Raw genomic sequence first — 126,138 nt, 5'->3', positions numbered from 1 at the left:
GTCATTCCATTGCAATATGGATTGGCACCGTCTGAACAACTGATGGGCAGAAAGCTTTGAACACAGCTTCCCATCTTACACAAAAAGTCAGTCCCAGGGTTAGCAGTCAGGGACAAATCGGAAGATTCAGAACTGAGAGCAGTCCTACAGAAAATAACAAGCTTCCAATTACAATAGGAAGAACCGTACCAGAAACCTGCCCAAGCTGAATATAGGCGACAAGGTATAGATAAGAGACCAAGGCAGAAAAGGCGTCATTGTCCAAAGGGATGACTATCAACAACAATCTTCTAATCCATACCCCAGAAGGCACAATAAGGAGGAGCAGGAGAAATCTTATACTCATTCCTCAAAGAGAACATTCCATTATACATTTTGAGATTCAAAATGACAATGCACCAGAAAATGCAACTCTTACCAAAGACCAGCCAAGTCAAATCAAAGGAGTCCAAAGGGAGACTACCGAGTCTGACAAGAACATGATCAAGATCAGGGAGAGTCACGAAACCTCCAGACTGATTAAACCTATGAAGTCAGAGACTTGGAGGGGAGAAGGGATAGTATATAAATATAAACGTAAAATATATTTGGACAAAGACTTGGGGGGAGATGTAGTACTAGGGTGTTCAGGGCTGAAAGGGTTAATGTGTGGGACTGGAGAAATAGTACGGCCCATATGATGATGTATGAGAGAGACACGTGGCCAAGAGTGGAGAAGGAGAAAGCTCACGGCTTAGACTGAGTAACACCTGTAGTCTTTTATATCTGTATATAGTTATGTTCATACAATAAACTAGTTATTGTTCAGACATATTTATATCTCTGCAATTATTCCTTAGCCAATCACAACCAGCATACAACAAGCATCACACCAGACTAGCTTACCAGGCACCAGTACAGATTAAATGCACCTCAGTGAGTCCATGCACGTTATTAGAGATGGTGGCATTGGGTGAGGAGCACATCACTAGTGTGCAGGAGGTGTCAAAGGCAGAGGCATCTATGAGCAGTCTCCCTCACAATGAAGATGACAGTTGCAGTGATGCTCTGCAGAATCGTGAGGAAGGGGCTATGGAGACACAGTTTGTGGCTCAGTACTTGAATCTGCAGCTGCAAATGTGTGACCACCTATTAAGAGTTCCTGAGGTGTTGTGAACTCGTGCACTGCGAATGAAGTCCATGGAGATGAGCTTGACCATAACTCGGGGCTTCGAACACATGAGCTCACCCTTGAGAGTGGCCAACCTCAGAGAGTCACATGCAGCAGCACCTGGAATGCATGCAGGAGCAGTGTGATATCCTGCACAGGGTTTATGGCTCTCTCCATAGCCTGGACCAGTCAGTTCAGAGCCTCAGAGATGATGTCTGTGGAGTATGTGAGGAGCGAAGGACCCTGAACAGGACACTTGCAGGCGGCCCAACGGTGGCTGAAAGGGATGCCAGCTGTGCCTAGCTGGAGAGCACACCAAGTGCTGAGGATGTTCCAGAGAAGGATGAAGGTTCCATGCAGATTGGGGGAACCTCACCATCCTTGGCTCCTCTGCCAGAGGGAGCACCTGTGATCCAGGATCCATTGACAATAGATACTGGCAGCGCAGTTGCAGGATGGGCCCCAATGGGTCTCTGTATGATGAAGCTGACCACCAGAGTCCTCATAGCTGCATAGTCAAAAATGTAAGCAAACTGCCTCCACCTCCTGTGAGGCAAAAAGGGTAGCACTGCATAGGAGTGTCCATGTTTACAGGACACGGTGTTGCCTTGATCACTAAGTGTGTCAAATGGTGTGTTATGTATGTATGTGGTTCTGTGGGGTTGTGTGGTTAAAAAAATTGTCTCAATCAATGCTAGATTAAAATCGTTGGTTTCTGCAATGCTTTCCATGCTATTTACATAGCTACATCAATGATTATTTGCAATATGTACCAAAATCATCAGGTTCTCACCTGTGCAAGTGGAGACTGCAGCTAGTAGACCACCTGTGTGATGGTTGCATTGGGAAGGAGCTTGACTTGGTTGCTGTCCATGTGAAGGCTCAGGCATCATCCAGTCCTGGCATGTGTTTCGTCATCAGCTACTCAGGATGCCCTCAGCTGAATCAACAAGTTCCTTGCAGCAATGGCAACCTGCATGGATCCCTTTCCAAGTCTCTGGGCCTGTTCTGTGCCATGTCTCTGTGGTCCACCCTGCGTATCTGACTCTTATGCCTCTGAGTCCCAGGCCCTTCTTCTCCATTCTCTTCCTTCTCTGATGACATAGGGACTTTCTCACGCTCTGCCTCCTCAAGTGCCAAACATCTCTGCTGTGTGCTGCATGCTGCATAACATGACACAACAACCATTTGGGAGACACTGGCAGGCAAGTATTATAGGGCTCCATCTGAGCAGTCAAGGGATCAAAATCTTATTTTGAGAAGGCCTATAAAAAGTGTCCTGGTTTGCAGGTGACTTCCATTGTACCAGCGTTGGCGCTCAGTTTGAGAATGTCTCATTGCGAAGCCACCGCCTCAGAGAGCAGGCCCTTGTCACCCAGAATCCATTCGCGTGCCTGGGAAGTGGAGTTGAAAAGCTGAGACAGGCTTGACTCGAAGGTGCTGTAGCAGCTTCCTGGAAAACATGCACAGATGTTCAGGAAGTTCTTTCAATGGCGTAGACCACCAGAACATTGATGGAATGGAATCCCTTCCTGTTAATAAACCTGTCTTGTTTTTCCGTGGGTGCCTTCATGACCATATGGCTGCAGTCTAATATGCCCTGGGCCTGTGGGAAGCCAGCTATCGACATGAAACTCATTGTCCTCTACACTTGTGAGGCCACATATGTTGGGCTGTTGGGAAGCTGAAGAAGTCAGCACCCCTTGTGAAGAGGACATCAGTGACAGAATGGACAGCTTGAGATATTCTACAGAGGTCAGCAATAGGGCCCTGAAATGAACTTAAGGCAAAGAAGTTGAGGGCCATAGTCACCTTCAGTGCTACTGGCATTGGCTGTCGATGAGTTGTTCTAGGGACCAATTCATCATTAAAGAGGGCACATAGGTTTGTCTCTATCTCTCTGGACAGCCGATGTCTCCTCCTGCGCAGACATCTCCAAGAGGGTGAGCCTGTTGCAGTATACATGGTGCTTGGGGTATTACCAGCTTTCTCTCCTCCTCATGGTTGCTGAGGTTATTCCTCTTGCTGCCTGGGGACCCTTTCTCGGGGCACCCGAGGCTGCTGCTCTGCTTGAATGGCCTGCAGGTGTGAGGGATCTGCATCCATGTCCAATGGCAAATGTCCTTGCTTGGGGTAGAGATTTTTCAAACCTGCCTGAATGGTAGCAGTCTTTTGCACAGGCCCTGATTTTTCAAGGAGCAATCCCCTGCTTTCTCCCTATTCCCTTTTGGAAATCCAGCACCTTCCCCAAGTTTTTTCTACTCGCAGCGCAGCAAAAGTATCCCTACTTGCACATTTTTCAGAACTTTCCTGCACTTAAATGGCCTCCTGCATTGAGCAGGTGTGGTTTACCCAGCCTTCTGAAATCCGCAAAAATCCCTGAAAATTGCAAAGTGACTGCTTTAGTAGTCCTCTTAACAGCATGCCCGATGTCCCTTGTGTTGTGTGTTGGCTCCAGACTCGCTCCCTTTTCCGCACCAATGAAAATGGGCTCCAGCAGAAATGGGGGCAGGAATTCTGGATCAGGGGCCTGGCTGCCATTTTTCAGTCTGCCTGTCACACTTTGGCCCCGCGTCGAAATCCGGTCTATAGTTTGTGAAAGTATTGCAGCATGCTAACTATCTGGCTTGGAGAACTATTTAAACAATTCTGGAAAATATATTTTCATTTGAATTTTATTTACAGTAAATTAGAAAAGAAATTGACAGTTGAATGGTGACTACATGCAATTACCGTGCAGATAATGTCAAAATAGTCCCAGTGGCTACAGAGAAAATGAACCTGGACATTATTATTTTTCAAGCCAAGCACATTTCAGTCACCAATAATACAATTGCTGGTGCTTTCTCTCTTGCTGTTAGTGAGAGTGCAATGAAAAACTGGCACCAAACCCAATTATAAAGGCAAGGTGATGCATTACTTCACAACTATCATCATCTTTAAAAAATCATGTGGTATAACTTTGGCTATAGTGTATAGTGGGCGATATGAGATCGGTCACCCATTATAACATTACGATTTTCCTTTTGCACAATGGAAAGAAAAATCAGGAGAGGTGTATAACGAGTGGTCGATCTAAAAGCACCCATTTTGTAGTATAGCCAAAAATTAAAACTACTCCCCACTGAGTTTGTCACTTGACCAGTTTACATCACACTTTTTCCATGCATACAGTAGAAATCTGAATCACAATCCTGAACCTAACAGAAGCAAGCATAAAAAAGATGGAGCTGGTAGCACGTCAAATTATACATTCAAATCTACATAAAATGGAAGGGGAATATATATGAGATGCAGCTAACTTGGAGGAAAACTGTTAGATCTTGGTTCAGAGTAATTGTGTGCGTTAACAATAGTGAAGGAGAGTTCAGTGTTGCTCTTTCTTGAAATTGCTACTATGTTTAAGTGGGCTCTGCAGATTAATAATGCACACACCTCAATGATGGTGGAGCCCAGCACATTGAGTGCAAAAGAGAAGGCTGAAGCGTTTGCAATCACCTGAAGCCAGATTTGCCAAGTTGATAATTCATCTCGACCTCATCCTGAGGTCCCACCCATCGCAGAAGCCAGTGTTCAGCCAAAAGGGTTAATTCCACATGATGTCAAAACACATTAAGTGCACGGAATACAGCAAAGTCTAAGGGCTCCAACAACACACCAGTTGTACTGCTGAAGACTTGTGCTCCAGAATTAGCTGTGACTCTAGCCAAGCCATTCCAGTACAGTTGTAACACTGGCATCTACCAGATACGAGGAAAATTGTACAAGTGTGTCCTGTCCTCAAAAAGCAGGACTTTTCCAATCCAAACAATAACCACTCATAGATGTATGCAGCACAGTAGGAGGCCATTCAGCCCATCGTGTCTGCGCCGGTCAACAAAGATCTGACTACACTAATCCCATTTTCCAGTGTTTGGACCGTAGCCCTGGAGGCTATGGCAACACAAGTGAATATCTAAATACTTCTTAAATGTTACGAGAGTTTCTGACTCAACCACCCTTTCAGGCAGTGAGTTCCAGACTCCCGCCACCCTCTGGATGAAAAAGTTTCTCCTCAACTCCCCTCTTAGCCTTCTACCTCTTACCTTAAATCTATGCCCCCTGGTTATTGAGCCCTTTACTAATGGAAAAAGGGCCTTCCTATCCACCCTATTTATGTCTCTCATAATCTTATACACCTCTATCAGGTCCCCTCTCAACTTTCGCTGTTCCAAGGAAAACAACCTCAACCTGTCCAATCTTTCCTCATAGCTCAGACCCTCCAGCCCAGGCAGTATCCTGGTAAATCTCCTCTGCACCCTCTCCAGTGCAATCACATCCTTCCTATAATGTGGTGACTAGAACTGCACACAGTACTCCAGTTGTGGCCTAACCAGCGTTTTATACAGTTCCATCCAGCATAACCTCTCTGCCCTTGTATTCTATGCCTTGGCTAATAAAGGCAAGTATTCCATATGCCTTCTTAACCACCTTATCTACCTGCCCTGCTACCTTCAGGGATCTGTGGATATGCACACCAAGGTCCCTCTGATCTTCAGTACTTTCCAGGGTCCTACCATTCATAGTGTAATCCCTTGCCTTGTTAGCCCTCCTCTAGTGCATTACCTCACATTTTTCTGGGTTGAATTCCATTTGCCACTGTTCTGCCCACCTGACCAGTCCATTGATATCCTCCTGCAGTTTATGGCTATCCTCCTCACTATTTACCACCCTACCAATCTTTGTGTCATCCACAAACTCTTGATCATACCCCTACATTAAGTTCAAATCATTTATGTACACAACAAACGGCAAGGGTCCTAGCATCGAGCCCTGTGGAACCCCACTGGAAACAGACTTCCAGTCACTGAAACATCCCTCTACCATCACCCTCTGCTTTCTGCCTCAGCCAATTTTGGATCCAACGTGCCACTTTGCCTTGGATCCCATGGGCTCTTACGTTTTTGGCCAGTCTGCCATGAGGGACCTTATCAAAAGCCTTGCTAAAGTCCATGTAGACCACATCAAATGCATTACCCTCATCAACACACCTGGTTATCTACTCAAAAAATTCGATCAAATTTGTCAAACACGACCTTCCCTTAACAAATCCATGCTGACTATCCCTGATTAATCTGTGTCTCTCCAAGTGCAGATATATTCTGTCCCTCAGAATTCTTTCTAGTAACTTCCCCACCACTGAGGTTAGACTGACTGGCCTGTAATTTCCTGGTCTATCCCTTCCTCCGTTTTTTAATAATGGGACAACGTTAGCAATCCTCCAGTCCTCTGGCACCTCACCTGTGGCCAGAGAGGATTTGAAAATTACTGCCAGGGGCCCGATATCTCTTCCCTTGCCTCCCTCAACAGCCTGGGATACATCTCATCCGGGCCTGTGGATTTATCCACTTTTAAGGCTGCTAAACCCACTAGTACCTCCTCCCTCTCAATGTTAATTTCCTCTAATATTTCACAGATTACTTCTATGGTCCCTAACTGGCCCTACTCTTTCCCTGGTTATTCTCTTGCTCTTTATATATTTAAAAAACCCCATTTCCTTTATTCTACCCACCAATGCTTTCTCATGCACTCTCTTAGCTTTCCTAATTTCCTTTTTAAGTTCCCCCCCTGCACTTTTTATACTCCTCTAAGGACTCTGTCATATTGAGCTCTTGGTATATGCCATAAGCTTCTCTTTTTTTCTTAATCCTAGCCTTTACATCCCTTGACATGCAGGGTTCTCCAGACTTGGTCCCCCCCCCCACCCTGTCTTTATGGGAACATATTTGCTCTGTACTCTTGCTATTTCCCCCTTGAATGCCCCCCACTGCTGTGACACAGTTGTATCTGCAAGTAGCTGCTCCAAGTCCACTTGGGCCAAATTGTGTTTCATCTTCGTAAAATTATTCTTTCCCCAGTTTAGAGCTTTTATTCCCGGCCCAACCTTATCCTTTTCTATAACTATCCTAAATCTAACTGAGTTATGGCCACCATCTCCAAAATGCTCCCCTATTGATATGCCTTCCACCTGCCCGGGCTCATTTCTGAATATTAGGTCCAGAACTGCCCCCTCCCTTGTTGGGCTTGCTACATACTAGCTAAAGAAGTTTGCCTGGATGCAACTTAAGAATTTTGCTCCCTCCCTACCTTGCACACTAAAACTATCCCAGTTAATATTTGGGTAGTTAAAATCCCCGACTATTACTGCCTTATTATTCTAACATTTCTCTGAAATTTGATTATATATTTGATCCTCCATCTCTCCCTGGCTGTTTGGAGGCTGATAGTACCACACCAACAGTTTGTTTGCCCCTTTTGTGTTTTTTTTACTTCTACCCATATGACTTCATTTGATGATCCTTCCAGGATATCATTCCTCCTCACTGCTATATTTGATTCCTTGACCAATATTGCGATCCCCGTCTTGTCTTCTATCTCCCTCTCTATCTTGTCTGAATACCCTGTAACCAGGAATATTGAGCTGCCAATCCTGCCCTTTTAGCCAAGTCTCAGTTATAGCTATGATATCATACTCCCACATGCCTATATGTGCCCTCAGCTCGTCTGTTTTATTCCTCAAGCTTGCATTAAAATATATTCCATTTAGCCTTGCTAAACTCACTTCTTTCTTATCTAGACTATGTTTCCTCTGCTTTCCAGACTCACTCACTAGTGTTTTAACTCCTAATTCCACCTCAGCTTCTCTCCCCTCTTCAGGGTCTCATCCCCCTGCCAATTTAGTTTAAATCTGCCCCAACAGCATTAGCAAACCTCCCCATGAGGATGTTGGTCCCGTTCCTGTTCAGATGTAACCTGTCCAACTTGTACAGGTCCCAACTCCCCCAGAAATGGTCCCAATGCCCCAGGAATCTAAAGCCCTCCCTCCTGTACCGTGATCTCCAGCCACGCATTCATCTGCTCTATCCTTCTGTTCCTATACTCACTACTGCGTGGCACCGGGCGTAATCCAGAGATTACTACCTTTGAAGTCCTGCTTTTCAATTTCCTACCTAACTCCCTAAAGTCTGCTTGCAGGACCTCATTTCTCTTTCTTCCTATGTCATTGGTCCCAACATGGACCATGACCTCTGGCAGTTCACCCTCCTCCTTCAGAATGCCCTGCAGCCGTTCTGTGACATCCTTGACCCTGGCACCCGGGAGGCAACATACCATCCTGGAGTCACATATTATGGCTGCAGAATCGTCTGTCTACTCCTCTCACTAACAAATCCCCTACCACTATTGCTCTTCCACACCTCTTCCTCTACCCACAGAGCAGCTGGACCACCCACAGTGCCATGGCCTTGGCTCTGGTTGGCCTCCACAGAGGAACCGTCACTCTCACCGTTTTCCAAGGCTGAAAAACGATTTGCGAGCGAGATGCACTCGGGGGATTCCCTCACTACCTGCCTGGTCCCCATCTTCTGTCTGACGGTCACCCATTCCCTCTCTGCTTGCACTTCTTAAGCTGCGGGGTGACCACGTGCTATCCACGAACCTCTCATCTCGTGAATGCACCATAGCGCCCCCAGCTGCTGTTCAAGCTGTAAAACCCAGAGCTCAAGTTGTTCCAGTCGGAGCCCTCCTGAATACATGGTCATTCAGACTGCCAGGAGTGTCTAGGATTTCCCACATAGCACAGGATGTGCAAATCACGGGACTGAGCTCCCCAGACATATCTCAACTAAATAGAATATGGACCGTTGCTTTTATTTTACCCTTACTCCTACTTGAATATAGACTAGATGCTAGATCCTCTAGGTGCTGCTGACTGCCTGTCCCAAGGTCCTCCTCTCGCACTCTCCTCTAGGTGCTGCTGACTGCCTGTCCCAGGGTCCTCCCTCTTGCACTCTCCTCATCCCATTAATCTACTCTCAATCATCAGCAAACTGATCAAACAGGTAGTCAACAGTGCTACTAAGTGATATTCACCAATAACCTGCTCACTGGATGCTCAGTTTGGTTACTGCCAGGACCATTAAGCTCACAAAACTCATTGTAGCCTTGGTCTAAACATGTACGACAGAGCTAAATTCCAGAGCTGAGGCGAAAATGATTGCCTTTGACATTAAGGCAGCATCTGACCTAGTGTAGCATAAAGGAGCCCTAGTAAAATTGAACTTCATGGAAATCAGGGAAAACTCTCCACTAGCTGGAGTCATACCTTGCACAAAGGAAGATGATTGTGGTTTTTGGAGGCCAGTCATCTTAACTCCTGCAGTGATGTTCAGGGGCTAAGTCAGGGCAGTGTCCTAGGCCCAACCATCTCCAGCTGCTTCATCAGTGGCCATCACTGCATCATAAATTGAAATGTGGGGATATTCACTAATGATTGCACAGCGTTTCAGTTCTATTTGCAACTCCGGAGGTTCCCAGCATCACAGATGCCAGTCTTCAGCCAACTTGATTCACTTCGTGTGATATCAAGAAACGGCTGAAGGCACTGGATATGGGGCCTGACAACATTCTGGCAATATTACTGAAGACTTGTGCTGCAGAACTTGCCACGCCCAGCCAAGCTGTTCCAGTACAGCTACAGCACTGCATCTACCTGGTAAAATTGTCCAGGTATGTCCTGTACACAAAAAGCAGGACAAATCCAACCTGGACAATTACTAAGATAAAAGCAAAATACTATGCATGCTGGAAATCTGAAATTAAAACAAAAAATGCGAGAAAAACTCAGCAGGTCTGGCAGCATCTGTGGAGAGACAAACAGAGGTAATGTTTACCGTCTGTATGACTCTTCTTCAGAACCCTGAAGAAGAGTCATGCAGAATTGAAACGTTAACTCTGCTTCTCTGTCCACAGGTGCTGCCAGATCTGCTGAGTTTTTCCAGCATTTTCTGTTTTTATTCCGGACAATCACCGTCTCATCAGTCTACTCTCAATCATCAGTAAAGTGATGGAAGGGGTCATCAACAGTGCTATCAACCAGCATTTGTTTAGCAATAACCTGCTCACTGACACTCAGTAAGGGTTCAGCCAGGACCACACAGCTCCTGACCTCATTACAGCCTTGGTTCAAACATGGACAAAAGAGCTGAACTCCAGATGTGAGGTGAGAGTGACTGCCCTTGACATCAAGGCAACATTTGACTAAGTGTGGCATCAAGAAGCCCTAGAAACTGAAGTCAATGGGAATCGAGGGGGAATCAAGTCACCCCTCACTCCTCTAAACTCCAGTGGAAACCAGCCCAGCCTGGCCAACCTATCCTCATAAAACAACCTGCTCATTCCAGGTATCAATGTAATAAACCTCCTCTGAACCGCCTCCAATTTATTTACATCTTTCCTTAAATAAGGAGACCAAAACTGCACACAATATTCAAGATGCGGTCTCACCAATGCCCTGTATAACTGAAGCATAACATCCTTGCTCTTATGTTCAATTCCTCTCGTAAAAATGGATAGCATTCTATTAGCCTTCTTGATTCCATGCTGTACCTGCATACTAACTTCTTGTGACTCATGCATGAGAACACCTAGATCCCTCTGCACCTTAGAATTCATCCACTTGGCACTTCTGGCTGAAAGACTGTTGCAAATGCTTCAGCCTCGTCCTTTGCACTGATACGCTAGGCTCCCTCATCAATGAGGATGTGGGTATTTGTGGAGTCTCCTCCTCCAGTGAGTTGTTTAATTGTCCACCACCATTCATGACTAGATGTAGCAGGACTGCAGAGCTTAGATCTGATCTATTGGTCGTGGAATTGCTTAACTCTTTCTATTGTTTGCTGCTGTTTGGCACGCAAGTAATCCTGTATTGCAGCTTCAGCAGGTTGGCACCTCATTTTTAGGTATGCCTGGTTCGGCATGCTCTCCTGCACTCTTCATTGAACCAGGGTTGATCCCGTAGCTTAGTGGTAAAGGTAGAGTGGGGGATATGCTGGGCCATGAGGTTACAGATTGTGGTTGAATACAATTCTGCTGCTGATGGCCCACTGTGCCTCATGGTTGCCTAGTTTTGAGTGGTTAAATCTGTTTGAAAACTATCCCATTTAGCACAGTGGTAGTGCCATACAACATGATGGAGGGTATCTTCAATGTGAAGGTGGGACCTTGTCTCCACAAGGGCTGTGCGGTGGTCACTCCTACTGAAACTGTAATGGATAGACTCTTCTGCAGCAGGCAGGTTGGTGAAAATGAGGTCAAGTATGTTTTTCCCTCTTGTTGGTTCCCTCACCACCTACTGCAGACCCCTTTAGGACTCGGCCAGCTTAGTCCGTAGTGGCGCTACCAAGCGACTCTTGATGGGCATTGAAGTCCCCCACCCAGAGTACATTCTGCACCCTTGCCACCCTCAGTGCTTCCTCCAAATGGTGTTCAACATGGAGGAGTACTGATTCATCAGCTGAGGCGTGGGGTGGGGGGCTTGTTGGGGGGTGCTGCAGTAGGTACATATTAATTAACAGGAGGTTTCCTTGCCCATGTTTGGGCTAATCCCATGAGACTTAATGGGGTCTAGAGTCAATATTGAAGGTTCTCAGGACAACTCCCTCCCAATTGTATACCACTGTGCCACCATCTCTGATGGATCTGTCCTGCTGATGAGACAGGGCATACCCAAGGATGCTGATGGTGGTGTCTAGGGCATTATCTGTAAGGTATGTTTCTGTGAGTATGACTATGGCAGACTGTTGCTTGACTAGGCTGAGACAGCTCTCCCAGTTTTGGCACAAGCCTCCAGATGTTAGTCAGGAGGACTTTGCAGGTTGACAGGGTTGAGTTTGCCATTGACATTTCCAGTGCCTAGGGCGATGCTGGGTGGTCTGTCTAGTTTCATCCATTTTTGACTTTCTAGCAGTATGATACAACTGACTGGCTTGCTAGGTCATTTCCGAGCACACTTAGGAGGGCATTTAACAGTCAACCACATGGATCTGGTAAGCCAGACCAGGTAAAGACAGCAGATTTCCTTCCCTGAAGTGCATTAGTGAACTAGATGGTCATGGTCATCATTAAACTTTTAATTCCAGATTTTTATTGATTGAATTCATCTGCCATGGTGGGATTTGAACCTGAGTCCCCAGAGCATTATCCTGGGTCTCTGGAATATAAATCCAGTAACAATTGCCATGAAACTATTATATTTTTCATAATACTATTGTCAAGTATTGTAAAGTAGGCTTATGTCTCTGTGTGGGTGGATGGTTCCGTCTGTGTGACTAATTTAATTAAACTAGATACGGATAGACGGCAAGGTTGAAATTAACAAAAGAGTAGTTGTAAAAGGGCATATGAAATGCTCATGAGTAAACTAGGGTCAAGTCTCAGCAGATAGGGTGAAAATGAAATTTTCATTTTAAAATAAGAGGAAAGGTGTTTGGTTTTCAAAGAGACATAGTGGGATGTTTACAACTAACATGCTAAATAAGGCAGGTGATTTCCCAAAACTGCTGGCAATAATGATAACATAAAAGATTTTTATTTTATGGGAAAAGTACATTTCAAAGACATGTGGGAACAATGGTATTTACAGATTAAAGAGGAAGAAATATATTTAAAGAAGGATGGAAGGCTGTGTGCGGTGTGGCTGTTGTAATATCTGAAAGATACACCACGTGAAACAGACTTGGGGAAAAGCCTCTAGCCACTTTGCAGAAGTCTGCTGTCCCAGTAACCAAAGTTGTGTTAAAAGCCTTTGGAATTCCACTGTTGAATGGGTGCTTATGGTAACCTTGCTGGATTGTCGATATAAGTTTAAAATCTATTTTGGGCTGTTGCCTTAAAGGGGGCGTGTAGTTGGGAATCTGGTTAACTAGGAATTTTGGGAGTTGTTATTAAGTAACAGTGTAATTGTAATCTTTTTTATGTTTCATTTATTTTGTTAAATGTTTTAATTTAATTTTTAAAATCTCTAAAGGTGTTTGTGATCTTATTACTTCTGAATTCAGTGCACAATTCTTCTCATAATAAATAAAAATTGCAAAACTGTTATGATGGTGTAGCTGAGGTTCCCTTGTGGATTTGGTAAGCCTGGCAAATACCACTTGCTGTATCATAACACAGTACCACGATGTCACATTCTCCCTATTGTTGAGTCAAAATCCTGGAACTCCCTACCTAATTGCACTGAGGGAGTACCTACGCCACACAAACTGCAAACTTTGAGAAGGCAGCTCGCCATCACACTGTCAAGGGCAATTAGGGATGAACTGGCCTTGTTAGCTATGTCCATATCTCATGAATGAATAAAGAAAAATAACCTAGGGATAGAGTTCCTGCTTTGGGTGCAATTGCGCAATTGTTCCCAAAATGTGCTTGAAATTGCACCAGTTAGGTTGCAGTTCAAGTCTTTGCTAAAATAATATTGCATAATCACAAGATTTACCAGGAACCAGTGCAATCGGGCAGCATAATAGAATGTAATCATTTTTCTCCTGTCCATTAAAAAAATGTTTCTTGATGTATTTATGACTGGTAGCCTGGTGCATTCTCATTAATTATTAAAATTAGTTAATGACCAGAAATAAGCATTTTTAATAAGGGTGTCTCCGTCCGCCATCTGTGTGTAACCTGAGTTAAAATCACTGACAATGAAGTTAAAAAAACACTGTACTGAAGCACTTAATAGGTTCATTAGTCAGTTTCTGAGTGAATTAAATTTTTCGATATGATAAAATTCAAACTGTGCCTACTAATGCTCGTCTAAGAATGAATGCAATTTGAAGTGCCTTCTCTGTCTGGCGCAATCAGCGGAAATCTGCAATTTCTACTTGGAGTCGTGAACAATTTTGTCCGTCAGATGCAATTCAGGTAAATCAAATCTTGAGCAAATGTAAAAGATCGCGGAAAACATGAAATGGGTTTTGGCTGTAATTCATATTTAAAATTTCCCAATTTTTGCATTGATTCCGCTGATAATACTGACGCAAACAAGTAGAAACTCTATCCCACTTGTGTTTTGCTCATTAGTGTTGATTCTGCAGCACTTAATAAGGTTCGGGTTCCACTTCAGGGGCACAATGTGTTGTTGATGCGTCGTGAAAGCTGGCATTCAAGCAGCGCCGGGGTGCCAAGCGATGTCCAGCTGGTGCAGAGCAGGAGATACCACGTGGCGCTGTTGAACAGCTGCGGCAGCAAATCTCACTTTGGTAAAAATAGTGGAGGAGGAGCTGGGGAGGATAGGCAGGGGGATCAAAGGCCATACAAGGAGGACTACCAGGAGTTGCTACTATGCTAAGCAGCGTGTCTACCACAGGTTTCCTAAAACTCAGCAAGAAACATTGTGTCAGGAGGCTTCACCTCACGAGAAAAGGCCATTTAAGCACTGTCATCTCCTGGTACCTGACCTGCAGCAACATAAATTGTGCCTCCAATAGTGGTAATAGGGATAAGAACAATTATTTTTTTATGCTAGAATACTCTCAAGGACCAGACTTCACAGGGGCGTCAATTAATTTCCGATTTTCTTCAGTATTATAGAAGTCACATGCCCTGTTTTGGTGTACTCCTGAATACATTAAGCATAACTCCTGCAGAAACCACACAGCTCTAGCAATGTGGGTATTCCTAGGATATAAGTATGATCAGTTGTGACCATTCAAGGGCATGTGTGAAAATTGTTTTCATTCATATAATATATACTACCTTATGAACATCCAAATGTTAAGTGATCACAAACAAAATGCATGTCATTGCAGTTTCCAGGGAGTGTTTATGATGATACATATCCTAAGGGAATCATGGATCCCTCATTGCCTCCAGGTGAGAACAGGTTGGCATCTCTTGGGCCAAAGTTTGACTTATGCCACTATACAACTGTAAAAAAGCCTCAGCAAACAGCATAAAACAAGGCATAGTCAAGAGACATAAACCTCATGGGTAGACTCTTCCAGTACTTACTATCTAATCTATATATCCATGAGTTGATTTCTTTCATGTATCACACTTTATTGCACAAAAGGTGGATTGGAAGCTTGGTGCAGGATTTCTTGAAGACTTCTTTGTTATTTTTCTACATGACTACTTCAACACTAATTGGTCTGGTTTGTATTCCATCACCAGCCAATCTTGTTCTGTCTGTAAAGCGATGTATACTTCTGGTTAATTCTTCTGCCACTTGTCTAGAGGTACACAACATCAAGGTGCTGGCTGTAACTTGGGATCCCCTTAACCATTGTTGTGATTCTACACTTATTTGAGAGTTAGAGCTTAGTCCAGTAGTCATGTACTCAGTTTACAGTCTCTCAAACTATCCCCCATAATTCCCAAAATGAGCCTCCTAGCATGTTGCAGACAGTGTTTATAATATTTTACATTGTAGATTCCAACACATTAGCAACATCAGTTGAAGCATTCCTGAAAGATGGTGCCTGAGCCCTCTCCAGCAGATGCTACTGATGATTTATGCTGCTCAAATGTAGTCTACAGCACCAACAATTACTTGATGATAGCACGTAAATGACAGGTGAATTATGATTAGCTACATAGTTGTGCATTAATATCATGCAGAAATCTGGGGCAAAAATATTAATTTAACACTTTGAGGTGTGTTAAGAACAACTTCCATAACTGTCCCTTAGATGTGATAGAAGTTAAGAGGTGGCAGCTGAGGCAAAGTCAGAGACTTTTTTTTTAAGAAAAGGAAGGTTTAGAAAGTACAGTGAAAGGTGAATTTCACAGTCCAGGAATGGGATGGCTGAATGTTTCACCATTGATAGTGAAGGAGGGATACATAAGCTAGAATGGAAGATGCATGCTGGGGCTGAAGATGATGACAGGGAGGAGTCAGCAAGTGGAGTTTAAAAACAAACAATGTACTGGGGATAGTGGAACCAATGTCTATATTTCTTTTTCCGTTCCTATTCAGACACTATTGCATTTCTAAAATGTTCTTTAATTTTCTTCCTGGCTTTGATAACATTTTTCAAACTGAATATACTGATGGTGCAGAAGATGTCATTACAATATTAAAATATAAATACAATTGTTAATATAGGTAAGCTGTGATCTGATAGTTTTAATCAAAGACAACGTGGACAGCAGTATCTACTGATGTCATCTATATAGATATCCAAAACATCTGATAAGGTTTTCAATAAGATAGAAAATACTACCAACAAAAATAAAAGTGCACCAAATCAGAGTTAGCCTTGTGAAATGAATTGGTAATGAACTGGTTGGGTGGTAGAAGACAGTGCAGTCATTAAGAAAATGTATTCTGTTTGCTGGACGTGAAAAGCTGTGTTTCTGAGGCATCTATAGAGGGGCCTCATCTTTTCACTATATTCTTAAAAATTCATTTATGGGATGTGGGCACTGCTGGCTAAGCCAGCATTTATTGCCCATCCCTAATTGCCCTGGAGATGGTGGTGGTGAGCTGCCTTCTTGAACCGCTGCAGTGCATGTGGTGTAGGTACACCCAGTGCTGTTAGGGAGAGAGTTCCAGGATTTTGACCCAGCGACAGTGAAGGAACGGCAATATATTTTCAAATCAGGATGGTGAGTCGCTTGGAGGGGAACCGCCAGATGGTGGTGTTCCCATGCATCTACTGCCCTTGTCCTTCCAGATAGTAGTGGTTGTGGGTTTGGAAGGTGCGGCCGAAGGAACCTTGGCGAGTTTCCGCAGTGGATCTTGTAGCTGGTACACACAGCTGCCACTGTTCGTCGTTGGTGGAGGGAATAAGTGTTTGTGGAAGAAGTGCCAATGAAGAGGACTGCTTTGTCCTGAATGGCGTCAAGTTTCTTGAGGTGTTGTTGGAGCTGTATTTATCCAGGCAAGTGGAGAGTATTCCATCACACTCCTGCCTTGTAGATGGTGGACAGGCTTTGGGGAGTCAGGTGGTGAGTTACTGCAGAATTCCCAACCTCTGTCCTGCTCTTGTAGCCACAGTATTTATATGGCTAGTCCAGTTCAGTTTCCGGTCAATGATAACCCCAGGATGTTGATAGTGGGGGATTCGGCGATGGTAATGCCATTGAGTGTCAAGAGGTGATTGTTAGATTCTTTCTTGTTGGAGATGGTCATTGCCTGGCCTTGTGTGGCGTGAATTTACTTGCCACTTGTCAGCCCAAGCCTCGATATTGTCCGGGTCTTGCTGCCATTGGACATGGACTGCTTCAGTCTGAGGAGTCGCGAATGGTTCTGAACGCTGTACAATCATCAGCGAACATCCCCACTTCTGATCTTATGATGGAAGGAAGGTGATTAATGAAGCAGCTGAAGATGGTTGGGCCTAGGACACTACTCCTGCAGTGATGTCACCTCAACCAGCGGATGGTTTTCCCTGATTCCCATTGACTTCAGTTTTGCTAGGGCGTCTTGATGCCACACTTGGTCAAACGCTGTTTTGAGGTCAAGGGCAGTCACTCTCATCTCACCTCTGGAGTTCAGCTCTTTTGTCCACGTTTGAACCAAGGCTGTAATGAGACCTGAAACTGAGTGACCCTGGTGGAACTCAAACTGAGCATCAGTGGGCAGGTTATTGCTAGTGCCACTTTATAGCACTGTTTATGACCCCTTCCATCATTTTACTGATGATCAAGAGTAGCTGACGGGGCAGTAATTGGCCAGGTTGGATTTGTCCTGCTTTTTGTGTACAGGACCTACCTGGGCAATTTTCCACATTGCCAGGTAGATGCCAGTCTTGTAGCTGTACTGGAACAGCCTAGCTAGGGGCACAGTCACTTCTGGAGCACAAGTTTTCAGTACTACTGCTGGAACATTGTCAGAGCCCATAGCCTTTTCAGCATCCAATGCCTTCAGCTGTTTCTTAATATCATGTGGAGTGAAGTGAATCGGCTGAAGAATGACATCTGCGATGCTGGGCATCTCAACAGGAGGCTAAGATAGATCATCCATTTGGCACTTTTGGCTGAAGATGGTTGCAATGCTTCAGCCTTGTCTTCTGCAGTAATGTGCTGGGCTCCCACATCATGGAGGGATATTTAAGGAGTCTCTTCCTCCTGTTAGTTGTTTAATCATTCACCACCATTCACGTCTGGAGGTGGCTGGGCTGCAGAGCTTGTAGGATCACTTAACTATTGCCTGCTGCTTCCACTGTTTTGTATGCAAGCAGTCCTGTCTTGAAGCTTCAACAGGTTAACAGTTCAATTTTAGGTATAATAACAGCAAAATACTGTGTTTTTATTTCAGACCTCCAGCATCCAAAGTGCTGGAAAAACTCGGGTCTGGCAGCATTGGCGGGGAGAGAAACAGAGTAAACGTCGAGTCCAATATGACTTCTTCGGAACCTGAAGAGTCCAAAGAGGAGTCATACTGGACTCGAAACGTCAACTCTTTCCCTGTCCACAGATACTTCCAGACCTGCTGAGATTTTCCAGCACTGTTTCAGTTTTAGTTATGCCTGGTGATGCTTCTGGCATGTTTTCCTACACTCGTCACTGAGCCAGGGTCAATTTCCTGGCTTGATGGTAGAATGAGGGATGTGCTGGGTCACAAGGTTACAGATTGTGGTTGAATACAATTCTGCTGCTGATGGCCCACAGCACCTCATGGGTGTTCAGTTTTGAGTTGTGTAGATGGGAACAGGAGATTACAAGATTAAGTGCATGGGGAAAATCTACAGCAGGTGGAACTCGATGTAGGCAACTATGAAGTCACCCACTTCAGATCCAAGAATAGGAAGTCAGAATATTTTCTTCGTGACAAGAGATTAGGAATTAGGAAATGTGGAAGCGCAAAGGGATATGCTTATCTAGGTTCATAAATCACAATCACGTGTGCTGGAAGGATTTGCTAGTTGATAATCAACCTGTTTGGCTGCATTACAAACGTGCCTGCCTTGGCTATCAAGACCCGGTGGGACTCAAATTGAGCTTCTGACTCAGGCAGGGATACTACCCACTGCAGCACCATACCTCCTTAGTGGACTGGCACAGAAAGTCAAACGGAACATCGGCCTTCATGTTAAGGTGGCTGAAATACAAAAAGGGAAGAAGTTGGTGCTTTAATTGGCCAAATCCTGGCCAGATCATTTCTGGAGAATTTTCAGTTTTGGGCACATTTCAGGATAAATACAGTAAAATCTTTATGATCTGACATGCATAGGGAATGGATGGTGCCAATTAATCAAAAATGCTGGTAAATAGAGAGTTCCATTTACCAATGGAATACAGTGCAATACCTGCAGCATAAACTAATGTGCAAGTACCGAGGAAGTAAAGAACAGTATTCTTTTACTTCTAATCTTCAACAGTATATTAAAACATAAATTTAAGTATAAAGTAATGCAATATACAGGTGCAGGTTCCAGATAACTTTGTAATTGCTTCTGGTTGGTAAAGTGACTGTTTGTATTAGGGACATCAGAAGTTCCAGTTAATAGAATGCCAGATAAGACTTTACTCTATATTGGTCTTGGAGTACAGTACAGATTCACCACAATATTAAGGCTTAAAGATGAGGACAATTTTTCATAAAGTTTGTTTGTATTCTCTTGAGTTTAGAAGGTTGAGGGGTAATCCTATGTAGGTGTATAAAATAAAATGGATTCAATAGAGTGGATGCAGAAAAAGCATTTCCTTGGTGGGAAGTTCAGAAGATGATTAAAATCTTAAAAATAGAACTAGGCTGTATAGAGTTCAAATCAGGAAGCACTTTTACCACAAAGTGGTAGGAGAAATCTGGAATGGTTTCTTGAAAAGGCTGTGGATGCAGTGTCAATTTAAATTTTTGACTGAGATCAAGGGCTGGATTTTACATTCCCACCCCCAAACCCAGAAATATTTTTGGTGGCGGGGGGTGGTGGCAACATAAAATATGATGGGTGGCTAGCCCGTCATCCCGTGCACCCCGACTAAGTCCCCATAATGCAGTAGGTGGGCAGCCTGCCCATTTTTAAATAAATAATTATCAGGCTTATTACCACGTCAAATGACCCAAATATTACACTGCCCATGCCATAATTTGGTTGGCATGGAGAGGATAGCGGGAGTGAGGTGGCAGTTTTTACAACTTTTTGGAAAAGGCAGGGGTGGGTGCACATCATTTAAGAGATCCCCTCTATGCATCAGGGGCACTCCATCCTTGTTCCTCCCTGCCTGGCCTCCCAAAACCCACCCCCTCCACAGACTCCTCAGTCCCTCCCTGTCCAAAACCTTGGGTCCAGACTGGGTTGTGCCTTTCTTCATCCTGGGGTCTACTTGCAGTTCTGGCAGCGCCTACTAGTCTGCTCTGGCACTGCCAAGACTGTTAGCCAATCACATTCATTATCAGCTCGTGAGGGCAGGATTTCCTCCCACTGAGGGCCAGAAGTCCAACTACCTGCTCGCTAGCCGTCCCCCAGCATGATAAAGTAGGTCGGCTGGTGACCGACTTCTGCAACTGAAGAGGGCGGGGTTGGGTAGAAATTCAGCCCCAAGAATTTATTAGGTATGGATATCAAGGGATATAGATTAAAGGTGAGTAAATGAGACTTCATTCATGATTTAATACAATGGCAGATCAGGCTCAAGGGGCTGAATTGCTTACTCTTGTACCTATACCAAAATAAATGAGTTAATTATCCAATAATTTGAACAAAGTAACTGAATGCATCATTACCTTTAAGTTCAAATAAAGCATGGATCACTTTCCAAGTTTGAAGGGCAAGGAGATAATAAGTTATGTCTGAGAGAGGTTTTTATTGACAATTTATAAATTGTGCATGCAAGAAAAGGAGAGAAGGGTCTAGAAGTCAAGATACATGGGGAGTTTATGCCTTGTTCTGGGGAAGAGACAATCTAAACATTTATGACCAGATAAATTAATATAGTCCAGTGTGTTAGGTGGCAATTGTAATACAGAGGATTCCATCAATTATTATTCTTCTTGGAGTTGGAGAATAATCATCCAGCTACATATTCTTCACAATCAAATTAAAAGATCTGGAAAGTAGATTGAGAATTGTAACAATGTAGCATCTAATTATGTCCCCAGAGGAACTCAAGTAGGGTTGTAAAGAGGTATTCACAACTTTCTATTGCTAACACAATTTCAATGCAACTAAGCTCCGTGAACCTTGTTTTCCTTCGCAAACCTGTTACCAAACGCGTTTCGAAAACCTAAGTGAATTTCTTCAGAAAGTTCAATGTTAGATATGAAGTTTATAATTATGGTTTTTGAAAGTCAAAAGAGTAATGGAAAATAAACTCAAGCAGAGTATCAACAAATGACATTAGAATTAAAGGAAGATTTTATTTGCTCTTTATTTTCTAAATTAAACATACATGCATATCTCATTAACATCTACTGGTTTATTGTACACTTTCTATTGTAGTTCTTTCTTTGTCCATTGTCTCTCATTCCCCTATTTTCTTACAATTTTATCTGCTCTTTACCTTAATATGGATGGGATTGAGAATGTGCATTTCTGGAACTGAAGTGGTTACAATTTACCATAAATCTAAAGAAATGAATTTAATCTGAAGTCAAATATCCACTGTCCCACTTACTGCTGGTCGAGGGAAGACGACAAGCTTCAGTGTTTAGATTTTTAATCTAAGCTTTGGAGCACTTAGGGAAACAACAAAAAGAACTTGATTTTTAAAAATTCATTCACAGGACGTGAGCTTCACTGGCTGGGCCAGCATTTATTGCCCATCCCTAATTGCCCTTGAGAAGATGGTGGTGAGCTGCCTTCTTGAACCGCTGCAGTCCATGTGGTGTAGGTACACTCACAGTGCTGTTAGGAAGGAAATTCCAAAATTTTGACCCAGCGACAGTGAAGGAACTGCAATATATTTCCAAGTCAGGATGGTGAAACTATGATATACTTCCAAGTCAGGATGGTGAGTGACTTGGAGGGGAACTTCCAGGTGGTGGTGTTCCCATCTATCTGCTGCCCTTGTCCTTCTAGATGTTAGTGATTGTGGGTTTGAAAGTTGCTATCTAAGGAGCCTTGGTGAATTCCTGCAGCACATCTCCATTCACATTTTGTCCTGAATGATTGTTCTAAGAAGTTTCCCCACCATTGAAGTTAAACTGACAGGCCCATAGTTGCTGGGCTTGTCTATACACCTTTTTTTGAACAAAGGCATAACATTTGCAATTCTCTGGCCTTCTGGAACCACCCCAGAGTCGAAGGAAGACTGGAAAATTATGGTCAGTGCCTTGCAATTTCCACTTGCACTTCCCCTGTATCCTTGGATGCATCTCATCTGGTTCTGGTGCTTTATCAACATTAAGTACAGACAGCCTACCCAATACCACCTCCTTATCAATTTTAAACCCTTCTAGTGTATTAAGTACTGCCTCTTTCACATGGCCTAGGTAGCACTTCTTCCTTGGTAAAGACAGATGCAAAATATTCATTTAATACTACAGCTGCTCCCCCTGCCTCCATGTGTAAATCCCCGTTTTTTGTCCCTAATCAGCCCTACTCCTCCTTTTACCACTCTTACTATTTGTGTGCCTATAGAAGACTTTGGGATTCCCTTTTATGTTAACTGACAGTCTCTTATTACTCCCTCTTTGCTTTTCTTATTTGCTTCTTCACCTCTCCTCTGAACCTTCTATAGTTAGCCTGGTTCCCCATTGTATTATCCACCTGACATCTGTCATAAACACACTTTTTCTCCTTCAAAGATGTACTTATAAAAAACATTATTTAAGGCAGAATTTTGAGTACTAACGTATTTTTGGGTATTCCATCACATCAAAATATTAAAGCCACAGATCAACGTAGATTCACTCGTGAGGCTAGGAAAGGGAAACGTGAGATACTGGAAATATTTCAACTGCAATATCAAAGGCCAAGGTGAAATTTAATAGAGGTTTTTAAAATAAAAGTTGAGAGGGTGAATATGGTTGGGCAGTCAGTAGCAAGGGATAATGAATTTAAGATTGTTGGGGGGGGCGCGGTTTGGAAAAATCTCTTCACACATGAGGTTGTTGAAGCATGAAATGCTTTATCGAAAGTGGTGAATTAGCCAGAAAAATGTTTCCTTTTAAATAGGACAAAATTAAAAGTAGCAAAAAAGAAAATTCAGACATTCATCTTCTAAATGTTGGGAGTAAAATATAAAAATCAGAATTATTTTCACCTACCTACCCTGATGCTGCTGCCTTTTGCTTTTCAAATCCCTTTTACCAAAAATAATCAATCAGATGGGAATTTAATACAGTGGAGTCCTTTCAACATACCCCATTTTCCAGAAGGATGGCCAACTTGCTATAACAGCTAGTGGAACTGAACATTTATGTAGATCGAAATAAATTGTACCGCTATCTGCTAACTCCAGCAGTGCCTTTAGAAACACTGCTATAAGCAGAGCTCAATGTAACTGCTTGTAAACTCCAAGATCCAGATCAATGACTGGCTTTTTCCTCTTTCATTTAAAAGATTGCTAGCAACAAAATGAGGGGTCTTGTGTATATGATGGACCACGTTGTAGATGCAAGACTGAAAAAATGTTAAGTTGTATACAATAAGCATATTCAGAAAATGATTATTCTGAAGGTTGCTACATAATTAAAATATAACTATGAAAAATACACAGGTTACAAAAAAATTACCTCAAAAAGTTGAGATTGAATATTCAAGTGTACAAAGTGACAACAATTGATGAATGTGAGCTGCAGTCGTTAATAAATTATAAACACATCCATATTGAAAAATTCTATATTTCAATTTAAAACAAGATAAAAATATGGTTAGCATAAGCAATAATACATATTAGTTTAAAATGATCCAATATAAGAGAATGTTGCTTTTCAACTTGGGACAGGACAAATGTTTTGGCAATTATTCCAGTTGCCCTCTAAATGTATATGACAGAAGCACAAATCTGAGTCAAGTTTTCATTATGCTTGTGAAAATACAAAGATAGAATATCAGTGTATTGACATGAGCATTTTAAAAGATTACAGATTATTTAGATTTATAAATAATATATCAAATCACTTAATTCATTTACAGAAAAGTACTAAAAATTTATCAGCCTAGTTGCAGATTACAAAGCAATGTTGAGATGTGTCACAGTCAGCAAAATAACCATTACCTTACTCATCACACATGAATACTGAGGGCTCCTGTGTGACTTCTGGCAGCAGCAGAAGCAGTCAGCCTTGCTCCAGCAGCACAATTAATATTGGGGACATTCACAAGAGCTCAACTCCAATATTTACGTGCTGCTAAGGCACTGCTGACATCAGAATGTTGTTTGCTTTCAATGTTTAGCACCATTACTAAGCACCAGATGGCAAGTTAGTATTAAGAGGAGAAGACATTGTAATGAAATCAGATTATGCTCCTGTGTTCATGTGGCAGCACAATGTGGCCTGCATCTCCGTACAACTCACAAACCATTATGTGCTGCTAGTTCACAACAGGATCTCCACATAGGGTTTTTTCTTGTCGAAAGCTTATGTAACTCTTCTTTATTAAAAAGCCAAGTGTAATTTAACCAAGTATCTATTGAAATAAATTGTGCAATATGACCTATTAAAAATACTAACTGTCTTAACACAACAGAATGGATAGACCAGATCACAAATATATTGCTGTAGCTAAACTATTATAAACTTATGGGAATAGAGAATTAGCTAAGAATTATATTGACGCTAGACAATATGGGCACAGTAAGCATTACAAACTAGTTTTAATTTTCTATGTAATAGTACATTAGCTGGTGAAGTCATCGGAAAATAAGTTATTCACTTTGACAGGAAGGATAAAAAAAGCAGAGTATTATTTAAACGGAGAACAACTGTAAAATTCCGAGGCGTAAAGGGATATAGGTGTTCTTGTGCATGAGTCACAAAAAGTTAGTATGCAGGTACAGCATGTAATCAAGAAGGCTAATAGAATGTTGTCCATTTTTATGAGAGGAATTGAACACAAAAGTAAGGAGTGTTATGCTTCAGTTACACAGGGCATCGGTGAGACTGCATCTCAAATACTGTATGCAGTTTTGGTCTCCTTATTTCAGGAAGGATGTAAATGGATTGGAGGCAGTTCAGAAGAGGTTTACTAGATTAATGTCTGGAATAAGCAGGTTGTCTTATGAAGATAGGGTGGACAGGCTGGGCTTGTTTCCACTGGAGTTTAGAAGAGTAAGGGGTGATTTGATTGAAGTATACAAGATCCTGAATGGTCTTGACAAGGTGGACGTGGAAAGGATGTTTCCTCTTGATGGTGAGTCCAGAACTAGGGGGCATGGTTTTAAAATTAGGGGTTGCTCTTGTAGGACAGAGATGTTTTCTCTCTCTCACAGGTTTGTGCAACTGTGGAACTCTATAAGAAGGCGGTGGAGGTGGAGTCACTGAACATTTTTAAGGCAGAGGTAGTTTGATTCCCTTGCTAACAAGAATCCAAGTCAGGGGTAGATGGAAATGTGGAACTTGAAACACAAACAGATCAGTGGTGATTTTATTGAAAGGTGGACCAGGCTTGAGGGGGCCAAATGGCCTACTTCTGCTCCTATTTCATATGTTTGTAAAATGCTGAAAATACAGGTTAGTTAGCATCTGAAATGGAAAGACAGGTTAACTGTTCTAGGAGACAAATAAATCAGTTTCTTTTTCTAATCTTCAGTAATTCACTTTGTATTTCAAGGATTTTGTTTTTATTTCAGGTTTCTTTTCATCTTACATGAACAAAATAGTATTTACAAAGGAAAAAGGTTTCCGTACCAAATTAATCCAAATTACACAGTTAATTTTATTTTAAAAAGGCAAATTTGTGGAAGAAAAGGTGGTACAATATTGTTCTTTCACCTGAAGAGATCATAAATTCAAATTCAATCCAGACTGATGAACAAAATTTTCTCCTTTGCTGGCTCTCAGAGCATTACTTGATACGAGACCAACCCAGATTTTAGTGGACACAGGAAAACAAAGAATAGAACAGCCCATAAATCAGTACTAAATTGGTAGTTCCACTGAAACAGACCAAAAAGGAATGTTAATTTGAGAAATGGTTAATGCACAAAGTGCAGTATGGGATGGTTTTGGAGACTTGGTTTAAGCTCTGTTGTTGCGGAAGCAAGCACACAGAACCTGCAATATATTCAAACAAAAAGTGTTCGACGAAGGTGATGGAAGGTGTTCAGGTTTGACATCCCTCAATTCTCCGAAAGTGGTCCAACTTACAAAATCAATATTAAACTGAAATGACTACACTAGGCATAAATTAACAACCTATGTTGCAACATATTCCAGATCTTTATTTTTACTGATGGATGCATTTGGGATGAGCAAGGGTTCAGGCGCAAAATAGAGTTAATGCTAGAATAACACAAAGTTGATCCAAACATAGCATTTCAAACTAAACGTCGTTTGCTCCTATTATATATTGTATACAATAGGAACAGCAACTGGTTGCTATTCCAAAATAATGATTTAGCGAATGAAATTTTCTCAATTTTTAAATGCCTCAAACTAAACATAGCTATATGGACTCTAAATTAATTTTCTCTTAATGTTATACATCAAAACAGCTGAATTTATCCCCAGTCCGTAGAAATCCATTTCAGGACAATCATTAAAATATATATTCATGATCCACTGTACCATGTTGTTCTATGGCAAATGTTTACGGCTAGAAACATTGTGCAGCAGGACAGTTTGCAGTATTAATACATTGTGTCTATCAACTGAAACAGTTGTAAAAAAAAAATATAAAAGGAGATCCTCTCATCCTACTTACCAACTCAAATTTATGACTCTCGACAGTCACAGTAAACCCGTAGTCCAGTGCAATCTATCCGTCTAGTTAGAGAAAGATATACTCATGATTGACCTAAATAAACAAACATTCAGTTGGGGCAGGGAAAAAAGAAACAAACAGAAAAGGTACTGTTCAATACAAAATATTTTGTTTAATTTGAATTAAACTTTGTAAAAAAACTGAAATCACACTAAAATGTCAAATACTGGACTGGCAAATAATGGTCTAAATGGACATTAGCAAACACATTCCTGAAGAAGTTACAGCCGCATCTTATTTGTTCAATCATTTTTTGAGAAGGTTTTATTTTACAAACAGTATCTTTTCATAACTGTAGGAGCTGGTCAGGGCATTGAAAATTATACTGCTACATTACTCAGGTTTCTGTTACTAGAGGTTCTAAGTGACTACATAAAATACTTTGTATGACCTGCTAAGTATTTCTACCATTTTCCATTTAAATTTCAGATTTCCAGTTTCTGCAATATTTTGCTTTTGTATGTAAGGTGTTAGCTACTTTTAGTAGTCTAAAATATGCAGTAACAAAAGAGCTCACATTTTCAGTCAAGACCCACAGAAATCAGCACACTACCTCTCAACTACCAAATGCTCACCAATTGAAGAAAAACATTTTAAGAAACTACTTCAGTAAAATTTGATTTTTTTTAATGCTCATTGAATCCTTGATGAACAGTTGCAAATGTCACAATTAGAACGGTTTTCTTTTTCCCTCCAGTGAAATCGATTTCTTTGAATTGAAAGAAACAAAGTCAAACTTTGAGAAACTGAAGTATAGATCTTAGTCTCATTTGTTGAGGGGAAGCTAAAGAAATCTATAAGGACAGATTGACTGAGTAGGTCATGTTTATCAAAACTGATTAAATTTTTGATGTGGTACTAAAGTAGTACATAGGGGAATATCTATGTACGTAGTTTATACTGTCCTCCTGAAAGTATTTGCTAAAGTTTCCACATAACAGACTGTTAACTAAATTAAAGGACATGGAGCTCAACTGAAGATGTATTATTGATCTGAATCGAAGATTGAAGATTAAGTGGTAGAAAACAGTAGGTATTAGAAGGTATTGACTATTGATATCCCACAGGATCGAAGCTGCTGTCTCAGCGATTCACTATGTTGATTAATGACTCAGGTCGCATGTAATCAGAGGGCACAACTTTAAGATTAGCAAAAGAACCAGAGGTGACATGAGGAAAAGCTTTTAGGGTTGTTAGGATTTAGAACTTGCTGCTTAATAGGGTGGTAGATACGGATTGACTAGCTGTCAGAGTAGAATTGGATAAATACTTGGAGAAAAAAATGCTATGATAGGATAAAAAAGTGGGGCAATGGGACTAGCTGGATTGCTCTTTGAAGAACTTGACAGATTCAATGGTTCAAATGGCCTCCTTCTGTGCTGTACTCTTCATTGTCTCATTTCTAACATGAAAGTAGTTGTTTGATTGTACAGAACTTGAATATTGCTTAAAAAAGCGATGTTGCTAAAGCCCTAATCTTGCTCATCAGGACAAATGCAAGAATGCCAAATTTCAAACGATCACAATTTATACTTCAGGAGAAAAGTTTGCCAGTTGGTTAGCGAATCAACTCAGGTTGGCTAAGGCGTTACGAATGGAGAAAGCAACAGCAAACCATAGGCTCCCCAAGCTCCTGGGCAATTCAAAAAAGGCACGTGACTTGAACATATTCTACTTGTTTGTTAGCAGAGAACAGTTCCCTGTGTACGGATGTACAAGTGCAAATCAGCCATGTTATGAGCTCGGCTGATTATCTTAAATTGGTTATTTATGATTCGTGCACTAAGGATTTGTCAGCAATCATGGAATCACATCTAACAGCAGACATTTTGTTTTGGGTTTTGCAAGCACAGGCTGGTTGAGTACATTCTGTATGCTGGACTAGATGGAGTAAATGCTGAAAGGCTGTTTCCCTGGTTGGAGTTCAGAGCTAGGGGCATAGTCCCAGGAAAAGGGATCAGCCACTTTAGGACTGAGATGAGGAGAAATTTCTTGGTGGTTATGAATCTTTGGAATTCTCTATCCCAGAGAGCTGTGGATACTCAGGCGTTGAATATATTCAAGGCTGAAATCAATCGATTTTTTGGGCACCAAGAGAATTAAGGAGTATGGGGATCAGGCAGGAAAATGGAGTTTAAGATCAGCCATGGTCTTATTTAATGGGAGAGTAGGCTTGAGGAGCTGTATGGTCTACTCCTGCTCCTATTTCTTCTGTTCTTAGCTGTCTTCAAAATAATAGCAGGCTAATGTTTCTAGTTTCATTTCACTAAGTGTTTCAGTCTGCCTTCAGAAATACCAGAGGAGCACACTTGAGATAATGCCATTCAGGTCACATCAAAATTAATATACCTTCAAGTTACACTATTGTATAATTAGATACTTTCCTTTGGAGGGACACTCCTGATGCAAGGCATTCAGAAAATTAAACGGGAATACGCAAGAGAATATCATAGTCAAACTTGAAACTTGCAACAATAAATAGCTGTATTACCAATGATATGGCTATACTGAAACCTAGACCAATAATCATGGATTAAGGCAGAACTCAAGGTAACTTCTAGAAAATACAGTTAGAAAGGCAAATAGGCTAAAACTAAAAAGGACACGAATGATCTCCTTTCTTTGGCAAAGGAGAACATGAACACATTTTCATGGAGAATTGAAGAAGAAAGGGGCAAATCTGGAGGCAACTTGTATATGCCAAGAATGACATCAGGGAAAAAAAAATGCCAACACCACAATGCAGGATTAAAACTGAATTTTATGAATGCTGAACATAGCAAAGAACCTCCATGCTTTGCTTCATTAATATTAAGATTAGAAGAGAAAAAGGCGAGGATAAAGGACAGTTTCAGTTATGAGAGTTAATAACCATCATCAGTAAATGAGAGTGGAAAGAAGGATTCAGAGTTTATGAGATATAGCTTTAACAAAGGACCAAGAGAAGAGACGGCAAGCCATCAGTTTACACTTCAATAAAATTTAATTTACCAGCTCTTAGTAGTGGATTTATTGACATTTCGAAGAGTTGATTTTGATGCTTCTTATTGATCAAGGTCATTGTGAACAATGTTTTAAAAAAAAAACAGAACTTAGGCAAGATTAAACCAAGATGTAGTGCTACAGACAGTAGGGTATGAAATCTTTCACGCTGGATAATACAATTACTTGAGACACAAAAAGAAAAGTACAAGCAGTAAATAGTCCAAATGGACCAACCACTGCAGTTGGTCAACTTAAAATACCAAAAACAGGATTAGCTTAAGAGTGAGAGTTGAAAATGTCTTGGGCACGATTTTTTGGATGGTGGGGTATCCGGCCCTGCCACCCAAAGAGTCGGTGGGAAACACATCTCTGCCAATCACAGCAGCCCTACAGCCATTTAATGCTCCAAGGAGTGTCTATTCTCTGGCGATGGGGCTCCCACCCCTCACTTGGGTAGAAGCCTTGCCTCAAAGCTGCCAGCCAATCAGATTGGATTGCAGCTCTGTAGTCCCAGCAGCACCAGCAGCCAGGGCTGAGACGACAAGCAGTCCCCAGATTCTAAGTCCCAGATCACTTAAATGCAGGGATGAGGGCGAGTGGTGTCTCAGTGGGGAGAGGCGGCAAGGCTCAGGGAAGTTGTGTGTGTTAGAGGCTAGGAGGGGAGGGAGCACCCATGAAGGACACACCTTAGGGTGAGGGGTGGTGGTGGAAGGCACACCCGATGTGGAAAGGGAGGCACTTCCCCGCCATCACTTCCCATCTGAGGCTAGAGCAAGGTGATTTGCCAGGCTATACCTCCCTGACCCCAAAACAACCATACCTGAACTCTCCTTGCCAGCCTCAAAATGAAGCCACACAGGAAGTGGCCCTTAAGTGAAGGGCCTCAATTGGAGCAAGGGTGGGCAGTCTGTCCTAAGCCTTGCCTGCCCCAAGCAAAATTGTACACAGGTTGTGGGCAGGTGGGAGGGTGGCAGTAAAGCCACCTGGAGAATTTTACAAGCCTCCCCGCTTCAAACCTGCTGCAGGGGACCGTAAAATTCGGCCCTTTCATTTATATAGTGCTTTTCATGACCACCAGATGTCTTAAAGCACTTTATAGCCACTTAAGTGTTTTAAGGCTAGTCACTATTGTAATGTAGAAAATGCGGCCGCCAATTTGCGCACTGCAAGTTCCCAGAGGATAACTGCCTTGCTCTTCTTTGAAATAATGTCATGGATTCCTTTACGTTCACACCTGAGGGGGAAGATGAGGCCTCGTTTTAATGTCTCATCTGAAAGATAGCAGCTCAGAGTGCAGTACTTTCTGGAGCGTCAGCTTGATTTTTGTGCTCAGATTTGTTTCAGAGTACTCTGCAGGATGGAAATGTTAAGCAGTGGTTAGACAGCTCAATGGAGGAACCTAATACAGCACAAGAGTTAAGATTGGAGTGATGAAAAAGTTAAGAAAAGGACTATAAGAGGAAGTAAAAGTTAAAAAGAGAGAAATGATAGGTCCAACTTCTGCTCAGTCAGAATCCGTGTCCGACTCTGATTGGAACAAAAGCTACCCATTTACCTGCATATGTTGAAAAAGTGCCGACTTTTGATGGAGGATCTTGCAGAACACCCTGCATGTAGGAATCCTTCCAGAGAGCAACCAAGAGATCTGCACAAGAGACACACCCTCTTTTCACAGCACTGGCTTCCGTACTCTGCTAAGTGTTTAAAGGTCCCCAAGATTCTCAGTGAGTGGTCTCAGATGAATAAACATCAGTCAGAACTTGTAAAATATCGTTACAAGAAGTCTACATCTTTTCAATAATCGCCCTTGCACAGTTGTATAACCCCAAAGATCAACAATGGAACAATCTGCTTACTGGATTAAACGTGGTCATGATCTACAATGGCATATGTTGAAAATAATTTATACCACACATAGACCAAGCTAAATTAATAAATATAAAAATATTAGTTGCTTGAGTCTGAAATATGAAGCAAAGAATTGAACAAATACAAATATTAAGCAACATGATTGATAAAGTTCATATCAGTATATTAATCTCAATTACTTGATGAATTAAAATTCTTTGAGAAACAAAGTCCTTGCTACTGATGAGGTAAATTTAATAAGGTTCATAATCTTTAGTATTGCTGATATTAACACAAATGTCATGCAAGCTTCATGTTTGACAAAATCCCTGAATTCTGAAAAGTCATATTTTCCTTTAGCAGTTGTCAATAAGATATAATAAAGTCTATAATGTTATTGGAAATTATTTTAAAATAGAGTCTAATGGTGTGTGTGCGTAAATTGGATTAAAGCCAGCTGGTCTTGAAGCTTTGATGTATAGAAGAGAAGTATGTTTGAAATGGTAATTAGATAAACATCGGGAAATAGAGGTGTGGTATAAAGGGGACAATTTGCATTTTTAAATAGACCATTCGAAAGAGCACGTGAAATATTACACCTAACCGGGTGAAGCTCAGAAAGTGTTTTTTTTTGAAAAGCTTGCCAGTAAAGTGGGTATTATAAAAGTGTTTTACTGTTAGAAGATTTAAAGTTAAAAAAATCTTGTGACAATGAGAATTTGCATTCAGAGGAAAATATGTATAAAGGAAGAGAAGCCTATTGGTAAAAGGAGGACGGATTCTAAGATCTAAAGTCTCCAGCCTGTAAACCTCAAGTCTGTCTGCAAGAACCCAGAGCTGAAAGAAACTCATTTGGAATGCGACTGTCCAGGGTGTGCTTTGCCAGAGTCTGTTTAAATGTGTGTTTTATTGTTGCCTTACTGGGAGTCTAACTGAGTGTCAAATTAATTAAGCGATTTTTGTAGTTATTATAGTAGTAATTTTGTAGACATATGAATGTGCTTACAAATCTTTGTATTAATAAATGTTTAATTTACTTTTATAAAAAACCTCTTGAGACTTGGTGGTCTTATTACTACTGAATTCAAAGCCTGCATCTCCAAACATACAAATTGCAAAAATGGGTTATGACAGTTGTTTCGAGTTTCCCTCTGGGATTCGAACAACTCCGCCTTTACCATCGACTGTGTCATAAACAGTGCAGTAAGTAATAACTTATGCAATCCTTCTAGCACACACTTATAAAATGGTTTTCTTGAATACAAACAATATCAGCATTACATTCCAAAAAAACGCATTTATTCAGTTTATTAATGCAAAGATTAGCAACTCACCAATGTTCTAGATAATCACAATGGATAAACCATTCACTCCGGATACTCAATTTGGGTTTGGTACAGAATGTAACAGTCAGGTTCTGGACCAGTAATCCAAAGCTCTACTAGACCAGTGCTTCCCAAACTATTTTCCAATGTGACCCCATTTTAACACTTGAAAATTAGTATGATCCAGACACCAACAAAAGTATAGTAACATTAGGTATATGATTATTAAATGTTACACATTAAAGATCAATATACAATATCATAAATATGAAAGTGTTTTAATACATTGTGTGTTATGTACTTGCATAAATTTCATCCAAACTCTCCATTTTCCCTGGTGGAGACTCAGTAAAGCCTCACTCTCTCTCTCCTCCCGCCACACACATCAGCCCATCTCCCCCACTCAGTAAACAGTCCTCCCCTCTCCCCCCCACCCCCCACCTCCCAGAGACAAAAAAAAGTAAAAATTGAAGCCACCATTCAACTTCCTGGCTCAGTGGTTTGACCTCCTGGTTTTTCCCCCACACTTCAGACACATCAGTCACTGAGTTATGCTTGCCTCTGCCAGTGCCAATATGGCACAAACATCCTGGTCAACCTTGGTACATGCTCCCAAGGTTAAAGGGTGCTTTGTGCTCACCGTTCTCCCCTTGATGTTTGGCAGCAATGATCCAGTGAGTCCAGGACAATTCCGCTAGAGTCTCCTCCCCAAAGTTGCCATTGATGCTCAGGAGGTGGAGCTCATGATCCCAAATGCTATTTCTGTAACCAACAATCCAGAGAACACCAGTTCAAATTTCAGTTCAGAGTTGATGAATGGTGGGCGTATACCCTAACACTTGGATTTACTGAACATGATGCACAGAGTTGCAGATTGGGATTTTGCATACAGTGTCATCACTGCTTAGGAGTTTCAGCCTTCTTCATACTACAAGTCCCAGCAATTCTTTATGAATAGCTTTCTCATCCACCAAAAGAAAAAAAAGGAGCAGCAGTGTCAAGAAAGAGCCAAGTATTTTTCAAGAGATTATTCACCAAATTTAATTTACAATTTTTTCAAAATAACGTAATAGCTTCATGGGGTAGAGCAAAGATGTTCAAACCAAGAGTGGGTAAATTGAAATAATTAAATAAACAATCTTTTTACAAGTCAATTATCTGTTGGGTTAAATATATAGGTATGATAGCATCAAAGTCTGAAGTGATGTTCGTGGCATACGTGATGTAAACCTGTCTGGACTCTCGTGCCACGTAGGCTGAATACATATGTAGGAAGTGTACAAGGTTTGTACTTCCCAAGCAGAAAGTTGTGCAGCTTGAGTAAACTGGACATATTCCACAATATTCATGGAGGGAAATAGTTTTCTGGAGCAGGCATTCCAGAAGGTGATTATCCCATAGGTTGCTAGATGTAACAAAACTGGTAAAGGATACTGGGGGTGTGAGAGTAGAAAGGGGATCATTTGTGGAGCTGGATTTGTTCAGTTTGTTTAGGTACCAGTGAGTTCATAAAAAGGCAATACCAAAGAAGATAACCATGAGTGACTTACAAAGCATTGGAAAATGGGAGTGGCTACCCATGGAGGAATCAGTGCTGGTAGCAAGAATGGTGAGTGATTTTGGGGCAATCTGATAGTTGAGAGGAGAGTTGGGGTAGATAGTTCTATTTGTAGACACGATCTAGAGTCCCAAATGGCATGTTGCTTCCCATGTGCCCTGGTTTAGCAGAACTAAGATCTGAAAGCTGCTCAGCCACTAAAAGCACAGCAGATTCTTCAAAAAAAGACAGAGGCTTCATAAGGTGCATCCATCAATGGGAAAGATGAATCATTCTCTAGGACCTCAACACCAAGAGGTCACTCAGTACTGCAAGGGATTCTTCCTCATCACTCTCTAGGAAGAGCCAATTCAGGTCCAGCAGGTCTTCCTGGGGATGGTCACCATCTATAGCAGTGTCTTCTGTATCCACCACCTCTAGTCTTACTTTATGAAGAACAGAGATTCATAACTTCCACGTCTGCCCCGGGTCTAGTGGATGGTGTCTCTGAAAGAAAGGAACTTACTACCGAGCGTATAAACTTCCTCAGCTTCTGAATGCTGAATTTCTACTGATTATAAATAAAAAGTTGAAGATTGTTGCATGCAAGACTAAGTCGTTCAAATGATGAGCATCATCTGTTTTTTCTAGGATTCCTAGAGGTATGCCAACATCGTAACTCAATAGAGATGTATGTTGTTTGTGAAGAACAGAGAATCAATAATCTGTCACCCCTTGTAGCTAAGAGGAGCATTAATCCTGCCTTTGATTGGAAGGTCTATGCCATTTGGACCTTGTAACTTGATGCCTGATGAATGAAGGGTCATTGGCTGAAGCAGTTGAGATCATCTGCTAATGTGTTAACAGCAGCTCCAGTATCAATTTTAGAAGTAGTATCAAAGCCTTGAATTTAGAATGTAAATCACCAGTAGTCTGGATTAAGACCATCTACTTCCCCATGGAACTCTAATTTCATCTTTTTCTGGATTTTCCATTTCTTTGAAGGAATGATTCATAAATGTTTTTCGGTCTTTGACTTTGATTAAAATGATTGGATCTGCAGATACACTTGAAATGTTCAGTTTTGCCACACTGGAAGCATTCCACACCCCCCGCAGTTTCAGAGTCTATGCTGGGTTTTCGTGCCACAAAGCAAGCATCCTAAAATGGCTGCTGGCATGGAGTTTCCTGCCATTTCCCTTGGTTTGGTGGGCTTTAAGGGTGGGGCCACTGCCTGTGGACCTACTCAATCTACGGAGTCACGTGAAGCCTCAGTCACCCCGAATTATAGCCTGATTAAACGCTCTGCTCTGCTTTGCATACTGGACAGCTCGATACAAAAAGATCATCTTTGGTCTGCAGAAAGTTGGAGAGTTCTTCATCTCGGACACCCATGACTATGAGATCACGAATTTGCTTGTCCTTCAGTACCCCGTACCTGCAAGAACTAGCTGGGCAATATAGGTCATTTCGGAATAATTCAATCGATTCCCCAGATCGTTGCGCACGCTGATTAAATGTACTCATTCAATACATTTTTCTTCGGGGTAAATAGGTGTCAAAGGCTTTAAGAATGGACTCAAAAGTCTGTGGTGGACCCCAGTACACCCTGCTTTAGGAGGACAGTCTGCTACTGGACCTACTGTATAAAGAAAGGAACTAACTTGAAGCTTTGGCTCCTTTTCATGAAGGCCTGAGGCTGCTCAGTACTGGAGAAAATGGCATTTCCATAACTCCCACTGCTTTCCCATAATCAAGCAGAGTCAGATGGCTTCATGAAGGGGAAATCATGCCTGAAAAATTTATTAGAATTCTTTGAGGAGGTAACAAGCAGGATAGATAAAGGGGAACATAGTAGATGTAATATATTTGGATTTCCAAAATGCATTCGATAAGGTACCGCACATAAGACTACTTAAAAAAAAAAGAGCCCATCGTGTTAGGGGTAGTATATTAGCATGGATAGAGGATTGGCTAACTAACAGAAGACAGAGTTGGGATAAGGCAGGCATTTTCACAATGGCAACTGCAACAAGTGGAGTGCCACAGAGATCAGTGCTAGGGCCACAATTATTTACAATATATATTAATGACTCAGATGAGGGAAATGAATGCACTATTGCCAAGTTTTCAGATGACAAAAATAGGTGGGAAGGCAAGTGGTGAGGATAACACAAGGAGTTCACCGAGGGATACAGACAGGTTAAGTGAGTGGGCAAAAACTTGGCGAATGGAATATAATGTGGGAAAACGTGAGGTTATGCACTTTGGCAGGAAGAATAGAGGAGCTGAATATTATTTAAATGGAGAAAGATTGCAGAAAGCTGCGGCACAGGGGAATCTGGGGTCCTCATTCAAGGATCACAAAAAACTAGCATACAAGTTCAGCAGATAATAGGTAAGGCAAATAGAATGTTGGCCTTTATTTCAAAGGGAATGGAGTATAAAAATAGGGAAGTCTTGCTAAAACTATACAAGGCACTAGTTAGACCACACCTAGAATACTGTGAACAGTTTTGGTCCTCTTATCTAAGAGAAGATATACTGGCATTGGAGGCCGTTCAAAGAAGGTTCACTAGGTTGATCCCGGGTATGGAGGGATTTTCTTATGAGGAGAGGTTGAGTAGGTTGGGCCTGTACTCGTTGGATTTTAGGAGAATGAGAGGCGACCTTACTGAAACATATAAAAGATTTTTAGGGGGCTTGACAGGGTGGATGCTGAGAGGCTGTTTCCCCTTCTGGGAGAGTCTAGGACCAGAGGGCATAATCTTAGAGTAAGGGGATGCCCATTTAAGATAGAGATGAGGAGGTGTTTTCTCTCAGAGGGTGGTGAATCTGTGGAATTCTTTACCGCAGAGGGCTGTAGAGGCTGTGTCATTAAGTATACTCAAGGTTGAAGTCGATAGATCTTTAATCAGTAAGGGAATCAAGGACTATGGGGAAAAGGCAGGAAAGTGGAGTTGAGGATTATCAGATCAGCCATGATCTCACTGAATGGCAGAACAGACTCGATGGGCCGAATGGCCTACTTTTGCTCCTATGTCTTATGGTCAAGGCAGTCAAATGGGCAAGGCAAGGGCAGGGACTGCTCACCAGGTATGGTCATCATTACCTCTCTCCTGTGTGCCTCCTTAATCTGTTGAATTTTTAACCAGCTGCTTTCGAAGGTTTCTTCGCTCTATGCTTACTTTGATAACACCAATGTGTCTTTAACATTGATGTCTCCATGGCTGCCAACATGTTCCGAGATGGGTCCTTCTACCTTGAACTTGAGGTGTGGAACTTGGTTCTTAGATACACTGTAGACATACAATGTTATCTGCTTAACACTTATTTATTAGCACTACACCCAAGCAAGCTACAGAGTAGGCACGTTGCTCCTAAGCATGATTCCAACCTCTCTCGTATCTAATACATGACTGATTGAAGTCAGTAGTACATCAGCACCTGTGTCATATATTAGCATATCCCATCTGTTAACCCTTTGTACTGCAACATTCACAGAACCATACCCTTCAGCCAACATTCCAGACTATAACCATCCCCAGGTACACCCTGTCCACTGTCATGACAGAACCACAGGTGTGGTGGCACAGTGGTATATAATTGGGAGGACTGGCCCTGTAAGTTCTCAGCATTGACTGAGAGCCCACGAAGTTTCATGACATCAGGTTAAACATGGCCAAGGAAACATCTTGTTGATTACCATCTATTGATCTCCATTAGCTGATGAATCAGAACTCCTCCATATTGCACACTTTGAAGAAGCACTGGAACACAAGAGTACAGAATATACTCTGGATGGGGGACATCAATGTCCATCACCTAAGGTGGCTTAGTAGCACTTCAACTGACTGAGCCCCAAAGACACAGGACTAGACTGGGCCTCCAGCAGGTGGTATGGGAAACCTACGTGATGTTGCACTCACCAACCTACCTGTTACCTATTCATCTGTCCATGGTGGTATTGGTAGGAATGATCACTGCACAATCCTTGTGGAGACAGTCCTGTCTTCACACTGAGGCTGCCCTCCATCGTGTTGTGTGGTATTACCAGTGTTAAATGGGATAGATTCAGAACAGATCCAAATCTGGGCATCAATGAGGTGCTCTGGTCATCAGCAGCAGAATTGCATTCCACCATGATCTTGAAGTTCATGGCCGACAGTATCCTTCCCTCTACCTCAACCATCAAACCACGCAACCCAACACTGGTTGACGGGTCTTGTAAAGCAATACAGGACTACATGTATGCTGTTTCTGCTGTTTAGCATGCTAGAGGCCATGCTAAGAAATCCCACAACCAATGGATCAGATCAAAGCTCTGCAGTCTTGCCATATCCAGTCATCTATGATGGCGAGCAAGTAAAAAAACTAAGGGAGGCGGCTACCCCACGAACATCCCCATCGTCTGATGGGGACCCCAGTACAAATGTTAAAGAAAAGGCTGAAATATTTGCAACTGATCCATTTTGATCTCCCATGGAGATCCCCACTAATGTTGCCCCCAATTTCTCTTTGCTGTTTAGCCCCTTTCTAAGATGGCTCTGCAGCCTGTTTGTTTCCTGGACGGTACAATCCAAGTTGTGTGTGGATGCATGGGCTTTAGAGAAAATATTGGTCCCCTTTATTTTCAACCAATTTGACTCAGTTGACATGATATCAAGAAAAAGCTGAGTGCACTGGATAGGTGCACAGATGGGCTTTTGGCTCTGACAAAATCCTGACTGCAGCGCTGAAGACTTGTGCTCTAGACTAGCTGTGCCCCTAGCCAAGTTGTTCCAGTACAGCTTCTGGCTTCCACCAGACAATGTAGAAAATTGCCCAGGATATGCCGGTCCACAAAAAGCAGGACAAATTCCATAGATAAAAGCAAAAATACTGCTGAAGCTGGAAATCTGAAATAAAAACAGAAAAAGCTGGAAAAACTCAGCAGATCTGGCAGCATCTATGGAGAGAGAAACAGAGTTAACATTGAGTCCATATGACTCTCTGTGACACTCTCGTCCACTCCTCCATTACTCCAACACCTCATCCCCTCCCCATGCAATTGCAGAAGGTGCAGCACCTGCCTCTTTACCTCCTAACCGTCCAAGGCCCCAAACACTCCTTTCAGGTGAAACAGTGCTTCACTTGCACCTCCTGCAATTTGGTCTACTGCAGTCACTGCTCCCAAAGCAGTCTCCTCTGCATTGGGGAGACTAAACGCACGCTGGGTGACCACTTTGTGGAACACCTTTGCTGTGTCCTCAAGCATGACCCAGACCTGTTGCTTGCCATTTCAACACACCATCTTGCTCTCATGCCCACATGTCCATCTTTGGCTCGCCACAATGTTCCAGTGAAGCCCAACACAAACTGGAGAAACAGCACCTCATCTTTGGATTAGGCACTTTACAGCCTTCCAGACCTAACTTCAAGTTCAACAACTTCAGACCATGAACTCTCTTCTCCATCTTTACCCCCTTTTCAATCCAATTTATTTTTATTTATTTATTCAATTTTAAAACATTTTCATTATTCTTTTTCAGCAACCACCCCCACCCCCGACCAAGGGCATCTGTCACTTGTTTTTATGTTTTGCTTTCAGAACGTGACCTTTGTTCTTCTATCTTACCTTTATGCCACTATCAGCACATTCTTTAGTCTTTAACACTCCCTTTGTCTTGTGTCCATGACATCTTTGTTAAATTTCTCCTTAGCTCCCACCTATCCTTGACCTTCTATTTTGCTCCATCTGCTCCACCCCCTCTTAAACAATACAAATTCCATCACATTTCTACTTCTCTTCAGCTCTGATGAAGAATCATATGGACTCAAAATGTTAAACTGTTTCTCGTTCAACAGATGCTGCCAGACCTGCTGAGTTTTTCCATCTTTTTCTGTTTTTAGGACAAATTCCTTACCACTCCCATCACCTTGCTGATTGAGCATAGACTGATGAAGGTTTAGTTGACAGTACTAATCAAGTGGCACTTACTCATCAATAACCTGCTCACTGATGCTCAGTTTGGGCCCATCATTTATAGCCATGGTCCAAACATAGCCAAATGGTAAGGTGAGATCGACTACACTCAACATCAAAGGCTGACCGAGTGGGGTATCAAAGAGCCCTAGCAAATTTAAGCCAATGGAAATCAGGAGGAAAGCTCTCCTCTGACTGTAATCATACCCAACACAAAAGAAAATGTTTTGGTTGTTGGCGGCCAAGATTCTCAGCCCCAGAGGTTCCTCAGTGCAGTGTCCTAACCACCAGCACCCCCACCCCCCCCCGCCCCCCACACCATCTTGAGCTGATTCATCAGCATATAAACACACCGGTTCATATCATTACCACCACCCCCCCCCCCCCCCTACTTCATTGATCTTGCCATCTCACATGGCCCCACTACTCCCATCGTATCAATCGTGGATAAGGCCATCTTTGATCATTTCCCTGTATCACTCTCCACCCATATTTCCCTTCGCCCTCCCAATCCTGTTTCCTTCAGTGTGCACCCCTGGAAAATACTTCCAATTTACTTACTACTGCACTCTCAAATTCTGAACTGTCTACTCATTGACCCTCCTTTCACCATGACATTCTGCAGCCAATGATCTGTTCAACCAATCCATCACATCAATCTTTGATGCCCTAGTTCCCATTGAAATAATTACTCTCACACATTCTGGCCATACCCCTGATACAGCCCACATCTCTGTTGCCTTAAGTCCAAGGGATGCAGTTTTGAATGGATTTGGTGGGCAACTGGTTTAGTTGTTCACCAGCAGATTTGACTGTGCTACATGAAGCACTATTGGTTTCTGCTCGTCTGTCAAAACTGCTCATTATTCCAGGATCAGACTGGAATGCAAAAGATATCACTGGCTTATTTTCTCTACTGCGAACCAGCTTAAATGCCTGTCCCCTGCACTCTCACCTCTGTCAAGTGTGAAGAGCTCACAGACTTCCTCGTCACAAAGATGGAGACTATCCGATAAGTTGCTTTTGCCACTTCTGGAAGTATTCAGGAGGTCAGGCAACACCTGTGGAGAGAGAGAAAAACTCAATGCAACAGGTTTTAACCAAGTACAGAAGAAAATGTTTTGGTGGTGCAAGGGTGCTAAAAAAACAAAACAAAAGGAGAGATCTGTGATTAAGTGGAAGGCAGGAGAACAAAAAGAAAGCACAAAGCATGAAGATGAAGAACAAGCCAGCACAATCCTTTGGAATTCCTGCAGTAAATATCCCATCCGTCAACAACCATAACCGTCTTCCTTTGTGCTAACCATGATTGCAGCCAGTGGAAAGTTTCCCTCCACCATCCGATTCCCAATTACTTTTAATTTTACTAGTACTCCTTGCTGCTACACTCAGGTAATTACTGCCCTGATGTCAAAGGCAGTCACTTGTGCTTGACCTCTGAAATTCAACGCATTTGGACTCAGGTGGTAATGAGGTCTGGAGCCTAGTGTTCCTAGCGGAACCCAAACCGAGGACTGGTAAGCAGGTTAGTGGTGTGTAAGTATTGCTTGATAGTGCTGTTGATGACACCTTCCATCACTTTGCCGATTATTGGATCTGATTAGGGTGATAACTGGCTGGATTGGATTTGTCCTGCTTTTGTTCTTGTGCTATTTTCACTTTGTCATCATGTTGGTGCCAGTCCTGCAGCTGTACTAGAATATACTGGCTAGAGACATGGCCAGTTCTGGAGCATAAACCTCCAGCACAGCCAGGATGTTGTCAGGGCCTCTGGCCTGCCTTTATTCCATGTACTCAGCAGTTCTAGATTCAAGTGAGTCTAATTAGATGAAGACTGGCTTTGAGGATGGTGGGAGTTTCAGAAGGAGGTAGGGATGAATCACTCACTCAGTGCTTCAGCTTGAAGATATTTAAGCCTCGTGTTTGTACTGACGTGATGGACACCAATGAGAATGGGAATGTTCATGGAGCTACCTCCCTCATCAGTTGTTAATTGTCCATCACCATTCACAACTGGATGTGGCAGGGTTTTCAAGCTTTGATGTGATCTGTTGGTTGTAGAATTGCTTTGCATAGTTTATACCATGCTACATGCAGTCCTAGGTCTTAGCTTCACTAGGTTGATACCTCATTTTTACGTATGCTTGATGCTGTTCCTGGCATACTCTCCTGCACTCTTCTTTGAGCCCAGGTTGGTCATCTGGTGAGGGATATGCCAGGCTATGAGGTTAGATCATGGTGGAAAACGATTCTGCTGTTATAACAGTGACTACACTGAAAAACAAAAGTACTTAACTGACTCTTAAGGCACTTTGGGATGTCCAGTGGGGACATTTAGAATATTGTGAGCAATTTTGGGCCCTGTATCTCAGGAAGGATGTACTGGCCCTGGAGAGGGTCCAGGGGAGGTTCACGAGAATGATCCCAGGAATGAAAGGCTTAACGTATGAGGAACGTTTGAGGGCTCTGGGTCTATACTCGATGGAGTTTAGAAGGATGAGGGGGGGATCTGATTGAAACTTACAGAATACTGAAAGGCCTGAATAGAGTGGACATGGGGAAGATGTTTCCATTAGTAGGAGAGACTAGGACCTGAGGGCACAGCCTCAGAGTAAAGGGAAGACCTTTTAGAACAGAGATGAGGAGAAACTTGTTTAGCCAGAGAGTGGTGAATCTATGGAATTCATTGCCACAGAAGGCTGTGGAGGCCAGGTCATTGAGTGTATTTAAGACCGAGATAGATAGGTTTTTGATTGGTAAGGGGATCAAAGGTTACGGGGAGAAGGTGAGAGAATGGGGTTGAGAAACTTATCAGTTATGATTGAATGGCGGAGCAGACTTGATGGACCGAATGGCCTAATTTCTGCTCCTACGTCTTATGGTCTTGCGTCTTATGAAAGGCGCTAGATAAATGCAAGCCTTTCTGCTTTCTTGCTGATGGCTCACAGCACCTTATGGATGCCCATTTTGAGCTGCTAGATCTGTTCTGAATCTATCCCATTTAACAAGGTGGTAGTGCCACACAACTTGGGAGGGTATCCTGTGTGGTGGTCACTCCTAACAATACTGTCATCACATCGATCCAGATAAAGAAACCTGGTTCAAATGAGGAGGGTAGAAGAGTACACTGGGAGAAGAACCAGGCACGCCTGAAAGCAAAGTCTTAACTTGGAGAACTAGAACACGCATGTAAACAGCAAAAACAGCATATTACAGACAAATGGTGATCCTGCAACTACAAATCAAGTTAAACCTCTGCAGCCCTGCCACATCGAGTCATACTGATGAACAATTAACAGGAAGTAGTAGTTTTGTGAACATCCCCTATCAAATAAATGATGGCAGAGCCCAGGACAGCAGTACAAAAGACAAAACTGAAGTCTTAGCAATCAACTTCAGCCAGAAGTGCCAAGTGGATGATTCTTTTTGGTCTCTGCCTCAGGTCCCCATTTTCACAGATTTGAGTTGAGAGCCAAATCAATTCACTCCACACGACTAAGAAACAGCTGAAGGCACTGGACTTGGCAAAGGATATCGGTACAAAGACAAAACAAAAACAGAAAATGCTGGAAAAACTCAGCAGGTCTGACAGCATCTGTGGAGAGAGAAATAGTTGACACTGAGTCCATATGACCCTTCTTCAGAGCATAGGTCATACGGACTCGAAATGTTAACTCTATTTCTCTCCACAGATGCTGTCAGGCCTGCTGAGTTTTATCAGCATTTTCTATTTTTGTTTCAGATTCCCAGCATCCGCAGTATTTTGCTTTTATATCAGTACAAAGACATCCTGGTTATTATGGTGCCAAAGACCTGTGTTCTATTTATATTGCCCAAGTTTGTCCTGCTGAATGACAAATATTTATCGTGCTTCTATAACTTAGTGATGTCAATATTTAGATCCAACTACACAAGACTGCTCATATATACATTATCCATGTGGTAGGACTGAAGGAAGGACTTCCATTTCTAAAGTATCTCATTACACCTCAAAGCACATAACATACATTGAATTACTTTGAATGTCAGTGACTTGAGTAATCTAATGTAGAAAAACTTTACACAAACAGTAAAGGGTCGAGGCAGAACTCCAGAGGAACTTCACTGTTTTCTTCAAATGGCGTTGTAAACAAAGAGATACCTGTATCACTGGAATGGGCGAAGGGGTCTGTAATGTTTCACCCAAATAACTATCTCCAAAAAAAGTAGCATGCCCTGTGTATTACATTGAAGTTTCAGCTGGGAGATTTGTCACAAGAAGTGGCCATTTGGAGCCCATTCTTTCTTTTAAGAGATACAATTGTTTGCGCCTGAACTACTCCTTTGCAGCAAAGTATTTCATACTCCAAAACACCACAAACATTTCCCCTGAGCACTTTCCACACTTGGTGACCAGGAGGAGTCAATTTAAAATTGTCACTAACCCCCCAAACAACTTCATTAAAATGCTCCACATGTGCTGTACCAGGGATTGAACCCACTCAGGTGTACCAACTAAGGCAATCTCACAAGCGTAAGAAGGATTTTATTGAACAAAATCCTTCAGCACAAAGAGGTGAGCTGATGTGATTTTTGATGGTAGTGGTAGAGAAGAGAAGAGGAGAAATGAAACTACAATGGTGAAAAAATTTGACAGACTTTACACTTAAAATATTGGCCCAACGATTGCAGTTAGAATAATGGTAGGATTAATGGTACTCCGCATTATTTAAGCCCAAATGCCACAGCAGGTTCAGGCACAGACAGATATTCCATCAAATGCAAAAAATCAATTGAGAAGTTGTAGTCAGAGACTTATACCCTACTTTGCGAAAGCACCTCGCTTGACTGGCCCCTGCCCCCCCTCCCCAACCTAAAAGAATTGAGTGGTATTAAGTTCTTGTACTGCACTGTAGATATGAAGTAAACTTGTCATAAAGTCAAGTCTTGTCATTTCAAGTAAGACCCTTTTAACGATGTGACACATTAATTACTGATAGTCAATCTCGGGTATTGAAAATTAAGTATTACAAATGTCGCTCATTAGTAGGGAACTTGAGCATTGCTGAAAGAGACAAGTTATCGAAGCCTTTCGTCTGGCATGCATCATGACGGACGCAAGAGTGCCAAATTTCAAGGGGAGCAACAAGTTATACTCTTTGCTCGCGCAAAGTAAATTGCTGCTCCCTATGAAATTTGTTATTCTTGTATCAGTCCTGATGAGTGCAAGACGAAAAGCTTCAATAGCATGTCTCCCTGTTCAGCAATAGCACTAATGTGGAGTCTCATTCCTTCAGGTTTTTCAACTGTTGTTGAAGGATTTGAAAAGTAAATCATTTTGATAATTTTTCCTTTTCTTCTCAATTTAATCCTCCCATATCTCTTTGTGCTATACATTTCGCAATCCTTCTATCTGGTTGGTTAAAGAAACAGTTGCTAACCCTGTTCACCCAGATCCTAGATGATACGTAGACAACATTGCGCCATTTCAACCTTGCACTTCCAGTACAAAACATCATGGCACATTAAACAGGCAAGGGTTAAGTCAAACTAAGTAGTTACAGGAAATGTTTGAGCCACTTCTCTTTCCTATCCATTACTGCCCATCTCATGGGGTATGAATCCTCTAAAGCACTCTTGGGCAGAAGTGATTCTTCTTTCACTACTTGTTGTTGGCAAGAAATCTCCATATTCAGCATCACAGTTCGGACTCTAAACAGCTTTAGATGTTTTTTCACAACAGTTTTCTGTTTAGTCATTCATGGGGAAGTCTTCATTTTTGTGCACAGTTGGTGTCTTTTTTGTGAATATGCAATGTTGCTTTTTAAAAAAATCTATGGGATGGGATCTTGGCAATTTTTCTGAATAGCGTTGATTAAATTTTCAATGCATTGGGGCTCACATTTATGGATAATCATAAGGTTTTGACAGGATCATGTGGCTCCCAGTTCAAGGTTTGTTATTTGTCTTCTACCATATACAAGCACACAGGCTCATGACAATGAATTTCCTACTTCACTTGCGCTAATAAATTTTGGCTTGGAGGATGGGGTGTGGAAAATTGCATCAAGTTCTACGATGCCTCCTCCCACTAGAATGACCTGTCATGGGTGGAGGTGCAAAGAATGAAGAACTAAGCACGCGAATATAGTGTACAGCTCATTATAGTTTGTTGTACTTTTCATATAAATGAAGTGCTGAGACTAAAAATACAATTAACAAACCATTTTAGCATTATACGATTACAGATTGAAAATGAAGCCTGTGGAACCAAACTAATGACAAAACTGCAGAAAACATTGAAAATTGCCCACCCAGGAGTCCTGCTTACCAAAGAACAGTGTTTTAACATAGCCCCAAACTACAGTTTCATTTATTACATATTTGCATTATTTGAAATCAGGAAACTATAGCATATGTTTTGAGGCAATCTGTAAAGTAACAACTAAAGTCAGAAGACTGAGTTAAAGCCCTCAAGGGCTTGAGCGAATAATTTAGATACTTTGCTGATTGTCATAGGCATTGCCCTTACTGTGCAAGGCCAAGCTCTTGTCCAGCAGATGCTAACAATACAGTTGCTTGATTCAAAAAGCATTCCTCTTGACCCACAATGAAAAAAATCAACTGCTCATTCATCTTACTGTCTGTAGATATTGCTGTTAACAAAATGGCTATAAAAATTGTCAAAAGTAGTAATTGAACTATGAAGTACTCCATTTTTCATGAAGCATTGAGATACATAAGCGATGGCTGTTTGGACAATAATGTTTGGCTATTCTATGCAAGGGCATATGCTTATATTGTCATTTATGTATAATATGTGAGCATACATCAAACTATGCACAGCTGGGAAGAGAAATAAGCTATCTTAAAATAGAAAGCTCGAGTGCTCACAGAAATTCATCTGAAACAATGGACTAAGCAAACTATATATTTATTCATACATAGAGATGCTTTAATCATGCTGATTAAAGTAACAGCTACACTGAAGACTGAGCCTATTAGATTTTCTTCTCTGGATCACAAGAAAAACTGCAACATATTCAAAATATTAGGATATATAGGATAATTGATGCTTACAAATGCATCACACAAGATTGCAAAAGTGGTTTAAATTTAAGAAGAGATTTTTCGCTTAACTTGACATATTACAGAAGTTTTCTCGCATTTTACTTAAAAGCAACCTTAAGATGTTCAAAAATAAACTGCTTAACAGTATACAGAAACAGAGTAAAGCAAAAAGGTCATAGCAGCCTTGTTGTGACATGGTACAAATGGATTAGCTTTTGCTGAACTGTGACATGTTAAAGTGATATATCAAACAATTGATGCTAAAATTTTGGGAATTGGACACTGTTGCATGTACCTTTTGAAATCAAGAAATGTTGCATTCAAGAAGCAACATTATAAGTCCACTGAGACAACACGCATAAGTGAAGAGATTCTATTAATTTGACAATACCTTTATCTCAAAACTGGATCAACCCTGCCTCTTCTCCTGCACCCATTAAAAAATGGATTTGGGTAGTCCGAACCATTAGACTCTACAAGTAGCTCCCTAGGCCAGAAGGGAGCTTTTACTCCCTACTGTGTTATCTGCAAACAGCTAAGGAGATGTGGGAGGAGTGAAATTCAAATTTGGTAGGGCTCAAAGCAGGCAGTAATGGATTTACTTACCATTATACAACCCGACCGCTTTTCATTTCCATTGACTTCATATTGACAAGTCTGTCCAATTTCTTAATGAATGAACTATTAGAGATCATGCATTATATTACAACCTAACCAGTGAGCTGGTGGCACAAGGTGTTGTAAGTTGTGCCAGAGATTCTCTGCAGATTTTGTGCAATTCAGTTTTCTATTTCACTGATGCATTTGGGAAGAGGTGAGGAATTGGAGACAAGCTGAACCAAAAATTACTTTACTCTGAACCTCACCAACCAATGTTAGCAAAAGCTAGCTAAAGGGATAGTTGTGAACAGGTCTCCTATGCAGAAAGAACTTGGGAACATGACAAAATAAAGGAATTAAGCTAAATGCAACTTAAGGAATAACAACTTCATTTAGTGCCTTGGTTCAGTAACAGCACTCTTGCCTCAGAGTCAAAAGTTGCAGGTTCAAGTCCCACTTGGGATTTTAGCACACAACCTAGGCTAGTACTTAAGGAGTTCTGCATTGAAGTTGTTGTTTTGTGGGTGGATGTAAAAGATCCCTTGGCAGTATCTTAAGAAAGGTTGGGGAAGTTCTCCTGATGTTCTGGTCAAAAAATCTCAAACTAAAAAAAGAAAAATCAGGTTATCTGGTCATTTATCTCACTGCTGTGTGCGAGACCTTGCTGTACATTAAATTGGCCACCAAGATTCTCTACATTATAACAGTGACTACACTTCAGAGCACTTCAATGGTTGCAAAGGTCTTTGGGATGTCCCAAGAACATGAATAGTGTTATATAACTGAAAGCTCTTCTTCTAGAATTAGTTGAAAGTTTTGAGCAAATCGTATTTATGAATCCACTTGAAAGTTTTCTCTTCTTTCTTATGTCTCCAAATCAGTTTGGAAGACATACCCATAGTTTCAAGTCATGCCATCATTGGAGTGAACTTAACGTCAATAGGGGAACTCCATTTAAATTGACAGTTCCAGTTTTCCTTCAATTTAGGGTGAAAAGGGGGGAAAAACAAGGGTGAACGGGAGAAACACGAATAAGCTCCAAAACTGAGCATTACTTCGTACCTGATTCTACAATCTGCACTGAGGTCAGCCTCTGATCTGTAACACAGATTTCCCAGCCATTAAAATCAATAATCAGGAAATCAGGAGTGCTGCAAATTGAGTTATAAGAAATTTTTCTGCAATTTAAATTCTTTTGTAAGATTAACTAAATTCTAAAAGTTTACTGTTCTTTGTAACATGAAAGTATAACACATTTTGAAGACTAAGGCTTCAGTTTCTTTACTAGCATGTGACTGAGTGACCCTGACCTTCTGGTCACTTGCCATTTTAGTTCACTATCTTGCTCTCATTTCTGTCCTTGGCCTGCCGCAATGTCCCAGTGAAATCCAGCGCAAGCTGGGGAACAGCACTTTATCTTCCGCTTAGGCACTTGATAGCCTTCTGGGCTCAACAGAGTTCAGACCATGAACTCTGTCCTCCATTTTGATTTATTTTTGACAAACTGTCAGCCTGTAATTTTGTTTTTGCTTTCAGACTGTGCTGACCTTTATTCTGCTATTAACACTTATTCCGGACTTAAATTTTGTTTTTTTACTATAACCATTACCACTCACTTTGCCTTTTGGCCCATATCTTTGGTTAGCGGGCGGGGAGATTAAATACCAATCACTGACCTTCTCTTTTGCTCTACCTAACCCCTTTGCTCTTTTTCAACAGCATAAAGCGCATCATATTTCTCCTCTCCATTTCCGGAGAGGTCACATTGGACTTGAAATGTTAACTGCTTCTCTCTCCACAGATGCTGCCAGACCTGTTGAGTTTTTCCAGGAGGTTATTTTTATTTCAGATCTCCAGCATCTGCAGTCTTTTGCTTTTATTATAACGGAGAAATTACTTTGGGCTTGGAGAGCAGATTTGTACTGGCACCTTGACAGAGTAGGTTCAATTTAGCTGCATGAATCTACTAGATTTTGCAACATCATAATAATTTATGTGATGACATCATGATTCTGAATATTTTATTCAAATGCAAGATCCTGATATTTTAAGCTATCATTTGAGTAAGCTGCTTGAGAAGGTACTTGGATTAAAAAAAAAGTCTTTCATGTACACAAATCTGCTGCAAGTGAGGGGAGGATCATTATTTTATGATTTGTAGCCAGTCACTTCCTTCCTGTCCCATTCTGAAACAGAACCACAGAAGATTTTATTCACAATTCAATCTATTGTTTATGCCAAACATATCGCACAAAAAGGCAGGCATAGCTAGGATCCAAATAAAAACAAAATGCTGGAAGTACTCAGCAGGCCAGACAGCATTTAAAAAAAAAAATTAATTCATGGGATGTGGACGTCGCTGGCTAGGCCAGCATTTATTGTTCATCCCTAATTACCGCTGAGAAGGCGATGGTGAGCTGCCTTCTTGACCCAGTGACAGTGAAGGAATGCAATATATTTCCATGTCAGGATGGCGAGTGGCTTAGAGGGGAACTTCCGGGTGGTGGTGTTCCATGTGTCTGCTGCCCTTGTCCTTCTAGATGGTAGAGGTCGTGGGTTTGTAAGATGCTGTCCAAGGAAGCTTGGGTCAATTGCTGCAGTGCATCTTGGGGATGGTACACACTGCTGCCCACTGTGCATCAGTGGTGGATGAAGTGAATGTTTGTGGCTGGGGTGCCAACAATGAGGGCAGCTTTGTGCTAGATGGAGTCCAGCTTCTTGAGTGATGTTGGAGCTGCACTCATCCAGACAAGTGGAGTGTATTCCATCACACTCTTGTCTTGTCTTGTAGATGGTGGACAGGCTTTGGGGAGTCAGGAGGAGAGTTGCTCACTGCAGAATTCCTAGCCTGTGACCTGCTTTTGTAGCCACAGTATTTATATGGCTGGTCCAATTTAGTTTCTGGTCAATAGTAACACCCAGGATGTTGATAGTGGGGGATTCAGCGATTTTACATGCCATTGAATGTCAAGGGGTGATGGTTAGATTCTCTGTTGTTGGAGATAGTCATTGCCTGGCACTTGCGACACAACTTGCCATTTGGCAGCTCAAGCCCGGATATTGTCAAGGTCTTGCTGCGTTTGGACATGGACTGCTTCAGTCTGAGGAGTCGCGAATGGTGCTGAACATTACACAATCAACGAACATCCCCACTTCTGACCTTATGATGGAAGGAAGGTCATTGATGAAGCAGCTGAAAATGATTGGGCCTAGGACACTACATTGACCTCCGACAGTGATGTCCTGGAACTGAGATGATTGACCTCCAACAACCACAACCATCTTTTCCTTTGTGCTAGGTATGACTCCAACCATTGGAGAGTTTTCCCCGATTCCCATTGGCTCTAATTTTGCTAGGGCTTCTTGATGCCACACTCAGTCAAATACGGCCTTAACAACAAGGGTAGTGACTCTCACCTCACCTCTGGAGTTCGGCTCTTTTGTCTATGTTTGAACCAAGGCTGCAATATGGTCCGGAGCTGAGTGGCCCTGGCAGAACCCAAACTGAGCATCAGTGAGCAGGTTATTGCTAAGCAAGTGCCGCTTGACAGCGCTGTTGATGACCCCTTCCATCACTTTACTGATAGAGAGTGAACTGATGGGGCAGTAATTGGCTGGGTCGTATTTGTCCTGCTTTGTATACAGGACAACCTGGGCAATTTTCCACATTGCCGGGTAAATGCCAGTGTTGTAGCTGTACTGGAACAGCTTGGCTAGGGGCACGGCAAGTTTTAGAGCACAAGTTTTCAGTACAATTGCCAGAATGTTGTCAGAACCCATAGTTTCTGCAGTCTCCAGTGCCTTCAGCCGTTTCTTGATATCACGTGGAGTGATTCGAACTGTCTAAAGACTGGTATCTGTGATGTTGGGGATCTCCGGAGGAGGCCGAGATGGATCATCCACTTGGCACTTCTGGCTGAAGATTGTTGCAAATGCTTAAAAACTTACCTTTTGCACTGCTGTGCTGGGTTCCCCCATCATTGAGGATGGGGATATTTGTGGAGCCTCCTACTCCAGTGAGTTGTTTAATTGTCCACCACCATTCATGACTGGATGTGGCAGGACTGCAGAGCTTAGATCTGATCTGTTGGTTGTGGAATTGCTTCACTCTATCGCTTGTTGCTTATGCTGTTTGGCATGCAAGTAGTCCTGTGTTGTAGCTTCACCAGGTTGACATGTCATTTTTAGGTATGCGGTTTCAGTCCTACTTAGGCCCTCTCCCACGTCTCTTTTTACAGTACATTGATGGCTGTATTGGTGCCGCTCCCTGTTCTCACCTGGAACTGAAAAGTTTCATTGACTCAAGTGGCTAGCACAACTTTGATAACCTGTATATCTTGCAATTTTACACAACAATGCAATTTGTGATTCAGAAATGATGTTCCAACTGGAGATAGTTACAGATTAACATGTGATGCAATAAAACCTGTAGATTTCTAGGTGCGCAGAGAAATTATAAAGCTTCAAAAATAAGGAACATGACAATCTTCCCTTAGATATTCTCTTGCACACAGCTGTACAATTCATTCCCACAAGCAGCCTGAGTGTTTCATATTTAAAAGTGTGGCAGTAGTGTCAAATATTTAAACTATATGCAAATGTCACTCAAGGGTGTTACAACAGTATTCTGGAGATCTGAAATGGATATTATGTATCTTACAGAGGTGTCCTTTGTTTTCTTAGAAAGGCAGACCAAGTAAACAGGCAGTAAAACAAGGCCAGATATACTTAGAAACAGGAATAGGTAACTCAGAGCTTGCTCTGCCAACCAATAAATTCATGATGATGTGTACCTCAGCTCAAATTTTGTCATGATTTATCTATATCCCTTGATGCCATTACCAAAACTTAGTCATCTTAAGTCTTGAAAATTTCAATTAATCCAGTATCCATAACCTTTTTGAGATGATTCCAGATTTCCACTACCCTATGAAAAGTTGCTTCCTAAATTCACTCCTAAAATGGTCTAGCTCTAATTTTGAAATGGTGTCCCTTGTTCTGGATTTTCTACCAAAGGAAATAGTTTTTTGTAGCTACTCAGTCAAATCCCTTAATCATTTTAATAACCATGATTAGGTTACCTTCAACCATCTAAATTCAAGGGAGTACAAGCCAACTTTAAGAACAAAATTTCACACAACCATAGGATCTTCATCCTAAAAGGTGGCACCTCTACCAGTGAAGGTGCTGCACTGAAGTGTCAGCCTAGATACTGTGCTCAAGTCTCTGGAGTAATGACTTGGACCCTTGCACGAAATCTCACCCGTGGCAGCAGGTCAATCTCTCCTCATAATTTAGCCTTGATATGATTCTGGTGAATCCATGCTGCATCCCTTCTGAGGCCAATATATCTTTTGAGGTTGGGTAACCAAAATTGAATGCAACATTCCAGATGGGGTCTGATCAAGGCTATATACAGCTGAAGCACAACTTCCGTACTTTTGAATTACGATCCCCTCAAGATAAAGACAAAAATCCCATTATTTAGAAAAGTAATCAAAAAGGCTAATGTACACTAAATTTTCAGTGATTTGTGTACATGATCACCTAAATTCCTTTGGTCCTCCATAATGTCTCTTACAAAGAATATACTGATTTCTCTTTTTGGATCTAAAGGAAAACCTCATACTTCTCTACACTTAATTGCATCTGTAATTGTTTTGCCACTCAATTAATTTGTCTACATCCTTTTACACCTTCCTGCTCCTATCCACCCAATTTACATTGCCACCCAACTTAAGTGTCATCTTCAAATTTGATAAAATCTCTATTTCTTCATCCAAGTCAGAAATACATATAGCTGAAAAGTTGATGCCGCAGTACAGGTTCCTGGGGAAAACTACTTGCCCCATCTCACCAGAGAATGAACAATTTATTCATGCACTGTGTCTTCTACCTCTCAATCAATTATTGACCCATGTCAGAAAATTCAATGTGATATCATTTGATATCTGTTGTGCAGAACCTTATCAAAATGCCTTCTGAAAATCCATGTAGACCACATCCATAGTCACTCCCCCAGCCAAGTAAGCGATCTCAAAAAATTCAACTATAGTCAAACACAACCCACCAGTCACAAATCCAGACTGTCGCTCTTTGGTCAGCTCACATTTGTTCAAGTGCTCAGTCACTCAGTCTCTGACGATAGATTGCAGTAACTCCCCCACAATTAATGGTAAATTGTCAGATCTGTAGCTACCTGGTTTCTCCCTTCCTTCTTAAATAATGGAGTGATTTTTGTAATTTTCAAATCCAAAAGCACAATTTCTGATCCTAGAGCACTTTGGAAATCATGACAACACACCCAAAATTTCCATGCCTACTTATTTTTAACACCCTGGGATAGAAAGCATCAGGTCCAGGAATTTTTTCTTCCATAAGTTCCATTTCTCCATTACCAGTCTGTGTTTTTTTAAAACTTATATATCAAATTCAAGTGCCTCTCTATGTATTTTCATATCCTTTACATCACTGGTATTTTGCCTTCTTTTCCCACTGGTGAAAACATATAAATTACTCAGTTAACAAGTCTTCTTTTATTAATCATTGGCATTTTAAGCTTAGGTAAATTAACTTTAAAAACCCAACATTTAAACAAAACTTACTCAAAATCCTGTACTGAAAAATGGTCAAAAAGTTCTGCAGTGTAACATTAGATCTAATGCACTTCATTGAGAAGATAATGGGGTGTTTGATAAAGTTAATGCAATGGGTACTGTCATATGGATTTTGAAATGGTTCTTTTTTTAAAATTCATTCATGGGATGTGGGCTTTGCTGGCTGGGCCAGCATTTATTGCCCATCCCTAATTGCCCTCGAGAAGGCAGTGGTGAGCTGCCTTCTTGAACCGCTACAGTCCATGTGGTGTAGGTACACCTGCAGTGCTGTTAGGGAGTTCCAGGATTTTGACCCAGCAACAGTGAAGGAACAGCGATATATTTCTAAGTCAGGATGGTGAATGACTTGGAGGGGAACTTCCAGGTGGTGGTGTTCCCATGTATCTGCTGCCCTTGTCCTTCTAGATGGTAGCGGTCGTGGGTTTGGAAGGTGCTGTCATATAGGAGGCTTGTGTTAAAGGGAATGTGGCTAGATGGTTGGGAATTTGATTGAAGGACAAACAAACAAACAAACAAACAATGATTAACAACAAATGTTTTTCAATTGGAAGAACACAAACATGGGGTTTCCCCTGGGTCAGTAATTATATGCCTATTTTAATCTGGACTCACGTATAGGAGGCAAAAATCAAATTTGCAGATAATGTAAAATTAGGGAAAGTGGTAAACTATCAAGTTACTTCAGGAGGACAGACAGTCAGCAGTGGGCAGCTAGATGGCAGATGATGTGGATAAGCAGAAGGCAAAAATTTAAAAAATTAGTAAAAAGAGTGAAGAGAAGGGCAAGGAGATTTTCCTTTTAAAAGCACAGGGGGTTGTTAGAAAATAGAATATCTTACCGGAAACAATGGTACCATCAGAATCCATGATGGCTTTTAAAAGAAAATTGGATAAATTTGAAAAATAAGAGGATACAGGAAAAGGACTTAAGTGGACATAACTATTTCAGAGACTCAATACAGGCTAAGGGGCTGAATGGCTTCCTTCTCTGCTGTAAAATTCTAATATCTATGTTTAAATACCAATTGAGAACGTCCACGCTTCAATATATTTCATAATTTTCATAGGCATGATGACCCATCTAAAATTGTCCACTGTATTCAGATAACTGAATCACCAGAGTCAAAGCACCATGCAATTCTATGAAAGTAATTGTGGCTACCAGTCTAAGGGTTTTAGTGTTAGTGGCATTTGATATCGAGTAAAAATGCTGCAGTAATTTATTTTGTTTTGTTGATACTTTTGTATTAGGCATTAAACAGAATGCCTGTTCAGGTAGAAATAAAAAATATCATGGCACTATTTGAAGAAACGCTGAGGTGTTCTCCCACCATTTTTCACTAAACTACCAGCTCCGGAAACAGATTAAACGGTCATTGATTTATCTGCTATTTGTGGAACCTTGCTGTATGTAAACTGGTGTCATGCTTGCCTATACAGCATGGAATATATTTTAAAAATAATCCACTGATTGCAAATTGCATCCCAAGTACATAAGCTGCTCTAAATAAATAAATTGTTCTTACAATTTCTGGGGTGTACTGAAAAGTAACTATAGTTTTTGAGACTGTTTAAAAAGAAAACAGATTTGAATCCAAGGGATGGCCACACCATCCATGGTTAATTAGCAAGGTTAAATTGTATCAAACTTAAAGAAAAGGTACATAATTGTGCAAAGATAGGTGGAAGGCCAGGGGATTGGACAGAATAAGGAACAGCAAAGGATGACTAAAAGATTAATAAGGAGGGAAAAATTAGAGTACAAGAGAAAGCTCGCTAGAAATATAAAAGCATAGTAAGAGTTTCTATAAATTTTTAAAATGAAACAAGTTAATAAAGTGAGCATTGATCCTGTAGAAACTGAGTCTGGAGAATTGATAATGGAAAACAAAGAAATGGCAGATGAATTGAACAAGTATTTTGCATCAGTCTTCACTATAGAGGATACAAGTACCACCCCAGAAGGAGCTATAAATCAGGAAATGGTAGAGAAGGAGGAACTCAGGAAAATTACAATCACCAAAGTGGTACCGGGTAAATTGTTGGAGCTGCGGGATGACAAGTGCCCAGGTCCTGATGGACTTCATCTTAGGGTCTTAAAAGAAGTGGCTTAGTGAGATAGTTGATGCGTTGGTCTTAATTTTCCAAAACTTTAGATTCAGGGAAGGTCCGAATAGATTGGAAGATAGCAAATGTAATTCCGTTATTTAAAAAAGGTAGGGAGACAGAAAGCAGGAAACAGGCCAGTTAGCTTAACATCTCTCACAGGGAAAATGATAGAAGCTATTATTAAAGAAGCTATTGCAGGGCACTTGGACAAGTTCAAGGTAATCAAGCAGAGTTAACATGGTTTTGTGAAAGGGAAATCATGTTTAACCAACTTATTGGAGTTCTTTGGAGGAAATAACATGTACTGTGGAGAAAGGGGAACCAGCGGATGTACTGTACTTAGATTTCCAGAAGGCATTTGATAAAGTGCCACATCAAAGGTTATTGCGGAAAATAAAAGCTCATGGTATAGGAGGTAACATACTGGCATGGATAGAAAATTGGCTGGCTAACAAGAAGCAGAGATTAGGCATAAATGGGTCTTTGAGGTTGGCAAGATGTAGTGAGTGGTAGGCCACAGGGATCAGTGCTGGGATCTCAACTGTTTACAATTTATATAAGTGACTTATATAAGGGATGGATGAGATGGTTGTCAAATTTGCTGATGACACAAAGATAGGTAGGAAAGAAAATTGTGAAGAGGACATAAAGAGGCTACAAAAAGATATAGATAGGTTAAGCGAGTGGGCAAAGATCTGGCAAATGGAGTACAATGTGGAGAAATGTGAAATTGTCCATTTTAGCAGGAAGAATAAAAGAGAAGCATATTATCTAAATGGTGAGAGATTGCAGAGCTCTGGGATGCAGAGGGATCTGTGTGTCTTAGTGCATGAATCGCAAAAGGCTAGTATGCAGGTACAATAAGTAGGAAAGCTAATAGAATGTTGTTATCATTTATTGCGAGGTGAATTGATTACAAAAGTAGGGAGGTTATGGTTCAGTTGTACAGAGTATTAGTGAAACCACATCTGGAGAACTGTGTACAGTATTGGTCACCTTATTTAAGGAAGGATGTAAATGCATTGGAAGCAGTTCAGAGAAGGTTTACTAGACTAATACCTGGAATGGGTGGGGTGTCTTATGAGGAAAGTTTGGACAGACTAGGCTTGTATCCACTGGAGTTTAGAAGAGTAAGAGGTGATTTGATTGAAACATAAGATCCTAAGGGGTCTTGACAGGGTGGATGTGGAGAGGATGTTTCTTCTTGTGGGGGATTCTAGAACTATGGGTCACTGTTTAAAAATAAGGGTTGTCCATTTAGAATGGAGATGAGGTGAAATTTTCTATCTTAGGGGGTTGAGAGTCTTTGGAACTCTCTTCCTGAAAAGGCGGTGGAAGCAGAGTCTTGGTAAATTTTTTAAAGCAGAGGCGGGTAGATTCTTGGTAAGCAAGGGGGTGATAGGTTATCAGGGGTAGGCAGGATGCAAATTTGAGGTTACTATCAGATTAGCCATGATCTTATTAAATGGCAGAGCCGTCTCAAGGGGCTGAATAGCCTACTCCTGCTCCTTGTTCGTATGAATTTTCCTTCTGCAAATTAAAAAATCTTCCTGCTCAATTTAATACATTTTGAAAAGTAGGATTCTTTGTCACTGTTTTCCAACCGTACTCTGTACATTGCCTTTATATTTGAATTATTACGGTACAAGTGCTTTACTGCAAAGACAATTTGCAGGATAAGGCTTTCTTCCCTCTTCTATAAAAGGAACTAGGTCTGAGTCACAGTTGATGTCTGTGGTGAACCCACACAATAAACGTCTGTTGCTGATGGGAACATTTCTTGAATTTGGTGATCCATTAATTACCAAAAATCTAACCTTCCCTTCCATTGCTACTTCATTATTGTGCACAAATTCATCACCATTTATCTAGTGAGGAATATTAAATCACGTGTTTTCAAAGCTGCTTAAGCATGTTTATGTATTAATCTTAGTACTGACTTAGGCATCTAAAGTACTAAAAACTTTTCCAAATCAACAAGTTGGTACAGTACAAAAGCTATGTAGAATATGCAACCATTTAAAACTTGGGGGGAAAAAAAAAATCACAAAATCAAGAAAATATTTGCCACACCCTCAGAATGAAAGTAAAACCAGATATCCTTGCTCAAATTTTGGTAGATTGCTAAGTTTGTGGTAGTACAGTAAACACCCTGCATTTAATCAAATACTTTCTAATCTTGCTGTGGAGTTACAAACTAGCAGAGTTGTATCAATCTATCATTAATTTGGCGACAGGCTTATTACTTCATTGTTCCCACCCCCTCAAAAAAAATCCACACAATATAATTGAGTTGAATATATTTATTTTATCTAGAGCAAAATCCTGAAAATAAAGCTAGATTCCACCCTTGTGATCCAATTCTTCCAGGATACTGTCCTCTCATTTACAGCATTCAGTTCTTTCTTGAAACAAATCATGTTTTAACTCAACCACTCTTCCTGACAACCCTGTTCCTCTACGTGAATACTGTGTATCAGCAGTTCCCAAACTGCGGGTCAGAGTTTGAGGTCACAAGCTCCCCATCCTATGAGACAACATTGCAAATGTGGATAGAAGACTACCCAGCCATAGCACTCTAGCAGGACAGCCTGGGCCCACTGGATCAATGCCAAACAGCAAGGGGCAGATAGTGAGCCCAAAATCGCTCTTTAATCTTAGAAAAGATGTTTGGCAGCAAATGCTGAGCAGGTCCGGGAAGTTTGTGCACCGAAATGGTGCACACAGAGGCCAGCAATGGTAACTCATTGACTGACATGCCCGGAGTGCAGGAAAACCTGGCAAGTGATGTGGCTGAGCCAAAAGGCAAGTGGCAGTTTCAAACTTTGCCGTGTTTCTGCTCCTGCCTGCCTGTTGTACAGGCTCCTTACCCAGGGCTGATGACTCTGCTTCGCAGGTACCAGCAACTAGACCAGAAAAGGGGGAGACGGGCTGATTATAATCTGCATGTGTACACGTGCGCGTGCATGCATGCTCATGTGTTCATGTACATGTGTTGGGGTGGTGGAGGAGAAAGAAAGGAGTGGGAATATAAAGACCTTGGCTGAACCCTCAGTGGCCAGTAACTGTCACAACATTATGTTCTATGCATGTTGAGAAGCATTTGACTTCTGACAGGTTGGGTGGAGCACAGCTCCACGCTCAGCTAAATTACTTACTGATGTTTGTGTTTACCATTTCTGCTCTTTTGTAAAGGGACAATTTAGTTAAAAAGTGTTATATAAATAAACCTGACAGTAGGGTGTGCTAAGTCCCAGATGTATTGCCCAATGGTGTAGGATGAAGGAATCTTCTGTTCTTTACACAGGAAACTGGGATTCAGAAGCAGATAGGGGTGTGTGTGTGCGCATTTCTAATTGTTAAGAGGTGACAAAACACTTCAAATGGCAACGAGTATGGGATCATCATTATTAGGGGCTTTAGATCCAGCTATAGACTTTGTAGTTTATGTCGAGCAATTGGAATAGTTTTTAATTGCGAATGAGATTGAAGAGGCCTCAGTGTTTCTTAGTCATCGGAATTAAAAATTTTACTTTACTGAGAAATCTCATTGCTCCTGACGAGCCTGCTGATAAAAACTTTAAAGAGCTTGTGAACATTTTGTAAAAGCATTTTTTGATTCCAGATCAGCAATTATTGCCAAGAGATTCAAGTTTCACTCAAGAGAACAGCATGATAGAGTCAGTTTCCCAGTTCCTAGCCGAGTTGAGAAAATTAGCAGAACTGGGACTTGAGGTTACCTGGAAGTAGCATTGTGTGATTGCTTGGTTTGTGGACTAAGAAATGAAAGAATTAGTGTAGATTGTTAGTGGAGCAAGAGTTGGCACTGAAGAAAGCGTTCAAAATTGCGCAAAGCATAGAAATGGTAGAGAACCAAGCTGGAGATTTGAAAGTGCATTCTAACAATGCAGAAGTTAAAATAGTAAAGTCAGGATATACTTGCTTTCAAACATGTTACCGCTGTAATGGAATAGGGCTTAATGCGGAGGCCTGTAAGTGGAAAACCACTGATTGTTGTTACTGTGGAAAAAAAGGACACAGACAGCGTGCATGTAAATCAAAGGCTGATCACAGTAAAGCAATACTGCTAAGAAAAGGACATCACAAGGAAAACACAGACACATCGCGCTTGAAAATAAACAAGCAGTTTAAAAAGACACACTACTTGAAAACAAAATAATGAGAGTCTAGATGAGACAGAAAGTGAAACAAACAGCGACAACGCAGATGAGCAATTGCATTGAACAAACAGTTGAAATGGAGGTCGACACTGGAGCATTCGTTTCTATTGCTTCAGAGAAGACATGGGAGAAAATTTTCTAGAAATGGCCATTGGAGAAAATCCTCCTCCAGCTTAGCACCTACACTGGTAAGCCTGTGAATATACTTTGAAAAATGTCCTTTCAAGCTAAATATGGAGATCAAACAGCAAGATTGCCACATATCATTATGAAAAGGGATCATCCATTGCTTATGGGTAGAAGCTGGCTAGAAGAAATTTAGCTGGACTGGAATAAAATAAAGTGCATTGCAGCCCCATGTTGCAATTCTTGTTAGACAAGCATACTGATGTCTTCAGAGAAGGTCTTGGAGTTAAAGACATTGAAGCCAAACTTGCTGTGAAGGCCAAAGCTTCTCCAAGGTTCCTCAAACCACGTTCAGTTCCCTGCTCAATGCGACAGAAAATCGAGCAGTAACTAGAATGACTTGAAACCTTTCAGATAATTGAGAAATTTGATTATGCAGAGTGGACAGCTCCAATAGTCCCAGTAGTGAAGGATGACAGGGCTATCAGAACATGTAGTGACTATAAAATCACCATTAATCCTTTCCTGGAAGTCCATCAGTACCTGCTACTGAAAATTGAGGACCTATTCGCTGCTCTGAATGGAAGTGAATTATTCACAAAACTTACCCTATCACAGGCATTTTTGCAAATGCAGCTGAGCGAAGATTCCAGGAAGTATCATCAGCACACAGAGATCTATATCAATACAAACGACTACCATTTGGAACCGTGTCATCACCAGCCTTATTCCAGCAGGCCATGGACAAAATACGCAGAGCTTCCCTGGTGTAATCTGCTTCCAAAACGACATGCTCATCACCAGGAAAAACCTCCCAACTCATTTAGGGAGCCTGAGCAGGGTCCTGTGTGGACTGGAAAAATACAGCATCCGCTGCAAGAAATCCAAATGCTTGTTTCTGAAGCCCTCAGTGGAGTACTTGGGACATGTGATCGACAAAACTGGCCTCTCAGCCTCACCCAGAAAGGTGGGGGCAGTGGTGAATGTACCACAGCCCAAAAACATTAAGAAACTTTGTTTGTTTTTGGGACTTGTGAGTTACTACGGCAAGTTAATTTCCAGTTTGGCTACCAAGGCAGAACATTGAATAATCTGCTGAAGAAGAATGCAGAATGGGATTGGCCACAAGCCTGTCAGGAAAGTTTTAAGGAACTCAAGCAAGAGCTCATTTCTACTAAAGTCCTGGCACGTTTCAATGAAAAGCTACCTGTCAACCTGAGATGCATCTGGATATGGTGTTGGAGCTGTCACATTTCCTGATGGCACTGAAAGCTCTATTGCATATGCCTCACACACATTGTCTAAGGCAGAACAAAATTATGCCCAAATTGAGAAGGAAGCTCTTGATCTAATCTATGAAGTCAAGAAGTTCCATCAATATTTGTATGGGTATAAATTCACATTAATTACAGACCACAGGCCTTTGACCTGAAGTCACAAACCCCAATACTTGCCGCTGCATGCCTACAAAAGATGGGCATTGATCTTATCTGCTTACCAGTACAAAATTCCATTTCGTTCTACTGAGAATCATGGAAATGCGGATGCACTTTCCAGACATTCATTACACCACAGCACCTCAACCTGAAGTGAAGTCACTGCTTTCAATGTGAACTAGATAGACATGTTACCTGTTAAAGTGGATCAAATGCGACTTGAAATGCAGAGGATGTTGTGCCCTTCATACAGAAGGGTTGATGTGTATCTCAAAAAGTGACTACTGAGCTTAAACCTTACTAGATGCATAGACTTGAGCTAACTCTGCAAGACGGTTGTTTGTTATGGGGAATCAGGGTTGTTATTCCTCCAAAATTCCAAATGCAAGTGTTAGAAGAACTTGACCTCAGTCACATGGGAATCGTCAAAATGAAAGCATTAGCTCATCTACATGTATGGTGGCCACACCTGGATAAAGACATTGAAGGCATGGTCAGTGATTGCCTTCCATGCCAAGAAATGAAGTCTTCTCCTGCACCTGCCCCGTTACATCTGTGGGCTTGGCCAGACCACTTCTCAAACATATGCTCCTGATTGTGGTGCATGCCTGCATAAAGTGGCCTCATGTTATTCCTATGAAGTCGACTACTTCAACAAAGGCCATTGATGCTCTCTAGAATGTGTTCACTACTTTTGGATTGCCAGAGCAGATTGTGTCTGACAATGGCACACAGTTCACATCATGTGAATTTCAAACACTCCTGAAAAACAATGGAATCGAGCAGATTCTCATCTCGCCTTACCACCCATCCTCAAACAGTGAAGCAGAGTGCTTTGTCCAGACATTCAAAATATTGAAGGGGAGGAAGCAAACAGATTGGAACTGAAGCTGAAGAACTTTTTGATGATGTATCGTAACACTCCACATTCAACAACAGGCGTATCTCCAGTCGAGCTGATGTTTGGAAGATGCCTGCCTACCAGAATGGATTTGCTGTGTCCGGATTTGAGAGGAAAGATTGGATCAAGGCAACTTGATCAGAAAAGGTAACATGACACAAGTTATTCAGCTTGAGTGTTCAGTCTGTTTTTGACTGAAATTACTGTGGAACACCAAAGTGGCTCCTGGGAAGAATCAAGTGTCAAGAACCTTTGATGTTGAATTTTCCTGTTGAATCTGGAAGAGACACACTGACTAGATTAGAGAAGCCAAATCCAAAGAACAAATTTCCAGGGATCTCCAGTCACAGTGGAAGATTTCTGGGAAACATCCGCTTCAGTTCATGAAACTTAACTTGATTCAGCTGACAAACCATTAGCACCTGTAGCTGCAACTGTTGAACCTGAACAGAAACAAGTGGAACAGCAGAACCTTCCATTTCTAAGCAAACAAACTGAGATACCTAAGCCAACACTCCTCTCTAGACCAAAGTGAATCTGAAAACCGCCTGACCGATTTGTTCCTGGCTAAAGGGAGAGGAGATTTGATGTTTGTGTTTAACGTTTATGCTTTTTTGTAAAAGGACAATTTAGTTAAAAGGAAAGGAAGCGTTATATAAAAAAACCTGACAGTAGGGTGTGCTAAGTCCTGGATGTATTGCCCTCTGGTGTAGAATAAACAGACCTTCTGTTCTTTACACAGGAAGCTGGGATTCAGAAGCAGATAGCTGTGTGCGCGTGAGTGTATCCTTAATTGTTAAGAAGTGACAAAGCACTTCACTTAACTTGTGAATTAAATTTATTTTATTTTAAAGCTGCATTGTGTGTAGCAGAATCCACACCAAAACTGCAATCTCTGGGAATGTGAATATTATTTTGTGTTATCTGAAATCCTGGGTAGAAAATTTTAAAAGGACTAATGTCTGGGAGTGCATAAAATAGTATATTTTAAATCACTTTAAAAACAGGAGGTTTTCATACTTACATTTGTACGTTGATTTATAATACACAAACTTTAATAATTAAAAATATTGAATGTTACTGTGCTTTATTGCTGGGATCAAATTAGCAATTTTCAAGTGTTAAAATGGGGTCACATTAGAAAATAGTTTGGGAACCACTGCCATATACACTTGTATAAAGATTGTAATATCATGTAAAAGTTGACCCCATGACTATTAGCCTACAAACCCCAAAATTTTTCATCTACCTAGTGTAAAAACCGACCCTAATATTTCAGGGATCAAACACCGTTGTGGTTATTAATCACTATGGTTTATTAATTTAAGGTATACTCAGGAAGCTTCAGATTTTCCCGCCACCAATTCTAGCAGTAATCCCTCAGCCAAATCAACAAGACATTGTACCGCATGATCAATCACATTGCCTTCAAGAAGAACTAGAACATAGCTCAATTTAAAATGAAAGTTGTAGCATTCACTAGTTTGAGAGTTTAACGTTTCTGAGAAGAGACTGGAGAAAGATATCCAATAAACTAGAAGAGATACTGAAGAATAAATGTGCTAGCTGAGGAAGACCAAGCAAGTGGCCTCACCTGGAGAAAAAAGTGGCAGAATGGGTTAACGAGCAGCACAAAATGGTCATATTATCACCCATGGAGCCATCCAACTACAAGCCCTCAGAAAAGCGAAGGAAGATGGTATCCCAGAATTCAAAGTCTGTGCTGGGTGGTACACAAGATTCATGAAAAGGTAAGATTTAGTACTGCCAGAAAACAAAAATGTGTGTCTGCCACCTGAATTTGGCGTCAAAAGTAAAAGTCAAATTCCACCATTTCATCATTCAACAAAGGAGAGAAGAATTCGTATCAAATGGCCTGCATTGGAAATATGGATGAAACATCAATGAACTTCGACATGCCAGCAAACAAGACTGTTATCAAGATTGGTGGAAAAAAAAACTATGTAAAGATGACTGGTCACGAGAAGATGTGGTTCACAGTAGTTCCAACCTGTATCGGGAATGGCCCAAAATTAAAGTGTTGGTGATATTCAAGCACAAAACTCTTGCCAGAGAAAAATTCCAGTAATGTATTGTCATCTATGTTTGAGAAACATTGGATGGATGAAGTTGGTTGCAAGAGATGGATCAAAATGTGGAATTTGAGACCAGGAGGACTACACAAAGATAAAGGTTTGCTCATCTGAGATGTGTTCAAATCCTACCTTGTCAACAATGTGAGATCAACCAACACCAACGTGAAAGTTATTACTGGCAGTCTCATGAATATTGTTCAATCCTTGGCTGTGCATATAAATAAACTTCAAGGACTGTATCCAAACAATGTGGAACAGTTGGATGTTGTAAGGTGGGAAAACATTCACTAAGACAGAAATATGTGAGCACCCTCACTAATAATATTGTGTCAATGGGTCATAGATGCATGGAATGAACAATACCAAAATAGTCAAAAAGTCATTTTAAAAATGTGGAATATTGAATGCGCTCCACTGTACAGAGAACGATTACTTGTGGAATGATGATGCCAAAGTTATCAGTACTATCAATGATGATGATGATGAAGAAGATCCACATGATGTTATACAACCAGGCTTTTAGGATGAATTGTTCAGTGATTCAGATGGTGATCAGAGTGATTTCGACATGAAGTGTTGTAGTTAATTAGTTATGCGATATATTTTTATTGTGTTGGATGAAATGTATATAATTTGTCGTGTTATAAAATAAATGTTAGAGAATTAATATGAATTCTTTAGTATCATTAGTTTTTACTTTATTCCACTGTGATGGAATAATTTCCCGGTGAGATGGGTTAATCCCAAGGCAGCTGGCAGAATTTAAGTTCAATTAATTAATTACAAAATAAAACTGGAATTTAAAGCTAATCTCAATAATGGTGGCTTGAAACTATCATAGATTGTCTTAACCCATCTGATTCACTAATGTCCTTTAGAGATGGTAATCTGCTGTCCTTACTCGGTCAACAGGAGGAAGAGCATCCAACAGAGGGCAGTAGTGAGAAGTGACTGAGAAGTATTCTGGGAGAGGTCAGCGCAGTCACCGCAACTCAGAAGGGGATTGAGGAGGACCCACTGGCAAAGAACGGAATAGTCCCAAACATTACATTGCTGTAGTGTTTCCATCCCTCCCTCTTCCTCAAACCAAAAAGAGAGAGGGAGAGGTGGTACCTTCAGGAGTGCACCAGACCTGCGAGGGACACTCTTCTGAAAGTGGATTTTTTTTAAAAAAAAGCAGCTGATTGGTGAGTAAATCCTGGTGTTTTTTTTTCAATCTATTAAAGTAATTCATTGCTTAATATTGAGGTAGGAGCTAAAAAGAAAAGTACAGAGTAGTACTGTACAAGTATAATTAGTCAAGAAACAAGGTTCCTAGCTGACATAAATAAGACACCGAGCTAGCGTATTTTTTAAAGGAGTAACTAGCTTAATCGAGAGGGACGTCATGGAAGGAGAACTCAGACCCGTGATATGCTCCTCCTGCAGGATGTGGGAAATGAGGGATGCTTCCAGCATCCCTGGTGACCATGTGTGTGGAAGGTGTGTCCAAATGCAGCTTCCAGCTAACCGGATTTCGGAGCTGGAGGTGGACTCATTGTGGAGCATCCGCGATGCTGAGCAAGTCGTGGATAGCACGTTTAGCAAGGTGGTCACACTGCAGGTGAAGATTACACAGGCAGAAAGGGAATGGGTGACCATCAGGAACAGTAAAAGACTCAGGAAGGTAGTGCAGGAGTCCCCTGTGGTCACCCCCCCCCCCCCCCAAACAGACATACCGCTTTGGATACTGTTGGGGGGGATGGCCTCTCAGGGGAAAGCAGCAACAGCCAAGTTCACGGCACCGTGGGTGGCTCTGCTGCTCAGAGGGGCAGGAGGAAAACAAGTGGCAGGGCTATAGTGATAGGGGATTCAATGGTTAGGGGCACAGACAGATGCTTCTGTGGCCACAAACGTGAATCAAGGATGGTATGTTGCCTCCCTGGTGCCAGGGTCCAGGATGTCATGGAGTGGCTGCAGGACATACTGGGGAGGGCAGGTAAACAGCCAGTGGTCATGGTACACATTGGTACCAACGACATAGGTAAACTAAGGGATGAGGACCTGCAAGCTCAGTACAGGAAGTTAGGAGATAAATTAAAATACAGGACCTCAAATGTAGGATCTCAGGATTATTCCCAGTTCCACGTGCGTGCGAGAGCAGGAATAAGAGGATAGACCAAATGAACACGTGGCTGGAGAGATGGTGTAGCCGGGAGGGATTCAGATTCTTGAGGCACTGGGACCGGTTCTGAGGAAGGTGGGACCTGTACAAACCAGACGGGCTGCACCCAGGCAGAGTTGGGACCAGTGTCCTTGCGGGGGTTTTTGCTAGTTCTGTTGGGGAGTATTTAAACTAGTGTGGCAGGGGGATGGGATCCCAGAAGTAGGATCAGATAGGTCAGATTCAGATTAGAAAAATGGAGGTAGAACATTAGCTAGGGACGTTGTGATAGACATGGAGTTACAAGAGAAACAAAGTTTACAAAGTGTCCAGCAAGGGAAATTGACAGGGTTAAACTGTTTATACTTCAATGCAAGGAATATTACAAACAAGGTAGATGAGTTAAGGGCACAGGTAGACACAAGGCAGCAGGACGTCATTGCTATTACAGAAACCTGGCAAAGGAGGGACAAAACTGGCAGCTTAATATCACTGGTTATAGAGTCTTTAGACACGATAGAGTAGGAGATAAAAAAAGGAGGGGTGGTAGCACTAATGGTTAAAGAATCAATTCCAGTTGTGAGAAAGGATGATATACTAAATGGGTCAACAAACGAGGCTTTATGGATTGAGCTTAGAAATAAAAAAGGGGCAGTCACACTACTGGGAGTACAGACCCCCAAATAGTGAAAGGGAGATAGAAGAACAAATATGTAGGCAAATTTCTGCTTGTAAGAACAAGAGGGCAATAATAGTAGGACACTTCAACTATCCTAATATCAACTGGGATTCAAACAATATAAAGGGGCACTGAGGGAGAAAAATTCATGCAGTGTGTCCAGGAAAATTTTTTCAACCAATTAGTGACAAACCCAACGAGAGGAGATGCAATTCTAGACCTAGTCTTGGGGAATAAAGAAGGGCAAGTGGGTGAAGTGACAGTTGGCGACCATATCGGGGACAGTGATCACAATTCAGTTAGATTTAGCATTATCATGGAAAAGGACAGAGATAAGACAGGAGTAAAAGTCTTGAACTGGGGGAAGGCAAATTTTGCAGAAATGAGAAGGGACTTGGCTGAGGTGGACTGGACAGCACTGCTGGAGGATAAAACAATGGAAAGCACTAAAAAGTGAGATCCTAATTGTACAAAGTAGACATGTCCCCTACAAAAATAAGAGTGGTACTGCCAAATCTAGACCCCCCCTGGTTGTCTAGAGGAATACAGGGGAAGATCAAACAGAAAAAGAAAGCGTACGATAGACACAAAGAACTAAGCACTGCAGATAGCCTAGACGAATATAGGAAGTGCAGGGAGAAGTAAAAAAGGAAATCAAAGAGAGGGCATGAAAAAAGATTAGCAAGTAAAGTTAAAGATAACCCAAAGATGTTTTACCAATACATTAATGCTAAAAGGTTAGTTAAGGAAAAAGTGGGACCTATCAGAGACGAAGATGGAAACTTGTGTGTAGATTCAGAGGCTGTGGGAAGGGTTTTGAATGAATATTTTGTCTCCGTGTTTACAAAGGAAAGGGAGGATGTAGATATAGTAGTCCAGGAGGAACACTGAGATATTGGATGGGATAGTCATAAAGAGAGAGGAAGTACTCGAAGGGTTGAAATCCTTGAAAGTTGATAAGTCATCAGGGCCAGATGGATTGTTTCCGAGGCTGCTGAAGGAAGTCAGGGAGGAGATAGCAGATGCTCTGAGGATGATTTTCCAATCTTCACTAGATACAGGGGAGGTACCGGAGGACTGGAGAAATGCAAACATAGTTCCATTGTTTAAAAAGGGAACAAAGGGAATGCTAAACAATTATAGGCCAGTTAGTCTTACATCGGTGGTGAGCAAATTAGTAGAATCAATCCTGAGAGATAGGATAAACTGTCATGTGGAAAGGCATGGACTAGTCAGGGATGGTCAGCATGGATTTGTTAAAGGAAGGTCTTGCCTCACAAATTTGATTGAATTCTTTGAGGAAGTGACAAGAAGCGTTGATGAAGGTAGTGCAGTGGATGTTGTGTACATGGATTTTAGCAAGGCATTTGACAAGGTCCCACATGGCAGATTGGTCAGGAAAGTAAAAGCCCATAGGATTCAGCGTAACGTGGCAAACTGGATAAAAGGTTGCCTTTGTAACAGGAAACAAAGGGTAATGGTCGATGGATGCCCTTGTGAATGGAAAGTTGTCTCAAGTGGTGTTCCACAGGGCTCGGTGTTGGGACCCTTGCTGTTTGTGTTATATATTAACGATTTGGATGTGAACGTGGGGGGCACGATTGGGAAATTTGCAGATGACACAAAGACTGGCCAAGTAGCGGATAGTGGAGAGGATAGCCATAATCTCCAAAACAATATAGATGGGTTGGTGGAGTGGGTGGTAAAGTGGCAGGTGGATTTTAACATAGAGAAGTGTGAGGTCATACATTTAGGGAGGTCAAACAGTTACAGGGATTACACAATAAATGAGAATATACTAAGAGGGGTAGATGAAGTGAGAGATCTTGGCGTACAGGTCCCTGAAGGCAGCAGTTCCAGTAGACAAGGTTGTAAAGAAGGCATATGGAATGCTCTCCTTCATTGGTATAGAATATAAAAGTAAGGATATAATGTTGGAATTGTATAAAACACTGGTGAGGCCACAACTGGAGTATTGTGTGCAGTTCTGGTCGCCACATTACAGGAAGGACGTAATAGCTCTGGAGAGAGTGCAGAGGAGGTTTACAAGAATGTTGCCAGGGTTAGAAAAGTATAGCTACGAGGAGAGATTGGATAGGGTGGGGTTATTTTCCTTAGAACAAAGAAAGCTGGGAGGTGACTTGATTGAGGTGTACAAAATTATGAGGGGAATAGATAGAGTGGACAGGATTAAATTGTTTCCCTTGGTGGAGAATTCTAGAACTAGGGGACATAGATTCAAGATAAGTGGCAGAAGGTGTAGGGGGGACATGAGGAAGAATTTTTTTTACGCAGAGTGTAGTGGGTGTCTGGAATTCGCTGCCCAAGTTGGTGGTAGAGGCAGAAACTCTGAACTCTTTTTTTAAAAAGTACCTGGATCTGCACCTTAAAGTGCTGTAAGCTGCAGGGTACAGGGAGAAGGTGGGATTAGAAAGGGCACCTGGGTGTCCTTAGGCTGGCATGGACAAGATGGGCCAAATGGCCTCCTCCTGTGCTGTAACTTTTCTATGGTTCTATGGTCTAGCCTACATGTGACTCCAGACCTATAAAAATGTGGTTGGCTCTTAACTGCCCCCTGAAATGGCCTAGTAAGCCATGCAGTTCAAGGGCAATTTGGGATGGGCAACAAATGCTGGCATTACAGCAATGCTAATATCCCATGAAAGAATAAAAAATGCACGACAATTCCTCAAAAACATTACCTGTGTAAAAGTGGGCCCCATGACTTTTGGCTTAAAAATTTGCTCTCGAAAATTTAACTTTTACACAAGTATATGTCAGGGATCAGCTGACGTTCCTAAAATTTTTTCTTTACAATCCTGAGGTTCCATAAAATTCTACATGACTTGATTTACCACCTGCTTCACTTGATGGGCCATACTGTAGCTTTAAGTGAAAAATATCCATTCCTATTTAATTGCAGCCAGAGAATCACCTGTGTTGATTTCTCTTCCCACTCCTGCATAGTTACCTCTGGGATCCCTCAAGGGTCTGTGCTTGGTCACCTCCTGTTTCTCATCTACAATGCTGTTCCACAACAGCATCATCTGAAAACATGCCAGTTTGTACATGTACACCAATGACACCCAGTTCTACCTCACCACCAGTTATCTCAAACACTCCACTGTCTCTAAATCATCAGATTGCTTGTGTGACATCCAGTACTGGATGAGTAGAAATTTTCTCAAACTAAATATTGGAAAGACAGAAGATATTGTCTCCAGTCTCTACCACAAACTCTGTTCCCTAGCCACTGACTCAATTTCTCACCCTGGTAACAGATTGAGGTTGAACCAGAATATCTGCAACCTTGTCTGTGATGAGCTTCTAAGCACATATCTGCACCATCACCAGGAACCCCTATTTCCACCTTCCCCCACCCCTGCTCATCTGCTGCTGAAATCCCCATTCATGCCTTCATTACCTCCAGACTTACTATTTTAAGTGCACTCTCGATTGGTCTCCCACGTTCTACCCTCAGTAAACTTGAGGTCATCCAAAACTCTGCTGCTTGTGTCCTACCTTGCACCAAGTTCCATTTACTCATCACTCATGTGCTTGCTGACCTACATTGGCTCCCAATTAAGCAATACCTAGATTTAAAATTCTCATCTTCATTTTCAAATCCCTCCATGGCCTCTCTCTTTCCTTTCTCTGGACTCTGTTCCAGTCCACTACCCTCAGATAGCTCTGCTCCTCTAATTCTGGCCTCTTAAGCATCCCTGATTTGGTGGCTGTGCCTTCAGCAGCTTGAACCAGAGGTTCTGGCATTTCCTTTGCTAAACCTTCCTATCTCATTTTCCCCCTTTAAGACAATCCTCAAAACTTACTCTTTGACCAAAAATTTGGTCATCTGCCCTAGCAGCTCCTTACATGGCTCTATTATCATCTTTTGTTTTATAATGCCCTGTTTTATTGTGTTGGAGGCACTATTATAAATACAGATTGTAGTAATTGATTGAAAGGAATGACATTGCGATCAGGTATGATTTTAAATACAAGAGGTTTACGCTATTTGCTGACTTATGTTCTCTGTTGAAGTTCTTCCCTCTTTACATTTAGAAGAGTGGACATTCTTCATAAGATCTGAAAAATCATACCTCCCATGGTTTGTATGATGGTAAAGCGTCAAGGTCTGAAAGGTTGACTATATACACAGGCCAAGAGACAGGCAGATCATATTCATTTTGGCTTGACCATAAAGGCGATGCTTATCTTAGCTATCTTGAATCTGATCAGTGCTGAACTTTTCCTTTAGATTTAATAATTCCGGACAGATTTACACAAACCAATTCCTTTCCACACGCTACAATTCCAATCTCTTAAAAAGTGAGTTTCTGCATTGGATGAAAGGTTTGAAATTAGAACAAGATCGCAAACATTTAAATTGTTTAGATATACTATTAAGTCAGAATCACTATTTCAGATTGGTTCCTGCTTACTGATGGCTAAAATGTACAACTGTCATTAACTTAGGTTAGCAGGGTCATTTGAGACAACAGAGATGGTCATCCCTGCTCTTTTTTTGTTAGCTGCCCCAGGCCCAGATCAAGATCCCATACTTAGGGTTACGAGCCATGGTCAATGGCAGAAACAGCAACTTTTTGGTGGTGGTGATGGAACTGCCAGAACTTTGAGGGACAATGGCTTACAGGTGGAGGATCCTTCAGGAAGAGGACTTGTCTTTCCTTTTAGTACACAAGAAAGCAATGGGAAACCACTTCGCGTATTTTCTTTTCTAGTCATATTGCTCATTGAAGTTGAAAATGGGAGTTCTTATGAGTGGCTGAAGAGGAGAGTACAGGACCATGAGGAGTGGAGAAAAGATCAGAGGAACTGCCCTTGGGCAGATCAGCACTACATCAACTTAATTTCTGTCAATGTCATGATGGGAGGATACATGGGAAACATGACTTTACATAAAACTGAATTAAAATCTCTTGAAAGGATGAGGCAATTTCCTTGTGATACTTTTGTTAATTTACTAACAATAGTTGTACAAGTTCACATCAGCTTGTGCTAATAGCACAAAAAGTATTCCCTGACAAGTCTTTAGTAACAAGAGTCACATGCTCCCTAACTTATTAAAAATAAAGCTTTCTTCACAAAGGGTGAACGCAATTTTTATGGGCCATTTATACTACTGCTTCTAGATCTGAAGCCAGGTCAGCCAGAAATATTCTATTAAAAAACAAAACCAAATTAAAAAAAAGTGTTTCGGTTCTTCACGCATCGGTGAGTTTATAGGAAATCCTGGGCAGTAGTCACCAGCAGAAAATCCAGATAAAGCTGGTTTTAAAAGTCAATAAAATTATCCACTTTCTTGCCTCTGAATTTGGTGTTCTAAATGTTTTCTTTTCAGCTTTCCCTTTCCTACTCAACTTCAGTAGCCCAGGAAATCAGAATTTGAATTGGTCACAGATTTTCTTACAGCCACAGTTACTCCTCTACATATAACTGGCAGGCAAGAGGTGAGATTCAAGTTAAAGCTGATATCTTGGTCTTACAAAGGTTCCATCTAGCAACTCAGCTGATAATTGCCAGTCTATGCTGTAAAGCAGATAAACTGAACAATAACCTTGAGACAAACTCACCTGATTGAACATTTCAACGCTACTGAACATGGCATGCTAATACGATTAATCCAATTCGTTCTTCAGCTGGAAGTCAGCACCTAACCAGAACTTATTGCAAAAGAATTTTAAAACACATTTGAGTAGCATGTTGACTTAAGGGAAGCATTTTCCACTGATACACAGTAATGAGATAAAGGGAATTATATATATCCACATACTTAATCACTGTCCCTTATTATTGCATTTTATTGGCTTTAAAAATGTTCTTCAACAGTAGTTGAGTAAAACATTTTCTTTTGAGTTCCCCAAACGTAATCTTAGAAGTTCAGCCTCACAAACACAGCAAGACCAACCTGTGTAGTGTACAAATCACATGAGAGTCATTTGAAAGTCAGGAGGTTGTTTTAAAAAAATGTTAGATGCATGGGTTACCAAATGACAAAATACACCCTTTCCTTCGGTTCTTCTCCTGAATACAACTCCTTGTATTGTAGCTAGATATTTTTATCCAATGCATATCTTTTATTATTTCCCCCCAAGTTTACTAGTGCTTTGCAGCACTGTGCTCAGAGGAAGGAGAAAATGGATATTTGAGGTGACAAAACAGTCAGTGAAGGGCAGGGGGAGCGGTGGGGGGTGGGGGGAGAAAGAGAAAGAGAGAGAGAAAAAAAGAGTGAGCTCACTCAAGAGGACTAAAAGATGTCAACAACAAAATACTAAACCATGCCAAAAAATCCTCAATACCAGATCGGGCATTTTGAAACCCTTCTCATGGGAGTAGAACTAGCTACAGTTGCTTTAAAATTTAAAAACCAAAAAAAAAAGTAAGGTTTGTGGATTTTAAATTCAAAAGCAGCCTTTAACAAAGAATTTGATAGCAGGCATGAAGCAAGGCTTAAATTACTTTGAAGCGTCTCATCCCCCATGAGCACTGGATAAGCAGCTACTGTGGGAAAACAATTTTTCAATGCAATATATGTACATCTTCAGGAGTTTTGCTTTAAGGAATAAATAATATTTTTTGGAGAACAGATGGAGAAGTAAGTGCTTTGCTGAGACACAGGCACCTGAACACAAACATTATCCTGTTTAAGTTCAGCCAACATTAGAAATTATTTTCTCTCCCCCCCGCACGCCCACCAAGTGGAGAAATACACAGGGCTTCAAAAGCAATTAAAAATCAATACTAAGAACAAAATTGAGGAAGCAAAGCCCACAAAAAACAAAATCTTAGCGGTATCAAAATCTCAATGTTGGAGATTGTATCATCATGAGTGCCCAATAAAAATGAAGCAACATTCTAAATCCTGTAACAGAAATGTGCAAAATAGCAGTACTGATGACATCAAAAATGGGGCTAGTGGGCATCACTCCTCATTAATTTCTTTATATTGCTCTAACAAAATGTTAGCAACCAAGATAAAGCTCCAAGTATCTCAATTTCTAATACTTGGGATTGTGCAACAATTCAGCAACATTTATACCTGTTAAATTTTAGTTTATCCTATATTAGAACAAGGAGAGCTTACCATAATGTTTTTATCTCTCCATGAAATTCCCTACCAGTCACTCCTGTTGTGCTCCTAGAAATTGAAGTTAAGCATTGATCAAGGGTGTGGTGTGTGGTTGACAATTTTAGCAAGATCAATATTTCATATGTGGAAAAGAACATCTAAAAAAAATCATACTTGTGCAGCCTACTAAATTTCTGCACCCACATGCGATATAGTAACTTAAATAGGTACTTAATGTTCTTCCACGAGCCACGTGCCCATAAAATAAACAAAGCACCTCACCATTGACAGCACGTTCCAGGTGTTCTTTCAAATCATACAAAAGATCAACGCTCACTTGAGTCTGTGGTTCAGTGATGGGATTTTATAATCTTCTCAGAAATTCATGTGGACCCATTCCTTGTATCATGCAAAATTCTGTAAATCATGACTATGAATTTCTATGGTGCTTAATTATATTAGATATTAGCTTCCTGTGCCACAGTAGGAAAAATCTCAAAAGGTATAAACCAAATAAGCTTTTCTAAGTATTAACTGACATACAGCTTGACATGCAACTGCTCAACTCATGAATTTTAGTTTTAACATTAATAAATAAAACTAAACCTCAATAGCAAATTTACTTATGCTTAGTCACTGTAAGTGGGTAGCTGAATTTTGAACTCATGTTTCAGTTTCACCCTAATCTGATACTGTTGTCATAGTCTTATATCAACTTAGAATTGATTCCTTTATGAAAAAGACGTCAGTGCATAGGGGACACAGATGCAAGGTTTTGGGCAGGGGATACAGGTGAGAACGTGAAGAACTTTCACACAGCGAGTGGTAATGACCTGGAACATGCTGCTTATGAGGGTGGTGGAAAACAGAGATCAATTACTTCACTTGAAGGAAATAAATTTGCAAGACAACGGGGATAGAGCAGGGTCGGTGAGGGTGGGAGCTAACTGATTTGTTCTACAGAGAGCTGGCACGGTCTTGAGGGGCTGAATGGCCTCCTTTTGTGATGTAAGTGACTCTGGCTCTTAATGACTTTTTTTTCATTGTGAATACTTTGCCACTTGTATTCATTTGTACATTTAGTCAGTACAATTTTTTGCCACCATAGAAGTTATTGACTGCAATTTGCATCAACTCTGCACAATCCTGATTGCCATTGTATTTGTAGTTTACAATAAATGGAGTTTAAATACTATGCATTCCATGGGTTTAACTCAGAACTTACATCATTACTAATAGCACAAGCTATTTTAACAAGTATTGTTAAAATGTCCAGAAAAACTTCCAAACAAATGAAATGACACTGAAGTCAATGCAATGCAACCAGGACAGAAATATCTTTCTGCAACAGCTGAAGTTCTTTGACCCAGGTTTGAATACTATGGTTAGAAATATATTAATCTATTGCACACTGGATCAGATCCTAAAATTATAAAGATGAAAACTGAAGTAACTGTGCAGCAAGGCTTTGTAATAAATATACCTTAGAAGTTAGGACATTTATATGCAATATTAGTATTCACCCACGAAAAAAAATAAACTAAATGTCAAGTGAAGTGACTTTAGCACTTATACAGAATGTTGCTCACTTTCAAATCTGAACGCAAAGGATTTTATACCTTTTTGAGAACTACATTTAGTTGTCTTAATTAGCAGCTTCATTCCTAATTTTAATTCAGAAAAGAGGCCAAAAATTTTGAAAGCACAAATAGGTTTTGCCCACTTAAATATAAACAAAAGAAAATGAACTGAAAATCTTCTGATTCCATCAAATGTCCATAATATTAATGTTCTTTTGCCTTTTATGCATTGATTACTATATTTCAAGTAGTCCTTTTGAATTTACACAAACATACTGTCATAAGGTAAATGAAAAATGAGCATTGAAAAATAAACTTTGGCAAAAGGGAAAAGGAAACCAAAGTTTCTCATTTGAATAAAGATTGTTTAATCAGTTATAACACTGCACGAAATAAAATGCTGGAGACTCAGGCATAAAAACGGCCTGACTGAATCCTTATTTATACTCACAAACTAACATAATTAGAAAAGTAGCGTGGCCGTTTTCACCTTTCTTTCTGGAACATCTTGCTTTAATAAAGCACAAACAGATCGACTGCCAAGCCTATCTGACCAGGCCATGCCAGCTGCCTACTGACAGATATCTTGTATTTCATATTATTTTCACCCACACCTGATTCTTTCTACAGCACTTACTGCCTTCCTACAAATTATGTCAAGACTGTAGAAATAAACACTACCTCGTATCAAAAGTCGTTGCAAAACAAAAGTTTTAAGGAGATTCTTATATGGCAGCATGCCAAAAAGGCGTATGTTTCTTATTACAAATTTGCAAAGAGAATGGTGGGGGGGGGGGGGGGGGGGCGGTGTTGTGGTGGAAGAAAAGGAGAAGAATACTATATTCAATTTTCATGCTTTATACACAAGTTAAAGAGCATCAAAGTACAATTTTTGAGGGGATGAGTAAGAAAACAGTCTAAAATTTTAAAATCATATTGTGCCTAGATAAATAACAAAAACTGGTGAATGGAGGTTTTGAAATTCTACCTATCCAATGATATTTAGTTATTGGTTACAGATTGGCTTTAAATGAAAATTTCTTAAAAATATAAATTCTTAATGATTTTATTTTCAAATATCATAAAATAAAAAACACTAAAATAGTAATTTTTGCCCCAAAATATTTTGCCACAAATGCATTCCTGAATAAGTGAAACCCCCCCCACCAGGAACTAGAGAGGAACACCTTCGCTGATGATAATAGAATAGATGTCTCGACTGGAGGTGAGTTACAGGTTTTATACACCAGGAAGAGAGTCATCATGCACTGTGCTAGCATCAAAATATAGCTGATTCAAAATGATTAAGCAATAACCATTTTCTTCTTTTACAACTTGGGACTTAAAATGCTGCTGTGTGGCATGCACAGGACATTTAATTTAAAAAATCCCCATCATAAAACTGCCAATCCCAAAAGAAGCTGAAATAGATGATTATATTTAATCCATCTACATCTGATTCACTGCAAAGGGAGGTCTAAACAAACCATTTAACAAGAAACTTAAATTTGATTTACATACATGCAAAGTTTTAAATTTATCAAGATTGTTTTTTAACACCAAACTGCAATCTGTACAGAAATTTACAAAATCAATAACTACACTTCTTGAATAATGCCAGTTGTTTAAAATTAGGTAAATTGCATAATTTTGAACTTATCAATTTGGATTTCATTGAAATTTAAATTTACTTTATTAATATTTGTGTTCATATTGGAAAATTAATGTATAATGAGCTTATCTGAAATAACTTGAGTGATTGAGACTAGAAAAATTAAATTTATTCCAGACTGTTAAGATCCTCAAAAAAAAGGGCAATTCTAGTTTCTGTTAGACCCCATTAACTTTCCTTATAAGAATCCATGTCCCAACTATCACATATTTATCATAAATAAAATACTCTTACTTAATTTCCCAGCCTGCTGAAGCAAAAGACACCAACAACAAACAGATAAAAACAGCTACCATTTTCAGGAGTGGGTTTCTTTCAACCACAAAAGCAGAACGCAGGCAGTTTTCTTTTTATTTTAGATCAAACTATCATGGTGTTTCGTGAAGATAAACCTACACAGTGTAATTTTAGAATGCTAGAAGAACTGATGAAACAAAACTAACATGAGCATTAAAAGTGGAAGCACGTCATAAAAAGTAAAACTAAAAACCAATTCTCAATGCAACTAAACATTTCTGGAGAAAAATTTGAATTGTTTAAATTTCTTCCATTGAACCCGCTGATGAATATTTTCACACCAATTTTGGAGAACTTGAAAACTGCAGCTGAAGTGTAACCTCAACTATTTAAAGCAATTCAAGTTAAACCATAACTACTTAACATGCAAGTTACTTATAACTAACTTGTTCAGAGACTGATTTTGTAACAGATAAGAAAATAAATCTTTTTCCTTTCTGCGTACAAAGTGTGCTAAAATTGAAATGCCCATTTTTAACTTGATACACTGTCAAACTTTATTACCCGGGAAACAATTTTCAAATAATACTTTTCCATGCTTTAAATTTTCTTTTTTTACAATATTAAGGCATCAGCATTGAAAAGACCCCCCCCTAAAAAAAAGAGAAACACTGTAAATCTTAAATAATACTTTGGTATACTCTATTCCCTAATAATTGCAGATGTCAAGATTAAACAAAATCAAATGGAAAAACATCAGGGTCAACATGCAATTTTTTTAAATATTCATTAGAATTTAATGATCCCTCCAAACCTAGCAAAATGGAAATAAGGGCTAACAAGCAACAAGTACCAATTTACACTGATTAGGTATCTGAAAAAAAAGCTTTCCAATAGCCACCACACTTACATCATACAATTGAAAACTAAAAAAATAAAAATACATAATTTAATCTACCAGTAATTTAAACATTTTATTCATTTTAATGAAACCTGATATTCAAAACCTTGTATTACGCAAGATTAATTTCCCTTCCTTTCATGCCTATAGGGGATAGTTCCAACTTGATGTCCTATACATATAACATCTGACAATCCAAATATTAGTTTAAATACTTTTAAAATGTAGTGCTCACAACACATTTAAGACACTGACAAATCTCATTAAATGCAAAAAAAATTAAAAGGTAGGATAGAATTTTTAAAAACTGTTCTATAGAAAGATAATGCAAGTTTGCAAAAAATGTACTAATTGTCTATGATTTGTAGAAGTTCCCTTGGCAAAAAAAAATGAAATGGCTATTTCACTTACTTAAAAACTACACTGCACAGCTGCTCTGTACAATATCACCAAATTATAAAGATTTGATTCTTATGCTGCAAACATTCTTTATTTAGGTGTATCAAAAGCTAGAATTAAAACAACAGACGATCCAATAATCAAGATGTTATGACAACAATTGGAAACCTACATTTAACTATTTTCTATCAACACTAACTGTTAATCCTTTCAACTGAGTACATACAACCTTCACTTAACTTGGTCACTTACTATGCTAAAACTTTATCATCTAATAATTCGTATTTAACAATGCAAGTGACACAAAAATGGGAATTTTTGTTTAATTTAAATGATGTCAAATTTCCATTAGGGCTAATCAACACTGAACTAAGACTAGATATGTAGTTTCAACATACAAACAAGGTACATCTGCACATAGAAATCAAATGTTTTTGGATTTATTTGTGAAGATTTTAAAATACAGGACAAGCTGCTCCTATTCTTCCCCCATTAAAAAAAGTCCTTCAATTATGTGATTGTACTATATTGATAATTAATCTTGCTTTTAAGTGCTCACTTTGTCTCTTGCAGATAGGTTTAATTTTTTTCTTTTAAAATAAAACCTCAAATTTATAGAGCATATATGTATATTCCATCAGCTTGAGTTTTCCAGAGAACTCTGTATAAAAGGCAAATTTGGCATATTTCTACAGACCAGGAACTGCAATGGAAAGAATGGCAATTAGCAGGTACAGCAGTGAATTAGTTAATTATAATCTTACAAATTTCAGTGAGTCACATGGTGGGACTCAGCAAACCTATAATCTAGTTTCACAATTTCTGGATTAAGTTTCTTTGTTTAATTGGACAATAACTGAATTAATCAACTTTTAATAGTAAGTAACTTGGTAACATTCTTCCAGTACTACTTTACCAATAGCTTGCAGTATGATTAATGCACCTATTAATGAGTGGTACAGGGCAGATCAACAAAGGTAGTGCAATGAAAAAATGAGCAAATTTTTTTGGATTGATGGCCTTTAATACTCTGTGATTTGCCCATTTTATAAACTGTGTGAATTGCCAATTTTGTTAAATTCGTTCTACCTGTAAAATCTGTATTTTAACTGCTTAAAATCAGTATATGTACAAATTTAACTTCCATACCTAAAACAATATTCAATACAAACCTCTATCAGGTACAGACTTTGTATGCTTAAGTCGGACTTTTCCAAAAGAAATTAATTATTGGCATTCCAAATAAAAAACATTTATTCTACAAAAATATTCTATTTCCACAGTAGCAACCACTCTGATCCTAAAATTGAATAATCTGAAAACAAAAACGTACAAGTCAACCCAGCTTAAGATGACCCCATTTCTTCAGCGCCAAAAATCATACTTTTGCATTAACTTGGCATATAAGTGACTCGTCATATTTCAGCTATGAAATGCTGTACTTGCATTAGTAGTCAGACTCAATTTTTCACCCTAGAAATGCATGTTTTCCTTACCTTATATTGCAAGTTGGCACATGGAATCAAGCAAGCGATATGGGCTCCATTGCAAAAATATGTGGAAGTTAAGACATGTCCGCACAGAGCCGACCATGAATGGCATGGCAATTGACGAACTGAAGTACAAAGCTGCTTTCAAGCTAGACGTCATAACATTTGCTAACCTGTCAAATAACAGGTGCTGCAGCAAGGAAATTCAGTGTTGGTCATAAACTGGTGCGAGAATGGAAGGAGGAGGAATCTGCCCTGAAGATGCCCAAGACCAAATATACCATCAGAACAGGGACCAGTCACCGGTCTGATCTCGAGCAGCATGTTTCAGAATGGACCCATGAAAATTGTCGGAATGGTTACATTGTCACCAGAAATGCAATGTGTATATACGCACTTAAGTGGGCCATATCAAACCCAGAGTCCAGCAAAGACTTCAAACCAACACCTAGTTGGTGCAGCCACTTTGCGGAATGAAACAGTCTACTAGTGGTGCAGCAGAAGATCAAAATTACTCAGACTATCCAAAGACCTTGATGCCAAAATTCCCAGTTTCCAGCAGTTCATTATCAGACAGCGGCAAAATCACGAGTACTCATTAAGGCACATCGGCAACATGGATATGCTCAGCAGCTAAACTGCACAGTAGAAAGGATCAAAAGCAGCTATAGAGAAAACGACAGACATGAGACCTGTCTGCATGGTCGATGGAAGAAAATTAAAGCCTATGGTAATTTTCAAATATAAATCTAAGCCAAACATCAAGTTCCCCGCAGGAGTTTTTTGTGCATGTCTGTGACAACAGTTGGATGGATGAGGATGGAGTGAAGTTATGGATCAATAATATGTGGAATAGACGTCTCGATAACCTACGTAAAGAACGTAGCTTATTAGTGTGAGACATGTTCAGATCCCACGTAGTCAATGAGGTCAAGAGGCACTTGCGAAGAAATAACACCCACATTGCAGTTATACCAAGTGTTTAACATTTGGAGTTCAACCTTAGGATGCATACCTCACAAGCCATTCAAGGATCATGTTTGCGCTGAAGCGATTAGATGGATGGTTGAACGTTTTTCTCTATCAAAGGGTGAAATATGCGTACTGCCCCATTTGACATTTTGTGTGGTTCCATTATCAAATCGTGGGATGCTATTAGTGCAATGAGTGTCATCAGATCATTCAAAGAAAAAAAAATGCAGAACATCCAGTTCAATGGACGGAAAGGAAGATTACTATTGTGGAGGGATGATTCGAAAACAAAAGCGCCATATCTGATCAAGGGTGGCTTCCTTAGATGATGCCATAAGTAACTGAATTAATTTGGTGAACTCTTTGCATTGGATGGTGAAGACAATGGATTTGACCTTTCAAAAATAATTTGATTATGGTTAAAGGGTATCTTTGTACAATTAATTCATTCAATAAACCTTGCAACGTTAATATGAATTACTGTTTTGTGTTTTTTTTCCATATTTCAAAATGATGACTACCTACACCCACAATTCATATTTTATACTCCGTGTATAAGTTGATCCCCATTTTTAGAAGAATTTTGAGGCTTCAAAGGTTGACTGATACACTGATCTATGGTAATCGAGCCTCTGAAATAAGCGCTTCGAAAAGGCTCCATATATTTCAAAGCAGCTATGTTAATAACAACTTTCCAAACCTAATACTTGCACACAATATTATAATAGCAATCCCATTTGAAGATGAAGTTTTTTTAAATACACTTCATAAATTATTGATAAATGTACTTGAACAGCTTGAATAGTAAATGTTTGCTTGCTATCGAGTACCATATCATGTGCAAACTTAATCTTCAAGCGTGTGTGATTTAGTTAGAAATTTACACTGCAACAGAAATACCCATCATAAATCAAGAATGAAGACCCAGGAGAGAGATACTGGAGCCCTCTAAATTGTGCTAAAGGTGCGTTGTCCTTTGGATAACTGTAGAACCACTAACCATTCTGAAAAATAATTCATATCTCAACTGTTCAACCAACCCATCCTAAAAAGGGTGACATATGCTGTACCCTTACAACTCTCTCAAGAGGAAAATAGCATGGACCGAAGTTCAAGAATAACAGCAATTTTAAATACACATATAAATCCACATTTTGACAGATGCCAGTCCCTCAATAGAAAATTATTTTGGTGCTATTTTTCATGGGTCAGCACTAAATTTATCCCCAGTAGCTTCTTACAGATGAACAGTGAAATGAATAAACAGTGCATTTTACATCTCATTAAATCAGCTATCAAGTGAAAGGTCTGGTATTGATCAATTTCAACAAATGACTAAGCAGTACAACTGAATAACTTAAACTATTAAATTATGTTTAATGTGGCTGTATCTGTTATTCTGCAGAGATTTGGCTATTTATCAACAGTACTAAATTTTAATAAAGTAACCTTTAGGTCACTCAGTCTAAAAACACTGATCTTGATGCAACAGTACTTTAGTTTGGTGAAGCACTATTTACAACAGCAATGCTGTTTCTCCACTGCCAATAATAATGTTATAGAGGGAAGGTTGTATGGCAAAATCTCATCTATTTTTCAAATAAAATAATCTTATGGTATAAGATCCAAATAAATTCCTGTTTTCGCTACTCTTGAGTCAGTCAGTGCAGAGCACGTATTGTCACTGATGCTGTAAACAGTGCAGTTTCAAAATATTTCAAGACAAAGTAAAATTAAGCTTAAAGCAGCAACAGGCCATAAAATTATGCAATTTGCCTTCTTCCTTCCTGAAGCTTAGACTAATGGTAGTCTGCTAAACTGAAACCTTTTGAACTGACCACGATTAAGGCAGAAAAAGACTAAAACATGCACAGTAGCCCTATGAATCATTAGCATAATCAACAATTGTTCTTTCCAGGACATACAACTTGTGAATGGCTTCCACACAGGAACTAACTGAGAACAGGGAAGAATCTAAGTACCAGGGATTTGGTTTTTAAAAAACCTCAATGCAAAAAATGTGGCAAAAATGAACTATGATACCAAAAAGCATGTTTCCAAAGGGTCTTGCCAACAACTAGCTCATGGGGTTCTTAAACATGTTAGTCTACGCTTCTGCAGCCAGTCTCATTGAGTTATTTTTTAAAAAATGCAAGAGTGGCCAAGATGGTATTCTAAACTCACTAGTTCTGTACTTGCCTATATTACTACAAAGTTATTCTACCTTCACATCAATTTTGTTTTTTCTTTCAGAAAACCACAGTAAAACAACTTCAGCTTTGGAGCTTGCACTACCCTCGTATGAATATAAACAACAGTTCTGAAGAAATTTGCTCATAAAGTTCCTCTCATGGCATTCATTTGTGTACCTGCATGTGCTGTTTCTGAAATTCTGTAGGTCATTACGCAAGTAGCTAATATAACTGACCAAATGTTTGAATCCTGCCACACATAAATACAAGCATCTTCATTTTCACTTTTAAAAAAAGGTTTGTCAAAAGATTTCCCAGAGAAGCACTTTCCCCCCCGTCCAGGAGGGGGGGTGGGGGGGGGCGGGGGGGGGGGTGTTGTGCGAGAGCGGGCAGGTTCCCAATTGGTGCCCATGGTAGGGGGAGCGACGCCATTTAACATGGGCGGGCCAATTAAGGCCCGCCCAGTGTGACGTCCGCCTAGAAGCGCTGAGCGTTCCCTGTGGAGCATGTGTGCGAAAGAGTGCACAGATCTCCCTGAGGCAAAGTGCTGCCTCAGGGAGATCGGCTCAAGATTCAAATTTCCACATAAAGCAGAAAAAATATTCCTGACATGTCCCCTCATATGACACTGCCACACGAGCTGAGACATGTCAATTTCTTTCATTTAAAAATTTCATACAAATTTTAATACCCTCATGAAACCTCATCCCGCCCATGAATGAGGTTTCATGTTTTTTCTGAAGGCCACCTGGGCTCTTCGCCTGCCCCCCAACCATAAGGTTAGATGGGCAGGTCCATTAAAAAAAGTAATTTCGATGATTAATGGCCTTAATAGGCTTTTGACAGTTCGGTGGGCACGTATCTAAATGATGAGGGGTGACTTCGGGATGCACGCCCAACATCACCCCGCGTCATTTTATGCGTCGGCGAGCGGGCCCTGCCCCCTGCTCGCCAACCAGAAGATGCAGCCCCCAGTTGCAAAGAAAGTCCCAATACCTTTCCCCTCCAATGTGTAAACTGAATCAAAATAAAAAAACTGAAATCAGTGTAGAAGAATGGCATTTACTGACTGACTCAAGAGCCAGTATCAGTTGACTGTTAACGATGATAGTTGCAATAGGATGCAGTTATATCAACAGTATCAGCAAGAAGGGAAACAGTAACTTGTGAATTAAAATTTAAAAATCCAAAAACCTTTAAGATACTGAACAGTATGGGTGAAAAGCAGAAGAAACAAATGGCAAATCAGCAGGCAAGTTATTTAATATACATTAGCACAAATATAAAAAGATTTATATTTGATATTTCAAGACTGCAAGATAAATTAAAAGCATGTGAAAGTTCTGCCCAGTTTTGGTTTTGTAATATTGCATCCCTCCTTTTTTCACTGCAGCAGTGGCACTGCAATTGGCTTCACTGTACCATGGTTAAGAAGAAGAAAAGGAAGAAAAACTCAAGGTTTGCATTCCTGATGACTGTGCTGTTAGAGTGTGAACCTCGGGCAAAATAAAAAGAGTCTTGGCCATGGTGCCTTGTAATTGAACAACACCCTTTGGACATTCGGTGGCTGGTCTCACGCATGAAGAATGGCCATTTGGGCAAAATAATGCAAATTGGAAAATTGTTTGCTGAACCATAACCCAATACAAGTCAGAGCCTTCAGGAAAAAGGAGAAATTGGCAACGTAAGGAAAGTAAAGTAAAGAACCAAAACAAACACTACAGTGCACCTGACCGGTAAATGTCAATACCCCTCAAACATCTATCCAATTTGTCGTTTATATTTTCTGCACTATCTTGACAGTCTCCTTGGTCAGTCTGTTCCACATGTAAAAGTTCTTTTTAAAATTTTACTAGTTTTTTTTTTCCATTTGAGAACTATGTAATAGTAGGGAAACTGGATAGCACTATAAACTTCAAGGCAAAAGCTTTGAGCTGGCAAGACAAATCTCCCCTTTACAAACATTAGCAAAGTTGAAAGATTGAAAACTATAGTGTGAATGTTTTGCCCATTAAATACACTAAAATAAAATTCAGTCAATTTGAATTAATGAGAAACACTAATTTGTTGACTTTTGATTAGACTGCACAGGGCCTACCAATCTCAATTTCTTTTCCTGCCAAGTGCATTTTAAAAAAGTATGTGACAACATAACCTCCAAGCCAGTTGGTTTCGCCGTCTTCTCAATCATTTCAAGGTCAGCTGTGATTCACCAGTGAATCCATCATCTCAGCTGTTAGATGTGCTGCATGAGAAATGAAGTCATACTGCAGGTACGGGGATAACACATCTGCCACGTGGTCAGGTATTAAAGTTATAAAACAGCATGCCTAGAAGGCCAGGAATGACTCAATTAATATGCCCATGTGAACTAAGAAATATCTGTTTACAAAAGAATCATATAGAGTCACCTACAGCACAGGAGGAGGCCATTCAGCCCATCAAGACCATGCCTACTCCCTGTAGAACAAGTAGTCAGTCCCAATCACCTGCTTTATCCCCATAGTCCAGCAAATTTATTTTGTGAATAAAGTGAATCGTTGATAATCTCTGCTTCCACCACCTTCATAAGCAGCGGGTCCCAGGTCATTACCACTCGCTGTGTAAAAAGTTCCTCACATTCTCACCTGTATCTCCAGCCCAAAACCTTATATCTGTGTCCCCTAGTCTTTGTACCATCAGCTAATGGAAAGAATTTTGCCTTGTCTGTCTTATCTCAACCGGTCAATCTTGTACACTTCTATCAAATTTCCCCTAAATCTTCTTTGCCCCAAGGAGGGCACCATCAGTTTCTCCAACCTAACCTTGTAGCTAAAATCCCCCATTCCTGGAACTATTCTTGTAAATCTTCTCTGCACCCTCTCAAGGACACTCACGTCTTTCCTAACGTGTTGCAACCTGAACTAGACACAATGCTTTAGTTGTGGCCTAACCAGAGCTTTAAAGGTTCAGCATAACTTCCTTGTTTTTGTACTCGATTCCTCTATTTATGAAGCCCAAGACCCCTTAGGCTTTGCTAAATGTTCTCTCAATATGCCCTGCCACCAAAGATCTAGGCACATGCACCCGCTGTCCCTGCACACCTCCTTAGAACTGTGCCATTAAGTCCATATTGTCTCTCCCTTTCGCATCTGCCAAAATGCATCACCTCAGACTTCTCTATATTAAAGCCCATCTGTCACTTGTCTGACCACTCTGCTATTGTATGCCCTGTTGCTATTAATTTCCATCATCTTATGTTACTTATTCCAAGTTTGATATAGTTGAAATAGAATAAAATTTCAAAATTTGCCATTTGCCAAGTGATTCATATATAAAAAAGCAGTGCTCACAGCACCCTTGGGGAACATCACTCCAGACCATCCTCAGCCTGAAAAATAATCATTTACCATGAATGCATTAGCTTCATTCATTTTGATTGTTTGCTACCACTAAGGAGTGGAATTCAAACAGTCATGCTGCTTTACACTGCAGTGAATAAAATGCTTTATGACAAACAGGCTGAAGTAGTCCTCAGTAAAATGTTCCCTTCAGCTTCACCTAGGGGACCAGTATTCAAAATCTAGGTGGATGACAAACATAACCTAAATATGTTTCAGCACCAATCTTATTCTAAGTGGTGTGAATTTTAAGCATTAAAATGCAAATCAAGAGTGATTGTACAAGTTTGCCAAAAAGCTAATATAAATGGAACATGACAAGTGGAAATGTCCCAGAATTGCAGTGTGGGTACTCCTTTGCAGCTGAGGGACACTGCTGGCCTTTGAGAGTGACTTTTTTGTAATTAACTATTATATATTATTTATGGAATGCCTGGTATTAACAATAGCTATGAAACTGACTTTAGAAGAGCATGTAGTTCAACCCATAATCACGACTGCAGGTCCTACAGCATTCTATCAAAACAAAATGTGTTGGTTTCTAACACTAATCAGAAACTGAAAATGTATAGACACTGCAAAACATGATTTGAAAGTTAGGTCTTTCAATGCTTCAGGGGTTAAGAATTAACTTTCCATGTTTTTTAAAAAGCAAATGTATATGAAATCCCTTCATTATCTGTTACATTCATCTCTTCGCTCAGTTTCTTCCTTCTTTCCCCATATGCATGTCACTATGTTACTTCATTCACCAAAGATACCCAAAGTATTCCCAGGTTTCTGAGAGGATCATGAAGTTAAAGGAACGTACTGTAGAACAGTAAAAGTCTAGGCTTGAATTAGGCCCAACTCGAAATCATGGAAATGCAGGAAAAGGCTTCTCCAAGGTCCTAGTGCTTTCAATGAATGCAAAGCAAACGAGGCCAGTTAAAAATGAATAATTAGCCACAACACATGAAGCAGCAACAAATCTAATAAGCCGTAATGTATTATGCATGCATTTCTAAAACAAAATTCTATCCAAAAAATGTTAATCATTTAAGAACACCTTGCAAAACATGACATTTTCCACATTTTTATATGTATATTTATTACACACGCACACAGTTCCCCTATAATAGTTTCTTAAAAAATAGGAATGCAAAATATTTAAGTCACTAAACTGTTGGCCACCTCAGTCTCAACTTATGCTCTTACCTTTTCCAAACCAATATGAATCAGGGTTTCATCAGTGAACCCTAAAATGTAATGAGTAGAAATTATTTTAGCTTAGTTATAATCAATTGCAGATCATAATTCAAGATACTATACAATTAATCAGAAAAAATTCAAAACTTTATTGATTGCTATTGTACTGTTCTGTACAATTTTGAAGTGCACATTAAAATCTGCATTTGGATGAAATGTTCCAATGTTTGTTTGTAATTTACCTACTTAACACTTTCTCTCAATAAAATCGAGTTTTGAAGTTGGTACATGAGGTACTAAATTAAAAACAGCAAAGCAGGTTGTAACACACAATGATACTAGTGTAGGAAGAACATACAAAACAAAAACAGCATGACCACAGGTCAGAGCAGTTGCAGATAATACCTTACATTCTGCAAGATAAAAATCAGAATTGGATTTGCTATGGCTATCAATACAGAGGCGACCTTACAAAGTAACTGATCTTCTATGGTACAAATGCTACTTCATTGTCTTTTTTGGTGCTGTGAGAAAACAACTGCTTTAAACTACACAAAATTAACTCTTTCATTATCAAGTTAATAGCAGCAAAAAAGTATTTTGCTGGAAAACTGATGTTTTTGCACCTTTTACAAAATCAGAGATTTTCTGAAAATATGAACATTGATTTTCCAACATCACATGTATCAGATGTATGGGAATACCTAAAAGTGTAGTGTATCTGTATTCATCTTTAGAAAGAAAACTTTCATGCCATTTAAAACTATTATTTGCTCTCAATGCAAAATCTGCACCACAAATCTATATTTAAAAAGTATATAATAATTTCAGGACCCAAATATAAATGTTCTGAACTCATTTTTAAAAACTTTAATGAACTAAAGGCAAAAGCTCAAAAGGAATATAACCCTGGTTGAGAAATTAGCAAAAATTAACATAACTGTACATTTGCTTTCCAGTTTGTATTGCTATGCTACAGTGTAGAGATTACAAAGCCATACTGCAAGTAGTTTTAATATTTAAAGAGAGACATAAACGGGATCTTAATTTTTGCCAGAGTTCCAGTATAGCACATTCACATCATAGTCATAATCCCATCACTGACATAATCCCATAATTTAAATCTCTTCCCTAGTGACCTTACAGTAACAAACTGATTATGCCAGTTGTCATCTAATAATTTTCCTAAATTCGTCACCCCAAATCTCCAACTCAGACTTCTCATTATTCTCTTGTGAAGAGGAGCTGAGCTGGCAGGGAGGCCCACCTCACTACCTCCAGTTTTAGGCCATCTGAGATTAAAAGACCATCATGTGGGAAATTCTGAAGGAAACCTACACCTTCCATTTCTGAAGCATATCAAGGCATTAATTCTAGATGTTCCTAGGCTAATTAATAATGTATTAAATATTTGTATGACATATAAAGAGGGCTTATGTATTTATAATGGTACAAAAATATTCTACAGTCCCTTTTGTTTAAACACACCATTACTACAGTATATACTGTATGCATTTTGCACTTCCTTTAATAGAACATTTAGCATTGCATACCCCAGAAAAATTTTACATCACCATTTAACGTACATATTGTAGGATCTATTTAATAAACAGTCTGCCATCGCATCATTTAGTCATCCTGACAAGTCTCAATTTGATTCAGACTAGTGTTGTGCAAGGAAAATAAAGTAAATGGTTTCCCAATATAAATATACTGTCTAGGAAAAGTTATAATTCACTGTTACATAATAGGCTGAAGGTTGAAATAGACATGAAACGAATGAGGAGCACAAACATTTTACAAAAGCTTGAATGTCATTGTTGGCTGCACGTTTTCAGATGTTATTAAATGCTCTAAAAGATTGTTTCTATTGTTGCTATACCGTACAATTACTAAAATATGTACCTCAGAAATCTGCCCTGTAAACAATTGCCATTATTCCTTGCGATTTTTTTTTCGTACTGGTAAAAATTAAAAAAAAACGAGGTAACGCAATATAGGAATACAACAGGTAACGTTCAAATATTGATTGCACTAGTGTTGCAGTTTTTCTTTGTCCTAAAGTTACTTCTTTGAAAGGCTGTTTTATTTTTGCCATTAATAGATGAAAATAAGTTCTGCAGTCTTTAGAAAAGCCCGTGCGCTAATACTTGAACTTCAACCACATGCAGCAACTGGGGCTGGGGGAGACAGCAAAGGGAAGAGAGTGTGTCATTACAACTTTACATTCTCATGATTTTGAGAGGTTTAAACACAAGAACATTTCAATTCGCGGCTTCGACCTACTCCTTGGAAGAATACATTCAGAATGTGGTGGTGGTCCTGTAGCAAGTGTAATTCCAATTTGATATTGCTCAGCGTTATCTCGCAGTGCTTTTTACTCGGTCTAAACCATCTCAAAAAGGAATAGTTACATTGACATTCGCTCTCCAAATTTTGGGGATGCTGTAAATATATTCAACAAAATCAGTACCTAGAAAACATTTTACCCATGTACAAGGTTAGAATGACACCCATTTCATTCACTCAATTTAGGGCAACATTTTAAAAACCCGAGTGTAACTGAAATAGCTTATGGTACACACCCACGTCTTTCAGCGGAACATCGTACCCATTGTTAGATGTAAAAAAAAAATCAAGGTTTTCCTTCAAGAGTCCCAGACATTACTCAACTATGGGAAATTATACAAAATAGTGCATCGTATTTCAATATAATTAGCATACAACATTAAAGCCAAATTTACGCAGTTTTGATATGACTGGGGCATCAGCTTTCAATGTCTGTCTACTATACTTTCACAAGTTACATTTTTTTTCTGTATTTCTTTCCCTTAAACCTACCCTAATCCATCTCAGACATCAGCCAATAACGGTTTTTTGAGATTCAAAGATTTCATACGTACACACACTCATTTGCGCCCACGCCAGCGAGGAAGAAAAAAAATAGTTTAATCAAATACCGTTATTCTCGCAATCTAAAAGTCACGAAAGGTTTGAAATTAATTCCGAAAACACGAAACTTCCAACTCTGCCTATTTTGTTTTAAAAATCCGCCAATATAATTACGAGATATTAAAAGGAGAGGGGGGGGGGCGGAGAAAGAGAGAAAAAAACTACCATTTGTTCATGGAGACGATTGTGTAACGTGGGGAAGGGGGGGGGTGGGGGGCAAGAGACTATTTCAGATGAGGCCACGGTACTGACATTTACAATAATACCGAAAATAAATGAATGATTCAGACAGGTACCTTGGATCGTGAACTGTCCCCACATTCAGAAACTCTCACTCTGCGAGGACCGGTGAAAGCTACAGGATAGTGCTAAATGTAGTTTCAATTTTTGAAACGACTGCTTCTGGAGAATTCGGTCTAACCCAGACGGGGATGGCGGGGGGGGGGGGTGGGGTGGGGGGAAGAAGATAGCCGAAGTTGTGACCTGGAGAGGAGCCTGGCTACTAACTTGCGGTAACGCCAAATGATCGTCGTACTGTACTTACTGTAACCGGGCGGGTGGGAAATTCAGCCCCGGACCCGCCGTCTCCTATACCGTCAAGATAACTTAGCAGCATCACCCAAAACCAATGCATCTTTACAAAAGAAAAGACATAGTCGACAGCCTTGAACTTGCTCAATTTTAAAACAAGCCTTACCAAACAGGAGGTAGGGATTTCCGAATGAAACGACAACTTGTTGGGGGAGGGAGGGGGGTCTCGGCGACATTACACCAAGTGCCAGTCAGTAAGAGTTCGCGATCCCTTCGCACTGTCACTCAATAAAAAAAAACACTTTCCCCACCATCAGCTATTTTGTGTGTGTGTGTGTGTGTATGTGTATATATATATATATATATGTATATATCCCTCCCTTCCCATCATCACTTTGCCAATTTTAAAATCTTGCTCGACTTAAAACTCCCTAGTCATTCGTTGCGACAAGACACCGACTCAACGTTCAAGGCTTATTTTCTTGTTTCAACCACCACCTCTTTCTCCCTCTCTAAGCAAGAGCTACGTTAAAACATAATTTAAGGTACCAGAGGAGAACAAGGAGGGGGCGGGTGGATGCCCGTCCCGCTCAAAATGACTCAAAACTTTTTCTTGTTTTTAAAAAAAAACAAGTGACATTGACAAGCGGCAAAGAAAAAAAGGGAACAAACCTGCTTCCTCCGCACTGAGCGACCGATCTGCGCCTGTCTTTCAACCTTCTGCTCCTCTTAACTTGGATGAATTTGCAGGGGGAGGAGGAGGAGGAGGAGGAGGGGGGGGTGAAGAAAAGAGAGCGAGGTCCTGTTGGTCAATCTGTACCCAAGCTGCTTTACCTGTGTGTGTGTGTGACCGGCTTCTGTCGATGGCTTGACTTCAGCCTTAACCTCTCTTTCTCTCTCTCCTCCCTCTGTCTTGCCTCACATCCTTTCTCTCTCTCTTCGACCCTCCTCACTCCTGTCTTCTCTGCCTTTCTCCATCCTGTGTGCCTGTGTGTCTGTATGTGGTGCTGCTGCTGCTGTTTTTTTACTCCAGTCGAAAATGGCGCCGAAAGCCGAGATTCGACTCAAATTCGTTAGTGGCGGGCCGCGCGGCATGCTGGGTAGGGGCAGCTCCTCGCGCTGACAGTTTGAAATTAGGCTCCAACGGCAGCGGCGCCAGCCGCCGCCACTCGGCCAACGGTTCTTCACATCAAACAACAAACTCCGCCACTAGTACCCCCCCCCCCCCCCCCCCTTCACTGCACTGACACTTCATTTAAGACCACTTCATCAAGCCACATCAGACCGAATGATTCAGCAGCAAAACACCAATTGTGCCGAGCTTTTCATGTTGAATTTACCTAATTGGCCCACGACTTTGCAGGTCTGTTGTTTTTTTTTTAAAAATGGGGGGATCTAAATATTGTGTTTCGGGGGATATACAGAATATTTACAAGTACGCAGCCCCAATCGTTACACATTTTACTACTCAATTAGACTGGCGTTAAGGAATTAAGCTAGTGTTTTGTTTTAAATGGCGATTGACTATTCCCACCCAGTACCACCCTTCAGTCGAGGATCTGTCAAACTTTTCAATGTTCGGTGTCTCATTCTGGGAGGATTTCGAAGCTTGCATGTGGCTCCAATTGTGCCTCCGTGTCTTTGGTGCGCATCTGGAATTTGTGGGTACCACTCAGCAGCCTTACCTAAAAGTCCGAGTTTACATAGTTTTAGCAGTTCAGGGGTGCTTGCCTAAAATTGGGACGTGGAAGTGAATTATCGGGGTCTCTTAAATGATTAAGGAGTCTTGTAAGATCTACAGCATCAACTAGGATGACCATCTCTGGTGAGAATATTGAGCCCCAACAACATCTGAACTTATGAATATCTAGGTTTCAGTATCAACGTAATGCAGTCTCAAGTGATCAGGCATGAAATTTGAATTTTCAGATATATATATATGGTCACCCTCTGAAAACAAAGATATATGATTGCAAATCTAAAAAGTAAGACATGAATCCTAGGAGCTCAAATGGCTGAATTCTCCACTCTTCTATAGATGTTCAAGTCCCAAGATACATGTAATTTATCTCAATTGGGTCTGAGGTTGATTACTGGCTTAAAATTATACGCAAACATGGGGATGGGGGAGAAAAAAAGTGGTGTGGAAGGACCTCCTTCTCTAAGTTTCATTTGTGTCTGGTGGATGACTGTGGTTTAACAATCATGAAAAAAAGTACCCTAAGTGATTGCTGTTTGCACTTGGCAAATTATTTTTCAAAATCTTGAAACAAAATTAGCCTTGTCAGTAAAGTATAGTCTGTATGGTAAGTTTAAAAGTTATATTTTCTCCAACTGACAAAATGCATTAAAACTACAATATTGCAAGTTGACTTATCACGTACATTGATTAAATCAGATCAATTCAGTTTGAATTATTTAATATCACTGGTGAAAGATCGGCACTTTCCAAAGACTTTAAATACATTGGAACCTTGATCAAGAGTATCTTAGCAGTAGTTAGTGTTTTCACAGTCTTCCACTTACAAAAATAGTTCCAGAGATGAGGGACTTTAGTTATGTGGATAGATTGGAGAAGCTGTTCTCTTCAGGGGAAATTTCATAGGTGTTCAAAATCACGAGGGGGTCTAGATTGAGTAAAGAGAGAGAAACTGTTCCCATGGACAGAAGGGTCAAGAACCAGAGGACATTGATTTAAGGGGATTGGCAAAAGAACAAACAATTTCTTTCTTTTCTTTTTTACACAGCAAATGGTTAGGACCTGGAATGCACTGCCTGAGAGTGTGGTGGAGGCAGTTTCAATTGTGGCTTTCAAAAGGCAATTAGATAAGTTGGATAAGCACCTGAAGAGAAAAGATTGGCATGGCTACAGGAATGGGGTATGGGAGTGGAACTAGCTGAGTTGTTCTTGCTGAGAGTTGGCATGGACACAATGAGCCCAATGGCCACTTTCTGTGCTGTAATCATTCTATGATTTCCTTGGAGAATAGTATTAAGTAGTGGAAGTATTCTCATGCTGATTAAGTCTGTCAGGTTGCCATATGAAGCACCTTGATAGACTGTAGTGATCTTAATACCAATAGTCATGGTGGTTAATTCTGTACAACAGGAGGGTTTTATAGGTTGCAAGACCTATACAATGGTGGGGGCATCTACATTTACCCACTGGAATTGAGTATCTTGCTGGATGTTAAACTCAGAACACCACTTGTCAGGACAGTCTGCAGGGTTCAAATGCTGAACCAATGTGAATGCTACCACTAAATCAAATGCCTGCTGTTAGCAGTGGTAAATTTCATTTAAAAATTACATTAATTTATTATTAAAGTTGACTTGTTTGTCATGATCTCGGAACGAAGATATCAAGCAGATACTACTTCTAGGAAACATGGGGAAGGAACTAAAGGAGTAGGGTGGCAGTATTAATTATTGATACAATGGTGCTAGCAAGAGGGGATCAAGGACAGAATCTATTTGGTTCGAGTTAAGAAACAACACAGGTACCATTACACTACTGCATGTATTCTATAGGCCACCAAGTGGGAATGAAATAGAGGTGCCAATTTGTAGTGAAATTACAGAGACGTGCAAAAACTATAAAACAGTGATAATGGGGGATTTTAATTATCCAATTGTAGACCGTGTTAGCAAGAGAGTAAAGGAAACAGAGGAGGAAGAGTTTCTGAAGTGCGTTCAGGAGAATTTTCTTGATCATTATGTTTTCAGACCAACAAGAAAGGAGGCATTGCTGAATTTGGTTCTGGGAAATGAGGCAGGTCAAGGCATCAGGGGGATCATTTAGGGAACAGTGATCAGAGTATCATAGGTTTAGGTTAGCTATTGAAAAGGACAAGGAGCAATTTAGAGTAAAAATATTTAACTGAAGAGGTGAATTTCAGTGGGGTGAGAACAGATCTGTCCCAGGTAAATTGGAATCAAAGACTGGCAGGCAGAACTGTAAGAAAACAATGGGCTGCCTTTAAAGAGGAGATGGTTCAGTTAGAATCAAGATACATTCCCATAAGGGCCAGAGCTCCCTGGATGACAAATGAGATAGCGAGTTGAAGCATGAAAAGGGAGTATGACAAGTGTCAGTTTGACAATACAAGTGAGAACTAGGCTGAATATACAAAGTTTAGAGGGGAAATGAAAAAGAAACAGAGGCAAAGAGAGAATGAGAAGAGACTGGCAGCTAACATAAAAGGGAATCCAAAAATCTTCTATAGGCACATAAGTAGTAAAGAGTAGCAAGAGGAAAGGTGGGATTCATGAAGGGTCTAGACAGATTAAATAGAAACAAACCGTTCCCATTGGCAAAAGGATCCAAAAAAAATCAGAGGACACTGATTTAAGGCAATGAGCAAAATAATGAACAGCGACTTGAGGAAAAACTTTTTTAAAAAATGTAGGTTAGGATCTGGAATGCACTTTTGAGTGTGTGATGGAAGCAGATTCAAATGTTGCTTTCAAAAGGGAATTGGATAAGCACCTGAAGAGAAAATTTGGAGGGTTCAGGGGAAAGGGCAGGGGAATGGGACCAGAAGGGTTGCTCTAGCAGGCATAGGCATGGGCTGAATGGCCTCCCTTCTGTGCCATAACCATTCTACGATCGTACTGTTAAAACTAGTCAATAACAGAAACTTGTACTTAGTGCCATTAACATTAGTAAAATATCTGAAGACGCTACACAGGAAAATTAACAAAAATTTGAGAGAGCCTCATAAGGAAATATTAGGACCGATGACCAAAACCTTGGTTAGAGGTAGGTTTTAAGCAGCATCTCAAAAAAGCAAAGTGGAGAATTCCAGAGCTTAGGGCCTTGGCAGCTGCCACCAATCATGGAGCACTGATATCTCGGGGGTTTGTGGGGTTCAAGGAGATTAGAGACACGGAAGGGATGAGACAAGGGAGGGATTTGAAAATAAGAATTTTAAAAATAGACGCATTGCTTAACAGGGAGCCATTTATGTCAATGAGTGCAGGGATGACGACAAGTGAACAGGACTTGATGCAAGTTAGGACATGGGCAGCAGAATTTTGAATGATGAGATTAGAAGGTAGAACATGGCAGGCTGGCAAGGAATGCTCTGGAATACTATCTCTAGATAACAAAAGGTATGGATGAGAGTTTCAGTAGCAAATGAGTTGAGGCAAGGGTGAAGTTGGGCAATGTTAAGGAGGTGGAAATTGGCAGCCTTAGAGTTGATGCAGCTATGTGGTCAGAAGATCACCTCAGGGTCACGAAAGTTGTAAACCATCTTGTTTAGCCTCATACAGTTGCGAGGGGGAAGAATGGAGTCAGTGGCTAGGGAATGGAGTTTGTGGTGAGACCTGAAGGCAATGCAGTCTTCCCCACATTTAGTTGGGGGAAACTTCTGCTCCTCTTGTAGTTAGTGGATGTCAAACAAGCAGTCTAACAATTTAGAGATGAGTCGGCGGGGGTGGGGGGGGGGGGGGGGGGGGGGTGGTTGACAGAAGTGAGTGTCATCAGCATATCTGTGGAAATTGGTGCTGTGTTTTTTTCAGATGATGCTGCTGAGGGGAAGCATGTAGATACAAACTGGAGGGAACCAAAGGTCAATTCTGGTGGACACCAGAATTAACAGTACGAGAGAGGGAAGGGAAGCCATTATAGGTGATTCTTTGGCTACAGCTGGATAGTTGAGAATGTAATCAGGACAGTGCAATCCCTCCCAGCTGGGCAATGGTGGATATGCATTGAAGGCGGCTGGTGTGGTCAACTGTGTCAAATGTTGCAGACAGGTCAAGAAAGGACACTTTACTTTTGTCACCCTCACACAAGTTGTAATGCGTGACTTTGATAAGAGCCATTTCAGTGTTGTGGTAGGGGCAGAAACCTGATTGGAGGGATTCAAACGTGGAATTCTGGAGTAGATGGGCACAAATTTGAGGCGACAGCATGTTCAAAGACTTGAGAGGAAAGGGAGATTGGAGATGTTTTACAATGAAAGAAACAGGACGAGCAGGGAATGTGTATTAAAAGAAACAAGACAACAAGAGTAAAACAGCAGCTGTCCAGCTCATATTAACTTCCAAAAGTATTTGACTTAATTTCTTGTGCCAGCCACAGTGCTACTGTACACTGGGCTAATTGAATGTTAAGCAATTAATAGGGAGCGAAGGGGGAGGGGTAGAAGTGTCAGTGCCCTCATTATGGCAAATAATTAAAGTTCCAATGTACTTTGTTGTAACAAAATGTTTTATAAAGTAGTAAATAAGCACTTCAACCTTTTCAGTCTTTTACTGCAACCTTCAATATTTTATACATTAAGGGATTGAGTTATAAAGATACACTAAAAAATGCATTCTTTGCCTTGAAAGGAAGCAAATAAGAAGAGCTTATATGGACTTTATAGAATACTAAGTGAATAGAAAAGGCAGATCAGGCACATTCAAGGTAAACCATGACTTCAGATCAAGGAGACAAATATAAAGTAGCAAAAAGCAAGTTGATGACAGAATAAGGATATACTTTCTCTTGTCATGCATGATCAATACCTGGAACTTCGGAATGGGATAGTGGAGGCAAAAATGTTGCAATCGTTCTAGAGTCTGATGAGAGCACAGTAGATTTCTGTAGATATAGATGGGCTGTTAGACCTTCCTCATTTGTATGTACCTTTGAGATATTGTACTTTATTTTCAAACAAGGGACAGACAGGAAGAATGAACTTAATGAAAATGGAACAGCTTTGACTCACTGCAACCAATGTAAGCTGATATCAAAAAGTACAACATAGGGTAAAGCTAAAGATGTTATGTGATAATATGCATATACGTGATTTACTACAATGAAACTTTTTGAAAAGCCAACCTATACCATGGATTAATCTTATCAAGGTTTGGCCAACTTTAACGCCCAGAACCAAAGATTTGTTGGTGACTGTGGAAAAGATAGACTCATTGTCCTTTGTGATCTGTCTGCCACCTCTGACACAGCTAACCACACCATTCTCCTCCAACACCTCTCCACCATCATCCAGCTGGACGAGACTAGACTTGTGTGGTTCCATTTTTATTTGTCCAGTAATAGCCAGAGAATCACAAGCAATGGCTTCTCTTCTTGCTCCTGCACCATTATTGTGTGTTGTCAAAGAATCTAACCTTGGGCTCCTCCCATTTCTCATCTACATACTGCTCCTCAGCAACAACAAAATATACGGTCAGTTTCCACATGTAAACTGACAGATAGCTTTACCTTCCAACTATCTCTCTTGATCCCTCCTCGGTCTCTAGATTGTCAAGATTGCTTTTCTGACACCAGGACTGGAGGAGCAGAAATTTCCCCCCAACTAAATATTGGGAAGATCCAAAGCTGAACGAGATTGTTTGCAATCATGGTGTCATATCTGAACCAGAGATGAACTTCCAACCACATATCCATGCCATCACTAACATTTCCCAACTCTGCCCCTGCCTCAGCTCATCTGCCCTCATCCATGTCTGTTACTTCTCGACTCAACTATTCCAATGTGCTCCTCCAGCATGCCATGTTCTACCAACTATAAACTTGAGGTTATCCGAAACTTTGCTGCCAGTGTTTTAACTTGCACCAAGTCCTGTTCACCCATCACTCCTGTGCTCACTGACCTATATTGGCTCCTTTAAAAATTCTTATCTTTGTTTGAAATCCTTCCATGGCCTTGCCCTTCCCTATCTCTGGAATCTCCTGCAGCCCTGTAACTCATATCTGCACTTCTCCAATTCTAGTTTCTTGAGCATCCCCAATTTCAATTGCTCCAACACTCTTGGCCACACCTTCAGCTGTCAAGACCCCAGCCTCTGGAATTCCCTCCCCAAACCTCTCTACCTCATTTTCTCTTTTCCCAATTCTAAGGCACTCCTTAATTCCTACCTTTTTGACCAAGCTTTTGGTCATTGTCCCCAATATCTCCTTATGTTACTGAATGTCAAACTTTATTTTAGGACATTTTACTACATTAAAAGGTGCTATATGAATACAAGATATTGTTCCTAAATGCAGCCCCAGATCAAGCATAACCGCTGTACTTGAATTTGTTTTCCAATTACATTGAATTGTAACCAGCATATTTGTTTTTTTTTGCAAAAACTGTACCAAGATATACGATTCAATTAGTCCTTTAACTTTTGGTATGAATTCTGACTCTGTTCTGAGAGGTGTTCTATTTTGAACAGACCAATAGGAGGTGGGATTCCAATTCCACCAGAACGATCAACAAGTGCCTCCGCTTTTAGATGCGAAGAAATATCACAGTTCATTGTAGAGAACGTAAAAATTATTTGGTCCACATCAAAAGTGCTTGTGTTAAAGCAGAGTTTTAGGAGTATTTAAACACTGACTATCCAGAACCAGATTGTTGTATTTTCCCTGGTAGATAAGATGTTGCATGATACAGAAAAACGCCCTTAAAATGCAGACGAGCGAGCAGGCTGCAGAAAACGAGCCGCGCACAATTATCTCCAAAATATATCCCACAGGCAACAACTTGCTGGTTTACTATCTCAAATGTAGTCGACAGACAACAAGTATTCCTATAATAACGTTGTACATGAGTTGTTTCCTAATCTTTCAGAAGTGCTGTATCTTGCATTTGTTGTACTAAACTTCCATCGGAACACATTTGTAGAGTATTAAAGACTTGTTCCTCAATTATGCTTTGAGTTGCAGTCGTTTAACCACGGTACTTCAAAATATTTAAACTTCGAGAGCCAACTTTTTGTAAACTATATGTTATTGTAAGGGTTGTTTTCCCAACTTTTAATCAAAATCCAACCCATTATCAAATAGCCCGGTGAAAGCACTGGGGTTTTAAAATAAACTTAATTTGTAGCGTCACTTTCCGTTTATTTCGCCAATGCACAGGCCTATTTGCTCAAGTTCTACTTTGAATCTGTCAGTACAAAATACAAGTCACCCACTCCAATCTGCAGTATTGTAAATGGCTTATTGTTTGTAACAAAGTACTCCGCTGAAGCGGAAGTCCCGCCCTCCTAGCGAAGCCGAACGCCGATTGGTTCGATGACGCTGTCACTGTTCTAATTTGGAATTTTCCCAATTCTAGATCGTCTATTGTATGGAAGTCCGAGCTGTCAATCTCCTTACGCCGGAGTACCACTGTGTATCAATGTAAATACTGTAGTAGTATTATTGCTTCTATGCAATGTTGTCGAAGTTGCTTTATGTTACCTTAGCTAAGGTGTGCTGTTCTGCTTACACAAGCAGCATAATCCGGCGATGGCAAATTAACAACAAGGTAAACGAAGAGAGGTCGCACTTTTATTCTCTCGTTTTCCATTATCTTTTTAACAAAAACAGTTTTAACCCAACTTCAAACAAATATCATAAATAAACAACGTATCACGTTTCTTTCTCCAGTAATTACGGAAATTCTTACATCAGTTGCCCAGCTTTCTCGATAGTATAGGATATGCGGATCAAGAGTGGACAGAATATCTACACGAAAATAAACAAACCCGAGTATCATGTGCGACTGTCTTTTTGGAATAATTAATTTCGCATCAGTGATTTTAAAATTAAATTTGTAATTGCGTCATTCCGTCGTTAGGCACAATTAGTATCAGTCAAGTTGATGCCCGATAGGGTGCAATTTAATATACTCCAAAAACATGCTTTTCGATCATGCACTATTTAGTTATACACTACACATTCGCCACATAAGTTTAGGAGCTCCAAAACTAGGTTGTTTTGTCCCTAAATAATCTTTAATGTAGAGAAAAAAAGAAACAACAGTCGTTGATAAAATTGACACAGGTACATGACTAAATATGTAGTTTAATAGAAGAAAACAATAAGGGACACTTACTGAATCGCGAACATCGATATCTCAAGTAATCCAACTCTTAACAGAATGAGTACTCTTTAGAATAAAGAATCTTCGCAAAAATCGCCGCTTATGTTCTACCCAACGACAAAGCTTACCCTTTTATGCAGTTTCAGCAAGCTTCAAGGAAGTTGTCCTTTTGTTCTACTATTTATAGATTGCGTCAACATTGCGAAAAGAGTAGGCGGGGCTGTCCTGCAGGAAAGCGCACAACACACGCGACCTACCATCCAGTTGTGGTAAACCAGCAGGTCAAATTATCCCACGTGTTTGCGATAACCCATGTAACAGGAATCTATATCTCTCAGCGGATGAGGCTAGATCACAGCTGGGACTTTTGCTAAGAGGCCACGTTGTTTTCATTAACTGTATTACTGTATCATTAGCCATATCATTATCTTTTACACAAATATCCATTTACATATACGTGAATACTGAATGTGCATATGTTGTGGAAAGGACGCATGGGACAATTTACATGTCCACTCTCACCCATCTTGTAATGTGCAACATCTTCCATTGTTAATTCAAGTATTACTAATATTAGTTTGTGACAGTTGCCATTGGTTTGCAGGCCATGACAGAGAGAGAGAGCAAACAATGCTTTATTAAGTTTAATGCTCGGGTGTTGCTGTTGAGTATAAACGTGAATTAAAAGTATAGAAGTTATTGTCTCTTATAGTTTAGTAAAATAAATACTGATATTACTAGTATGTATTGTTGCCAAATAATACACATGATACAATGCAACCCTCTTGTCCTATAAAATAATTTAGTTATTTGTTGACTACTACAAGAGAAAATAAAATGTTAATAAATTGCATGGTTTCGCATTGATGCTGCTCATAACTTGTAAGTGCCTCAGATACTTGTACATTTCTTGCACAATAATGCACATATAGCCAGGGGATATCTAAGCCGTTGCCATTGATGTGTACCTTGGGAGTCACATGAAGTTTATACCCATTTTATCATAATCTGCATATACAGTATTTCAAATTGCGAACAGACCTTGGCGCAACAATTTAACCACCACTGAGGTAACAATGCTAAAAATAACAATAATTTCCAATTCTTTTAAGCTCACAAAATATGATGTATAGGCAGCAATAGGACTGAGTTGCCTGGACTTTAGAGCTGCTTGGGACTCTGGAATCACCTGTTGGACACTGCTGCAGTATAGCAGTACTGTTCAGTATATACATGAAAGGTAAAACAGAGATTTGACAATGGCAAGAGCATTGGTTTTTTTTGACTAACAAATGGAAAATATTTCCCACAGAGTTTTGCATAAGGACTGTATTCTTTTACATATTTCTGGAGCCCACAAGGTGTAAATTTAAATAAAGGATTGCTGATGAGCACTGCATAATCAATGCAATGCCATACACAACATCACCGTCACACGTCATAGCACTGCAACATCATGTGCCTAGATGCTGAGACTGGGAGAAACAGCAGTGATTTGTGTTAGATAATGCTTTCATGGGAATGCATTTTAAAAGCACAGAAACTTGTCCTGAGGGCTGCTTTCTCATCCCTCGAGCCAAATATTTTTTGTGAAGGGAGTCATTGATCATGGGGAGTACTGAAATTCATTGAATTTACTGCAACAACAACTTATATTTATATGTGCTTGGTGAGTATCTGGCAAGTGGGTAAGTTCTATACTACCCCTAAGGTTTAAAATAGTACACAATTTGGTGGTAAAGTTAATAAAACATATAAAGAAAGCCACATAAATAAATGATTAATATAATTAAGCAATTATTTAAAACACATTAAGGATGGCAGGACATGTGATGTGTCAAGGCTGCAGCATGTGAGATTCCTGGGTAACATTGTGACCCAGGGCAAACACGTTTGCAGTAAATGTTTGCAGCTTGAGGAACTTCAGCTCAGAGTCATTGAGCTGGAGGCTGAGCTGCAGACTCTGTGACACATCAGGGAGGGGGAAAGTTACCTGGATGCTTTATACCAGGAGGCAGTCACACCATTTAGGATAGGGTCTTCTGGTTTGGTCAGTGGCCAGGGCCAGGAGGGTGTGACTGCAAGTGAGGCAGGTAAGGGGACCCAGAGGCAAGAGTGTGAGCCTCTGCAATTTTCCAACAGGTTTGAGGTTCTCTCTGCTTGTTTGGATGAGAGTGGGAGCTACAGGGTGGATGAGCAAACTGACCATGGCGCTATGGTACAGGAAACCATCCAAGTGGGGGGAGCAAAAAGGTATGTAGTGGTAGTAGGGGACAGTATGGTAAGGGGGTTTGACACTGTTCTCTGTAGCAAAGAGCGAGAGTCCAGACAGCCCTGTTGCCTACCTGATGCCAGGGTTCGGGCCATCTACTCAGGGCTGGAGAGGAACTTGCAGTGAGAGGGGGAGGATCCAGCGCTCATGGTCCATGTAGGCACCAATGACATTGGCAGGATGAGGAAGGAGGCTCTGCATAGTCAGTATGATGAGCTAGGACCAAATTAAGAAACAGAACCTCAAAGTTAATAATTTCTGGATTATTACCTGAGCTACGTGCAAATTGGCATAGGACAAATAAGATTAGAGAAATGAATGCGTGGCTCAAAGACTGGTGTGGGAGAAATGGGTTCCGGTTTGTGGGACACCGGAACCAGTATTGGGGAAAGTGGGATCTGTACCGTTGGGTGATCTACTCCGGAACTGTGCTGGGCCTGGTGTCCTCACGAGCCACCTAACTAGGGAAGTAGGGAGGGTTTTAAACTGAATAGCGGGGGCAAGAGATCAAATTTTGGGAAGATATGGTAAACCAAAGAGTAGAGACAAGGCAAGAGAGACAGGTATTAATGTGGGAAATGATAGACAGTGACAGGAAGGGGCAGAGAGTACAAATCTAAGGTCAGAATTTTGCCCTTGGCGGGCTCAGCGGAGGCAGTCCAGAAGCCAACTGCCACCCGTGATCGCCACTGCACCACAATTTCACGCTGCCGGGCCAATTAAGGCCTACCCAGCGTGAAACGCGAGCAGCAGTGCTCAGCGCTGTCTGTGCGGGAGGATGGGGTGGGGTGGGGTGGAGTGCGAGCCAGCCGAGCGTGAACTTCGCGCATGCACATGAGTGAGCGTTGCATAATCTCCCTGAGGCAAGGAGCTGCCTCAGGGAGATGATGAGATATTAAGAAAAATAACACAGAAAATAAAAACGGAATAAAACATGTCCCCTCATGTGACTCTGTTACATGAGCAGGGACATGTTATTAATGAAAAATTAAAGTTTTTATTTTATTTTTATTTGCTTTTGGAAACCTCATCCCATCCGTGGATGAGGTTTCCAAAAAAATGCAAAGGCCACTTGGCCTTTTTGCTTGCCCGCCAACCGTTAAGTTGGACTGGCAGCGAAAACTTTACGTTAATTGATAACTTAATGGCCTTAACAGGCCTTTTAATTGTCGGCAGGTGTGTTACCGGCTCCGGCACGTGCTTGCCGACTGAACTATTGCGTGACTGTGTGTTGACGTTGGCATGCTCAGCCGATGTCAGCATGCTCGGCAGATGTCAACGTGCGTCATTTCACGCTTGAGCAGCTCAGGCGTGTGCCCGCCCGCTGAGCGAAAATTTCTGCCCTAGGAGTAAATCAGCAACTAAAGCTAGATGCTATAAAAATAATAAAAGGACAAAACTAAAGACTGTATCTAAACATACGTAGCATTCAAAACAAAACAGATGAACTGATAGTGCAAATGGAAAGAAATAAATACGATCTGATAGCCGTTACAGGGACATGGCTACAGAATGACATAGTTTGGGTCCTGATATTGAAGGGTACGTGACATTTAGGAAGGACAGGAAGTTAGGAAAAGGTGGAGGGATGGCTCTGTTAATTAATGATGGTATTATCGCATTAGAGAGGGATGACCTAAGTTCAGGAAACCAAATAGCTGTAAATCAAGAAATGGAAGGGAGGGAGGAACTCGGGAAAATTACAGTCACCAGGGAAGTGGTATTGAGCAAATTGTTTGGGCTGTGGGCTGACAAATCTCCAGGTCCGGACTTCACCCTAAGGTCTTGAAAGAAGTGGCTAATGAGATAGTTGATGCACTGGTTTTAATTTTCCAAAATTCCCTAGATTCGGGGAAGGCTCCATTAGATTGGAAAATAGCAAATATAACTCCTTTATTCAAAAAGGGAGGGAGACAGAAATCAGGAAATTATAGGCCAGTTAGCCTAACATCTGTCATAGGGAAAATGTCAGAAGCTATTATTAAAGATGTTATAGCAGGGCATTTAGAAAAATTCAAGGCAATCAGGCAGAATCAACATGCTTTTATAAAAGGGAAATCATTTCTAACCAATTTATTGGAGTTCTTTGAAGGAGTCATATGTGCTGTGGATAAAGGGGAATCGATAGATGTACTGTCCTTAGATTTCCAGAAGGCATTTGATAAAGGTTATTGTAGAAAACAAAAGCGCATGGGGCAGCATTTTCCCCCTGTCGGTGGGGTTGTGCGGAGCAGGCACGGACAGGTGGGTTCCCGATCAGCACCCCCTGTTAAGGCCCACCCAGAATGACGTTCGCCCAGAAGCACTGTGTGTTCCCTGTGCGGACAGGAGGGGATTCCCTGAACTGGTAGTGCGCTCTTTTGCGCATGCGCGCAGAAGAGCGCACAGATCTCCCTGAGGCAAAGTGCTGCCTCAGGGAGATTGGCTCAAGTGTGAAAACATTATTAAAGGCAGAAAAAAAAACCCTGACATGTCCCCTCATGTGACACTGTCACATGAGCTGGGACATGTCCATTACTTTTATTTTAAAATTTTCCGAACATTTAAAATCCCTCATCCCGCCTGTGGATGAGGTTTCATGCTTTTTTGGAAGGCTGCCTGGGCTCTTTGCCTGCCCCCCAACTGTAAGGTTGGACGGGCCGGCCCATTAATTAGGTAAATTACTTTTTTAAAGGCCTTAAGTGGCCACTGACAGTTCGGCATGGATAGAAGATTGGCTAGTTAACAGGAAGCAGAGAGTTGGCAAAATTAGGCCTTTTTCTGGTTGGTAGGATGTGATAAGTGGTGTGCACAGGGATTAGCTGGGCCCTCAGCATTTTACAATTTATATCAATGACTTGGATGAAGGGACCAAAGGAATGATTGCTAAATTTGCTGAAGACACAAAGATAGATAGGAAAGTAAATTGTGAAGAAGACCTAAGAAGGCTACAAAGTGACATAGATAGGTTAAGTGTTAAGTTCAAGTATATCACAGTCCCCCTCCCTGATTTCTACACCTACTTTGTCCTTCTCCATAGTGAACACAGATGAAATGTAATCATTCAAAACCTCACCTACATCCTCTGGCTCCACTCGCAGATTGTGAGTTTGGTCCCTAATGGGCCCTGCTCTTTCTCTGGTTATCCTCTTGCCCTTAATATATTTATAAAATACCTTGAGATTTTCCTTTATCTTGCCTACCAGTGTTTTTTCATGCACCCTCTTTGCTCCCTTAATTACTTTTTTTAAGTACCCCCCCACACTTTCTATACTCCTCTAGGCCTTCTGCTGTTTTAACCCCCTGTATTTGCCATAAGCCTCCCTTTTTTGCCTTATTCAATCCTTTATATCCCTTGACATCCAGGGTTCCCTGGACTTGATCTTATCCTTCACCTTTATGGGAACATGTTGGTCCTGAACTCTCTATTTCCTTTTTGAATGACTCCCATTGGTCTGATGTAGACCTTCCTACAAGCAACTGCTCCCAGTCCACTTTGGCAAGATCCTGTCTTAACATATTGAAATCGGCCTTACCCAATTCAGAACCTTTATTTCCGGTCCATCTTTGTCCTTTTCCATAACTACCTTAAATCTTACAGAGTTATGGTCACTATCCTCAAAATGCTCCCCCACTGACACTTCTACCACTTGCCCGTCTTCATTCCCTAAGATCAGGCCCAGTACCACCCCTTCTCTTGTAGGACTTTCCACGTGCTGGCTCAAAAAGCTCTCCTGGATGCACTTTAAGAATTCTGGCCCCTCTAAGCCTTTCACACTAAGACTATTAATAGTTAATATTGGGGAAGTTGAAATCCCCTACTATTATTATCCTATTATTTTTACACTTCTCTGAGATTTGCCTACAAACCTGCTCCTCTATCTCCCCTGGTTGTTTGGAGGCCTATAGTACACTCCTAGCAAAGTGATTTCCCCCTTTTTGTTTTTAAGATCTATCCATATGGCCTAATTTGAGGAACCTTCTAAGGCACCATCCCTCCTTACTGGAGTAATTGACTCCTTGATCAATAGTGCAATGCCACCTCCTCTTTTACACCCCCCTCTGCACCCCACCCCCCCACCCCCACCCCCACTCCCACCCCCCGTCACGCCTGAAGACTCTATATCCTGGAATATTGACCTGCCAGTCCTGCCATTCCCTCAACCATGTCTCTGTGATAGCAACAATATCATATTCCCATGTGTTAATCAGCGCCCTCAATTCATCTGCCTTACTTGTAAGACTCCTTGCATTAAAATAGATGTAATCCAGCCTTGCATTATTCCCTTGTGCCTTAACAGGTCTATATTTGCTCTGCTTTCGAGTCTGACTTAGTTTCTCTTCTGTATTTGGCTGTGCATCACCCCCTACTGTACCTCCACTCTGTATCCCATCTCCCTGCCAAATTAGTTTAAACCCCCCGCTAACAGCACTAGCAAAGCTCCCCGCAGGGACGTTGGTCCTGTTCCAGTTCAGGTGCAACCCGTCCGACTTGTACAGGTCCCCACCTTCACCAGAAACAGACCCAGTGATCCAGGAAACTAAAGCCCTCCCTCCTGCACCGTCTCTTCAGCCACGCATTCATCCTCTCTATCCTCCTGTTCCTATACTCACTAGCACGTGGCACAGGGAGTACTCCAGAGATTACAACCTTTGAGGTCCTGTTTTTTAATCTGCTACCTAGCTCCTTAAATTCTTGTTGCACCTCTTTCTAACTATGTTATTGGTACCAATGTGAACCACAACCTCTGACTGTTCACCCTCCCCCTTCAGAATGCCCTGCAGCCATTCTATGACATCCTCGATCCTGCCACCAGGGAGGCAACACACCATTCTGGAGTCATGTCTACGGCCGCAGAAGCGCCTGTTTGCACCCCTCACTATTGAGTCTCACAATTGCTCTTGCACTCTTACTCCTTCCCCTCATATGCAGCTGACCAACCCACAGTGCCGTGAACTTGGCCCTGGCTGCACTCTCCAGGGTCACCTTCACCCCCACCATTTTCCAACACAGAAAAACGGTTCTTGAGTGAGATGCACTCTGGTGCTTTCCTGACTACCTGCCTGCCTCCCTTCTTCTGACTGGTGGTCACCCATTCCCTTTCTGACTGCACTTCCTTAAGCTGCGGAGTGACCACATCTAAAAACGTGCTATCCACATAACCCTCAGCCTCGCGGATGCACTGCTGTGTCCCCCAGCTGGTGCTCAAGCTCCAAAACCCATTGGTCAGGCCAGTGGCACTTCCTGCACATGTGGTCATTCAGACTGCAAGGTGTGTCTAAGAATTCCCAGATGCTGCAGGCCATACAACACATGGGACTGAGCTCCTTTGCCATACTTTTTGTTTGTTTTTAATTAAAAGACTATTTCCTCAAATTTAAGCCCTGCTCTGCTCACTGAAGTCTCGCTCTTTACAGCCCTGCTCTGCTCAGTGAAATTTCGCTCTTTACAGCCCTGTGCTGCTCAGTGAAGTTTCGCTCTTTACAGCCCTGCGCTGCTCAGTGAAGTCTCGCTCTTTACAGCTCAGCATGCTCAGCGACATCAATTAGAGTTTTAAAATCAAGATATTGCTTGACCGGGAGCCAATGCGGGTCAACGAACACAGGAGTGATAGGGGAACAGGACTTGCTGTGAGTTAAGACATGGACATGTAGGGGCTCCCTCAGAGACCCTCTCCACACTCAAGCTCGTGACACCAGATTCACAAGTGTATGGCTTGAACGGAATGACCAGCGAGACAAGTTTCTCCTGATAATTCACAATCGTTTTATTGAATCACCCACAACCCACTGTACAAAAGCCCAAAATTTAAAACAACCAGTTCCCAGTAACCTACACGAAGTCACCAGACTCGGGCTTAAACTTACAAAAATGCTAACTCCACACAAAGTCCCCATGACTCAGTTTAAACTTACAAAAACACAGGCAAAACACCACGTCTTGTCCTGAAACCTTAAGAAAAAACCCTCAGACCAATATCATCAAGATATGGCTGAAACAAGTTACAAAGTACCGGCAAGAAAACACCAAGTTTTCACCCCAAACCTTCACAAAACCCTCAGACCAATATCACTACGATTTGGCTGAAACTTACAATCCTTAACACGGCTGATCTGTCCAGTGTTGACTGTAGGCCTGAGTCAAGGTGACCAAACTTGACCCTTCTTCCGACTGCAGCCCAAAACCTTCAGGCCAATATCTCACCATGATATGGCTGAAAACACTTACAATCCCCAACACGGCTGGTATTTCTGGTATTGAATGAAGGCCCGAGTCAAAGTGACCAGCCTGTCCCTCCTCCCAACTGCAGCCTAGATACTCCGATCTGCTCTTCTTTTATAATAATTTAACTTGGACGTGTCAAAACATATTTCCTGTTGTTTCAATGTCCTTTTGGTTGATTCCATGCAAAGTCTAGACAAATGTCATCAGCTCCTGCTGGTTGAAACAATACAGGGTTTTCCATGGAAGATGTATCCAGGCGAATATTATCAATTCTCATTGTATGAGCAATTCTTCTGCTGTTTGAGGTGGCACAGTAACCGCACAGTAATAGCACCTAGCTCCAAAGTTAATGAAGGTTTGAATAATCCTACTCCAGTATTATTGTCTGTGGTGCAGACCTTGGTTGCATAATTCCTTGAGTGTATTGTATTGATGATATGTCCTTTGTGACACTGTCTTGGGTAATCAGCCTTCTTGACGGCAGGTAATGTCATTTCCCTGGTACCATTGTTCCTTGATAACAGTCAGTCAATGTCCAAACCCTTTTGATGAGTCACTGTTTTTTTACTAAATGTCCGAATTAACCCCTTGCTGCCCAGACCTGTACTGCTGACTGCAGCTTATCTTTTTTGTAATTTATGGTTCCAATCATGAGATCAAAACATGTTCCATAAATTTCCCAATTAGAGGGGATTTCGATCCTACAGACAGTAGAGCTTTGGATGACCTCGTATATACAGAAGGTAGAATGTGGGAGACAAATCAGGAATCCATTGGAATAGATAAGTCTAGACATGACAAAGGCACAGATGAGGGTTTCAACAGCAGATGAGTTGAGACAGCGGTGAAATTGAGCGGTTATGGATGTGGAAATAGGGAAATAGGCGTTCTTAGTGATGGCATGAATATGAGGTCAGAAGCTCAACTGCGGGTTGAATGTGACATCAAGGTTGCAAATAGATTGGCTTAATCTCAGGCTGTTGTCAAGAAAAGGGATTGAGTTCATAATCAGAGAATGGAGTTTGGAGCAGGGACCGAAAACAAAACTAATTTATCAGTAGTCTTACCTATAATTCACGAGTGTCTTAAACACTGCTGCACTGTGAGATTTATTTCATGTGAAATAAACCCAACAAGGCGCTATTGCTTGTTTAGCATATACAAGATGCACAGCAGCACTCAGTAGTTTGCCAAAATCCAGGCTTGTGACCTACATAAGCCCAACTCACTGGTGGTTTGTTTTCGTGAAAACCACTGAGTCTCATCCATTATGTGCTGTGGAGTTACATTTAAATGTTTATGGTATGTAACAGCATATTTCTTTGCACGATAGTACCTCTTTTGCCCAGAACTGGCATTACTGTCCATGAGTACAAGGTACCACAATGGTGGCTGTTTGAAGCAATGTGCACAACGCAGCAGTAGAAAATTTAATGAAGATCAGAGACAAAAGGCGATCTTGTGGAAGAGCTGGGGGTGGGGACTATAGAAAAAAACCTATGAGGAAAAGGAGACAATGAAAATAAATAATGGTGGATAAAAACATAAAATAGCCTTTTGAGAGAAATGAAGACAGAAATTGGAGAAGGGGGCGTTTGGAAGAAAGAAAATAAGGATAAAATAATAAGAAAAGAATGAAAGGTAATATATAGGTGGAATTTTGTCAGTGGCATGCTGTTCTCGGTTGAACAGAAATGTACACCACATCTGCTCTCTTGCTTTTTTCCATTTCCAATGTGATTGTCACTAAAATTTAAAGTGCCAGCGGCGTGCACAGGAAACACATGCGATTCTGACTGGGGGAAGCTTTTCATTGGTGAAACTCGCATGTCTACTGACAATGCTGTAGCTACGGGTGGGCTATAAAAAAGCCTTTTGGTCAAACAGGGAGGATCTGCAACACAGCCAAAACTTTCCTGCCCAATTCCACCGCATGGGTGTTTTTTTTTAAATTTAAATTTCACTTGTAAATATTTCACATTGCATTGGTTTCACGTTATTCATTTATGGATCATTGTTATTTGTTGAACTAGCTTAGCCAGAGAACTAAATGTACTGGCAACACCTCCTGGTTGGCACACATTGATGATTTCAGGGGAGTTAGGGACATTTCCTTTATTGTAGAAGAAACAATGTTGTGTTTTTTGTTCAGTTTATTGAATGCTCAGGTTAGAGTCCAGTTTTTTACTCATCACTCTGTGGGAAATGGCATGCTTAGCTGGCTCTCCTATCTATGCATTGTAAAGAACATTGTCTCAGATCAGTGTTAGCAGGGATAATTGAAATGTTGGGGGATAAACTCAAAACTCTCTAAGGACTCTGTTAGCCAATACCCTGAGATGGACCTATATTTGGACAGTAATGTTTACCCCTCAATCAACACCGCATTTTCTTACCTTGACTGACAGTCACCACCAGCTCCTTACCACAGCTAGAACACCAGGCCCTTTCCACTTCACTCCTCCATGCCCCCGACCCCAATCTCTGTCCTCCCCGGATCCCTCTTCCACTCCTCAATGACCTCAACCACACTTCACTCACCCCACTCACCACCCTTGCCAATCCCAAGCCTGCATGTAAGCTGCTATTCTCCTGCTCCCCTCCCTCTTGCCATAGAGTTCAACAAGGAAAACTGCAGACCTCACACGACTGCACAAAGCCGACTAGTGCACACGTCCTTTAAACAAACATGAACCTGGTGCAAATGATTGTGGTGTACTGCTGACTTTATGTTGAAGGTAGGACTTTATTTTAAAAAGTTTTACGCTAATGAGTATTCATGGCATGCAAATATATTACATGCACAGGACGGTGTGTAGCCTGGTACACCGCAAATGCACCGTTGACTTAATCTCTGCATCTCACCCTGTCATTGGGAAATTAAATTTTGCATCTGCCTAATTCAGTTACATGCCCTGTTTTCTGCTCTTGTGGGCTCCTTAAAATCCCCCATAATTTCTAAATATATAATATATGCTGTTAGACATAGCTCAGTTGGTTGTACTCTCTTCTCCGAGTCACAAGCTTCAGGTTCAAGGCCTACTCTAGGACTTGAAAACAAAAATCAAGGCTGACACCCCAGTGCAGTTATAACGGTGTGCTGTGTTGTCAGAGGTGCCATCTTGCAGATGAGACATAAACTGAGGCCCTAGGTACCTGTTCTAGTGGATATAAAAGATCCCATGGCATTATTTCGAAGAAGAGGAGGGGAGTGCTCCCCGATGTCCTGTTCAATGTTTATCCCTCAATCAACATCGCATAAACAGATTATCTGGTCATTATGAAATTTGCTGTTTGCTGTGTGCAAGAGTGGTCGCTGCAGTGACTACACTACAGAAGTACTTAATTGGCTGTAAAATGTTCTGAGACGTCCAGTGGTCATGAAAGGCGTTATGTAAATGCAAATCTTTCTTTTTAATTTAAAGGAAGTATTTCAAGTGAGGTTAAGATTGATGTTTATTTAATTTTATTGAGGTAGGAGAAATTTAAATAATTAATTTCCACCTGCTTCCTCAAAGCGGTGTCTGTGCTTCTGTGGTCAGAAACAAAGTTGAGTTTTGTAGATGGTAGCTTACTAAATTTGTAAAGTGGCTCTGGGTTTAGAAGTAAACCACTAATTATAACTTTGTAAATATGGCCTATTACATGTCTATTATTATTCAAGTGTCTAACAAGAGATAGAAAACAATATTATAAATTATTATTTGAAGTTTAAAGTCATTAATTTTATTGAATTATATGGCAGAATAATATTGATATTTGTGGTTATCATGGTGCTAAAGCTTCGGGCTCATTTTGTTATTCATCATTTGCGTTTGTGATTGTAGTAACAGTGTACGGTATTTCCACATTTTTATTTCTACCAACAGAATTTGGGACAATGTATAGTCTTTGATTATAACTTTCTGTAAACCATATGATATTGTTTTGCAGCTGGGATAATATTAAAGATGACATCCTCTGGTGGTGTAGTGGAGACTAGAAGTAATGAGAACCAACAGCCAAACAAAAAATCCTAATGAAAACAAAAGTCAAATATAGAATCTAACTTTTTCAAATTTATTATTGAAATCTCTGAACATGAGAAAGCTAACACAAATGCAGAGCACATAAGGGATCTTTGCAACTCTAAGTCAGAAACTTAAACATATTGTTAAATGTGGATATATTTTGCACAAAAGATACATTAGGAAAAGAGTTTTTTTAGGTCGCCATCAGCATATATTATATAAATGCCAAATAAATCATGTGTAAAACAGATTTTGAGATTATAGCTTCCTTTTTCTTAAGTACAATTTTATTTAAGAAGGTTTTTAGCCTAAGTATAATGGCCATTGTTTTGTCAACCAATGAAGTTTTAGATAAGGGAAGGTTATGGCTTTCATGACAAGATAAGAGGTAATATTTCAACTAGTTTGATTTCTAAATGATTGATGGTGGCATGATACATAAATATGCAAAAGAATAGAAAAGACAAGATCATGGTAGGAACACTCTACACAGTTTCTACATGAGGAAAGAAGCTTTTAAAGATGTGCATAGCTATGGGGAAATGTTTAATATTTGAGTTTTTCATTACTCATAATTGCAATATGCAAAGAGTGTGCAGACAAATATTTATAATTGTAGTGTATCATCACACATTTCTACGTAGCATACAGTTTTTAACGAAGGTGAAATTGAATACTAGTAGTGCCGTTAAAGAGGAAGTCTTGTGGCTAGTGTCCCTGCCTCTGAGCCAGAAGCTCTGGATTCAAGTCTCTCTCCAGGACTTGATGGTCAAGGAAGATGCATCCATAACACGGCTAGGTTGAGTATCAAGCTGCAAATCCTTCCGACATATGCCAATGGCAAGCCTACTACCACTAGGATTAATGAATTCTCTGTTTTGGGCTAAATTTTTCTGATTGCCATGAATTAACTCATGACAATTGCACCTTTGTATCCTTGTCTGTGTACGTTATTTTACTAGGTCGCTCATTCATGTTTAGATTTTATTTGAAGCTTAGCTTTCCTCTGCATATTGATGGGGAAGAATAATTGCTTGGAATTGCTGCCAAACTAGAACATCAGGGTATTCAGTGTGAACCAGATTAGGAAAATGGCATAGTTCAGTTGGCTGAAGTTGTTTTTTGAATACGATTAGGGTCAATTTGTAAAGATAACTGCAAGTTGGAATGCCGGTAAAGAGCTTTTCTTTCATTACGTATGTTGGAGACTGGGGGGAGAGTTTTCTCCCTGTCGGGTGGGCTGGTCGGGAGCGGGCGCGCAGCCGATCGCCACCTGCGATCAGCTGCGTGCCGCCATTTTATGTGGGCGGGCCAATTAAGGCCCGCAAGGCGTGACGCGTGCCCGGTAGTGCTCAGCGCTACCTGTGCAGGTGGGGGGAGGAGGGAGAGTTGGGGCCTGCGTCCTTTCGCGCATGCACTCGAAAGGGTGCAGAAATCTCCCTGAGGCCCGGAGCTGCCTCAGGGAGATTAAGATCAAAATGAGAGTTTGAAAAAAAGAAAGAATAAAATTATTCAGACATGTCCCCTCATTGACAGTGTCACGTCAGCTGGGACATGTTTATCAATTGTCAAATTTTTACTTATTTATTTAACAAAACCTTCATAAAACCTCATCCCACCCGTGGATGAGGTTTTATGCAAAACGCGAAGGCCGCTTAGGCTCTTTGTCTACCCACCAACCATAAGGTTGGATGGGCAGCCCTGTCAATTGCCTAAATTGGATCATTAAAGGCCTTAACAGGCCTTTGATAGTTCGGCGGGCGCGCAGCCAACTCTGGTGCGCGCCCACAGAATGAAAGATCGGAATGACGTGCGGTGACATTGGGACGCACACCCGACGTCGCTGTGCGTCATTTTACGCCAAAGAGAAAATTCTGCCCTGGGAATTTCAGAAGGGAACTATCTTAAATTGTTAAAAGATGGTATTAATTCTATGTAATTATGCGGTTGTACATTCTTCATACATTGCTTACATGATAAATCCTGAACTTAACTGGGCCATTAGGGAGAGGTAGTACAGCATTTCTATACATGGGAAAAGGAAAAATGGGTGTTGGCCTGGGGGAACTACAGAGTTGTCTGCTGAAAATGCAGGTCAACCTTCCCACTCTGTAAAATGGCACACGCTGAAGGACTAAGTTAGGGGAAGCTATTTTAAAATGGGTAGTAGGAGGAGGTATAATACACTAAATGTTTTCAATTAAAATACATTTGACCAATGCCTATAGGATTTTATATCAGTGACTTCACACAGTTGACTGATCTTCATAAACTGTTATTAGCATTGCATCTGCTAACAGCACTTCTTCAGTTCTCCGTCTGAAGGCAGGCCTGACCCACAGCGCCATTATCTCTACCATGGAAAGAGCAAGCAGGCAGGTCCAAAATTCACCCTGTGGGAATGGGGAATTGAACCCTGTGCTGTTGGCAACAATCTAATCCACACTGGCCGTCCAGCCAATTAAGGCAATTGGACCCCAAGTTGCTGTGGCAACATGCACTTTTATATGCATATTGTAGTCTGGAGCTGTGGAGAGTGATAGTAGAGGCTCCAACTTTCTTTCACATGGCTGACCAGGAATCTCTCCTGCTCTTACTGCCTGCCATTGACGTATGTTGGAAGGATTTGCAGGTTGATACTCAACCTATTTGGCCATGTTATGAATGCATCTTCCTTGACCATCAAGATCTTGGAGTGGGACTTGAACCTGGAGCTTCTGGCTCAGCAGTGGGGGGTCACTGGCCACTGTGCCACAAGTCCCCTCTTTAACAGCACTAATAGTGTTCAATTTTATCTTAGTTAAGAACTGTATTCTACAGAGAAATGTGTGATGATGCACAACAAAACTTCACATACTTACTGTGTTAAGGATACTATATCAATTCAAATAGTTTCAGTGATGGTAGGTGTAGTAGAAGCATAAAAATCAAGTGCAGAGTATTTTGAGTTGTAAACTAGGAACTTTGAATTCTGCAGATTATGATAAATTTTGTAATCCAAATACTAATATTTGCTAATCCTGGTAATTTACCATTATCCATTCTAACTTTTGTTATGTACGTTTCAGAATACACTAACCTCTCCATTCCAGAATGCTTGGGACCAAGTCATTTCTTTATTTCACATTCTGGATTATAGAATGATGTTAGATTCAAGTACATGAACTGGAAAACACCACAGTTATAAATATTTGCAGGTGGGGGGTAGCCCGTAAAATTCCTCGGACGGCCTTCAACCGCCTACCTGCCTGCCCCCGACCTGTCTGCAATTTTACGGAGAATAGGCAAGGCCTATGTTGGCGCCTGCCTGCCTTTGCCCCAATTGAGGCCTTTAAGTGGCCAAATCAATGGCTGCAATTCTGAGGCCGGTGGGTGGAGGAGGAGGTGGTCAGGGTGGGGTGGAGGGGAGGGGGAATGCCCAGCACTTCAGCTTTCTTGAGCGGGAATGGGGGAGGGGTGCCTCCCTCACAGGCCCCCTTCGCTGATGGGGTCCTCCCCAAAGACTCCGGCTGCTCCCTCTCCCCCAACCTTTCCATCATCACTCCTCTCCCACTGACCTCTGAGCCTCCCCTACAGTCCCTGCTGCGAGATCCCCACACTTACCTCCATCCTGGTTCCTGGCACTTAGAATCCGGGGACTAGGTGTGGTCTCAGCAGTGGGCAGCGCTCCCTGGTGGTGATGCTGGGACTATAGAGCTGCCAGCCAATCTGATTGGTTGGCAGCTCTCTGAGACAGGACTTCCTCCCGAGTGAGCAGTGAAAGTCACACCTCCACCTAATTAATGCTCCACGTAGTGACCTGGGGTGTCCTGTTTGTGAATCTTGGGAAGGAGGTAGAAGTGGGCTGTTGGGGTTAGGGGACTCTGAGGTTGCAAGCTGTGGAGGGAAGATCTGCAGAGGTGATGCAGCCAGTGACTGTCCTAAAAACAATGTTCGGTAGTTGGGTTATAGTCCAGGGGGCTTAGGAGGCAGTGTCGGAGAGTTGGCGCTCTGCTCGGTAGAAGTTAGTATGCCAAACAATAATGGCCCTACCCTTGTCAGCAGATTTGATGATAATGTTAGAGTTGGATCTGTGAGAACTGAGTGCTACCAGTTTAGAGGGAGATAGGTTGAAGTGAGTGAGGGAAGCAGAGAATTGAGATGCCTTCTGTCATGCCAGCAGTTCTCAATGAAAAGATCTAGAGAGGCTAAAAAGCCAGAAGGAGGGGTCCAGGTGGAGGTAGAATATTGGAGACTTGTAAAAAGGGTCCATTGAGGTGAGGTAAGATTCCTGGCCAAAGGAGGCTAAGGTGATGGAAGACAAGCCCAGCCTCGTGCCGAGCTCTAAATTAATTGAGGTGGGGACATAAAGGAATGAAGCTGAGGCCTTTTGCTGAGGACAGACTGTTCAGAGTTCGAGGGGAAGGTCAGAGAGTATCATGAATACACAGCAAGGGGTAAGAGTCGAAGAAGAGATGGGGTCAGGGGGAAGGGAAGGAGAAGAAGGATCCAGAGGGGTGTTGGTACCCTCAGCTGGTGAAGCTTTCAATTCTTTACATCTGAAAGGAAACAAAAAAGTTTTTTGCTTAAGTGCCGAATAAGGCAAGGGATGAAATGAAACTGTGGATCAGGATAGTTTTGAGATAGAGTGGCTCGGTGCTGTTTAAGAGAGGGGTCAAAAATGTGCATGTGATGGTGCACGGCGCTGAGAGTGGACCTTAGGATCCGTCTAGAACAGCAGTTCAAGGAATTCTGAATGTCTAGGAGATATCTGTAATCATGGGTGGATCCAAAATAGGAAAGGTGGAATTTCATTTGGAACCCACATGAAGTAAGTTGCTGAGGAAGGAGTTGTGGCTATGGAAATGGGGTTTTGTAGATACCTGATCAAATTCAAGAAGGGAAATAGAAAGCAATGAAGGTGAACGAGATTTAAGAGACAAGCAAAATCTCATCGGAGAGAAGAGCAAAACTTCAAGATGGGCATAACTGTAAGAGAAGCAGAAGTGAATTAAACACTAATACAACAGATGATGATAAATCTGAAATAAAAACAGAAAATGCTGGAAATAATCAGCAGATCAGGCAGAATCTGTGGAGAGAAACAGAGTTAAAGTTCCAGGACAAAAAAATGAGAAATTATTGTGTTCTTGTATTTCTATGTTGTAAGAAAGTGAAATTGCTCACTTACCCTTAATTGAATATGTACATGTCAGGAAGATATAATAATTCTCATCATGTTATTGGAATTTATTGTAAAATAGTGGTGTGTGTGTGAGGCTTAATTGGATTAAAGGCAGCTAGTCTGAAGGCTTTGATATAAACATGGTAAACATGGAGGATGTTTAGAATGTAAAGTGTAAAAGGACATTTGCATTTTTAAATAAACCAGACTAGATTGTTTTCAAAGAAGGGGTGAAATGTGTCACCTAGCCAGGTGAAGTTTAGAAACAGTGGGTTTATTTTTCCCAAAGATTACTGGTAGAACTTAGTGCTATGAGAGATTTTTATTATCAGAAAGATAGGGCAGAATTTAGCCAATTAAGGCCCACCCAGCGTGAAATGTGAGTGGCATTGTTCAGCGCTGCTTGTGCAGGGGGAGGGGAGGAGGGTGAGCGGGGCGAGCGTGAACTTCGCGTGAGTCCACACAGAGCTGCCTCAGGGAGATGAAGAGTTTTCAAAAAGAATAATAAAGAGTAGAAAAACATTACAAAACATGTCCCCTCATGTGACTCTGTCACATGAGCAGGGACATGTTATAGGTGAAATTTGAAAAATTTTATTTCATTTTTATTTGATGTTGGAAACCTCAATCCGCCCGTGGGCAGTGAAAAGTTTAAGTTAATTGATTCTTTAATGGCCTTAATAGGCCTTTTAATTGTCCGTGGGCATGCTGCCGATTCCCGCGCATGCCCGCCGACTGAGCTATCGCGCGACTGTGCTTAGACGTCAGGACGCTCGCCCGACGTCAACGTGTGTCATTTCATGCTCAAGCTGGTTGGGCATGCGCCCGCTCGCTGGCCGAGGTGAAAATTCTGCCCATAAAGTCCAAAGACATAGTGAAACAATGGGAATTTGCATTCAAAGGGGAAAATATGTATAAAGGAGTGAAGGCTGTGTGTAAAGGTAGGCATTTTTAAGATCTCACAAGAGTAAAAAGCTTTCAGCATCTATGCCTCAAGCTGTTTTCAAAGAACTGAAGTTAAGAAAGCTCACTTTGAATCCAGCTGGTTCAGGGTATTGTGCATCACTTTGCCAGGGTCTTTTAAAATCTGTGTGTCTTACTGTTGCCTTAACAAAAGTGTAACTGGGAGTCACATTAAGTAGGGGATTTGGAAGTTACCATAGTAGTAATTTGTAGATTTATATATGTGTTTAAAATAATTTCTCTTATTAATAAATGTTTAATCTAGTTTTGTAAAAACCTGTAAGACTTGGTGGTCTTATTATGATTGAATTCAAAGCACGCATCTTGAAATTTATACAAATTGTAAAATAAGTTGTGGCAGTTGTTTCAAGTTTCCCTTTGGGATTTGAACAACTCAGCATTTACCATCGGCTGTGCCATAATAGTACAGAAATAAGATTTATCCTTTCCCCAGTGCACCATCTGGTCTTGTATAATGCAAATGCTGCAAATTGTGGAAGCTAACACTGAGAGAAATGAGTGAGTTCCAATACTGACATACATCAAACGTTCTGGGACTGGGAGGACTGTTGCTGAAAGTAGCATGTAGTTGATCAATGCTGCCAGCAGCAAACGGGCTCCACTGTTGGAATAAAATTCAGAAAGTAGTCAGTGATAGGTCTGGAGAGCATCGAGGGTGCCAGTACAGATCTAGGCTGAAAAGACCGCAAAAAGATTATTTGGTTTAGATGCTGAATGGCTAATCATTCAGTTTTGAAGATGATCTGTCCTTTTTTCTGAGAAATATATTGTAGAGAACACCTCCTTCTGAATCTAGAGGTCCCAAAAGAGGAAATTGAGAAGATTATGCCAATACCGAGAGCTAAAGACAAAGTAAAAGAGTGACAGAGAAAATGAGAGAGAGAACGCAGAAACAGAAGATGCAGAAAATAAATGACAAGTAAAGTGAAAATGTTCTCATTGAAGTAAGAGGCAAGGCTGCTTATATTTTATAATTTTTGACTTCACTAATTATTTGTCCCAAAAAGAATAAATATTCGGATTAAAAAACTTAAAAATACAAAAAAGGCCAAAAGCTGAACGTTTACATTAAATATTCCCAGTCTATTGCTTTTTTTTGGTAAAATAAAATTACTTTTAAGTCTTAATTAAATTGCAGAATATCTGTGACCAGCCTAGATGAGGCAATTTAGCATGTTGAGTTTTAAATACTTCTCCTACAGTGCGCCATGGTCAATTATAGAATAGCCAGAGCAGGTCTAAAGTGGCGTTGGGTAGTGTAGTGTGCCTGTTAGCTAGTGGGAATGTAATGTTGCATTCTACAACTCCCATTGGCTGTATAAAAGTTATTGAATTGGCAGTTGCTAGTCAAAACTGGAATGCAGAGCAGCAGATGAAAAATAAATTCAAGTTTTCCCATGGGGATAAGGTTAGTCTCGGCCACTAGTAGAGGTACAGAAACCTCATAAGTATACAGTTTGTAAAGGATTATGTTTTGACTTAAATTATTTAGTCAAAGAGTAGAAGCCTCAGGGTGCAATAATTAGGAGATAGTATATTGATTGAATGGCAGCCTTCTAAAGCAAGTATGCTGGCCCAACATCAAGGTGGAAGCTTACTCTGTCCCTCTGATAAGTTTCTGATCATTTACTAAACCTAACTGGACCAGCTACATAAATACTGTGGCTACAAGGTCACATTAGAGGCTGGGAATTCTGTGGGGGAGTATCTTGCCTCCTGACTCCCAAAAGCCTGTCCACCATCTACAAGGCACAAGTCAAGAGTGTGATGGAACACTCTCCACTTGCTTGGATACAGTTCCAACAACGATCAAGAAGCTTAATACTGTTCACGACAAAGCAGCTGCTTTATTGGCACCTCATCCATGACCATAAACATTCACTCACACCATTACCGGTGCACCAAGGCATCAGTGTGCATCATCTACAAGATGCACTGTAGCATCTTGCCAAGGCTCTTTCAACAGCACCTTCCAAACCAATGACCTCTACCACCTAGAAGAACAAAGGCAGCAGGTGCATGGAAACACTACACAATTGCAAGCTGCTCTCCAAGTCACACACCATGCTGACTAGGAAATGTTATGCCATTTATTCATTGTCGCTGGGTCAAAATCTTTGAACTCCCTACCTAACAACGCTGTGAGTGTACCTATACCACACAGACTATGACAGTTCAAGAAGGTGCTCACCGCCTACTCAAGGAAAATTAGGCATGGGCAATAATTGCTGGCCTTGCCAGTAACACCCACATCCCATGATTGAATAAAAAAATTACGGTGTCATTAGTTTTGAAATATTCTGGATATCAAGAGTTCCTTGAAACATAGGCCGCTTTGCGGGTGACCTTTGAGGTGTGGGAGGGGCTGAAAATGCACGTGGGATGGCGTTAGCACGTACTTTTGACATCACACTGGGACAAGATTTTAGCTGTGGTGGACAGCAAGTTAAGTGTGAATGGCGCGTGCTTTTAGAAAAACGATACTTGAAAGCTAGTTAAGGTAATTAAAGTTGTAATTTAATGCAATTTTTCTGGACCCATTTGAATTTTACGACAAGTGTACAGGAGTTACAGGGCATCAGAGCCCCCGGCAGGTATGTAAGAGTGCAACTGTGTGGCAGCTAGGGTCATTGCTGCATAAGGCAGTGTGCTTTCACAGGAAGGCTGGAGCAGTGCGGCCAAAGCAATTTGCATCGAGGAGGTGGAGTTCAGGTGCCAGGGCTTTGGGGTTGAGCCTCAGTAATGCCATCTGGCTGCTGGCATGTGGCTACATTGAGAGGGGGGTGGGGTGGAGTGGGATGTTTGGAGGAAATATCCATTAGAGTAGCCCTTCAGACTGGCATTGCCCAGATAGGAAGCAGGGCCTTCAGTGAGTAGGAGAACCTAGGGGGACAGAGCTGCAGGCACAAGGATATGGATAGCACCAATCTCATGGCCACCTGCAGGGGAGACCTTGGGACAGGGATGCATCAGGAGGCAACAGATGGGACCGTGGCCAAGCGCCAACACAGAAGGTACTCTGTAGAAAGGGTTTAGAGACAGAATGAACAACCTCCAGATGTTGGAGCGGCAGTGTTGTCAAAGACTGCACCTCTTCCGACAGGATGTCACAGATTACTGTGCCACGGTGGTGGACCAGCTGAACCCCATTGGTGATCACTGATGCCAGTGTGGGTGAAGGTCACCCTGTGGCCCTTAATTTCTACCCCTCTGGTTCATTCCAGAGGCCCACTGGCGACATGTGTGGCATCTCCCAATCAGCAGCACATCATTGCATCAAGGTAATGACCTCCTCAGAAGGGCCAGCCAATTATCGCACTAGTCAGTCTGAGAGAGCCAGGGAATTTGGGGCTATTGCTGGATTCCTCCAGGTGCAATGTGTGATATGCTACACACATGTGGCTATCGAGGCTCCCCTAGGAAAGGATTCCATTCCATCAACAACCACCACCAATGAATCCTACAGGTGTACTCAGCATGCATCTTCAGCAAGAGGACACCATTGCTTTACAACTGCCACTCCTGTTTTTTCCGATGACCCCTTCCCATGCCTGGTGATCTGCATCAACCCTTACACTGAAGGCACCAAGAATGATTAGCTTGTCTGACTTTGGCACAGTTGTGGAGGTCATCATAGAATTTATCCTTGCCCTCATAGTGTTGGTCATGGTAGGGGTGTGCACGCTGATGATAGTGTTTGCCTGTTGCCGTGACAGGGAGTTTAAGCAGCATCAGATGATCATTAACAACCTTGGGAAGGCAAGTCAACTTATTAAAAAGGTGGTTTGAGACAGCAAAGTCTATGCCAGCTTCACACTGTCCTTGTTTTCCACAGCCACTCCAAAAGAATGTGCAACCGGCGCCGACTCCCTTGAGCTGACACTCCTCAGGTATACGGATCTCGCTGAAGGCAGCGATCTGAACATTATACATAGCCAACTCTCTACCGACAAGAGCAGTTCTTTTCTTAGGTCTGTTGGGTGTGTGGTTGTCCATGAGGGTGCAAATGTTTCATGTGTCAGTAGTGATCAGTGTCACCTTTACTTCTTATTTGAGATTGCCTCACGACTCCGGTGATAGAATCCCTGCCAGCTGCAGCAGACAATGTTTAGGGCACCTTTTCTGGCCCCTTCCTGATACTAGGAAAGTGATCATTGTAATCCTGAACAGGGTTGTTCAGTTGTTCAGGGGCTGCGGTATTCCATTTCTGCTTCCTTCCAATGAAAAACAACCCTATGTCCTGAGCCGCCCATGTGCTGTTTCACGGCTACAGCTCCCAGTCAATCTACACCTGCTCCTACGTTGCTCGCCTATCACCACAGGACTTGTGACAGATAGATGATGGATCACAAATGATAGAAAGATAATGAACATGACTTGTGCATGAATTTGATCATAGTGAGGGAGAGTTGTACATCATTAACCTCACTCTCTCGTCCTGATCCATCTTGGTCCAGTGGCAAGACGAGTCTAGACAGCTGGAGATAGATCTGATGCAGTGGGTGACCAGGACGTCTTCTGTGTCTTGTTGAGCTCTATGTGTTCAACACTATGGTGCTGACCTACATTCAAGACTGTTGGACCTTAGATTGGTCTCATTCGCCCAGTTGCCTGGAATCAGTCTTTGCATACCAGGTAGACAGTCACCAAGGGTAGGAGACCTGACGTTTATCCTCATTCGAAGCACTATGTGGCCTCTGTCGCATGCTAACAATTACTTGG

The 126,138-nt window shown here is 41.0% G+C and overlaps 1 long non-coding RNA gene across 1 annotated transcript; it reads right to left on the bottom strand.

The window, feature by feature from the left end:
* Nucleotides 1-24,927: 24,927 nt before the first annotated feature.
* Nucleotides 24,928-89,535, bottom strand: LOC144691393 (uncharacterized). The gene is made up of 3 exons (XR_013579127.1): nucleotides 89,493-89,535; nucleotides 41,400-41,505; nucleotides 24,928-26,817 (listed from the first exon to the last, which is right to left on the bottom strand). It is a non-coding gene; the product is annotated as an uncharacterized LOC144691393 (long non-coding RNA).
* Nucleotides 89,536-126,138: the final 36,603 nt, after the last annotated feature.

The sequence above is a fragment of the Cetorhinus maximus genome, chromosome 16, assembly GCF_964194155.1.
Source record: "Cetorhinus maximus chromosome 16, sCetMax3.hap1.1, whole genome shotgun sequence".
NCBI lineage: Eukaryota > Metazoa > Chordata > Chondrichthyes > Lamniformes > Cetorhinidae > Cetorhinus > Cetorhinus maximus.
This window is presented reverse-complemented; position numbering and strand designations above follow the sequence as displayed.